The sequence below is a fragment of the Cervus elaphus genome, chromosome 29 (genome assembly GCF_910594005.1).
Source record: "Cervus elaphus chromosome 29, mCerEla1.1, whole genome shotgun sequence".
NCBI lineage: Eukaryota > Metazoa > Chordata > Mammalia > Artiodactyla > Cervidae > Cervus > Cervus elaphus.
In genome coordinates, this window is record NC_057843.1 from 62,565,607 (window position 1) to 62,709,785 (window position 144,179).

The 144,179-nt window shown below is 40.5% G+C and overlaps 1 pseudogene; it reads right to left on the reverse strand.

Annotated features, from left to right (window-relative positions):
• Positions 1–52,437: 52,437 nt before the first annotated feature.
• On the reverse strand, positions 52,438–117,345 carry LOC122685921 (annotated as a pseudogene).
• Positions 117,346–144,179: the final 26,834 nt, after the last annotated feature.

Below are 144,179 nucleotides of genomic sequence, written 5' to 3' on the forward strand. Positions count from 1 at the left end.
GCTTCATTCAAAAAATAAAAGAAACCAAAACATGATACTGGTCAAGAGTGAGGAAATGTGTTTTCAGTCATTACATGTGTTTAAATGAAGGCTCTTCACTACAGGTACAGGATTTTGCTCTAGTTGGAAAGTGAAGCTACTATTTCCCAAGTTTCCTTTCTGTTCTGGCTTTCTGTGGTCTGCTGTGGGTCTAATCCCAAAACGTACTCTGGCAGAAGTCTGCGTGGGGCCCTTGGGCTCCACGTTAAGCCCTGGAAATTGTGAGCGTGATGGGACGGCAGCCCTGTGGGCATGCTGCTGTGTGGCAGTTATCCTTAAAACAGAGAGGCTGTCTGAGCCATCCTGATATAATCACACGAGCCTTTAAAAGCAGAAAACATCTATAGCTGGTCGCAGAAGACAGAGGTAAGAGGAGAAATCAGAGATTAAAGCACTGGAGGGATTTGAACATGGACTTGGCTACGTGAGAAGGAATATGGGTGACCTCTAGGAGTAGAGCGTGATTTCCAGGTGACAACCAGCAGGGTATTGGGAACCTTAGACCTAAACCGCTAAGAACTCAATTCTGCCAACGATCTGAATAACCCTGGAAGCCTACTGGTTTCCCAGAATCTCCCCATAAGCACCCACCCACCCTAAATCTTGATTTTAGCTCATGACACCGGGAGAAGAGTCCAGTCAAGTCCTCCTGAACCTCTGACCTACAAAACTGAGCTTACAAATGAATGTCACTTTAGCCACTAATTTTGTAGTACTTGGCAATAGAAAACTAAACAGTCTGCGATACTTATTCAATTCCTAAGTGAATTAACTCCATTTGAGTGAATTGTCAGTTCCAGCACATGGGCTACATAGACATCTTATGTATTATCTCTTATGTTATTTAGGCATTTTGTGCTTTTGATTTTATATTTTTTGTTGAAAGAAAATTCACACACACACACACACACATACACACATATAAAATGCAGTAATCATATTAACTAGGTTTTTTTCTCTAACTTGTTATGAACTGAGAATATATTATTTTCGTTGTTAGTAGAACAAAACCAGAACTATAGCATTGCAAAATCCTATTTGGCTTAGTTTATTTTCTCTAAAATTGCAAAGAACTATTATTTCTTCAGAAAGTTCAGCCATATTCAAGCACAGTGAAATAATATTTCACATCACAATATTTCATTTTGGACATTTCGGGTTGAAATGTCTTATCAGGTTCCTCATACCGTCAGCCCACTGAGTCCTGATTTGTTCATACTGGTTGTAAAGTGACTCTGTTGTGCATCCCACAGTCTTCCAAAAAAAAAAAATCAAATCTATTTTAAGGTTTATCTTGCTTTGAAAAATTTAGCTTTTACAGTGTTCTTGTAAAGTTCAATCCCTGGTTGTGCTTTAAAGTCAGACTTTCAGGACCATCAGAGAGTTATTACTGAATGACAAAGACGTGGCTATTATGAACGGAGGACTTCAAGCACTCCTCAGGGTCTTTGATGCAGATTAAAAGTTAGATCAAAGGTGTGCTGAGCAGGGAACATACCTTGTTTCATTGTGATAGAAGAGATGTAAAAGAGATATTTTGATTGACCACAAAAACTATGATTTTAGGAGTGATCATGATATCATGTAAGTGTTCATTTCTTCTTTCATGATTCATTTAGTGCATTTAATGAATGTCTCCCATGTGCCTGACCCATGTTACGTGCTGAGGTGAAGAGAAGTGGTAACGAAGGTAAACCGGGTTATGGGAAACAGACCGTGTGCTGAGGGGCGAAGCTGAGCCCTCCCCAGAGTCTCGAGGGCCCTGGAAAGAAGTGACCACTTACTCCGAAGGGGCTGGAGAGAGCATCTCAGGTAAGATAAGATGCTTAGTCATGAAGATGCAGTGGGAGAGCCCAGGTAAGGAGGGGCATTTCTGGAAAAAAGACATATAGAAATGGATCAAGTGAACCAGCAAAACAGGACACAGGGAACCTACTGTGTCCAGAGCAGCTTGAAGCTACGTATGAGGTTTATGGGAACAATGATGGACAGAGGGACCAGAGAAAGAGGCGGGGCTAGATTTTTCAAGCTTCTGATGACATTTTAAGAAATGTTGACAAGAAGTTGTCCTTGAAAGATCTGAAACAAATAATAAGACCCACATGGTACAGTTACATTCCCGCCTTTTTGGAAGCTGAGGTCCTTCCTGCTCCATAATTCATGAAGAAAATGTGAGTGTCATTAAGAATGAAAACGAAATGTTCATTTCATTTCAGTCAATAAAGAATCTCTGGATGGAAGGGGAAAGTGTGGGGGCCTGTCTCCAGCGACATTTCACCTCCCTTCTCTGTCCCCCATCTCCCTTTCCTTCTACTGAATGATTAATATCCATATTTTCCCCTTGTATCTATTGTTCTAGAAACAGCAAAATTATCTCAAGCCAAGGCTTAAAAGGCCATGAGAAGGCAATGCCAAGAACAGACATGACACACAAGTTTTAAAAGTCTGGGTATTAGGGAACTAAGCAATGAAACTCCTGAGAAATAACTTCTGCCTGCAGAAGTCATCTTTGTGGCCACCACGATACTCTGATAGATGACCTGGAGAGAGGACCAAGGACACTCAGACCCTGGGCTCCGCCACCTGGGTTTCTGTCCCATGAGCCTTCCATTTAGCATGTAACTGACTTAGAAATCAACTCAGGCCCTTCTCAGTTCTCCATTCGCAGTTACGTGTTTAGTCTGTGATATTTTCTAATACAAACCTTTTTTCACTTTTGTCATTGAAGCCTATGCATTGTTCCTCTAAGCTGATTCCCTTTAATGTGTCTTTCCTCTCTACTTCTTCACTCTTGATGTACTATGTTTTTCCTACTGGTTGTGCTGCAGGAATAGCCTAAGCTGATGCACTCCCAGCAAAATGATACTGACAGGAACTGAGCTCGGCAGATTCACTTTACCATCTCTCAGCCTTTTGGAGCCCTGAGCTCCCCCACAGGGAAGTAGGAGGTATTTGCAAGTCATCTGGTAGTGTGAGGAAAGCAGTCCTTGCAAACTTTGATAAATTTTCTTTTTGTTGTGATTCTGATTCAGTAGATTTTGGTCTGGTTGTCTTGTGATGATGATAATGAGACCACAGAAAAACCTCTAAGTAATGTATGAATTACAGGCAACAAGTAGTGTATTTTCTAAATGTTAAAGAACAAACGCAGCATTAGTTACTTTTCAGATGCATAAACATCTTAGTACATTTAAGGGGAGGTGCAATAAGTTTAAGGAAACTTGACCTAACCTGAAGTCAAGTAGAAGTAAAAGAGAAGGTTGTGTCATAACCAGTCCCAGCGGATTATCAGGGCAGGAAACTGAGCTTCAGCAGCAGAGACAGCCCTTTGGATTGTCGCTGTTGGTTGCCTGGGTCTATGATCCAGGAGGATCATACCTTCCTTTGCTCAGGAGGTAAGTTGGATTGTCCTCTCCTTTGTCTGCTGGAAAACTGCTGTTTAGAGATATTGTGGCCGATAAATGTGCCCAAATGTTATCATTTGCAGAGTTCTACAGCGTGCTCATGTTGTAGAGCCAGACATATGGTGAGCAGGGTTGGGGAGAAGAAAGCATCAAGAAGAGGTAGATGTACTGCATGCGTCGCAAACTCTATGGGACTTCTTCCCAAAATGCCCACCTAGGGCTCGGATCCATTCCTGGTGCATCTCCCTGGCATCTCTTACCTCATGACATGATCCCTCTTCCTCCTAACACCTAGAGGGAAATCTTGGTTTAAAGTCTTTCTAGGTAACTAGATTCTATTTACCTGCACTTAAATGTCTAAAACCAAATACCTACTTCCAAATGAGTCTCTTCCTTCAACTGCTTGTAACTTTCAACTGCTATGAACACTTAACCTGGTTGCCAAGGCAGAGTGGTCATGTCTTCACTCACAAGATCGAGGTGTGACTCAGTGGAGATCCTTATTTCTGGGGGTGAAGCCCTCTGATCATAATCCCAGAGCAACAAAACTCAGTCCATCAGCAGTAGATAAAACATTTAAAGAAAATTATTGAACAGTTATTCAATTTTAGAGAAGAAACTGATGATGAAACATAAATTTGTCAAGGAATAAGGAAAAGCAGTGTTTTCATAAACAGAAGTATATAAGAATTTTGGTGACTATTAAAAACATTTTTGAGAGTTCAGTCTAAAACTGCCAACCTTTAAGCAAAGGTAGAAAGTCACTGATGCTGTTTCCCTTTAGCAGCCTGGAGGCTTCAGATAAAATCCAGCACCCATCTCCAGTGCGCCACTAAAAGCATCAACAGGATAAAGGAGTCTCACTGATGGCCCAAGTGAGACTCCCGAATGATCACGGGAAAAGAAGCAGTCAGGGATCAAAGCTGACTGGAGACAGTGATCCAGGGTGGAGTCTGAGACCCTCTCCAGGTAATGCTGAGCTGAGACTCTGAACTGGCTGGTTGTGGCCAGTGTGGCCAGACCCTGGGTTCCTCTATCTTCCCACAGACACTGGGTTTCTTCAACTGCCACACATGTGTGTCCATCTGGTCTCCTTGCCTAGCCATCCCTTGTGCTCCAGCTTTGACCAGTCTCACTGATAACACCTATTTTGTATTAGGAGAGGTACAGAGATGTGTGCTGTGACCTCCCCCTTCAGGGACCATCTCTAGTGATCTGACAAAAATAACGGTGACACAGTGTTACTGAGCTCAGGTTCTTTCTGCTCTATGAACACTCTCTCCTAACTTTAGGGGCATCTGTTTCTGTTTTAAACTTCTGGGTTTCCCTGGTAGCTCAGCTGTTAAAAGAATCCACCTGCAATGCAGGAGACCTGGGTTCAGTCACAGGGTTGGGAAGATCCCCTGGAGAAGGGAACGGATATCTGCTGAAGTTTCAAGATGGCAGAGTAGAAGGACGTGCACTCATTTTCTCCTGCAAGAACTCCAAAATTACAATTCTCTGCTGAACAACCGTTGACAGGAGAATGTTGGATCCCACCAAAAAAAAGATACCCCACATCCAGGGGAAAAGGGAGAAGTCCCAGCAAGATGTTAGGAGGGGTGAAATTGAGTTTAGAATCAAACCCCATACCCGCCAGAACGCTTGGAGAGCTCACACAGACCTTGCGCACACCAGGACCCAGAGACCCCACAGAGACTGAGCCAGAGCTATGTCTGAGCGTCTCCTGCGGAGGGCCGGGTCAGCAGTGGCCTGCTGCAGGGGCAGGGCGTCTGGGTGCAGCAGACCTGGGTATGGCATAAGCCCTCTTGGAGGAGGCTGCCATCAACCCCACCATAGAGCCACCAGAACTCACAGAAGACTGAGCAAACAGACTCTGGGTGGCCACAAGCGAAACTGCCCAGCAGAGCCCGGGAGGAAGGAGCAGCGACCCCACAGAGGCTGACCCAGACCTGCGCGGGAGTGTCCAGGAGTCTCCGGCAGAGGCGTGGGTCGGCGGTGGCCTGCTGCAGGGGCAGGGGCACCGAGTCTGGCAGTGCATGCATGGGGCCTTTTGAAGGAGGTCGCCATCATCTTCATCACCTCCACCATAGTTTGGCCTCTCTTCAAACACAGGGAAGGAACACAGACCCGCCCATCAACAGAAAATTGGATTAAAGATTTACTGAGCATGGCCCTGTCCATCAGAACAAGACCCAGTTTCCCCCTCAGTGAGTCTCTCCCATCAGGAACCTTCCATAAGCTTCTATCCTTCTCCATCAGAGGGCAGACAGAATGAAAACCACAATCACAGAAAACTAACCAAACTTATACATAGACGACACCCTTGTCTAACTCAATGAAACTGCAAGCCATGCCGTGTAGGGCCACCCAAGACGGACGGGGCATGGTGGAGAGTTCTAACAAAACATGGTCCACTGGAGAAGGCAATGGCAAACCACTTCTGTATTGTTGGCTTGAGAACCCCATGAACAGCATGAAAAGGCAAAAAGATAGAACACTGAAAGAAGAACTCCCTAGGTCAGTAGGCACCCAATATGCTGCTGGAGATCAGTGGAGAAATAACTCCAGAAAGAATGAAGAGATGGAGCTAAAGCAAAAACACACCCAGTTGTGGATGTGACTGGTGATGTAAGTAAAGCATGATGCTATAAAGAGCAATATTGCATAGAAACCTGGAAAGTTAGGTTCATGAATCAAGACAAACTGGAAGAGGTCAAATACAACATGGCAAGAGTGAACATCGACAATTTAGGAATCAGTGAACTAAAATGGACTGGAATGGGTGAATTTAACTCAGATGACCTACTACTGTGGGTAAAGAATCCCTTAGAAGAAATGGAATAGCCATTATAGTCAACAGAAGAGTCCAAAATGCAGTACTTGGATGCACTCTCAAAAATGACAGAATGATCTCTGTCTGTTTCCAAGGCAAACCACTCAATATCACAGTAATCCAAGTCTATGCCCTGACTAGTATGCTGAAGAAGCTGAAGTTGAATGGTTCTATGAAGATCTACAAGACTTTCTAGAACTAACATCCAAAAAAAGATGTCCTTTTCATTATAGGGGACTGGAATGCAAAAGTAGGAAGTCAAGAAATACCTGGAGTAACAGGAAAATTTGGCCTTGGATTTCGGAATGAAGCAGGGCAAAGGCTAATAGAGTTCTCCCAGGAGAACACACTGGTCATAGCAAACACCCTCTTCCAACAACACAAGAGAAGACTCTACATACAGACTTTATCAAATGGTCAATACTGAAATCAGATTGATGATATTCTTTGCAGTTAGAGATGGAGAAGCTCTATACAGTCAGCAAAAACCAGACTGGGAGCTGACTGTGGCTCTGATCATGAACTCCTTATTGCCAAATTCAGACTTAAATTGAAGAAAGTGGGGAAAATCACCAGGTCATTCAGGTATGACCTAAATCAATCCCTTACAATTATACAGTGGGAGTAACAAATAGATTCAAAGGATTAGATCTAATAGACAGAGTTCCTGAAGAACTATGGACAGAGGTTCATGACATTGTACAGGAGTCAGTGATCAAGACCATCCCCAAGAAAAAGAAATGTAAAAGGCAAAATGGTTGCCTGAGGAGGCCTTACGAACAGCTAGAAAAGAATAGAAGAGAAAGACAAAGGAGAAAAGGAAAGATATACCCACTTGAATGCAGGGTTCCAAAGAATAGCAAGGAGAGATAAGGAAGCCTTCCTCAGTGATCAGTGCAAAGAAATAGAGGAAAACAATAGAATGGGAAAGACTAGAGATCTCTTCAAGAAAATTAGAGATACCAAAGGAGCATTTCATGCAAAGATGAGCACAATTAAGGACAGAAATGGTAGGGACCTAACAGAAGCATAAGATATTAAGAAGAGGTGGCAAGAATACACAGAAGAACTGTACAAAAAAGATCTTCACGACCCAGATAATCATGATGGTATGATCACTCACCTAGAGCCAGACAGTCTGGAATGTGAAGGCAAGTGGGCCGTAGGAAGCATCACTATGAACAAAGCTAGTGGAGGTGATGGAATTCCAGTTGAGTTATTTCAAATCCTAAAAGATGATGCTGTGAAAGTGCTGAACTCAATATGCCAGCAAATTTGGAAAACTCAGCAGTGGCCACAGGACTGGAAAAGGTCAGTTTTCATTCTAATCCCAAAGAAAGGCAATGCCAAAGAATGTTCAAACTACCACACAATTGCATTCATCTCACACTCTAGTAAAGTAATGCTCAAAATTCTCCAAGCCAGGCTTCAACAGTACGTGAACTGTGAACTTCCAGATGTTCAAGCTGGACTTAGAAAAAGGCAGAGGAACCAGAGATAAAATTGTTAACGTTCGTTGGGTCATCAAAAAGCAAGAGAGTTCCATAAAAACATCTATTTCTGCTTTATTGACTATGCCAAAGCCTTTGACTGTGTGGATCACAATAAACTGGAAAATTCTGAAAGAGATGGGAATACCAGATCACCTCACCTGCCTATTGAGAAACCTATATGCAGATCAGGAAGCAAAAGTTAGAACTGGACATGGAACAACAGACTGGTTCCAAATAGGAAAAGGAGTACGTCAAAGCTGTATATTGTCACCCTGCTTATTTAACTGACATGCAGAGTACATCATGAGAAACGCTGGGCTGGAAGAAGCACAAGCTGGAATCAAGATTGCTAGGAGAAATATCAATAACCTCAGATATGCAGATGACACCACCTTTATGGCAGAAAGTAAAGAAATACTAAAGAGCCTCTTGATGAAAGTGAAAGAGGAGAGTGAAAAAGTTGGCTTACAGCTCAACATTCAGAAAACTAAGATCATGGCATCTGGTCCCATCACCTCATGGGAAATAGATGGGGAAACAGTGGAAACGGTGGTTGACTTTATTTTTCTGGGCTCCAAAATCACTGCAGATGGTGATTGCAGTCATGAAATTAAAGGACACTTACTCCTTGGAAGGAAAGTTATGACCAACCTAGACAGCATATTAAAAAGCAGAGACATTACTTTGCCTACAAAGGTCCGTCTAGTCAAGGCTATGGTTTTTTCAGTGGTCATGTATGGATGTGAGAGTTGGACTATAAAGAAAGCTGAGCACGGAAGAATTGATGCTTTTGAACTGTGGTGTTGGGGGAAGACTGTTGAGAGTCCCTTGGACTGCAAGGAGATCCAACCAGTCCATTCTAAAGGAGATCAGTCCTCGGTGTTCATTGGAAGGACTGATGCTGAAGCTGAAACTCCAATACTTTGGCCACCTGATGTGAAGAGCTGACTCATTGGAAAAGACCCTAGTGCTGGGAGGGACTGGGGGCAGGAGGAGAAGGGGACGACAGAGGATGAGATGGCTGGATGGCATCACGGACTCGATGGACATGGGTTTGGGTGGACTCCAGGAATTGGTGATTGACAGGGAGGCCTGGGGTACTGCTGCTCATGGAGTCGCAAAGAGTCGGACACGACTGAATGACTGAACTGAACTGACACATTCAAAGGCTTTGGCATAGACAATAAAGAAGAAGTAGATGTTTTTCTGGAACTCTCACTCTTTTGATGATCCAACGGACGTTGAGAATTTTATCTCTGGTTCCTCTGCCTTTTCTAAATCCAGCTTGAACATCTGGAAGTTCATGGTTCATGCACTATTGAAGCCTGGCTTGGAGAATTTTGAGCATTACTTTGCTAGCATGTGAGATGAGTGCAATTGTGTGGTAGTTTGAACATTCTTTGGCATTGCCTTTCTTTGGGATTGGAATGAAAACTTACCTTTTCCAGTCGTGTGACCACTGCTGAGTTTTCCAAGTTTGCTGACATACTGAGTGCATCACTTTCACAGCATCATCTTTTAGGATCTGAAATAGCTCAACTGGAATTCCATCACCTCCACTAGCTTTGTTCATAGTGATGCTTCCTGAGATCCACTTGACTTCACATTCCAGGATGTCTGGCTCTAGGTGTGTGATCACACCATCGTGGTTATCTGGGTCATGAAGATCTTTTTTGTATAGTTCTTCTTTGTATTATTGCCACCTCTTCTTAATATCTTCTGCTTCTGTTAGGTCCATAGATTTAAAGGACTATATCTGATAGACAGAGTACCTGATGAACTATGGATGGAGGTTCATGACATTGTACAGGAGACAGGGATCAAGACCATCCCCAAGAAAAAGAAATGCAAAAAAGCAAAATGGCTGTCTGAGGAGGCCTTACAAATAGCTGTGAAAAGAAGGGAAGCAAAAAGCAAAGGAAAGATATAAGCACGTGAATGCAGAGTTCCAAAAATAGCCAGGAGAGATAAGAAAGCCTTCCTCAGTGATCAATGCAAAGAAATAGAGGGAAAAAATAGAATGGGAAAGATTAGAGATCTCTTCAAGAAAAGTAGAGATACCAAGGGAACATTTCATGCAAAGATGGGCTTGGTAAAGGACAAAAATGGTATGGAGAAGGGATAAACTCCAATATTCTTGGACTTTCCTGGTGGCTCAGACAGTAAAGAATCTGCCTGCAGTGCAGGAGACCTGGGTTTGATCCCTGGGTGAGGAAGATCCCCTGGAGGACGGCATGGCAACCCACTCCAGTATTCTTGCCTGGAGAGCCCCCATGGACAGAGGAGCCTGGCAGGCTGCAGTCTGTGGGGTCACAGAGTCAGACATGGCTGAACTCCTAAGCACAGCACAGCACATTGTCTTGTAAATGGACGTTTGTATCTTTTGACCCCCTTCATCTAATTCTCCAACCTTTGAGTCTGGTCACAAGCTAGTCTCTTTGTCTATGAGTTCATTTAAAATTATTTTAACTTCCACACATATATAAGTGAGATCACATAGTATTTGTCTTCCTTTGTTTGACTTATTGTTGCAGATATCTTCCTTGACATAGTGGTTTCATTTCCTTCAAATACGTACCCAGAAGTGGAATTGCTGGATCACATGACGCTCCGTTTTTAACACTTGGAGGACCCTCATATGTTTCCCATAGAGGTGAGCAGCAATTTACATCCCTGCAGTGGTGCTGAAGGGTTCCCCTCTGTCCACACCCTGGCCAGCCTTTGTCATCTCTTGTCTTTTTGCTGACAGCCATTCATTTGCTGACAGCAGTGTCTGCACATGAGTGGTTTTCAAGAGCTTTGTCCAGACAAGGCACTCACTGAGATTAAGGATTAGTGGAAATAAATGAGGTAAAGAATTTGAAGTGAGTCTTCCTTAGAAATCTTTCTCTCATAAGCAGACAGTTTGTCGGATGAACAAGCTATTGCCCTAAAGTGAAAGCTATTTCCCCTGCCCCCATGCTGCATGCCTCCCTCTGCTCTTTAGCTGACCAAGACATCCCCCACTGTCCACTTTCATTCATTCAGTCTGGCCTTTCTTGTCTGTTCATCCTACATTACTGAGTACTTCACATTTCTGTAGGGCTTCCCCGGTGGCTCAGTTGGTAAAGAATCTGCCTGCAATGCAGGAGACCTGGGTTTGATCCCTGGGTCAGGAAGATCCCTTGGAGAAGGGAATGGCAACCGACTCCAGTATTCTTGCCTGGAGAATCCCATGGAGAGAGAAACCTGGTGGGCTACAGTCCATGGAATCGCAAAGAGTTGGACACGACTGAACGACTAACACAACACTCACATTTCTGTAGTCCTACCAGAGCCACTTTAGAAAGTGAAAGCTTCTTTAATATTACAATAGTTATGCTAAAATAAATCCTATTAATACACAGAGAAGAATTATTTTTCTCCTCTTGATAATGAAAAATGAGACTCTATTAACACTGATTATTTCCATGACTCCAATTTATTACCTTTCTTGAAAAATCAAATAAAAATTCATCATATGAAGTAACTATTCTTTTTCTTATAGCAAAGACCCATTTTTCTTACTAATTAGTGTCTTAATTCTCTCAAGGCCACAATGAACTTATCTGAGTATCTTTTACAAAATCTTGCCCATGCAAATTTTAAATTAAAAAGCACATGTATACTTATGAAGCAGGAAAACAGAGCTCATTTTAAAGTCAAAGTAGACAGTAGCAGGGAAGCATACAGGAGGGCTGTTTTCCTGTTTGACTGCACCCCACAGACCTTCTAAGTTCTTACCTCTTTTCTTTATAGTCCCCTTAAAAATTACGTGGCTGTCTAAAAATAACCTCGGACTCATATTTTGCTAGATGAGTTTGTCACAAGATACTGAGTGCCATACTAAGTGTGTTTAAATTTATTTGTCATTTAAATAATTGTAAATGTTTATAATAAGTTTATTCATAATTTTTAAAAATTGAAAAAATTACAAATGTCTCTCTGTGGGTGAATGTACAAACAAACTATTGCACCTCCATACTCTACAGAGCTATTCAGACATAAAAAAGAACAGATTTGATCCACATGAACTACAGGTTGAATTTTAAAAGCATTTGCTAAAAGCAAAAGAAGCCAAACCCAAAAACTACACACTTTAGAATTTTATTTCTATAACATTCTGAAGAACTATTGGGTTGGAGAACTTAATGGTTGGCAGAAGTGGGGGGTGGTAAAAGGGGAGTATATGAAGGGCAACAGGAGGAAATTTGGGGGTGAAAAAACTGTTCTCTATGATAATTTTCATGTTAAGTATACGACTGAATGTATTTGTCAAAATGCTTAGACTTCAATACCACAAAGAATCAGTTATACTTTTGCTTCTTAATGCTTCTTTTCTGCATTCTTTGCTTTCTGTCTTTGCTATCAGGCTGGATTCTTGGGTAGCAACATTAATCAGCAAAGCAGTATGATTCTTTAGACGGAAATTTCTCGCAATACTTCCCAGGCGCTAAACATCCTGTATGTTGCCATAATATAAAGTTAACTTTTTGAGAAAGATAGACAAGTACATTGTTATGTCTCACTTGAGAAAAATAATTTTTCTGGAGTAGATGCTTAAGGATACACTTGCTGGAGAGTAAGATATACATATTTTTTGTTTTAGTAGGCATTGTTCAATTGACTTCCAAAGGGACAGTATACAAAAATTATTGTTTCTTTATGGTCTAAACCAGATCCTGATACTATCAGACTTTTGAAATCTTGCTTACTTTCTGAATAAGACATCATATCACATAGCTTTAGTTTGAATGTTCCTGATTAATAGTAAGATAGAACATATGTACCATGTGTTAATTGACATTATTTTCTGTTCTCTATTATTTTTCTATTATTATTTGCTTTTTCTTCCCCTCACAATGACTTGTGGTTTTAAGTATATATCCTGGACAATGTCCTCAGTTTTTTTTTTAATTAATTAATTTATTTTAATTGGAGTCTTTACAACACTTTACAATATTGTGGTGATTCTTGCCAGACATCGGCAAGAATCAGTCACAGGTGTACCATCCCTCCCCACCCCAACCCTTTGGGTTGTCCCAGAGCACCAGCTTAGAGAGAACTTCTTCATGCATCGAACTTGCTATTTAACAGATGAAGGAAACACAACTAGTGAGGATTTAATTACTGTGCTCAAAGTTACAGGAAAAATAGTTTCTGAAACATTGTTTATAGTCAAATGTTCTGTACATACAAGTTTACTAAAATGGAGATCATGTCATGAATAGCTTTTTTAAAAACAATGTCTGCTTCATTCATTTTACATGCTATCATATGATTACATTATAGTGTGACTATTTTACTTCCTTTTTCTACTAGACTGTTTCACGACAGTTGTGCATTTTTACCTCTTACTAACACTGAGATTACATGCACACTACTATCAAAACATATTGTATAAAGTCTGCCCAGAAATGGAATGCAAATGTTTAATCAGGAAGTATTTCACCAGTGCTAAATTATCTATTTGTTTATAAAGGGAAAAAGTCATACTTATAAAAATAATATAAACATGATAAAATAACCAATAGCATGCTCTTCAAAGGGATCACTTTACTCAAGTTTCTAATTTACAGTCTTTCCTACCATTTCTTGTTTGTTAATGCATTGATGAAGCTGATACCTTGATCCAAGGTAATTGTCCTTTACGTGGTTTCATTTTTCCAGTGGTCATGTATGGATGTGAGAATTGGAGTATAAAGAAAGCTGAGCGCCAAAAAATTGATGCTTTTGAACTGTGGTGTTGGAGAGGACTCTTGAGAGTCCCTTGGACTGCAATGAGACCAAACTAGCCATCCTAATGGAAATCCGTCCTGAATATTCATTGGAAGGACTGATGCTGAAGCTGAAGCTTCAATACTTTGGCCACCTGATGTGAAGAACTGACTCATTGGAAAAGACCCTGATGCTGGGAAAGATTGAAGACAGGAGGAGAAGGGGATGACAGAGGATGAGATGGTTGGATGGCGTCACCGACTTGATGGACATGAGTTTAAGCAAGCTTTGGGAGTTGGTGATGGACAGGAAGGCCTGGCGTGCTGCAGTCCATGGGGTCACAAAGAGTCGGACATGACTGAGCAACCGAACTGAACTGAACTGATTTTATATCTGAGAGCAAGTATTGATATTTTCATGCCTTCACTGAGTCTTCTCCTGACATCCAGCTTCACCTTGAAAGGGTTACATGAGCTCATTCCTCACTGTGTTAGTGATCACAGAGTATATGAAATAGTGACACGTCCATTGCAAAAGATTATCGGATGGTGCAAAGAGTTAGCAGTAGTCTCTTATGTCAAACCATTATCTATGTTTAAGGAGAAGGATTTCGCATCAAAATTAAGTTAGCACTCTGTCTTGACTAATTCTTCACACATCACCCTTCACTGTGGCAAGTGCTGACAGCGGAAGGTGCTCCTTTCCCCAGTAACTTGACTACTGAGTGAACACCTCTCTCTCGGGTGTCTTAAAATTTTACCTGCAGAGCAACAGGATGGCTGAAAAGTTGTCTCAGATCTACCAAAGCTCCACTAGCCAAGGAGTGCCATGCCACTTGCTCGCTGTGACTATTTTCCAGTAAAGGCAGAGAATTAATCTGCCAGCGCTGCTGTAATGAAAGACAACAGACTAAGTGACTTCAGCAACAGAAATTCATCGTCTCACAGTTCTGGAGGCTGGAGGCCTGAGATCCGGGTGTCAGTAGAGCTTGGCCCTTTTCGGGACCTGAGGGAGAATCTGTTCCAGACTTCTCTCCTAGTCCCTGCTGGTTTGCTGGAGGTCTGTGGTATTGCTTGACTTGTAGATGCCTCACTCTGATATCTGCCTTCATTTTCATGTGTGGGCATTTGCTTCTGTGTCCAAATTCCCTCTTTTTATGAGGACACAGTCATATTGGATTAGAGCTTCTCTTAATGACTGTCACCTTAACTGGATCAATTGCAAAGACCCCATTTCTAAATAAGGTCACTTCACAGGTGCTGAATTAGGATTTCAACATCTTTAAGGCAACATGGTTCAACCATTATAAGCAGTTTATTGATCTGATGTTCAATTTTGTCATATATTGGAAAGCCCTTCCTTGTTATGGTCTCGTTACTGTATCTACTCACCTTGTCAGTAAAATATGTTTCTCTTTTCCGGTCTTTTTTCTTCTTTAAAAGTTCTCATCAGTGACTTTATAATTCTAAGAAACAGTTCTCTGTGTTAATCCTTATGACTGCCCCCTCCAGTATTCTTGCCTGGACAATCCCAAGGACAGAGGAGCCTGGTGGACTACAGTCAACGGGGTTGCAAAGAGTCAGACACGACTGGGCAGGAGAGCACACAGACGCATTTGTTTCTCTTGATGCATGATCTTCTTGCTTCTTTTTCTGACATTTCGTTTTCATAAACTTTCCATGCCTCCACATCAGACGCTGCCTCTTACCCTTGGCAGTTTGTTGTTTTGGGTCATCTCTTGGACTCAGCCATTATTTGAGTTTGGTAATATTCTAAACACACAAAAGCATCACAAACCGAGGGAAACTGGCAAAGCTTGGTGCTACAGAAAGCGTTCCCGTCAGAGCTGCTAAGTGCTTTGCTTCCCGATATATACCGCAGTTCTGTCGGCCAAGTGGGAAGTATTTTAAAGGCATGAGACGATTAATGTATGAACACACATGACATTCAGTACTCTCTGACATTTCTGCAGGAGAAGTTTGGCCGACTATTTTCTGTGCTCCACCCCGCAGCCATCCCACACGCGGCTTCAGCCAGTGAGAGAGGCCGTTGGGAACACGAGGGCAGGGGCCGGAGAGACTGGGGCCCGCACTCACTGTCTTCCGTCACCCTCCTTGGATGCAACCTTGGCAGCGAGTGGATTCTTCTGTAGCCACAGCTTCAGCTGGGCAAGGGTCTTCCGCGGCAGGCTACGGTCGAGCTTCGGGGCCTCCCCTGCCAGGCCCCCCCCTGCCAGGCCCCTGCAGATCTGGGGTGGAGCCGTCCTCTTGTTTTCACTTCCCCCATCCCTGGGAGCCCATTTCCTCAGCGATCACTTTGAACCTGTCTCTGCCCCCATGAGCCCTTTGTTAAAAGTCCCTCAGTGAGCACTTGGTGTGGACACTCTGTCTCCATACGGATACGATAATCATTTAAATTTTAATCATCTTCCTTTTTCTATGAACCTTGGAAAGGCAACAAATGACAAAACACTGGCCTTTCTTTCAGACATGGGCCATTGTACACTTTGCTGGAAATTTTAAGTTCAGTCATGAAGTTTTATCACCACAGAATGAAATGAGTGAGGCTTGCACTCAACATTTTTATTATGTTCCCCAATTCAATTACATTTATGATGCTATTTCTGCTTCAGAAAAATTTTCTTTATCAATTAATAAAAATTCCTCTAGGATTCACTTATTTGAAATATTGGTGCAATTTTCTCTGACTTTGTAAGAAAATGAAATCACTATTCTTTGAAGTGCTATCTAATACCAGCATTAATTATGTCCATGGGGGCTAGAGGTGGGGTGGTTTCAAAAAAGACGTCCATTTTGCAGTATTGTACATTATGTGCAAACATCGAGAGGAAGTTAGGCTGTTTAATATGTCACTTTACTGTTTTCTCTACTCTTTTTTAAATCACTGATGCATTCGGATGGCTCTGGGGGCAATTCAGTTCTCTATTTTCAACCCGTCAAAGGAAACTGCATAAAAGCTCTACCTCATTCAAATTGTTTAAAGGAGTTTCCAAATAGTGAATGCGACGTTGTCACTTCGATGACTCTGATATGTTACTATATACCTCATACCCTACTCCGTGCCTGGTTCACTTCAGGTAAATTGAAAGATATTATATTTGGTTATCTGGATATTTGGAGGAAAATTCTGTGCTATGAAACAAGGATAGCAGGGCAGGTAACCCAGAGGTGATGGATCGCTCAATGGTAACTGCTCTTGCGGCCGGGACCATTTGTTGTTGTTTAGTCCCTCAGTCGTGTCTGACTGTTTGCGACTCTGTGGACTGTAGCCCGCCAGGCTCCTCTGTCCATGGGATTCTCCAGGCAAGAATACCGGAGCGGGTTGCCATCTCCTTCTGCGGCTGTGACTACTGCTTCACTCACTTGGTCCCTGAAGCCTAACGCACCACCCACAGCTCCCCCACAGTTAATTCCCGTCCACACTACTTAAGCCTGGAGGTTTCGTGGATCCCTGGTGTTTTACCCCCTCGGGGCTGTCCGTTCCTCAATCAGCTGTCATAGGCTCCCAGAAGGCGCTGGAGGGACCTCAGGGCGGAGAGCATGAGGGATGTGACAGGGGACACCCTCATAGCCAGCGCTTGGCCACGCCGGCTGCAGTGTCTACCCGGGGGCTCCCAGATGCCCGTCCCAGCGCCGTGCAGGTCCGGGGCCCCTGGGGAATGAGAACAGGAAGGAGGATGTGATAGGTATTTTACAAAACCAAATTTGCTCAATTAAAAGGGCCAGCCTTAATTCTAGGATTATGCCTTTCTTACACCTTGCATTAAAATTCACCTTCCTTTAGGAAATCAAAGTCATAAAGAGAGTTTAATCTGCTATATTTTGCTTTTATTTTAAATATTTTAATGTATTTATTTGGCCAACAACAAAACTGTATCACAATTTTGGAACACCAAGGGTTTTGTTTGTTTACTGGCCTAATAGAAAACCTGAGGTCATTCCTAGGAGGCATCTGCAAACCCTAGGAGCTGACAGTAAAGCCAGCCCGGGTTGGGGCAGAGCAGGGTGTTTGAATCTGTCTCTGTGCATTCAACAGAGGCGGCCTCACTAACTTTTCTATGTTAGTGGGCAGAAAGGCGGCGGTCCCTTCCCGTGGCCCTTGGCATACCGGTTCCATGCGGCTCACCAGGGCCCCTGGGGATGGTGAGTGACCCCCACACAGAGGCGCTGACCGTGGCGTCTCCTCCACCGTCCTCTCGGCATGTGGGGGCCAGTCTCGGGTGCCTGTCCACATGTACTTACAGACGACGCTGTCTGGTTGTAACCAAAGGGCTCTTGAAGAACGGACAAGGGGCTTAAATTTCCAGTTTCCTGCCAAGAACCGGCTGGCTGCAGAGGCCAGCAAAGCACCGGAGGGGAAGGGGTGGCAGCAAGGGGCGGCCGTGCTGATCGTGTTTGCTCCCCTACACGTGTTTCAAGTTACTGGTGAAATCAGTGAATGATGAGGATTGGCAAAAATTAGACGTTGCCAAGAAAACCTCTGAAACATGGATTTACAAACATCCCAGAAACTACGAACTGTGGCTGAGGGACTGTCGTGCAGCAGGTACACGGCCAGAGTGGTTAGCAGCAGATCCTTTTCATCTGTGTCTAACAAGTACTTAGCATTTCTTTTTGTACATTGTACTGCGGCTTATATAACATATGCCTAAATAGATGTACATCTATGAGGGCGTCTTTTGTTTCTGAGATGATAAGCAATCAGTTTTGGAGATCCCTTCCAGAGAGAAGCCCACAGATCTACTGACTCTTTGGTTGTGGAGATGAGAGAGATGCTTGTGTGTGTTGGACTCTTTGTGACCCCATGGACTAGCTCTCCAGGCTCTTCTCTCCATGGAATTTTCCAGGCAAGAATACTGGAGTAGGGTGACATTTACTTCTCCAGGGGATCTTCCTGACCCAAGGATCTAACCCAGAGTTCTTGTATCTCCTGCATTGGAAGGTAGATTCTTTACTACCAGTGCCAATAATTTAATATTGGTTCTGGAAAAGCCCCTAAAAGGAGCACCACCTCCAGCCCACAGGGGCTGTTATAGTGAAGAGCCCATTGCTGCCCTTAGAAGCATCACTGGAATCTTCCTGTTCCAGGACCTTTACTATGGGGCATACACACTACTCTGTACATCGAGGCTGGGAGCATCATAGACGGAAACTAAATTCTGAAATCCACTGACGTGCCATCTCAGGCAGTGACACTTGGGAGTCTTCACCCTAACACACCTGGTGTTGGCGCGGGTCTGATTCACACCATCAGTGACAGTAACTCGCTGACTGTGAGCCAGGGGCTGAGGCAATATCAAGGCTGAACAGCCAGACCCTGTCCTGAGTCCTGTACATGACCTAAGATAATATCTGTGTGCCCAGGACGCAGGTGTGGAAACTGTCAGGCAAGGTGGGTGAGTGACTTGCCCTGAGTTGCCTACCTTGGGGGCCACAGGATTCAAACCTGTCTGACTGCTTGATTCCAGACCCTCTCTTGGTGTGTGAGCCCTGGGTAGGGGTGTGTGCATGAAAGGCCTCCTGGTCCTGCAACCTCTACCCCGCTCCCAGCTCCTCTGAGTGCCCTACTTCATTCTTACACAGCAGAGCCCGCTGTGTCCCTGGGGGCCTCCAGGAGCAGAGCCTCCCCTGATCAGATGAGCTGTTATTTTCACCCACTAACAGGCGCTGTCCAGGCCTTCCTGCAGGAGCTGCCCAGGGCGAATTACCAGTCCCCAAGTGTCTTCCCAGGTAATCCCGAGTTCTCCGTGGAAGTGCTGAGGTTTTCTTATTACGGGGAGCACTTTAGCTCCAAATCTGAAAGAAACTCAATTTTTTATTCCTCAAGACAAGAAATCTCCAGTTGTATTTGTCAAATACATTAATGAACAAAGAGAAATAAGAGATTGCATTTCAACAGAACTCTTTGGTCAGCTGTTAATGCCATCCTTGAGAAAAGCCCTTGTGTGCAAATGAAAACAGTGTTAAGTGATGCCTTACCTCCTCTCCAGAAGAGAGTCATGAACATCCATACATGCGCCAATTCCAGGAAGTTGCTCTAAGTGAATGAAGGTTGAGAGGTTCTTTCTTGGAAAGGAAAAAGAGACGCATTTCAATAAATCTGAAATCTGTAGCTTCACTTTAAAAAGGGACAGGGCATAGAGCAAAGTTTTCAAACATGTTTTCTGAACATCACAATCAGTCGAAATCAATTTCTGTGGAGGAGACTCAGTTGTTATTTTGCTGACTTCACACAGTACCCCTCCCTTGGTTTTCTTTTATTGCCTTTTTGAACTATTTTAAATCGGTGACCTCTGACTTTAGCTCAAGGATCTTCCCTCTGCCCTCCCCTTTCTCATACCTGCACATCTTTCTCTAGGATCAAAGTTGGGAAGGATTTTTGATTCACAAACAAAAATATTCTATGCTTTATATTCATCAATACTTCTCATTACATCCTTTGGACAAACTTGAGAGACAGACAGAGATAAGAACTACTTGGAATTTATGTTTGTGAAATGAAAAATTAAAGCAGAATTTATTATGTGTTCATGTATCTTATATTTACATATATTGCTATTTCCTTACATACTTATGCCTGTATTGTTCATTTTATTTTTGTAGTTAAATTTAAAGACCAATTTTTATCAATAGAGAAAAATTGAGCAAACGATTAGATTTTTAAAAAGCAAGGCTCATTTTATTTTCATTAGAAATATTAAGCATATAGTAGAGAATTAGAAAAAGTTTCTGTAATTCAAACGGCTAAGGCTACATGGTAATCACAGAACATGAGGTCCATCAGTTCAGTTCAGTCAGTCGAGTTCGACTCTTTGTGACCCATGAATCGCAGCATGCCACGCCTCCCTGTCCATCACCAACTCCCGGAGTCCACCCAAACACATGTCCATCGAGTCAGTGATGCCATCCAGCCATCTCATTCTCTGTCATCCCCTTCTCCTCCTGCCCCCAATCCCTCCCAGCATCAGGGTCTTTTCCAATGAGTCAGCTCTTCCCATGAGGTGGCCAAAGTATTGGAGTTTCAGCTTCAGCATCAGTCCTTCCAATGAACACCCAGGACTGATCTCCTTTAGGATGGACTGGTTGGATCTCCTTGCAGTCCAAGGGACTATCGAGTCTTCTCCAACATCACAGTTCAAAAGCATCAATTCTTCTGTGCTCAGCTTTCTTCACAGTCCAACTCTCACATCCATACATGACCACTGGAAAAACCATAGCCTTGACTAGACGGACCTTTGTAGGCAAAGCAATGTCTCTGCTTTTTAATATGCTGTCTAGGTTGGTCATAACTTTCCTTCCAAGGAGTAAACGTCTTTTAATTTCATGGCTGCAATCACCATCTGCAGTGATTTTGGAGCCCCCCAAAATAAAGTCTGACACTGTTTCCACTGTTTCCCCATCTATTTGCCATGAAGTGATGGGACCAGATGCCATGATCTTAGTTTTCTGAATGTTGAGCTGTAAGCCAACTTTTTCACTCTCCTCTTTCACTTTCATCAAGAGGCTTTTTAGTTCTTCTTTACTTTCTGCCATAAGGGTGGTGTCATCTGCATATCTGAGGTTATTGATACTTCATCTGGAAATCTTGATTCCAGCTTGTGCTTCATCCAGCCCAGTGTTTCTCATGATGTACTCTGCATATAAGTTAAATAAGCAGGGTGACAATATACTGCTTTGATGTACTCCTTTTCCTATTTGGAACCAGTCTGTTGTTCCATGTCTAGTTCTAACTGTTGCTTCTTGACCTGCATACAGGTTTCTCAAGAGACAAATTGGAAATGGTCAAACAGGACATGACAAGAGTGAACATCGACATTCTAGGAATCAGTGAACTAAGATGCACTGGAATGGGTGACTTTAACTCAGATGACCATTATATTTACTACTGTGGGCAGGAATCCCTTAGAAGAAATGGAGTAGCCATCATAGTCAACAAAAGAGTCTTTAAAGCAGTACTTGGATGCAATCTCAAAAACGATAGAATGATCTCTTTGTTTCCAAGGCAAATCATTCAATATCACAGTAATCCAAGTCTATGCCCTGACCAGTAACACTGAGGAAGCTGAAGTTGAACAGTTCTATGAAAACCTACAAGACCTTCTAGAACTAACACCCAAAAGAGATGTCCTTTTCATTATAGGGGACTGGAATGAAAAAGTAGGAAGTCAAGAAACACCTGGAGTAACAGGCAAATTTGGCCTTGGAGTACAGAATGAAGCAGGGCAAAGGCTAATAGAGTTCTGTCAAGCAAATGCACTGGTCATAGCAAACACCCTCTTCCAACAACACAAGAGAAGACTCTACACATGGACATCACCAGATGGTCGACACCAAAATAAGAATGATTATATTCTTTGCAGCCAAAGATGGAGAAGCTCAGAAAAAACAAGACCAGGAGTTGATGGGCTTGGATCAGGAACTCCTTATTGCCAAATTCAGACAGAAATTGAAGAAAGTGGAGAAAACCACTAGACCATTCAAGTGTGACCTAAATCAAATCCCTTATGACTATACAGTGGAAGTGAGAAATAGATTTAAGGGACTAGATCTGATAGAGAGCCTGATTAATTAGGGATGGAGGTGACATTGTACAGGAGACAGGAATCAAGACCATCCCCAAGAAAAAGAAATGCAAAAAGGCATAATGGTTGTCTGAGGAGGCCTTACAAATAGCTATGAAAATAAGGGAAGTGAAAAGCAAAGGAGAAAAGGAAAGATATTCCCATTTGAATGCAGAGCTCCAAAGAGTAGCAAGGAGAGATAAGAAAGCCTTCCTCAGTGATCAGTGCAAAGAAATAGAGGAAAAAAATAGAATGGGAAAGACTAGAGATCTCTCCAAGAAAATTAGAGATACCAAGGGAACATTTCAGGCAAAGATGGGTTCGATAAATGACAGAAATGGTATGGACTTAACAGAAGCAGAAGATATTAAGAAGAGGTGGCAAGAATACACAGAAGAACTGTACAAAAAAGATCTTCACGACCCAGATAAGCACGATGGTGTGATCACTCACCTAGAGCCAGACATCTGGAATGTGCTGTCAAGTGGGCCTTAGAAAGCATCACTACTAACAAAGCTAGTGGAGGTGATGGAATTCCAGTTGAGCTATTTCAAATCCTGAAAGATGATGCTGAGAAAGTGCTGCACTCAATATGCCAGCAAATTTGGAAAACTCAGCAGTGGTCACAGGATTGGAAAAGGTCAGTTTTCATTCCAATCCCTAAGAAAGGCAATGCCAAAGAATGCTCAAACTACCACACAATTGCACTCATCTCACACGCTAGTAAAGTAATGCTCAAAATTCTCCTAGTCAGGTTTCACCAATACGTGAACCGTGAATTTTCAGATGTTTAAGTTGGATTTAGAAAAGGCAGAGGAACCAGAGATCAAATTGCCAGCATCCGCTGGATCATCAAAAAAGCAAGAGTTCCAGAAAAAACATCTATTTATTGACTTTATTGACTATGCCAAAGCCTTTGACTGTGTGGATCACAATAAACTGTGGAAAATTCTGAAGGAGATGGGAATTCCAGACCACCTGACCTGTGTCTTTTTTTTTCCATTTATTTTTATTAGTTGAAGGTTAATTACTTTACAGTATTGTAGTGGTTTTTGCCATACATTGACATGAATCAGCCATGGATTTACGTGTGTTCCCCATTCCAATTCTCCCTCCCACCTCCCTCCCCATCCCATCCCTCTGGGTCTTCCCAGTGCACCAGCCCTGAGCACCCGTCTCATGCATCCAACCTGGGCTGGTGATCTGTTTCACCCTTGATAGTATACTTGTTTCACTGCCATTCTCTCAGAACATCCCACCCTGGCCTTCTCCCACAGAGGCCCAAAGTCTGTTCTGTACATCTGTGTCTCTTTTTCTGTTTTGCATATAGGGTTATTGTTACCATCTTTTTAAATTCCATATATATGCATTAGTATACTGTATTGCTGACCTGCCTCTTGAGAAACCTGTATGCAGGTCAGGAAGAAACAGTTAGAACTAGACATGGAACAACAGACTGGTTCCAAATAGGAAAAGGAGTATGTCAAGGCTGTATATTGTCACCCTGCTTATTTAACTTATATGCAGAGTACATCATGAGAAACGCTGGGATGGAGGAAGCACAAGCTGGAATCAAGATTGCCAGGAGAAATATCAATAACCTCAGATATGCAGATGACACCACCCTTATGGCAGAAAGTGAAGAGGAACTAAAAAGCCTCTTGATGAAAGTGAAAGAGGAGAGTGAAAAAGTTGGCTTACAGCTCAACATTCAGAAAACTAAGATCATAGCATCTGGTCCCATCACTCCATGGGAAATAAATGGGGAAACAGTGTCAGACTTTATTTTGGGGGGCTCCAAAATCACTGCAGATGGTGACTGCAGCCATGAAATTAAAAGACGTTTACTCCTTGGAAGGAAAGTTATGACCAACCTAGACAGCATATTAAAAAGCAGAGACATTGCTTTGCCTACAAAGGTCCGTCTAGTCAAGGCTATGGTTTTTCCAGTGGTCATGTATGGATGTGAGAGTTGGACTGTGAAGAAAGCTGAGTGCTGAAGAAATTATGTTTTGAACTATGGTGTTGGACAAGACTCTTGAGAGCCCCTTGGACTGCAAGGAGATCCAACCAGTCCATCCTAAAGGAGATCAGTCCTGGGTGTTCATTGGAAGGACTGATGCTGAAGCTGAAACTCCAATACTTTGGCCACCTCATGGGAAGAGCTGACTCATTGGAAAAGACCCTGATGCTGGGAGGGACTGGGGGCAGGAGGAGAGGGGACGACAGAGGATGAGATGGCTGGATGGCATCACCGACTCGATGGACATGAGTTTGAGTAAACTCTGGGAGTTGGTGACGGACAGGGAGGCCTGGCGTGCTGCGGTTCATGGGGTCGCAAAGAGTCGGACACGACTGAGCGACTGGACTGAACTGAACCGTGATATTGAATGGTTTGCCTTGGAAACTAGCAGAGATCATTCTGTCGTTCTTGAGTAACACTTTTCCATTTATATAAAGATAACAAGTTGCAGGATATAAAATAACATTTGTGCTGTTTATTCAAACAAATGAAAATAACATTTGGGTTTAAAAGACCTTCACTAACCTAACAGTAAAGAATTCTAACATCAAGAAGTTTGCACCCACCAGCCACACTCCCTCCCCTTTTGGTATACAAGAAGACTGAACTCTGACTGGGGAAGATGGTTCTCTAGCAAGGTAGTCTGCAGTCTTCTTGGTTTGCTGGCCTTCCAGATAAAGCCTTTATTCTTTGCCACAACAACTCTTCTCCCAACAGACTGGCTTGTCACCTGGCAAGCAGCATGAGCTTAGACTTGGTAACAAGTGCTCTCTCAGCCTTGGGACTAAAGGTGTTTCCCTGCTGACTTAACGTGGCCCAGCTCGAGAGAGAGGAGGAGATGGCAACCACCTGAGTGCTGCCCATTCATGGGGAACTGTGAGGATCGACCAGGAGATGCTTCCCAGGACAATGCCCTGTGAGTGTGAGGCCCCTGGAAATGACATAAAATGCCCACAAGAGAAAGTCTGCTCTCAACCTCTGACAAGTGCAGGTGGTACCATGGGGGGCTTCCAGCAGAGCCCTGGCGGTAACACAAGCCTTTCTTGCTCTTTTACCCTTCTTTCCTTCCCTCCTTCCCCTTGCTGGATGAGGAGAGGTCAGAATTCAGGATGAGTAATCTAGGGAGCAGCTGAGCCTAGCGGACAGGGCTGGGAAGAAGAGGAAGCAACTCCAAGGGCAAATGGAGAAGCTGAGGTGCTCCTGGCCCAGCTCTGCACTGCAGCATCTCCATCTAAGGCGGGCTCTTCTCCTGGAGGACAGGAGCTGCCTTGCATTGAATCGCAACATGGCATTTTGACTGTTACTCTGGCCTGTGTGATTTAATTACTGAAATCAGACTTCCTCTTGTTACTGAAAATAACTAGAGGGCCCCTGGATTTCAGCTGAGACCTGGGGGTTCAGCACCACGGAGCATGTACGAACAGGTGGAGAGAACAGTTGGTTTTGAAGTACCCAGGGAGTCCAGCTTGTTCAAAGTGAAAGAAGCAATGGCTTTGGGATTGCAGAAAGAGTCATTTAAAATAAACCTATTTGATATTTAGTATTTGGATATCTACTAAATAATGTGTGGCAAAAAAAAAGATTTGAAAATTATTTGAAAGAATATTCAATTTATTTTTCTCAGACAAGGTTTAAAATTTTTAATATGTATAACACAGTAGCTTTTGTGATAGAAAATTTTTGTCATTTAATTCTATAAAAATAGTTAATCGTGTATACTTTAACAAATAACAAGTAACTTGGTAATAATAATACAAACAACAAAAGTAACAAAATGATTCAATACTAGCCATGCAGTGTTTTAATATTCTAACTCATTTTCCCTTCACTGCAACTCTGTTAACTTCGAGCTCCATTTACCAAATGAAGGAAATAAATTTGGAGGCTCTGAGTGACTTGCCCAAGTCATAGAACTGGTAGGTGAAAAGTTTATCTCACTCCAGGGACCATTCTCTGCAAAATAAATTTACACAGTCAATGAAATATTTATTGACATTGGAAATAGGCATGTGATGTGTCACCAGCATAAAATTGTGGCAGGAATGAAAGGAAAAGAGGGTGGTCTTGCTTCTGAAGTTTAAGGGCAGCGCGTGGCTGGGAGAGGTCTGTTTGGTTGCAGTGTCGATTGGAAACAAACAGCAGAGATTGTGAAGCCACGTGGAGCGGTTGTAGTGAGAGCAATTTCAGGATTCAGAGGAGAAAAGAAGAGCTGCAGACATCATTACAGTGAGTGAGGGCGAGGAACTGGAAAGCACAGAAATGCTTCAAGTCAGAGAGCTGTGTCCCCCAGGTTTGCCACGAAAGAGAGGGCGTGTCCCACATCTTCATCTGCTGGGTCTGGCACGGCATGATGTTGCAGCCACCTGAAAGTTATTTTCCGAGGTGCCACATGCATTTCTGTGGTTCTGTGTGTCTGTGGAGAGCACGGATGGCTTATCCCTGGAGAAATGGCTCTACCGGTCACCACGGTGTGTGGACACAGCCTGACTACAGGCTCAGGGACGGTGCCACAGTCAGTCTGGGTGATGGAGACGTGCTGCGCTAAGTCACTTCAGCTGGGTCCACTCCGGGCAACTCTATGGATGTAGCCCGCCAGGCTGCTCTGTCCATGGGGACAGAGGGTTGCCCTGCCCTCCTCCAGGGGATCTTCCAGAGTAATACGGCCTTATGCCTTCTTGGGAAATGCAACTGTCCGCATGGATGGAGACCAGAGGCGCAGTGATAAAGACGGACCCTGTTCCAGGAATAGTTAGGAATCCGACGGATCTCAGAAAGGCAGTGTCAGCTTTGCAGCTGCTGGATCATGCAGACCTTGATGTTCCCTGCTGTGTCCATGGTGTGAGTATGGCAGAAAGTGTAACTGGATATGTGCGCGAACAATGCCAACACACTTCTGTGGGAGCTCTATATAAAGTAAAAGTGGACACAGCATTTTAACCTATCGAGGGGAGCGCCTCAGAATTAACATTGTAGATGACTACTTTTTGTATTTCTTTTCTTGTTTATCCATTTGGAAAAAAAAGTTACCCCCTGGAGTATTAAGAACTCATCACATAATTGCACCCTCAGCTTTTTTTTTTCCCTAGAATTTCTGGTTCATTATAATCAGTGTGAGAACTGTTTTAAATACACTTCAATTCAAACCAGACTGACAATAGATCCTGAATATCATGGGGACAATCTTTTATCTGCAGATTAAAAACCACTTCATTTTCAGCAAAATGGTTTCATGTGAAAAATGCCAAAAGCAAAGGACTTACTTTTGTTACTTTCTCCATTATCTTATTTTTTCCATTTGGTATATATAAATGGGGAAAAGTTTACAGATTTTCTGTAGGTGAATCTTGTTAACAATAAACACATGACCATAAAGCCTGACAATACTGACCATATTTTTATAATAGAGTCCCCTTGATTGTCTCATTCAGGGTAAAAGTGCAAGTTTATGCCATGAACATTGGACACACAACTCATTTGAGGTAACGTTGCTTTAATGCACATTGCTCATTGCAGTTTTGCACAGTTTATTAAACTATGCACTGCTTCTGAGGGACAATCACAGTCACATGTTATTGCAATAAACTATTATGGACGTTTGTCTACGCTTTCAGTTTTAAGTTTGTTCAACTTAAATTCAAAGGACTGAACAATTATCAGTATAATACTGTTAAGACAGTCAACTTGAAAAGAAAATACTACACTTTGTAAAGCATTTCCTGTGTGGAATTTTCCCTACTTGTTATGCTTATGAAACTTATCTGCATAACTTTTACTACAAAAAAAGTACCACCCTATAGAATACTACAGGATGCCACAACTGTATTCTATCATGTTGTGATTCAATGAGATTGTAAGTAAGGTAGAAAATTAGTTATAAATTTGTAAATTATGGAAAGTACAAGAAGGAAATTTTTGTTGAAATAAGTTGGCCAAAAGAGTCCTCACATCAGTTCTGCTTTTCTTAGAGGAGGGGCTGTCATCTGATGGATAATCTCACTTACCAATGATAAATGCATGACAGCTATCATTAAGGTAAATATTAACAAGGCAAGGAAACCTAGTTGCTTAGGAGCCGTGAGAAACATATATGTAACATCACTAAAATGCCCCTTTTGGAAAGGGCTTGGTATACATGTGAGGATTTTGATGACTGATGTACACTTTGTGTATGTTCATGTACACTTTGATTATTTATATACACTTTCTTCCATTCAGATGTGAAGACACCCTTCTGGTCATTTTATTAGGCCATGTGTATACATTAGGCATAGATTAAATGATACCTTTCGTAGGATTCCACAGAATTTGAAGCAAAGTGTCCTTTTATAGCCCTATAATGAATATAATATAGAACCTGTCCTCATCTTGGAGATTGTACATTTTAAAAGATTTAAGAAATGAATCCTAAATAGTTCATCAGCTTAAACTATGGTTCCTGGACATTAGGATTTTATCATGTTTTAGAAATATGCATAATAATATTTGAGGGCATTGCCACATTTTGAGAAAACAAATAAGTATATTTCTTGCCAGAGGACAAAAGAGGAATATTGGCAGATATATGATTCATTTGAAAAGTTTTTGCATAATTTTAGCCTGTTCCATTTAAAAATAAAACAAACCCAAGCCTGACACTAGCTGTTATGTACAAAACGCTGTGTTAGCTGCACAGCCCCCTGGCGAGGTGAGACTCTACACACCTTGTTGGTTTATTTTATTCCTAGAGCCCATCTGCTGCTGTCCTTTGCCCTTGTTTCCAAAGTAAAGAAATCTGCATCTTGAGTTCAGATCTGGTCACCCAGGAAAGAAAAAAAAAATGATATTGGCACCATCTGACTGGAAGATGGTGAAGACTGAAGTGGGACAAATAAGATGCTTGCACTGGAGTTTGGAAGTATTCTACTCACGGTTAAAATTTGTGATTCTCTAAGCCATGGGACAGAGCTCAAGCTAATGAAGACCTGTGGAAGAAAGACCTTTGCAGGTCTGCACGTGGAACATCGTGAATCTTCTGTTCAGAGGCAATGGTTACAAAAGGACAAAAGGCATGAGCATGTCCCCAAGTAGAGAACCCCACTTAGGGCCATGCTGAGGGTGTCTGGATGTCTGGAGCTCCGCCCTAAATGGTGCCCACTTAGGGCAATGCTGAGGGTGTCTGGATGTCTGGAGCTCTGTCCTAAATGGTGCCCACTTAGGGCAATGCTGAGGGTGTCTGGATGTCTGGCGCTCTGTCCTAAATGGTGCCCACTTAGGGCAATGCTGAGGGTGTCTGGATGTCTGGCGCTCTGTCCTAAATGGTGCCCACTTAGGGCAATGCTGAGGGTGTCTGGATGTCTGGCGCTCTGTCCTAAATGGTGCCCACTTAGGGCAATGCTGAGGGTGTCTGGATGTCTGGAGCTCCGCCCTAAATGGTGCCCACTTAGGGCAATGCTGAGGGTGTCTGGATGTCTGGAGCTCTGGGAGTGGGGGTCGGGGCTGGGCACCATCCCTGGTCCTTCTCCCGTGCTGCCTGTTTGTTACCTGACATCAGACCCCCATGAAGGACGGGACAGCGGGTTGGTACTCAGATCCTAAGGATCACCTGGGAGGTGTGTGTGGGGGAGGTCTCAGGAGAGGTCTCTGTGGGATGCGCTGAGAGGTCTCTGGGTGAGATTTCTCAGAGTGGGCGTGTGGGAGGTCCCCGTGCAGGATCAGTGTGGGCGTCTGTGGGGACTCTTGGTGGAGGACACCCATCGCTGGCCTTTCTGCCCAGGAAGGCAGGAAAAGGCTCAGGGCCAGGCTCCTTCCGTCAGGGACCCTCCGTGTCACTCCTCCCAGCAGGCGTCCTGGGGGTCAGCGGCCCTCACCCCCAGCACTCACCTCGTGGTGTCTCTGAGCGGACCTGCAGCAGCCGGGCCCAGGGTCCCTGCTCTCTGCACCCTCCTCCTGAGCTCTGGAGGCCACTCTGTGACCTGGGTCCCAGCCCTCCCCTCAGGCCCTGGCTGAGCCCCCACGACTGTGCCCACCGTGGGGGATGCAGCCCGGAGGCAGGACTGCTCCCGGGAGGAACCACAGCACAGGCGGGCAGTGCCCCCTGCCCCCACCCCGGGCCTGGTCCCACATGTGGGGTCCTGACAGGCCCGGAGGCGGGGCCAACCCTGCTGCTCCTGGATCGGGGACCCCCAGGAGCAGGTCTCTCCACCATGGGAGTGACTGTGACGCAGAGCCCCAAATCGCATTAGGGAATGGCTCCTGTCCCCCACTTCCCCGTGTGGACGGGCCCCGGGGAGAAAGCTGACGGCTCCCTCATTCTCCACAGGTGACCTCCCACCCGCTGCGTGACACACCCTGTCTGCAGGCCTCTTCCCTCTTGGGCTCTGGGATGAGTGAGGCTGAGAGCAGGTGAGCCTTGCTATGACCCCTGCGGTCCCTGGGCCTGTGGAGTCCCACCTGTCCCCTGGGAGCCTCCTTGGGTCACACGTGTAGGTAGAGGTCACGGACCACGAGTCTGGCCCGAGCTCCCCGTCGTGTGAAATCTGATTGTTTACACTGTGGAGAAGTGAAGCTTCCCTGCTCGGAGGCTCCGTCGCCTCTGGCAGCCTGGCCCTCTGTCAGGGGGTCCAGGGGTTCCCTCTGTCTGGGCTCCAGGAGCTGGAGCAGAGGGGGGACTCTGAGGCGGGCCCCTGCCTTCTTTCCTCTGGGCCTGTAGATGGTGGGACACTAGGGGCTCCTGGGTCACTGCTCCATCTGTGGGCACCTCTGCCCCGTGCCTCCTTCCCCGCATCCCACCCTAGGGGCGCAGCGTCCCACCCTCAGACCATGACTGACTTCACACACAGCCATGCCCCTTGCCCGTTCACCCAGGGCAGGTGGGCGCCATGAGCAGGCTGTCCTCGCCTCTGGGGCAGGGCTGAACTGGCCCTCGGGGGCCTCCATGCTCCCCACACCCTCGGAGCTGGGGTGTGTGATCCTCATCCTCAACTCTGCTCCAGAGCAGGAGGAAGACAGAGGGAGGGTGATACTCCTGGCTCACCTCAACTCAGCTCCTGCTGGGAGAGGAGGGGCTTTTAGGGCAGCATCATCTAATCGCACCATGACATGGGGACAAGATTTCTCCCTCCTCTGGACTCGGGACACACTGCCCCTAAAATCCCCTCCTTATTCTGACTTGAGAACTTGTCTCTGACACTGTCTGAGCCAGAGGGGAATTTCAGCCTCTGCTAATCCCTCTCCTACAGCCCCACAAGTTCGAAGTAGAGAGAGCAGAAGACAGAGCCAGATCCTGAAATGAGAGGTCATTAGGTTTAGTTCACTGTGACAAGTCTTGAATGCCATTGCTTGTTTCTGTAACGCTGGTATTATGGAAACTGAGATGTATTGAGGGAATTGGGGTGAGGGTGAGTATTCCACACTGAGGTAAACCTCCTTCCATGGCCCTGTTCCATCTGGAAGTCAAAGCAGGCACCTGGAAAGAGTGGACCCTGATCCCTTCCCTCCCCCCAAACAGGGCACAGACAAAAGTCACCACGTCTCATAAGAAAAAGTATCTATTTCAGGAAACAAGAGAATGTGTGATAGGAAGTAGTCATTAGCACAAAGAGGATGTGCTAATAAGAGAAAAACATGTTTTTATCTGCATGGTATACATTTTTCTCTCGGAAAAGGCTTTTCCTACTAGGAAAGCTGTGACAAGCATGTTCTGATTGAGAAGAGGCATATTTCTGAAGAAGACAGTGCCTTGGACAGTGGAGGGGACGGCTTGGGACCCTTGTCATTCTTGATCCATGCTGGCAGGCTCTGCCCGGACGGGGACCTGGCTCCCCGGGTGGGAAGGGCCGCGTGCTGTCCCTGGGCCTGGTCCACTTACTCTACGTAGGACACCTGTGGCCCGTGGGCGTAGCTTGCTGCTGGTGGGCTGTTTGTCTGATCACTCTCCTTTGTCCTTGATAGGAGAGAAACCTATGGTAGCGGTAAGGTGGACCTAATGGGGCCTGGAGTTCTACTTTGTACCAGTTTAATTCTGAGGCGTGTGGTCCACAGTGAAGCGCCATCTTCTCCTCTAAGATCTGTCCAACAGCTGTCATGAGAGCCTGAGTCTCAGCAGCCTTGCTGTCTGTAATCAGACGACTTTTGACAGTTCTGTGGCTCTGGGCAGTGTCTGCTGCAGGCTTGCATTTTTGCAGGGGCTCTTCCGGTCTTTTGCCTTTACTGGGGCAAACCCACTGCAGAAAGTGCTTAATCCTCTCTCTGAAGTGGTTTTCTGAAGAAACCTGTCTCTTCTTCAGGTGGGATTTGCTTTATAGGGACTCTGCTGATTGCTTTTTCTGGCCAGGGTGGCTCATCCTGCGGGCCTGGTAGAACCTCCGCACCACAAACCCTTTTCTCTGCTGTCCTAGTTTGGGCCTCCTATTAGCCTCTCTCGCATCAGTGGAGACGAACTTCCTTCGCTGACTCTTATGTTGGGGCTGCCTTCTCAGGGCCACCTGCTGTCCCTGGCTGCCCCCTCCACTCGACGTAACATCATCGAGTATCTGGGAATTGGATGATTCTCTACTGGACAGGGTCTCAAAACAGGACAGAGATGCCTGAGAAGCCAAGGTGCTTGCAGCAGTGAATGTACCTGAGTGAGTCTTTGAGAAGCCGCTCAGTGGCACAGTCTTGAAGGCGCACACAGGTGGGCTGGCTCAAGGCCAGCTGGTCTGTGAACCCTTGGAACTCAAGCTTACAAAACTGTTCATCAACGTCTACATCTTCTGGATTTGAGTCAACAAACTTTGTGTTCAAGGAAGGATTTGTATTGGACCTTAGAAACTGTGATTTCCTCATATCAATATTGATGATTTGGGACTTGGTTAGTAGACTTGGTTCAAAATTATCTTTCCTAGCAGGGTCTCCCTCCACAGCCTCTTGTTCTCTGCAAGATGGGGAACATTCATTGAGGTCCATGACTGTCTCACTAGAGCAAGACCCTGGGGTGGTCCACCCCCCGGATTCCTCTTGTGGCACGTTCTTGGCCATTGCTGGACTTGGACTGGACTCCAGGCTGCCTCTGTCAGCCTCCATGACGGACTCACTGTACCAAATTCTGCCCACAGAGTTGTATGTGGTGTCCTGAGAAGGTGGCTTGACTTCCTGTCCAGTCAGAGGTGCCTTTGAGGGTTTCTGCATCTTTCCAGGTGGGGGTCCTTCCAGAGCCTGCCAGGTTTCCTCACTCACCCATGAAGGGGCAATGAGGGGCCTCTCCAGGTGGGGAACTGCCTCTGTTCTTGTTACTTTCTTTCCTTGATGGGGCTGAGGATGTTTTCCCGAGTCCTTGGTTAGCTGGGCTTTTGGGTGGTCCCCAGTGTCACTGGTGGCCTTCAAGGTGGATCTTGGAAGGTGTGTGCAGGAAGCATTTTTCAACTCTAAGTTAAATATAAACTTGAAGACCTTGAGGAGTAGGACCCATCTGTGCCTCACCCGAATCTTTAATACAGAAGCTTCCAGCTCCTGCTGAATATAAGGACTGACAACAAGAGACTCATGGGAGGTGTTCATAGAGGCTTCCCCATCCTGAGAAGAACCTGTGTTTTCTGTTCCTGTAGGAGCATTTGACTCTCCAGGAAGGCCTAAGAAATGGTTGGCAGCAAGTCTTGAACAATGGACATTCACAGGGATTTGACCCTCACAGATCTGCTATGCCTTCTTGCTTATAAGGGCTCCCAAGACTTTTTCTGGATGCTTCCTGCCTGGGCTCAGCTCTCTTTCTGACTGAGGTTTTGCTATTAAAACCTTCACTGGGTGGTTTGCTGATGTCATGTATAGAACTTTATGGGCTCCCCCCCACGCTCTGCCCTACATCAGGGCACAGGTCTGTCCCTGGTAGGATTTGTGCTGGGCACTTGGACCTCATCTTCTGTGCATCCTGGCTCCTTCTGCCTTGACCTGCAGAGGGACTTGAGGGCCCCTCCCTGCCCTGTGCCTGACATGGCCTTGGTTATTGATCCTGAAGCTGCATCCGTTTTTGAGAAGCTTGGATTCTACAGGGCAGGCTGCTCTCTTGTTCCATGAACCTTTTGGAAATGTGGTGCTCCAATTTCTCCCAAACCTCAGGGCTGATCAAATCCCCAGGAAAGATGGAGACAGAGCTGTGGGGCTGGGAAGACCTGCTTTCCTGGGGAAGGTTGGGAATAACCTGGCTAAACACTTGCTGAGATTTTTTAACCAAAGAGGGTAAAGTTCTCCCACTTTCTACTTGCTTTTTCAAAAAGTGATGTTCTAGGGTATGAATTGCTTTGGGATGAAAGATTATGCCTTATTTTGGACTATAGGGCCAGATACATCATGGTACCTAGTCTGTGGTTCAGAGGAAGATGGTTCGATTGGGAAAGAGTGTATAAGATGGGTAGTGGTCTCTAACTGAGCCCAAAGTCGTGCTTGACCTTGGGGCATGGTTGGAGTAAAGGGTTGGGGCTGCATCTGGGCCTTCATGTGAGCCCAAAGTGGTGGTGACTGACGTTGGGCCTTTGTTATTGTCAAGGGTAGGGGTTGGACCCTGGTCTGTGTATGAGCCTGAGGTTGTGGTTGAGAGTGAGGCATGGATGGATTCAAGGCTTGAGGTCGGGCCTGGGTCTACATATGAGCATGAGACGGTGGTGGCTGAAAATGAAGCATGGTCATATCCAAGGGTTGGAGTTGGGCCTGGGTCTCCATGTGAGCCTGAGATGGTGGTTGAAAGTGAGTCATCATTGGAGACAAGGGTTTGGATTGAGCCTGGGTCTCCACCTGAACCTGTGGTCGTGGTTGATGTCAGGGCATGGTCGGAGTCAAGAGTAGGGGTGGAGCCTGGGTCTCCATGTGAGCCCCAGATAGTGAGTAAAACTGGAACATGGTTGAAGTCAAGGGTCGGGGTTGGGCCTGGGTCTCCATGTGACCCAGAGGTGGTGGCTGCAACTGGGGCATGGTGGGAGTCAAGGATTGAGGTTGAGCCTGGGCCACAGGGTGGGTCAAGTGCTTGGCCAATGACAGTTGTGAAGTTACTTTAGCTGGAATATGGAATGGTTTGGCTTTAGAGCGTTCATTAAATAAGACAGGGCATAACTCTAGAGCTGAGCCAGGTACTGTGACAGCAGCTACGAGAGACTCACTGTGCAGAAAGGGGAGACCCCAGAAGAGCTGGCTGCATGTCTTCTATAGATGGCCCCCCAAAGTGTCAGGATATCGGGGCTTCTTGGGACCAAGCAGCTGTTCTGGTTTGCCTTTTATGTTCTAGAAGTGTCGGTGACCCAAGGCGTCCCACTTGTCACCCAGCAACTTGATCCTTTTCCCCAAAGAATTCGGGAGGTAGCCTGCCTCCTCCTCCTTTTCATTCTCCTTCCAAGACTTCAGTTCTACTCTCTTGGTGATTAGTATCTCCAGCAGCTTCTGGACATCCGGGTTGACAAACGAGAGGGTACTGGCCTCTATCTGCCCGTTTTTGGGGTGTCCCCAAAATGAGGCCTCTGGTGGATGGCAGGGGAGGTGCTTTTGGTGGGACTCAAAGTTTGTCATGGTAGAGAGACTCCAAGATTTGGCAGCCCCATGCCACCAAGACAGGGCTGAAAAGGGACAGCTTGAGCAGACAAGCCCTGAGATGGCTGGTCTCCAAGGAGATTGTGGAGACAAGCTGTGTGGGATGGTGCCCAGTGGGAGTGACATGCAGGCACCCGATTGAGACTCAGCACAGAGCCTAGTAGTGGGGAGTAGGAAGAGGCTCTTGGAGGTGGAGAACCGGCCTCCCCATTACTGGGGCATGGTGGGGAAGCAGAAAGAGCAAGTGGCCAGGGTGAAAGGCTGTCCAGGAGAAAGAGAGGCTCTGAACGCTGAGAGGTACTCTCGGATGAACATGAGTGAACAGAATCTAAGGAAGACACTGAGTGTGGAGAGTGGGTGGAGTCCTGAGATAGAGGCCACTGGATCAGAGGAGGCGGGGGCATGGTGGGAGTGGCCTCTTCCCTACTTGGCTGGTGGGCTCCAGCCGGCACTGGTTTGCACACATCCCCAGGGGCATCTTGACTGGATACCTGATGAAAGCCGCCCTTGTCAGGAAGCCTCCTCAGAAGTCTGCAGAAGACATGAAGAACAAGCTGTAGCCAGGAGCCCCGGGGCCAGGTGGGCTGGGCAGGCCAGGCAGGGGTCGGCACCTGCAGCCCATGGCCCTGCACAGTCCCAATGCTGACTTCACAATGCTCCTGCTGTCCCTCCCTCCAAGGCTTTAGCCGCTCTCTGCCCCAGTGCTCCCCCTCCTAGCTCAGCCCCAGGCTGCTTGCAGTCCTGGGGTCACACCATAGGCTCTGGGAGGTAGAACCACGTAGGAGAGAAGGGGAAGATGCTCTACCTTTGCAGAAGTGATGTCAGGTCCCAGACCTCTTCCAGTGCTTCCAGGCAATCTCTGCAAGCTGGAAATTGGCAGACTGTATCATGAGGATGAAGGCAGGAGCCTAGGGGACTTATGGGGCATTGAGTGTAGGTCCCTTGAAGGGGTTGCAACTGGGATATGGGAGCCCAAGTACCAGCATCCAAGGCCATATGATCCCTGACAATGATGGTGAAGTGAAGCTCATGAAAGCGTTTATCATTTACAAAGTGTTTCCATATCCTTTACTCCTTGCTATCCTCATAATCCCCTGTTGGGGAGAATGGGCGTGCGTCACCTTGCAGTGACATCTCAGCAAAGTTAAACAAGGTGTCCATAGTTGGACCCAGAGGTCCCGCCTCCCAATCCAGGCATCATTGGTCCAGTGAAGCCCACACATGTCTGCTGGGCAACACCCATTTCCAGACCTCTTATGGCTTCATTCTATACACAGATTCTAGGCAATATCTGGGTTCTGCTCTCCTTCCCAGAGCTTCCCTGGGTGTCCTGTTTACTGTGGGATGGCCTGCCACTGGTCTCCTTGAAATTTGTGGAAATGGACCCTCATGGCTGAAGAGGTGAGGGCTAACACCTTGGGCTTACAGGACTGAATGTCAGAACTTACCTTTCAAAGCTCCATTTCTTATTCTGCTCCTGCTTCTTCCCCTCCACTCCATGTGATGCTGAGAGAGAGAAAAAACAAGGGCCTGGGACCCAGTTCTCTTTCTCCTCTCTAGACAAGCATCAAACAGTGCCTATATATAACATGACTTTCTATGTTTCTCCAACTGAGCTCTGTGCTCTTTCATTCTTTAAGCTCATATTTAAAGTGTATAAAAATATTTTCTATTTTTCTTTTTTGAAGAATCAGGGATTCCCTGAGAGCTCAGTTGGTAAAGAATCTGCCTGCAATGTGGGAGACCCCTGTTCGATTCCTGGATTGGGAAGATCCACTGGAGAAGGGATAGGCTACCCACTCCAGTATTCTTGGGCTTCCCTTGTGGCTCAGGTGGTAAAAAATCTGCCCGCAGTGTGAGAGATCTGGGCTTGATTCCTGGGTTTGGAAGATCTCTTGGAGAAGGGAAAGGCTACCCAATCCAGTATTTTTGCCTGGAGAATTCCATGGACTGTATAGTCCATGGGGTCTCAAAGAGTCGGGCATGACTAAGGTATTTTGACCCACTCACTCACTGACAAGGATTTTCAAGTGAGATTCACCCTGGATCTTTCATCACTGTTCCTCTGTTCAGAAAAACACATGCACTCACAGACCTATGGGTGAATCTGAGCTCCATCAGGTAAGTCTCTGCTTCTTGAAGCTGGAACTCCACTCCAGCCCCTGCTCTGAGGCTCTTAGGGTTTCAGCACTGCCAGCCAATCAGCCCTGGTCTAAGACATTTGTTCACGACTGGTGAACTGGTGTTCAGAGTTCTGTGCTCTGGCTGACATTGAACTCAGTATCCAGTCCTCGGCCCCTGGTCATGCCTCGGTTTGGGGCATGCTCTGGAGCCCCTATCACACCAGGACACCTGGTCTGAGATCTCCTAGGGTAGAAATCTCTCGGGTAGAAATCCTAGCATTCACTCTACCCCCTGCCCAGCCTGATTTGTCCCTAGAGGCATGATGTTCTATTCTTCCTTGAGAATAGATGCCCTGTTCTTTCTCATTTCATCTCATTTCAAAAGTCTCTAGTTGATTTAGAAAAGTGGAAATAACAACAGAAAAGAAAGAATCATGTGCTTGTGGGCCTGGGCAAAGTTTCCTTACCTTCCTGATGTTTCCCTGTTTCCTAGGGGGAGGAAAGGATGGGTTTTTCTCCAGGTAGGGAAGGATCAGGAAAAACAGCCCCAGTCCACACAGAAAGGCAAGGATGGTATCGATCATCCAGAAAGGGGAGCTGGATTTCAGCCAAATATCAGAAGTGTTTTTCAGAAAAAAGAGGATTCTCCTTCATCTGAGTCACACCGCTGCCCTCAGGCAACTGAGCCAGGGTGTGCACTTGGGACTAAAGTACTAGGCTCACATCACAGACGTGTGGTCTGGTCACAAAGGGCCCTTGGGGGTAGGAGGGATTAGCAGGGGAGGAGGCTGGACCATAGCCCCTCCCTAACCATCCAGCCCCACAGCTCCATTCATCTCCCTTCTCTGAGCCTTCCCGTCCTACCTTCTCATCCTGGTAGACAGAAATATTGGTCAAGTTTCAATTCAACCTATCTGGAACTCAGACAATACTGTTTTTTTTTTTTTTCTTTCTAAATCTCTACTTGAGCCCCATAAATGGCTTTTAAAAATCTGGAGTTGTCACTATAGTTTTGGTTGATTCCAGGAATTCTTACTCTCAGGATTCCCTTGTCTGTCACTCCAAATTTTCCACATAGTATATTTGTGCCTTGCATCGACCTAGGCATGGAACTAAAATTTCTTTCATGTTTATTTAGCCATGTGAATTTTGAAAATATTAAGAAAATTGTAAAATTTCATTTAATTTTCACTAGATGTAGATACATGGTCTTAAATTTAAGTCAATAACCACATGAAATTTACAAAGTTATGAAGTATAAAGCAAATTCTAATACTTAAGCTTCAAAGTAAATTTTTCATAAGTTTCCAGCATCATTGTTTCTGAAATCAATAAACTGAACAAAAACTTTTGAAACATTTTGTGCAGATACACCCTCATCTTTAATGAATCAGTCCAGTATTTTCAAATCTAAGAGAATCAAGCTTTTTTTTTTCCTGTTCAAATGTCTTCCTTCAGTAATTATTATAAGTTGGAATGTTAGCAGAAAATTCTCCTGGTCTTTGTTTATCTGAGAATATTTTTATTTTGCTGTCTTTAATGTTTTCCATTAGACTTGGTAAGTTTCCGGTCGTTATGTCTACAAGTATTTTTTTTCTTCCTCCCCTTTCTCTCCCTGTTTTCTGATACTCTTTCCACATATGCCAGTGTGCTTAATGGGTCCCCTAGCTCATTTTTTCTCAAAATATTTTCATTTTTTCACATTGATTTCTATTAATCCATCTTCAAGTTTACAGTCTTTCGTCTACCATCTTACATGCGCTGTCGAACTTCTCTAATAATTTTTTTCATTTCACTTATCATAGTTTTCAATTCCAGAATTTGTATTTGCTTCATTTTTGATCAATTTGTAGCTGTTCATTGAGTTTCTCTATTTGTTGCCTTATCATATTTTCATCTAATTCTTTAAATATGGTTCCTTTAGTTTTTATAGTTATACTTATTTTTAATACTTTAATCTTTTTCTTCATACTAGAATTATGAATGGTATACTTACATGACTTATAAGTGATATGTTATATAAATACTTTACTCACCAGCTTTACAACATTGGAGTTTTCTCAATCTAACTGTTTACTTATCTGTCCCAGGGAGTTTTATACTTTGATATATTTTTCTTTTACTAATTAACATCTTTCTATTTCAGCTTGTAGAACTTCCTTTAACATTTCTTGTAAGATTGATTCATTGGTGATGAAGTCCTTCACCATCTGCTTATCTGGAAAGGTCTGTCTCTCCTTCGTTTCTGAAAGACAATGTAGTTGTGTCATCGGGGATTTCTTAGCTGTGACATATGGGATCTTGTTCCCCAACTAGGGACTGAACCCAGGCACCTTGCATTGGGACCACCAGCGAAGTCCCCACAGCCTTTTCATTTGTTAAGGAAAAAGAATTCTCTTTGAAAGCTCATATATCTAGTCCACACAGAAGTAGCCAGCAGTTAGTCTTGTCATGAATATTTAAACATGAATCTGCCTATCAGAAGCCAGCCCAGGACAAGGACAATAAGCCATAAGGAGATAGAAAGCCAAGGGTTATGGGATTTTCCTCTTTCAGGGTGTAGGTTCCTGTAGTGTTTTATTTTTAATGGGAATAAACATGGTAAGATTTTTACAGATTCACCCTGGTTGAGAAAATGGATTTGGTACTTGTTATACAGAACTAATTAGAATGTGACAAAAGGCTGAAAAGGTTGGATGATATTCAAATACAACTTTGAGTTTGGACTAAATGTTAACTACTTACTCCCTTTAACTTAAATATTGGCATAAAAACTTAAATTCACGTATGCTTGAAGATCCTTCCCCAAGTCATTAGCCAGAAACGCATGCTGGTTTCACTTTAAAATCCTGTAATCCATCACGCCCATGCCTGTGACTTCAGTTAACACCTGGGCTTCAGTTAACGTATGGGCTGAGCAATCATTCAGCCTCAGCCTCAACTGGAAAGTATTGATCACTTGTCAGCCATGCTAGGGATCATCAAATACACATCCACTCTGCCATATTTGAAATTGAATGCATGATCGCACAACTGGCAATATTACCTAATAGGTTAGGCTAACTAAAACCCCAGCAGTCATGTCTGACATCTTTGTCTCTTAATATGCAGTTATCCTGGTCTTCTCATAAGTATATTTCAAAATTGGCTACATAAATTCTTCCTTAATATCAATCAAATCCAAGTTACCTGTTTTCTTTGACTTCTGCAGGAAACTCATAACTGTTTCACCTGCAACCACATTTGACTCCTGTCATCTCTTTTCCAGTCACAGCTGGAGTAGTCTTTTCAAAATGTTTATCAAATTGGTCAACCCCCTTCATAATACATTTAACGGCTTTCCATTGTTTATGAGCTAAAAAGAAGAAAGACCCTTAACAAAACCTGCATGGGTCTCCAGGATAAGGTATCAAACTCCACTTCCAATGTCACACTTCCCCAGTGTATAGAAGTGTGGCTATATATACATACACATATCATAAAGTATTAGAGTAGGAAATAGCAACCCACTCCTGTTTCTTGCCTGGAAAATCCCAAGGACAGAGGAGCTTTGGTGGGCTGCCGAGATACCCAAGGGTCAATTGTATAGCTATAGTGTTCATTATAATGATAAAATTGCATTTAATGTGTGTAACAATTATATAATTCATAAACATACTTATGTATTATGGATAATAGGGTTTCCCAGGTGGCGATAGTGGTAAAGAACCCACCTGCCAATGCAGGAGACATGAGAGATGCAGGTTTGATTCCTGAAGGGAGGCACAGCAACCCACTCCAGTGTTTTCACCTGGAGAATCCCGTGAACAAAGGAGCCTGGCAGGCTACAGTCCATAGCATCCCAAAGACTTGGATAAGACTGAAGAACTTTGCATGCACATTATGGATAATAACCACATATATATACAACCACTGAAAGAACTAGTTGGTGTTATTCAGTCACTAAGTGGTGTCTGACTATTTGCAACCCCATGGACTGTAGCACCCCAGGCTCCCCTATCCTTCACTGTCTCCCAAAGTTTCCTCAAACTCATGTCCATTGAGTCAGTGATGGCATCCAACCATTTCATCCTCTGTTGCCCCCTTCTCCTCCTGTCTTTAGTCTTTCCCAGCATTGGAGTCTTTTCCAGTGAGCCAGCTCTTTGTGTCAGGTGGCCAAAGCATCAGTTCTTTGGTGCTCAGCCTTCCTCATGGTCCAACTCTCACATCCATACATGACTACTGGAAAAACCATAGCTTTGACTATGCAGACGTTTGTTGGTAAAGTGAGATAAATATCATTAATGAAAACATAATAAAACAGTCAAAAACATTATTGAAATCCATCATATGCACCCTGGTCCAAAAACACATTACAAAGATATGAAATGTATTCTGCTTCTCCTTTGAATGATCCAGTCTGGGAGACGGGCTTCCTCCTATTTTGAAGACTAAGACTAATTAAATTTACAATAAGGCTACATTTCTTCAGAGAGAAGTTATCTACCCTTTTGCCTGGTATCTGTGAAGATTATGTTTTTTTATTGAGGTAAAGTTCACATGACATGTAGTTTACCATTTTAAAGTACACAATTCATTGGAACTCAGTTCATTCATGATTTTGTGCAACCATTACCTCTGTGTGCTTAGTCATTCAGTTGTGTCGGACTCTTTGTGACCCCGTGGGCTGTAGCCCACCAGGCTCCTTTGTCCGTGGGATTCTCCAGCCTAGAACACTGGACTGGGTTGCCGTGCCATCCTCCAGGGGAGCTTCCTGACCCAGGGATCAAGCCAGGCCTGCACTGCAGGCGGATTTATTGCCCCCAAAGGAGATCCCATACCATTAAACAGTCACTTCTATCCCCTTCTCTCTCAGCCTCTGGCAGCCACTAATCTGCTTTCTGTCTCTATAGATGTGCCTTTTTTTGACATTTCATGTAAATGGAATTTTAAATATGTGACCTTTAGCATCAGCATTCTTTCACTTACCTTTGTTCTTTTGAGGTCATCCATGTTGCAGCTTGTCTCAGAATTTTATTACATATTATAGCTGAATAACATTTTATTATATGGCTAGACCACATTTTATTTATCTATATCCTGAATACACTCTCTGTGGGATATTCTGTCTTCACCCAGTTCTCCATAGGTACTGGTTTTTCCTGTGCCCTAGGGCATTTGTATAGTAAAGTTTCCTAATTAAAAAAAAATTCACTCATACTTAAAATCAAGCTAATCAAATTCTTCAGTACAGAGTAATATAATCTTGTGTATGCAAAAGACCAGTGGTTTCTTATGTTATTTTTCTACCTTCATCCTCATACTATTTCTATTCCTTTCTCCACAAAAACTCTCACTTTAATGTTTGGTATGTGGCGGCAGCCTTGTGAAATATGTGATTGTTTTGAGCGTGTGCTTTTAATCTATGTTAAAGATTCTCCATTAGTATAACCCTTAGTACTGGACATGGAACAATGAGCTGGTTCAAAATTAGGTAAGGAATACCTCAAGGCTGTATATTGTCAGCCCGCTTATTTAATTTATATGCAGAGTACATCTTGTGAAATGCCAGACTGGATGAAACACAAGCTGGAATCCAAATTGCTGGGAGAAATATCAGTAACCTCAGATATGCAGAAGACAACACTTTACGGCAGAAAGCAAAGAGGAACTAAAGAGCCTCTTGATGAAGGTGAAAGACGAGAGTGAAAAAGTTGACTTAAAATTCAGCATTCAAAAACTAAGGTCATGGTAACCAGTCTCATCACTTCATGGCAAATGGATGAGGAAACAATGGAAACAGTGAGAAACTTTATTTTCTCGGACTCTAAAATCACTGCAGATGGTGACTGCCGCCATGAAATTAAGACACCTGCTCCTTCGAAGAAATGCTGTGACAAACCTAGACAGCATATTAAAAAGCAGAGACATTACTTTGTCAACAAATGTCCAGCCAGTCAAAGCTATGTTTTTTTTTCAGTAGTCATGTATGGATGTGAGAGTTGGACCATAAGAATTGATACTTTTGAACAGAGTTGAAGAAGACTCTTCAGAGTCCCTTGGGCTGCAAGGAAATTAAATCAATCAATCCTAAAGGAAATCAACCCTGAACCGATGCTGAAGCTGAAGCTCCAATACTTTGGCCACCTGATGTGAAGAGGTGACTCATTAGAAAAGACCCTGATGCTGGGAAAGATTGAGGGCAGGAGGAGAAGGGGCCGACAGAGGACGAGATGGCTGGGTGGCATCACTGACTCAATGGACGTGGGTTTGAGCAGGCTCTGGGAGATGGTGATGGACAGGGAGGCCTGGCGTGCTGCAGTCCATGGGGTCTCAAAGAGTCGGACATGGCTGAGCGACTGAACAACAATAGCAACAGCCCTTGTTCTGTGTCTTATCCTTTCCCCCCACCACTGTAGATCACCTGTGTTGTCATATGTGCTCCTACTTCAGTGTTCTTTGCTCTGGAGTGTTCTGTAGCTTGCCCCACTCCCCATCCACTCACCTAATAATAAAGATCACATTATTTCTAATTCTCTGTCACAATGAACCAAGCTCTTGTGTGTGTTTCCTTAAGGACCTGTATAAAAATATCTCTGGGATACATACCCAGAAGTGGGATCACTGGTCATAGGATACATATTTTATTTCATTGAATATTGCCCAGATTCCTTTCCAGAATGCTCTATAATTTACACTCACATAGAAGGGCTTGAAAAATTCTGCTTCACATCTTGGGCCAACACATATTATTATTATCCATCTTACTTGTCATTTATTTTCAGGTCATTAATTTTGTTTTATTTATTTTTTAATTTATTTGTTAATCAAAGGATAATTGCTTTACAGAATTTTGTTGTTTTCTGTCAAACCTCAACATGAATCAGCCATAGGTATGCAAATATCCCCTCCCTTATGAAACTCCCTCCCATCTCCCTCCCCAACCCACTCCACTAGGTTGATACTGAGCCCCTGTGTGAGTTTTCTGAGCCATGCAGCAAATTCCCATTGGCTATCTGTTTTACATATGGTAATGTAAGTTTCCATGTTACTCTCTCCATACATCTCACCCTCTCCTCCCCTTTCCCCAGGTCCATAAGTCTATTCTCTATGTCTGTTTCTCCATTGCTGCCCTGGAAAGAAATTCTTCAGTACCATTTTTCTAGATTCCATATGTATGTGTTAGACACGATGTTTATCTTTCTCTTTCTGACTTACTTCTGTATAACAGGCTCTGTATAATAGGCTCTAGGTTCATCCACTTCATTATAACTGATTCAAATGTGTTCCTTTTTATGGCTGAGTAATGTTCCATTGTGTATATGTAACACAACTTCTTTATCCATTCATCTGTTGATGGACATCTAGGTTGCTTCCATGTTCTAGCTATTGTAAATAGTGCTGCAGTGAACAATGGGATAGATGTGTCTTTTTCAGTTTTGGTTTCCTTAGGGTATATGCTTAGGAGTAGGATTGCTGGGTCATATGGCGGTTTTATTCCTAGTTTTTTAAGGAATCTCCATACTGTCTTCCATAGTGGCTGTATCAATTTACATTCCCACTGAAAGTGCAAGAGCATTCCCTTTTCTCCACACCCTCTCCAGCATTTATTGTTTGTAGACTTTTTGATGATGGCCATTCTGAAGGGTATGAGATGATATCTCATAGAAGTTTTGATTTGCATTTCTCTAATAATGAGTGATGTTGAGCATCTTTTCATGTGTTTGTTAGCCATCTGTATGTCTTCTTTTGAGAAATGTCTGCTTAGATCTTTTCCCCATTTTTTGATTGGGTTGTTTGTTTTTCTAGTATTGAGTTGTATGAGCTGCTTGTATATTTTGGAAATTAATCCTTTGTCAGTTGTTTAATTTGCTATTATTTTCTCCCATTCTGAGGGTTGTCTTTTCACCTTGCTTATAATTTCCTTTGCTGTGAAAAAACTTTTAAATTTAATCAAGTCCCACTTGTTTACTTTTGTTTTTATTTCCATTACTCTAGGAGGTGGGTCATAGAGGATCTTGCTTTGATTTATGTCATCGAGTGTTCTGCCTATGTTTTCCTCTAAGAGTTTTATAATTTCTGGTCTTACATTCAGACCTTTAATCCATTTTGAGTTTATCTTTGTGTATGGTGTTAGGAAGTGTTCTGATTTCATTCTGTTACATGTAGCTGTCCAGTTTTCCGAGCACCATTTATTGAAGAGGCTGTCTTTGCCCCATTGTATATTCTTGACTTCTTTGTCAAAAATATGATACCCTTAGGCACATGGGTTTATTTCTGCTCTATCTTGTTCCATTGGTCTATATTTCTGTTTTTCTGCCAGCACCATACTGTCGTGATGACCATAGCTTTGTAGTATAATCTGAAGTCAGGAAGGTTGATTCCTCCAGCTCCATTCTTCTTTCTCAAGACTGTTTTGGCTACTCGGGGTCTTTTGTGTTTCCATATGAATTCTGAAATTTTTTGTTCTAGTTCTGTGAAAAATACCATTGGTAATTTGATAGGGATCTCATTGAATTTGTAGCTTGCATTTGGTAGTATAGTCATTTTCACAATATTGATTCTTCCTACCCAGGAACAAGGAATATCTCACCATCTGTTTATGTCATCTTTGATTTCTTTCATCAGTGTCTTATAATTTTCTGTGTATAATTCTTTTGTCTCCTTAGGTAAGTTTATTCCTAGATATTTTATTCTTTTTGTTGCAATGGTGAATGGGATTGATTCCTTAATTTCTCTTTCTGATTCATCATTGTTAGTATGTAGAAATGCAAGTGATTTCTGTGTATTGATTTTGTATCCTGTAACTTTGCTAAATTCACTGATTAGCTCTAGTAATTTTCTGATATTATCTTTAGGGTTTTCTATGTACAGTATCATGTCATCTGCAAACAGTGAGAGCCTTACTTCTTCTTTTCCTATCTGGATTCCTTTTATTTCTTTTTCTTCTCTGATTGCTGTAGCTAGGACTTCCAGAACTATTTTGAATAATAGTGAGGAAAGTGGACCCCCTTGTCTTGTTTCTGATCTTAGGGGGAGTGCTTTCAGTTTTTCACCATTGAGAATAATGTTTGCTGTAGGCTTATCATTTATGGCCTTTACTATGTTGAGGTAGGTTCCTTCTATGCCCATTTTTTGAACAGTTTTAATCATAAATAGGTACTGAATTTTGTCAAAGGCTTTTCTGCATCTATTGAGATTATTATATGGTTTTTATCTTTCAATTTGTTAATATGGTGTATCACATTGATTGATTTGCATATGTTAAAGAATCCTTCCATCCCTGCAATAAAGCCAACTTGATCATGGTGTATGAGCTTTTTGATGTGTTGCTGAATTCTGTTTGCTAAAATTTTGTTGAGGATTTTTGCATCTATGTTCATCAGTGATATTGGTTGATATTGGCCTGTAGTTTTCTTTTTGTGTGTTGTCTTTGTCTGGTTTTGGTATCAGGCTGATGGTGGCCTTGTAGAATGAGGTAGAAAGTATTCCTTCCTCTGCAATTTTTTGAAAGTGTTTTAGAAAGATAGGCATTAGCTATTCTCCAAATATTTGATAGAATTCTCCTGTGAAGCCATCTGGTCCTGGGCTTTTGTTCTTAGGGAGATTTTTGATCACAACTTCAGTTTCAGTGCTTGTAATTGGGTTGTTCATAATTTCTATTTTTTCCTGGTTCAGTCTTGGAAGATTGAGCTTTTCTAAGAATTTGTCCATTTCTTCCAGGTTATCCATTTTATTGCCATATATTGTTCATAATAGCTTCTTACAGTCCTTTGTATTTCTGCATTATCTGTTGTAACCTCTTCTTTTTCATTTCTAGTTTTGTTGATTTGATTCTTCTCTCTTTTTTTCTTGATGAGTCTGGCCAAAGGTTTGTCAATTTTGTTTATCTTCTCAAAGAACCAGCTTTTAGTTTTATTAATCTTTACTATTGTTTCTTTAATTTCTTTTTGCTTGGATCTTTATGATTTATTTTCTTCTACTAATTTTTTTTTGGTTCATCTTTTTCCAGCTGTTTTAGGTGTAAAGTTAGGTTGTCTATTCAATGGTTTTCTTGTTTCTTGAGGTACGATTGTATTGCTGAAAACTTCCCTCTTAGAACTGCTTTTGCTACATCCCATAGGTTTTGAATTGTCATGTTTTCATTGTCATTTGTTTCTAGAATTTTTTTTACTTCCATTTTGATTTCTTCAGTAACCTGTTGGTTATTTGGAAACAGATTGTTTAATCTCCATCTGTTTGTGTTTTTTACAGTTTTTTTCTTGTACTTGAGATCTAGTCTCATTGTTGTGGTTGGGAAAGATGCTTAATAGGATTTCAATTTTCTTGAATTTACTGGGGTTTGATTTGTGACCCAAGATGTGGTCCAAAGTGTAGAATGTTCCATGTGCACTTGAGAAGAAGGTGTATTCTTCTGCCTTTGGATGGAATGTCCTGAAGATATCAATGAGATCCATCTCATCTAATGTATCATTTAAGACTTGTGTTTCCTTATTAATTTTCTGTTTTGATGATCTGTCCATTGGTGTGAGTGGGTGTTAAAGTCTCCTGCTATTATTGTGTTACTGTCAGTTTCTCCTTTTATGTCTGTTATTCTTTGTCTTATGTATTAAGGTGCTCCTATGTTGGGTGCATAGATATTTACAATTGTTATGCTTTCCTCCTGGACAGATCCCTTGATCATTCTGTACTGTCCTTCCTTATCTCTTATAATCTTCTTTATCTTAAGCTCTATTTTGTTTGATATGAAGATTGCTATTCCAGCTTTCTTTTGCTTCCCATTTGCATGGAATATATTTTTCCATCCTCTCACTTTCAGTCTATATGTGTCTTTAGGTCTGAAGTGGGTCTCTTGTAGACAGCGTATATATGGGTCTTGTTTTTGTATCTATTCAGCTAGTCTGTGTCTTTTGGTTGGAGCATTTAATTCATTTGCTTTCAAAGTAATTATTGGTATATATGTTCCTATTGCCATTTTCTTAATTGTTTGGGGTTGATCTTGTAGATCTTTTTCTTCTCTCCTATTTCTTGACTTGATGATTCCCTTTAACGTTTGTGATAAAGCTGGTTTGGTGGTGCTGAATTCTCTTACCTTTTGTTTGTCTGAAAAGCTTTTTATTTCTCCATTGATTTTGAATGAGATCCTTGCTGGGTACAGAAATCTGAGTTGTAGAATTTTCCCTTTCAGTACTCTAAATATATCCTGCCATTCTCTTCTGGTCTGCAGTTTCTGCTGAAAGATCAGCCGTTAAACGTATGAGGTTTCCCTTGAATGTTACTTGTTGTTTTTCTCTTTCTGCATTTAATGTGTTTTCTTTGTGTTTAGTCTTTGTTGGTTGATTAGTATGTGTCTTGGTGTGTTTCTCCTTGGGTTTCTTCTATGGGACAGTGTACCTCTTGGACTTGATTGACTATTTACTTTTCCATGTTGGGGAAATTTTCAACTATAATCGCTTCAAAAATTTTCTCATACCCTTTTTCTTTTCTTCTTCTGGTACTCCTGTAATTCAAATGTTGCTGTGTTTGATATTTTCCCAGAGGTCTCTGAGACTATTCTCAGTTCTTTTCATTCTTTTTGCTTTATCTGCTCTTCAGAAGTTATTTCCACCATTTTATCTTCCAGCTCACTGATTTGTTCTTCTGTTTCAGATATTCTTCTATTGATTCCTTCTAGAGTGTTTTTAATTTCAGTAATTGTGTTGTTTGTCTCTGTATGTTTATTTTTTAATTCTTCTAAGTCTTTGTTAATTGATTCTTGCATTTTCTCCATTCTGTTTTCAAGGTTTTGATCATGTTTGCTATCATTGTTCTGAATTCTTTTTCAGGGAGTTTGCCTGTTTCCTCGTCATTTATTTGGACTTCTGTGTTTCTAGTTTGTTCCTCCATTTGTGTAGTATCTCTCTGCCTTTTCTTTCTTTTTTTAACTTATAGTGTTTGAGGTCTCCTTTTCCCAGGTTTCAAGACTGAATTCTTTCTTCCTTTTGATTTCTGCCCTCATAAGTTTGGTCCAGTGGTTTGTGTAAGCTTCATATAGGGTGAGATTTGTGCTGAGTTTTTGTTTTGTTTTGTTTTGTTTTTTTCCCCTTTTTCCCCCCTCTGATGGGCAAGGCTGAGTGAGGTGGTAATCCTGTCTGCTGATGACTTTTTTATATTTTTGTTTTGTTTGTTGTTTAGATGAGGTGCCCTGCACAGGGCTTTCTTTGTGTGAGTTCTCACTATCTGATTCTCCCCCGTGAGTTCTCACTATTTGATACTCCCTAGGGTTAGTTCTCTGGTAGTCTAAGGTCTTGGAGTCAGTGCTCCCACTCCAAAAGCTTATGGCTTGACCTCTTCATCTAGGACTGATGAGATGGAAACAATCTTTCTGTTTTTCAAACCTCCTGTTGTAGTTATTTCCAAAATCTGGTCTACTACATCTTTAGTTTCTCTGCATCCAGCGTGTCTCGGGAGCCACAGTTCCTCTATATTGGCCTTATTTGTATTTTGATGGATGTGAAGTGTAGCTCATTGTTGTTGCTATTTTTGCATTTGCTTTATTTAACATTTTCCCTTTTTAAACCATAGATTCAGATCTGACTATATGATTGCACAGTTTTAAGTATTTTTTTCTCTGCAGCATTATAAACCCTTCATCAGGTGTAGCTATGAAATACAAATTGCAAAAAAGTAAATTATTCCATTTTCATTGCAAATTTAAGTTTAGTCCTGTTTCTATCACAGAATGACATTCAGGAACATAAACTATTATATAAAAAGCTGATTTGGTCCTCTTGCTTTATAAGTTGGTGAACCCTCCACAAAATTTTAGTCAATAGAAAATTATATAACAAGTTTATGTTTTTACTATAAAGCTAAACTGGGGCTTCCCTGGTGACTTGGTGGTGAAGAATCTGCCTGCCAATGTAGAAGACCAGATTCCACCCCTGAGTTGGGAAGGTGCCCTGGAGAAGGAAATGGCTACCTATTTCAGTATTCTTGCCTGGAGAATCGCATGGAGGGCCACAGTCCATGGGGTCGTGAGTCGGACACGACCTAGCAACTAAACAGCAACAATGACTTTATTATTTGGGAATTCTACTTTGATTAGAGTCTACAAAAGGACAAGAAGTAAAAAAGCATAAGAAAATAGACGCTTTTTCTGCTTAAATTAACAAACGGCAGATTCACAGTTAGCTGAAATAGAAATAGCAGTGCTCTTCAGAAACTCCAGTTTTCGACGGAGATCTCTGGGTGTTCTTCCCAAGCCGTTCATGCTGCCCCAAATCCTGAGCCGAAGGATCTTCCGGGGCGAGCCAGGGTGGCATTTCTCGCGCCCATTCGCTTTGCGATGACTAAGCTCTCAGTGAGGGCTAAAAGCATTCGCATTTCATAAAATCCTTGAGCGAGGTCTCGCACTCCCTGCGGTTCCTTCTGTTCTAGGAAGGATGATGTCATCGTTGGAGCTGTTCCTGGAGACAGATGGTGGGTGATCAGTACTAACACATGAGCCACAACAGATTAGTGTGAAGAGAATGTACGTAAGACACATAAGGGAGAGGCTTTCTACCTCGGGGGGAGGGGGGGACGGTATAAAAAACACCTGTGCAACTTTCTAAAGGGCTCAGACCCCTCTCCCTTCCTCCAAAGGTGGTGCTGCTGGCAAGCGTGTCTTGGCAAAGTTTCATTGGCTTTCAGATGTGTGCTGGAGAACAAATTATGGGTGTAAAGTTTTTGCCAGAAGCATTCACAGCCTGTATTTTGCGGAGCTGGAGATGACTGATCAGTGGTGTATTTTACAAGACTGCTGTTTTAAGAATTACTTCTTTGGCCTTCCTGGGGGAAGACGGCACGGAAAAAGGTCTGCGTAGAATGTTAGTTCCCTTCATCACTGAAGTTAGGATCTTAAATGCACCTTTGCTTGGCACTCTGCTTCTCTTATGTAGCAAAGCCAGGGTGTTCATTTTGAGTTCTTTTTGTAGTTAGTTTGATTAAATGTCCTTCTGGCTTTAGTGCTGCTGATCCTTTGTTTTAAAGCTAAAGCAATGGTGATCACTCTGTAATGTGTAAAAGTACTGAATCATTGTGTTGCGTACAGTGCTGTGGGTCAATTACACTTCAAAAACCAAACAGAAAAACTCCTAGAAAAAGACATCAGATTTGAGGTTACCAGAGATGGGGGAGTTGGATGAAGGGGATCAAAAGGTACAAAGTTCCAGTTATAAGATAAAAAGTACAAGGGTTGTAACGTACAACAGGATCAATATAATTAACACTGCTGTGTTATATATGACAGTTGTTAAGAGAGTAGCTCCTAGAATTTACATCACAAGGAAACATATTTTTTTCTTTTTACTTTGTATCTATATGAGAAAATGATGCTCACTAAACTTACTGTGGTAATCATTTCATGATGTATTTAAATTAAATAATTATACTGTAAGCTTAGGCAGTGCTATATGTCAATTATATCCCAACACAGCTGGAAAGACAAAAATAAAGATAAAAAGATTTGTACATCCTGAAAAAGAGACCATATTGAAAACATTCACCTTAGCAACTTCTGATAGAGAGACAAAACTTATTTTAATTGACTACTGATTTTTATCAAATTTTTAAGTTTTAGTTTAAGAGACAGGATCACAGTTCTTTTCCCCAGTTTCTAACACTTTGTCTCAGATTCCCAAAAGGAAGTCCAAAATATGCTGTAGAAATTTTTTATGACTTAGAATCCACACTGTTTCTCTGCAAAGGAGCCAGTATCGCCCCAAATGCCTCTCTTCACTCTTGGAGTCATAAAAACCATGCTTCTCAGTATCCTCTCGGACAAGATCTAGCACCAAGTAGTGAGTGCTCTAACTCCTTCTGAGGGCTTGCTGGGTCTTTGTGAATAAGATGTCATTGGTCATCCATTCATTCACCAGAAGAACGTTGTTCTGATGTTTTCACAGAACATCTGGTTCACAGATGAATTTCTGAACAACAGTTCCTGCCTGGGTAATACCTGTGAGCTCATACTTTCTTACAGTTTGGGTGAAATCCTCATTCTTCCGCAGATTGGGATCACCAAAGGACCCCAGTAAATCTGCCCCACACAGCAATGTTACCTTTGGACACCTTTTGCTTCTGACCCCACGGATTTCTTTTGACTAAAATCTTGACTTTGTCCAGCCAGCTTCCTCCTCCATTCAGGTCTTTCTGGCGAGCCCTGCTTATCGCAGCTACTGGTCTCCACTTTCTCTCGATGGTGTCCGAGCACCTGAGCAGTCTCTGGCCACTCCTTCTGAAGTCTTCTCCATGCACACACTTCCACCTGCTTTGAATTCTTGGTGGCAAGATATGCAATGATAACTTGGCAATGGGCAAAGAAGAGTTTGATGCTTCTTATATACCTTGCTGACAGGATGAATTGTGCCTTGTCTAACTGTATATTTTCCTATTGCATGCGTGTAGTTCTTGACCAGTCCAAGCAACCTGAGGTGCATGTTGATGACTGGAATAAAAAACCACAAGCAAGGAGCACCACAGTTGTCTTCTCGGAATTTTCTAGGCTAACAATGTTAAGTTGTTGGTCTAAGTGCAAAACCCTGACACGTTCTTTGTCATTCTTACAAAGGAAATTCTGTCATTCTGAAGCGCTCTGCAAGGTTGGCTATCGGCATCATTCCAACTTGTGTGTCAACAGCCTTCTCCAAGTTGAGCTAGAACAGAGGATCCACATCCATATTGTGACCCACGTCCTCAAGGCTGACTGACAAGACTGCTTGTATCTTGATGCTTTAATTTACATATCTTAGTTTATCAAACAGAATTTTAAGTAGTTTTCTGGTTATTGCCCATCCATATCCTTCGCTGATTTATAAAAATAGGAGCTCCTTAACTTTGCTGCTTTTGTGTTGTTATTTGTTGTTGTCATCATCTTGGTAGCTCATCTGTAAGAATTTTTGGATATGCTAGGCTTTGATTTATTGTCTTTTACATATGTCTCAAAAACTTACAGTATGCTTCATATATATTGTTCCCTGTCTGTTAAAGTGTTTTAAAACACTCCATGGGTATCAACTGTTGATTAAAAATGTTAATTGTCTTTAATGTTTTTGGTGTATTTGTATTGTTTTCCTTATCCTTAGGTTAGCTTTGTATTTTTTCTTACTTTTGTTCTTTAATCTATTTAGATTCAATTCTGTCTCCAATAACTAAATAAAGAAAGAGGGGAAAAGGGAAAAATCTTCCTCACAGAAGAATTCCAATTAATAAATGTGGGCAGAATGAGGAAAAGAGAAAATTAGCATTAGAACATCACAGTTACATTGTTGCAGGGAATATCCATGGATGAATGCCAAATATTTATTAATTACTATGGTGATTGTGACATATGTCTGCAAGTTCTTTGTTATTTCTCTTTCCAAGAGGTGAAGGTTAATTCCCCTCTGTTAAGTGTGGGCTGGATTGTGACTGTCTTCTAATAAATAGAGAACAGAAAGGAAAAAATAATAACTTTATAGAAGAAAATATGGGCAGACACCAATTAACCTAGTGACCAAATTAAGGTTACCAGTAATAAATCATTTTGATAACATACATCTTCTAATAAAATGTGATGAGACAGGCAAATCACCCTTACTGTATTTTTATAAAAATAAATTATCCCTCCAATTTTTCCAAACTCCATCTAATCAAGGGACAACAATAGACAAACCCAAACTGAAGGACATTTTACGAGATACCTGACCAGTGTTCTTCAAAAGCATCAGGAGAAATAGGACAGATTGATAAACTGTCTGATTAGAAAAAAATTTAGAAATGTGATGACTAAATGCAGTGTGTGGTCTTGAGAAATCAGTGGAAAAATGGGTTACATTCAAATAAACTTTAGTTGATAGTAATGTATCAATGTTGACTTCTTAGAATTGATAAATGTCCAATGGTTATGTAAGGTAACACTAGGGGAATCTGAATGAAGGATATAAAGAAACCCTTTGTGCTCCTGGAAACTCTTTGTGGTCCTGGAAACTCTTCTGCAAATCTAAGTGAAATTTGTCTAAATAAAAATGTATTTCCAATTAAAAAAATTTTTTCATAAAGCTTAACACCTTGCAAGTAGTATAAAAATCTCAGGGAATTTTTCATAGCAATATGGTGTGGGAGGCATTTTGGAGACTGACAAACTTGACTAAAAAATAGTTTTTCAGTAAAAACAATAGGGCAAAAAGAAACACTTTACTTAAAACCAATAGTTAAAAAGACAAACAGGAGATTGTACAATCCCATGCATAGAAAGGGATCTTGGGTTCACAGTGTCCTGGACCCCGGGATCCTGGGCACTCCCTTAGGTGGAAAGGTGCTTTCAGTGAGCTTGAAACAACTTCATTTCAAAGCTGTTGAGAGCATATCTCACAGCTTCGTGCTGTCCTGAGTGCTGGGGGCGGGGGGGCGGGGGCAGGTCAGAGTGACTCCAGTCATCGTCCACATCTTGTCCGGAATCCCTGATTCTAAGACAGTGGTCATGAGGACTGGGTAGACAGCAGGGTGACACAGTAGTTTTCAGAGTTTCGAGTGTTACTGATTCCTGCATCTGCGGTGCTGCCTGCTTCCCTTTCCGGCAGCGGGGGTGCTGGAGCAGAGAAAACCACTTGAGGACAAAGTGTTGCACCTCACCTGGTTCCAAGGACCTTGTGATTGTCTGAGGATGGGAAGACTAGGCAGGTGCTGCTCTGATGAAGACAGAGGGGTAGGCAGCGAGGAAGACCTGTTCTCCACCGCTGTGTCCAGGCCTTGCCCATCCCTCCCAACCTTGTCACAAAGACCTTTGTGACCTTCCAGAGGGAAAGACCAGATGAGCTTTATCCCTCAGTGAAAGAGAAGGAAAATGGAACTTAGGTCACCTCCACCACACCAAAGGCTGGGTGCCCCAGGCATGCACTTTCTGTCTAGCTCCTACTGGGTTCTCTCTTTCTGTTGGCAGTAAACACTGCAACTGTTCTTGGAGCAAAAATCATTGTCACTTCTGAAAGCAACTGCCTCTGCAGGCTTCTTTCTCCTATTTTCTCAATCTCTAAAATGTAGGGTCATTCTTCAGATGCCTTTCAGTTATTGCAGACTTTGAGTACTCCCATGTTTATCTATTTCCTTATAAATCCTTTTTGTAAAAATCAGTTTCTTCTTTTGCCCTCCTACTGTCTGCTCATATTCTTTAATTCAAACACCTATAATAATTTATTAATTCATCATACTACTTTTAGCTTCTATAGTCTATCCTAGGAATAGCTGAAAAAAACAATTTTTTGTATAAGCTGTGGCTTGATAGGCATATTTTTCCGGTGAAATATGTGCAACACTCTCTATTATCAACAAGTACCCTCCTAAGAGTCTTAGTTTAGATGTCCAGCCTTGCTGTCCATTGTCTATAATATTTTGCAACATGATGTCCATTGTTTCTCAGCCGGGGTTTCATGGTTACCTGCAGGAGTCACAGTAGGTAGTAAGGAGGCATAATTAACACGAACTGTATTTGTTGTTCAGTCACTAAGTCATGTCTGACTCTGCAACCCCATGGACTGAAGCACAGGCTTCCCTGTCTTTCACTATCCCCCAAAGTTTGCCCAAACTCATGTCCATTGGGTCAGTGATGCCATCCAACCATCTCGTCCTCTGTCACCCCTTCTCTTGCCCTCAGTCTTCCCCAGCATCAGGGTCTTTTCCAAAGAGTCAGCTCTTCACGTCAGGTGGCCAAAATACTGGAGCTTCAGCTTCAGCATCAGTCCTTCTAATGAATATTCAGGGTTGATTTCCTTTAGGATGGACTGGTATGATCTCCTTGCTGTCCAAGGGACTCTCAAGAGTCTTCTCCAGCACCACAGTTCAAAAGCATCAATTCTTCAACCTTCTTCATGGCCCAACTCTCACATCCATACACAACTACAGGGGAAAACCATAGCTTTGATTATATGGACCTTTATAGGTAAAGTGATGTCTCTGCTTTTTGATACATAGTCTATGTTTGTCGTAACTTTTCCCAAGGAGCTAGTGTATTTTGATTTCATGACTGGAGTCACCATCCACAGTGATTTTGGAGCCCGAAAAAATAACATCTGTCCCTGTTTCCATTTTTTCACTGTCTGTTTGCCATGAAGTAAGGGGACTGGATGCTATGATCTTAGTTTTTTTGAATGTTGGTTTTAGGCAACTTTTTCATTCTCCTCTTTCACCTTCATCAAGAGGCTGTTTAGCTTCTCTTCACTTTCTGCCATTAGAGCGGTATCATCTGCAAATCTGAGATTGCTGATACTTCTCCAAGCTATCTTGATTCCAGGAGCTTGTGATTCATCCAGTCCGACAAGTCACGTGATATTCTCTGCATATAAGTTAAATAAACAGGGTGACAATATACAGCCTTGATGTACTCCTTTCCCAATTTGGAACCAGTCTGTTGTTCAAGTCTGGTTCTGTTGCTTCTTGACCCACATTTATGTTTCTGAGGAGACAGGTCAGGTGGTCTGGTAGTGCCATCTCTTTAAGAATTTTCCACAGTTGTGATTCACACACAGACTTTAACATAATCAATGAAGCAGAAGTAGGTGTTTTTCTGGAATTCCCTTGCTTTCTCTATGAGCCAATGAATGTTGGCAATTTGCCCCTGGTTCCAATGCCTTTTCTAAACTCAGCTTGTATGTTTGGAAGTTCTCAGTTCATATACTGCTAATGCCTAACTTGAAGGATTTTGAGCATAACCTTACCAGCACGTGAAATGAGTGCAACTGTTTGGTAAGTGGAACATTCTTTGACATTGCCCTTCTTTAGGACTGGAATGAAAACTGACCTTTTCCAGCCCTCTGGCCACTGCTGAGTTCTCCAAATTTGCCGACATACTGAGTGCAGCACTTCAACGGCATAAATCTTTCAGAATTTGAAACAGTTCAACTGGAATTCCATCACCTCCCAGCAATCTTAGTAGTAAAATGCATTAAACTTTATCCATTTATTTTATCTATGTTGTCACATGAATCAGTGGTTTGTTCCTTTTGTTAAAGAATAGTACTCTACTGTATGGGGGTACCATATTTTGTTAATCCACTCACCTGTTGAAGTACTTCTGGATTCCACTTTTGGGTGGTTGTGAAAGAAGGTAGGTTTATAAACTGAACTGGTAACTTTTATTCATTCACAAAATGGAACCAATGAAGGTTGGTTATCCCCACACACTCACCTTCCCTACTGACCCTCCTGGTCACCAGCTGTATCTGAAGGAAGAAAGATAAAGGGAAATATGATTTTACCCTACCTATTTCCTTGTCCCTAAGGGGAAAAGCAAATGGGCCTGGAAAAAAAAAAAAAAACAACCTTAGGGGATAGCATCAAAGTCATTACTTCTCATATAATGAAAGTTATGGTAAAATGTGAAGGTTGAATTCTCCTTCATAAGGTGAGAAAAAGTCAGTCAGAAAATAGACATTGTGAACTAAGACTTAGAGGTTATTGACTGAGGTATATTAGAAGAATGCCTTGCTCATACTTCACTGTATTTCTATCCTTTGGAAAAATTCTCATAAAAAATGTCCCTCAAGTCCTCAAATTCTCACAAACTGTCCCAAAAGTTAGTTCTGGTTATATTTCCTCGAGTTAAGTGTGGATACAGGGTAATGAGAAATAAAATGTTAAAGTTAAGAAATAGCATAGGTAAAAAAGCAATAATGTAAGACAACAGAGGATAATTACATATAGGTCTTGAACTAGAAAGTAATCCAAGTTCTTAACTCATTTATTCTGATGCAATTTAATAAAGGACTGAGAACTCTTCAAAAAGTTATACAGAAATGAGATACTGCAAATTAAATTTACATTGGAAATGTTAGCACATTTATCCAATATGTATCCATAGGATATTCTACACTGAGCAAATCTTAAGAGTGGATTTTTGATTTTGTGAATTAAAACACTGATCCCCACTTAAACTGGATAGTTGGCCTTAAAAGTTGAAATCTGTGGCTGAAATGCAATTGTCTCCACATCTCCCCCTCCTCCTCGCCTTCTGGTGTCCAGGATCTGCTCTCTAGTGCTCCCCACTGCTCCCCAGTGCTCTCCGTGCTCCCCAGTGCTCCCCAGGCCACCTCTGACCTTTGCTTCCTCTCACCTGTTCACCCTGCCTTCTGCCTCTCACGTTCATTCACAGCACATCAGTTACTATTACAGTCGGCAGTTAGATGTATGTCCTTGGCCCATAATTCTATCATATCTTCATTCATTTTGAAAACCTCCACTGACTCCCTTTTACCTGGGCAATGAACCTGGGTATACTTGACATGCAAGGCCATCTACACTCCAATCCCAGATATTTCCTAAATGCACTTGCACTCCACACTCCAAGCAAATCAGTCATCGAGCTGGACCAGCGGTCATCAAAAGTCACTGCAGGAAGCACTCTTCTCTGCCACTGTTTCTGTGACTGGTTATAACGTCTGCTTAGAATGACTCTTTCCTCCATATGTACATATTCAAATGCTCTATATACTTCAAAGTGCAGTTTGCCGTGAAGGCTACTGCTGGGGACTGTAGGAAATAAAACTACAATATGAGCTGAAGCAGTGGTTCTTATACATGTGCTTCCTTGTGAATCCCATCTCCAGATTCAGATCATGCACATCTGTGTCTTTTAAAATGTCTTTCTTAAGCGAGCCTATGAGCCCCAAATCCAGGCCTGTGCAGGCTCTGTCAGTGTTTGGGAGGTACTGGGTTACAAATAAGAGGATGTGATTGATGGCACAGGTGTTCACATCAAAACTCTGGGGACTCAGTGCTTTCGTGAATATGTAGGGAACACAGTAAGCTGGCTTATTTACTTTGTATTGAAGCTCCAATACTTTGGCAACCTGATGAGAAGAGCTGACTCGTTGGAAAAGATCCTGATGCTGGGAAAGATTGAGGGTAAGACGAGAAGGGGGCGACAAAGGATGAGATGGTTGGATGGCATCACTGACTCAGTGGACATGAGTTTGAGTAATCTCCAGGAGATGGTGTAGGACAGGGAAGCCTGGCGTGCTGCAGTCCATGGTGTTGCAAAAAGTTGGACATGACTTATCTCCTGAATAACAGCAAATAAATTTCATATCAAACTAGGAATTTAAAAGAGCTGATAAAGGTAACAAGAAAGCCCTGCAGCTTAAACTGTACTTAATAATGAAAAACTGAAAGGTAAGGAAACAGGCAAGGATATCTGCCCTCCTGATTCTTATTCAATACTGTACTGGAAGGTTAGCAATTTCAATAAGTCAAGGAAAAAATTTTTGAAAAAAGAGGAAATAAAATATTCAGTTTGTAGACAACATGATTGCCTATGTAGAAAATTATTATTGTTTAGTTGCTGAGTCGTGTCTGATTCTTTTGTGACTCCATGGACTGTAGCCCATAAGACTCCTCTGTTAATGAGATTTTCCAGGCAGGAATACTGGAGTGGGTTGCCATTTTTCTTCTCCAAGGGATCTTCCCAACCTTAGGATTGAACCCACATCTCCTGCACTGGCAGGCAAATTCCTCATCACTGTGCCACCAGGGAAGCCAGAAAGTTCCTAGGACTCTACAAAAAAATTCCTAGAATGCAAAAATGAGTGAGCAATATTGCAAGTTAAAAGTCAACTTGAAAAAATGAATTATACTTCTATATTTGAAAGAGTATTGTCTAAAGTATTATATATATAATACAGTATTATATTAAAGTATTATATTATATATATGTGATTCTTTATATATAAATGATCCCTAACCAGGGGTTGGTTCACAATGTCCGAAGGCATTTTCAGTTGTCGCATGGGGGTGTGCACACTGCTGACGTCTAATAGGTGATGCCAAGGATGGCACTAAGCGTTTTGTGATGCTCCAGGTAGCCTCTCGTAACATAGAATTATCCAGCCCAAAATGTCAATTGTGTTGGGGCTGACTAACCATGTTGAAAACCTAGTGAAATATGCACAGGATCTATATGCTAAAAACTGTAAACACAGATGAAAGCAGTCAAAGAAGGTCTATAAATAGAGACACATACTGTGTCCGTGTATTGGAATAGTCAATCCAGTGAAGATGTCATTTATCCTCAAACTCATCAATAGATTTAATGCAAATCTGAAACAAAATAGTGACATGAATTTTTATAGACAAGGCAATTTGATCCTAAAATCCATGTGAAAATTGAAAGCAGGGGTCGCCATATTACAGCCCTCCAGTCAAACCGGGCCTGCAACCTGCTCTTTTATATGGTGCATAAATGAAGAATAGATTTTATATTTTATGATGTTAGGAAAAATCAAAAGAAGTATATTTTATAAGTTAGAATTATTTGATCTCATATTTCAGTGACCATAAACTTCTATTTGAACACAATCAGTCACACTCATTTATTATGAATTGTCTGTGGCTATGCCCGGCCGCTGCGCCCTCATAGCTGCACTGGGTTTCGGCTCCACCTTTTGAAACTGAAGTCGAGTGACCTGTTCCCCTACCCCACCCCTGCTCCCTGGTCCTTGGGTGGGTGTGGCAGAGCTGATGATCTCTGAAGCATCTTCAGCGTCCTGCCTCCCTTGTCTTAAACAGTAATGCATATTCATAGCTGAATATGGTCGATCATGTAGGGTCTAAGAAGCCTGGAAAGGCAGTTTTCCTTTGCCTTATTTTCCCAGCTTGCAGTGCTTCCATTGGCACAGTTCCGTATCAACTGTCCTTCCTGAGATGATGAAGGCCCTGGCTCTCACCCACTCTGCTCTCCTTTCACCAAAAAGGTGGTTTGCCACATTGTTAGTGCCCCTTCCCAAACACAGATTTTTGTAATATGAGCAGACCGATCATTTCTGGTTCCTTTTTGCTTAACAATTCCAACTGCAATTTATTTGTCTCCTATCCATTTTACTATAAGCAGCCAGGAAGACCCAAATGACTCATTCAGAACTTTGCTTAAAAATCTCTTCAGCTAAACATCCAAGTTCATTGCTTGAAAGTTCTACTTTCTGTAAAATGCTAGCGCACAAACACAGTTCAACCAATTTATTTGCCATTTTATAACAAGGATAAAAGTTGTAATCATTGTCCAATAACATGTTCCTCACATCCATCTGAGACTTCATCAGAACGACCTTTACTGTCCATGTTTCTACCAATGTTCTATTCACAGTCGTTTAGGCATTTGTTTGGATAACATCACCGACTCAGTGGTCATGAGTCTGGGTGAACTCCGGGAGTTGGTGATGGACAAGGAAGTCTGATGTGCTGTGGTTCATGGGGTTGCAAAGGATCGGACACAACTGAGCGACTGAACTGAAGAAGTTGAAAACTTTCTCTACAGCTCTCTTTTCTTTCTGAGCTTTTACTAGAATCATCTTTGGAAGTCTGTTCCCAGAAATCTAGACTTTGCTAGCATGCACTTCAAAAGTCTTCCAGTCTCCACCCATTCCCCAGTTCCAAAGTCATTTCTACATCATTTACGGTGTTTTGTTACAGCAAGACCGTTACCTCTTGGTAAACAATTTCTGTCTTAGACAATTTAGGCTGCTATAGTGGAATACCATAGAGTGAGACGCTTGTGAGAAACACACATCTTTCATTGCTCTCTGTAGTCTCAGCACATGGGCATAATCTCTGCGCTCCAAGAGTGTGTCTTTGACCCAGATCCTCAGGTCAGGCAAGATCGGGATGGATGGTCTCCTGAGCCCCCTTAGTTTCCTCAGTGAACGCAGAGACCCATTGACAAAAAATTAAATCACCAATTCCCACTTTCCAAATGCTGTCATATTCAGACATTGGCATTGTTGATTATGAATATGCCAAATGTAGAAAGCTGTGCTAAAATGGTAAAGAAACGAACTGGAAGCATTTTGGAAGTAAACATGCCAAAGTAACTCATCTACTTTAAGAAGGTTAGAATGTCAAAGGACTTATATTTTCTCCTACGCACATTTTTAAAATTTCAGAACTTTCATAACATCCATTAATTTTGAAAATAAAAAAATTAATTTAAAAAATTAATAGTGGATTCCTACACAAAATCAGACTTCCAGGGTTCAACATACTTTTTGTTTGAGTATGTAATTATTTTCATGTGGGTTGCGGCCCATGCTCTATTACAAGATTTGATTTACCCCATGGGGTCAAAGAGAAAATAGAAATTCCACCTGTGGGCAGCCAAGAATCCTGGGAATGTCCTTTCCTTTCGGAGCCTCTGCCATGCACAATGTCACACCCAGGTCATCATTCTCTTATTAACTCTTTGCGCAGTGTTCCACGGGTCTTGACAGCACTTTTCTGAGACTCACTCATGCCCAAACAAGCTTGGTTCTGCACTCATTCTACAAAGGGCTGTCCCGTTGGCAAGCACATTCATATTTTTAATTCATTCAACATCAGTGCTTCTCTAATTTAGGCAATAAATAAGTGAGAGAAGATAAAGCCAATTTCTTGGCTCAGGGCAAGGAATGAGAAACATACTCCATTAGAGTCAGCATAAATATAAATATGGATACATGTTTGTTATATTTATGCTGCATACCAAATAAAAAATACTCTGCATCTGCCGTGGTTAATGACTCCTAATTTGTGGTATCACTGTTGGTTTCTCTCTACTGAGAAATCAGAAGAGACCTTCCTCATGGTGGTTTTAAGTTCATCTTTGTTCTAGCGTTCACACTCGCTCTGCCGGGCCTCTCACCCTTGTCTGTAGAAGGTGTTGTTGGCACCTAGATTTCCATAATGCTAAGGGTTTATTGCTACAACTCCCAGGGCTCTGTCTGAAACTTTCTCTGCCTATGAAAGAGCGTGTCTAGCTTATACACATATGGAAGATCAGAAGTGCCAGGAAGTTAATGTGCCTGGGTTGCTGTCTCATTTCCCAGTCAACGGCACAGCTGGTGGCGCGATACTCCAGCTACTTCATCCTTCAGCTGGGACAGCTCTGAGGTGTGTGGTCCTGCAGGGACCCCCGTGTGACTGAGCCATTTCTCACAGTAGCCACGTGCTCATCTGTGCACCTTGAGTTGCCGTCCTTTCTCCCCTCTCACTGCGTTACATCCCCTTCTCGTGCTTCCTTGGAACCATCTCCCTAATATCCCGCCCACCCTCACATGCTGATCTCGCGCTGCTCGGGAGAACATAGGTCTCTCTGGTCCCGTGCAGGTCTGGTTACTGTGTCTGCCCTGTGTATTCGAGACTTTAACACCCATTTCAGAGGTGGCTTTGTCTCTCTTTCTGTGGATCCTCAAAGTTTAGTCTTTAACTTTAGTCATCTGATGTGAAGAGCTGACTCATTGGAAAAGACCCTGAAGCTGGGAAAGATTGAAGGCAAAAGGATAAAGGGGCCGTAGAGGATGGAGATGATTAGATAGCATCACCGACTCAGTGAACATGAATTTCAGCAAACTCCAGGAGATACAGGAGGATAGAGGAGCCTGGCGTGCTGCAGTCCATGGGGTCACAGAGTCAGGCACGACTTAGTGACTGAACAAAAACAACAAGAGCACTTTATTTTATTTACATTTAAAGCTCCATCTTACTACTATATTTAAAATAGATAACCAAGAGGGACCTACTGTATAGCACAAGGAACTCTGCTCAATGTTATGTGGCAGCTCAGACGGGAGGGGAATTTGGGGGTGAGTGGATACTTGTACAGGCGTGGCTGGATCCCTTCACTATTCACCTGAAACGAACACAACATTGCTAATCAGCCATACTCTAAAAAAAACAAAGTTTAATAAAAAATTAAAAATAAATAAACTCTGTTTTACTCAATAAAGTTTCAAAAGACCTGTTGGTGATCTTAGCCCAGCAGCGGAATCCTTGGTGGTCAAGCATTCAGTGCTTCGTTTCACTCCCCCAACTTCTCCTGAGTCCGTAGTTCAGTGGTGGAACTTCTCGCACAAAGAGATGGCCAGATTAGGTCCACATGGCCAAGCTCCCACCCAGGATTGAACTGGAGGTGTGTTTTGATGTTTGCAGTATTTTGCTATCAATAGTTCCCCAAGTGAATACTGTTCAGTATCCAGAGATGGGAGTTGAATGTGATAGAGGAACCCCAGATCTTCTGACTCCTTAATCCTATTTAGTGGGCATGGTTTTAAAAGTCTTTCCTGAGTTAACATTTGAATCATGACCCAAATATATATCACTCATCTGCAGGAATAGGCTGAATAAGACTGCTGCTATTGATGGGACTTTGTTATCACCTAGCAACATGCAAGTATCTGTGACCGCAGGCATTATCGAGTCAGGAATAACTGAAAGTCTGGTGATGCTGGTGTTATATGAAGAATATAAGGGTGTAAGGAAATTTCTCTGTATTGGTTGCACCTTGGGGAGACACAGCCTGCTTCACTACTTCAAATATCGTACACACTTACTGTTGCTGAGACCAGTCTCCAGCTTATTAGTGCCCTACTGCTTGCTAGATTTCTTCTAACCTAAGACTATTCAAGCATCTCACAGGCAGGACTCCCCGCTGCTGCAGTTTTAAATAATGAACACACAAATGGTCTTATCTTCCCATTTGCTAAAGATTTTATAGTCTTTCCCATGGTAAATATAAAGACTTCTAATTTTTTCATACTTTATAGCATAAAAATACATCACTGTGGAGTAGACAGCAAGAGATTGGTATTATTGACCAAAATTTCTGTTATTTATGCTATTTGCTTTTAACTGAACAGTCTTTTACAAATCAATGTCTATGATACATGAAGGGGATAAACTATTTTTGGCCCATATCAATTTTTTGTTAGCACTTTAGTAAAGTTACTTGGAGTTTTGACCGTCTCATATTTTGCTGTTCATATCCTCTTTGGGTAATCTGTTAATATCCCCCTTGATATCTAATATTCCAGCACTTTAATCAGTGTCTGTCATCTTACAAATCCATTTGCAAATGATTAATCACTTTCTCTACCAACTAGAATTCTAAACAGCCACCAGTCAGTGGTCACTGAAACTTTTAATAAAAGACTTGATCAATATTTGTTGTATCAATGAATAAGTCAATTAATAACTCAGAGCACTGCTTTTCTCTAAAGTGACCTCTGACACATCAAAGACGTATTCTTTTCTTTATTCTTCAGGGTGAATATTTCTTGCATTGTGCTCTTCACTTAATCTGTGAAGATTGCTTCAGTCATGTCTGACTCTTTGCCACCCCATGGACTGTAGCCCATCAGGCTCCTCTGTCCATGGAACTCTCTACACAAGAATACCGGAGTGGGTAGCCATTCCCTTCTCCAGGGATCTTCCTGACCTGGGGATCAAAGGCAGATCTCCTGCATTGCAGTCAGATTCTTTACCATCTGAACCACCAGGGAAACTGTGCATATAATTTAACTATGAAATTTTCTAAGCCATTATAATGCACTGAACTTGGGCTCTACTCTAAAAATAGCTCTGCACACATAACAAGCCAGTTAATGAGTTATTATTCACATTAAAAGATCTCTCTAGTTTGCTAAGCAAATGAAGGCAATCCTGCTTTGTTCATAGCTCATAGAAACAAATTAATAATTTATTTTTAAACCAGTTAGATGTCAGAGTACAAAGCTGAGAGAAAGATGGTGTAGAGGGACTTTTGCAATGATGTGTCTGTGCCCCGGGGAGAAGTACCACAATTTAAAAAAAATGTGAGAGGTCCAGAAAAAGAAACAAAACAGGAAGTGACTCATTACAGGGACAGAGGCATTTGAAAAAATCAGATGATATTTGTTAACTTGTGCTCTTGGAGAATTAATAGTTACAAATTATTGGGAAAATGTAGATGATATTATTATTATTTAAATTTTTTCCATTTTTATTGAGATAAAATTAACATATAGCACAGTATAACTTAAGGTATATAGCATGTAGATTTCATTTACATATATCATGAAGTGACTATCACACTGAGTTTAGTGAACATCCGTTATTTCATATGGATAAAAAGTAAAGAAATAGAAAAATTTGTCTTGTGCTGGGAATTCTTCAGATTCACTCTCTCAACAACTTTTATATATAACATATAGCAGTCTCAATTATATCTATCATGTTGTATATTATGTCCCTAGTATTTAAATATCTTATAGCTGGAAGTTTGTACCTTTTGAACACCTGATTCAATCCTTCTCCCCTACCAACTCTGGTAATCACAAATCTGATCTCTTTTCCTATGAGTTGGTGTGTTTGTTTATTTGTTTGAAGTATAATTGACCTATGACACTATGTTAGTTCCTGTTATGCAACATAGTTATTCAATATTCCTATATACGTTTCAAATAATTCTAGCTACAATATGTCACACTAAAAAGATATTACATAGTTTTATTGATTTTATTGACTATACTTCCACACATACACTTCATATTTGTTAATCATTTATTCTGCATCTGGAGTTTTGCATTTCGTAATCTCTCTCATCTATTTCCTCTCTCATCCCTCTCTGGTCTGTTACCTCCTGTTTGTTCTTCGTATTTAAAACTCTTGATTTTATTACTTTTTGGTTCTTTTGTTTTTGGTTCCATAAGTGTTGAAACCATACCTTATTTGTTTTTCTTTGACTTATTTCGCTTAGCATAATACCTTCTAGGTCCATGCATGTTGTCACACACGGCAAGGTTTCATTCTTTTTACGGATGAGTAATATTCCATTGTGTGTATGTACACCACATATTCTTTATCTACTCATCTCCTGACGGGCACTTAGGTTGCTCCCATATCTTGGCCGTTGTAAATAATGCTGTAATGAACATACGGGTGCACGTATTTTTTCTAATTTGTGTTTTTGTTTTCTTCAGACAAACACCCAGGGGGCTTCCCCCGTGGCTCAGCAGTAGAGAATCCAGCTGCAAGGCCAGAGCACGGGAGATGCAGGCTCAATCCCTGCGTCAGGAAGATCCCCTGGAGAAGAGCTTGGCAACCCACTCCAGTATGTTTGCCTGGAAAATCCCATGGACAGAGGCGCCTGGCGGGCTACAGTCCATGGGGTCGCAAAGAGCTGGACATGACTGAAGCGACTTAGCACACACAGACAAATACCAAGGAGAGGAATTGCTGGATTATATGGCAGTTCTATTTTTATTTTTTTAAGGTAGCACCATACTGTTCTCCATTGTGGCTGCACTAATTTACATTCTCACCAATAGTCACGAGTGTTCCCTTTCATCTACATCTTGGCCAGCATTTGTTATTTATTGTTATTTATAACAGCCATTCTGACAGGTGTGAGGTGATATCCCACTGTGGTTTTGATTTTCATTTCCCTGATGATTGAGGGTGTTGAACATCTCTCTGATGTACCTATTGGCCATATGTACATCTTCTTTGGAAAAATGCGCATTCAGATACTCTGCCCATTTTTTTTTAATTGGGTTGTTTGGTTTTTTAATGTTCAGTTTTATGAGTTCTTTGTAGGTTTTGGATATTATTTTAATTAGGAAATAGGGGTCAGTGTTTTGTCCTTAAAGTGAAACCTGAAGGAATAACATGAGAGAATTCTAGGCTTCCAATATATACCAATATGCACCATCAGTCTTGCTAACAATACCTAGAAAGGAAAATATTACAAAGATTGTATTTTTGATGACATTGGAGGGCTATAGAAAGCATGAGAACCAGGTGAAGTACAGTTGTCAGGAAGGGATGACAATTGCAGGCAAGCTGAGAGTTTCCCTACCCCTGAGGGGTATTTGCTAGTTCTGGGCATTGGCTGAGAGACCTGGCTTGGCCAAAGTCAAGGACAACCTCTGGGAAAAAGACAAAGTGGCAGAGCTCTTGGCAGTTACACAGAGTCATACAATGGGAGTCTTCAAGGGTTTTAAGCACATTCTGGGTTTCCTCAGAAGACGTTAGGTGAATTTTGCATGGAAGGTGAAAGAGCTGTGCTAAAACTTCTGAGAAACAGTAGGCCTTCTGTAGTCTCAGGGTCTTTAGGAAACAGAGACCTATAGTGGTCGGGCCTGGAAACAGGGTAATCTGAGAGGAGACCTTAGCGGGAGCAGTGAGTTGACCCTGAGGCTCTATCCTTGCTTCTAGCCTGAGGCTCTGTGCTTCTTTGGCAGAAGGCTTTGCTGGGGGACAGCTGCGGGGACTAAAGTGACAGAGTCGGGGACGTGAGGGACTGTAACACATAGTAGCTTCTTCACTCAAGACATTTGTGAGATGTTGAAGCAGTTTTCTGGCTGGATCAAGAGTAAGCTGTAAAGAAGATACGGATCTTCTGCAACCACTAGATACCCTGGACTCTCAGTTGGAAGGAATAGAGGTGAACTGAACAAACGTAGAAAACTCACTAAAATTGCTACCCAATCCTGACGGAGTGCAACTCGGACAGGGGTAAGTTTAAAATTTACCTTGCTGTCCAAGATCAAGACAACTTCATCTTCCTCACTCCTCTTTTGCATTTTCTTTAGGAAATTTGAAATTGTAAGTGGTTTTCCTACCTCTGTGAGATGCACACACATTTTTAACTTTATTTTTTAATTGGAGGAAAATTGTTTTACAATGTTGTGCTGCTTTCTGCCGCGGAGCGTTAGTCACTCAGTCGTGTCTGACTCTTTGCGACGCTACGGACTGTGGCCCACAAAGCGTATCTGTCCACGGGATTCTCCAGGCACGAACACTGGAGTGGGTTGCCATTTCCTTCTGCAGGGGACCATCCTGACTCAGAGACTGAACCCGGGTCTCCCACATTGCAGGCGGCCCTAACTGTATATGTATCGCCTCTTTCTAAAGCCTCTCTCCCCTGGCTACCCACCCTTCTAGGTCATCACAGAGCACTAGCCTGGGCTCCCTGTGTATACACATCTTTTTGAAAGTTAAATGAGACTCTTGCTGGTCTTACATGCTAGGAATGCCTTTCTTGGAGATTCTGGAGCTATCTGTTTGAAATACAAACAATGAGAAGCAAGTCCTCCTTGTTGTTTGTATGTCAAAGAGATGTCCTCCTGTCTTGTCCTCCTGTCTCTGGGACCTCAGGCTTAGACACTTAGCTTCAGGTTGTGACTTCCTGCTTATTGAAAAGATGGCAGAAGTTCATTTTTCTTTTTGATACATAAAGACAATTTACATGTATGCAGTGGGTTGTGTCTGCCTGGTTATATAAAAGGCCTCTTTTACATATACCTCTGTGGAGTTGTTTTCTGGGTTGGCAGATTTTATGTTTAAGTATTTTTAAGCCCCTGACATAGGGAATCAGCCTCATGCTTTGTGTAGAGCAAAGGAAAGCACCTTCAGTAGTGGAAGATGTCGCTGGGTCCTCTAATGATGGGCCAGGCACACTCTGAAATTCCAGACAGGTAAAGAAGCAGGATGCTGTAACTGGTAATCGTGAGAAAAAAGCAACAACAGAAACAGAATCACAGATAGTCCAGCTCTTACCTGTGGTTGACAAGGGCTTTAAAATAACTGATTGAATTACGGATTTCTCTAGATATATGCCCAGGAGGGGGATTGCAGGATCATATTTGAAAATATACTTGCATCCAGTGTTCACTGAAGCACTGTTTACAATGGCCAAGACCTGGGAGCAACCCAAATGTCCACGGGCAGATGAATGGATAAAAAAGAGGTGGTACATATATGCAATGGAATATTACTCGGCCATGTAAAAGAACGACATTGGGTCATTCATAGAGATGTGGGTGGACCTAGTCTGTCATGCAAAGTGAAATCAGCCAGAAATAGAAAGACAAACATTGCATATTAATGCATATATGTGGGACCTGGAAAAATGGTATAGGGGAACATTTTTGCAGGGTGGGAGTAGAGAAGCAGAGGTAGAGAAGGGACATGTGGACATGCAGGGGTGGTGAAGGCGGGATGAACTGAGAGAATATAAACCGCCAAGTGTAAGACAGAGAGCAAACAGGAAGATGCCGCACAGCACAGTGAGCTCAGCCTGGAGCTCTGCTGGTCTAGGCGGGTGACTGGCGGGATGGTGGGAGGCACACCTGCTTTGCCAAAAGTTTTCACTTTCATCTCAGATTCAAAGGATTTGTTAACAAACTAAGCCATTTGTTATATACAGATGAACAATACAAATATTTATCAGCCTATCTAGTCTACTTTCAACACACTAGCATTATAAGAAAAAAAAAAAGAAAGAAATAAAAACAGCAGAGGAGAGCAATAGTACGCAGATCACCAAACTGGATTTGCCAATGCCCAGACGTGAACAGCTCTGTGAAGCTCTGGGTAACAGCAGTCCAGAGTTCCGACCGGGAGGACGTCCCAGGCAGTGCGTCTGCTCCGTGGGTGAGACTTAGATTGCTGTCTCTCAGGCCCTTGCTCATAATCCCCATGTCACAAACCCATATCATTATTAGTTTGTGAGCAAAACTGCAGCTCTGGTATTATGTAAAGTTTTTACAAACCTGTTTGCTTTGTCCTGCAAATCTTGTAATGTTGCTGAGTCCAGGGAGTAGTTGGCCAGACCTCCTGTAGGCATTTAACAGTTCCAAGATCCTCTCCCTATCTATCATGATTTTCTTAGGACACTCACAGCAGGGGTGGCTGACACCCACAGCAGTGCTCTGCTCTATGCCTCTGAAGCCTGAATAAGACTATTTAGTTTTACTGACAACATCCAAGAGGGAGGGGATATATATATATACATATAACTGATTCACTTCATTGTATAGAAGAAACTAATGTGGAATTGTTAAGCAATTATACTCCAATAAAAATTAATAATGTAGTCATATATATGTTTAACTGAATCACTTTGCTGTATACCGGGAACTAAAACAACACTATAAATCAATTATAGTTCAATTAAAAAATAAAAAAGTGAAGTAACTGATTCATTTAAGAAATAAATGAAGAAGCGAAAAATGGAAGGTTTATCAGAAAATCTCAGTCTATAAGAAAATCAAATGGTCATTCCAGAACTGAAAAATACAGTATCTGAAATTACAACAACGGTGAACTTAAGAGCAGTTTGAACAGGATTGTTGAACTAGAAGCAAATCAATAGACAATATCTAAAATGGGTTAGAGACTGTTGGGGCCAGTGTGAGGAAAGCGGGAGAGACTCCACCCTGAAGCCTGTCATCCGTCCTAAAGACAGGATGTGAGCTGGGCCTGAACCCTGCCCAAGAGGGAGGAACCGCTGCTAGTGAAAACCAGGTCTCTGGGAGACTTCCCTCCCTACAGATGACGGAGACTGTAGTCCAGGCCAGGCTGCCCCTGTTAGATTAACCCTGGAGACATCCCCCTTGAGGTGTAATCATGTCCCCACCTCCCTTTAACCTTAATTGTTTCTTCTCTTAGCAGCTATTTGTTGTAAAAAACTCAATCATATACAACAAAAAGGTTGCTAACATGTTACCAGTCATAGAGCAGAGGGTATAAAACTGGGCCTCAGAAACATCAGGGTCCTTGCTGGGAAGTGACCCCTCGGACCCGCTGGTGTAATAACCCGTGCTCCACTGTCTTGAGTGTCCTCTGAGGTGTGTTTGGAGACTCTAGATTCCACAACAAGAGAAAACAGGAATCAAGGAAATTAAAATCATAAGAGACATTTAAGATATCCTCAAAATTTCTAAGATATATGTAAGTGGTCTCAATAAGAGAAAAAACAGTAAAGCAGAGGCAAAATTCAAAGTATTTAAAGAGATACTAGCTGAGAATTTTCTAAGATGAAAAATTTTAATACAAAGATTTTTGTTAAGTCTTAAACAGGATAAGGAAAATAATACAATGGTACTTCCTAGTCAAACTATTAAAAGTTAGTGACAAGGAGAAAATATATGCAGCTAGAAAATAGTCAAAGCATTGAAACATGCCTTGCATTTCTCATTATTTTACCAAATCATTTAAAATATGATTACAAATGAAACTGCCACATAACGAATAATCAATATTCTGTTTGAAAATCATAAATATAGACTTCCTAATGAGGCAGATTTTTAAGTTAAATTTTGAGTTTATTTTGCTCATATGAACACGGCTCTGAGTGCAAGATCTACAGCAAAAATGGTTCCTTTGAACAAGAAGGTAAAAACCATAAAGCACAGATATTGTCAGGTGGAAAATCATAAATACGAACCTCCAAGTGGAAGTGTGCAGCATAAAAAGAAATATGATGCAAAATCAAAAGTGGAGGTAGAAACTGGAACTCCAGATGAATTGGAGAGTTGTACCTATACATTTTATTTCTCTGATTTACTGTGCAAGGCATTGCTGTGATTTAAGCATTTAAAATTTTCACTGAAAAAATATATATCTCCTTAAATTGAGTTATTTATAGATGTGAATACACTTTCAAGGAAAAGTGTACTATACGGCAAGAAAGGATATGTCATACTTGCTTGTCATCTGGATTTATGCAAATACAAATATCCTGAAGTTCATTGACTGATCTCTTGTATATCATGTGTCCTCTCAAGTGATGACTACATAGGAAAACTGATGCCATTGATTTTGCCACCATCTTCCATGAAACCAAGAAATAGTCTTCATAATGTATGGCAATTCCTCATTATTGTATTGCAACAGACACTCTCTGTAGATCAGAAGGCTCAAGTTTGAAAGTGACCTAAAGGGTGATTGGAGAGAATTGTTGTAACCAGGCATGTGGACTGTTTTCATTGTTGCTATTGGACTGAATCTCAGGAGCTTGAATGATGGAGACATTGTTACACAAAGACGCTTAGGACCTTATAATGTCAAAGCTTCATTTCAATGCTCCCAAAAGTATTCAGTTCAGTTCAGTCCAGTCGCTCAGTCATGTCCGACTCTTTGCGACCCCATGAATCACAGCACGCCAGGCCTCCCTGTCCATCACCAACTCCCGGAGTTCACTCAAACTCATGTCCATCGAGTCGGTGATGCCATCCAGCCATCTCATCCTCTGTCGTCCCCTTCTCCTCCTGCCCCCAATCCCTCCCAGCATCAGGGTCTTTTCCAATGAGTCAGCTCTTCTCATGAGGTGGCCAAAGTACTGGAGTTTCAGCTTCAGCATCAGTCCTTCCAATGAACACCCAGGACTGATCTCCTTTAGGATGGACTGGTTGGATCTCCTTGCAGTTCAAGGGACTCTCAAGAGTCTTCTCCAACACCACAGTTCAAAAGCATCAATTCTTCGGCGCTCAGCTTTCTTCACAGTCCAACTCTCACATCCATACATGACCACTGGAAAAACCATAGCCTTGACCAGACGGACCTTTGTTAGCAAAGTAATGTCTCTGCTTTTTAATACGCTATTTAGGTTGGTCATAACTTTCCTTCCAAGGAGTAAGTGTCTTTTAATTTCATGGCTGCAATCACCATCTGCAGTGATTTTGGAGCCCCCCAAAATAAAGTCTGACACTGTTTCCACTGTTTCCCCATCTATTTGCCATGAAGTGATGGGACCAGATGCCATGATCTTAGTTTTCTGAATGTTGAGCTAGTGTAGTGCAAATGAAATACCATATTTTATCACTGTCTATTTACTGTGGCATTTTGTATTTTGGTTGTGTATGTTACTCAGATTCAACTGCACCTTCCTTTTCATTCTTTTACAATTTGGCATCAACATTTTAAAAACTCTTTGCTACATTAAATTTGTTTCAGAAAAATATGATTTGACATGATTCAATTTAAATCACTTTTATGAGTCACATATATTCTCACCAAGTTGGTCTAATATACATTAAAAAAAATCAATAGACTATACTAATTTAAATAAAACAATATGATAACTCAAGTCTTTGTGGTCAATTCTAAACCTCCTGATAAAAACTGATCAAAAAAGGATACCCAATGTATTCTTCTTCTATCACAGACAGAAAACATTACAACTCTCCTTTGTCTTGCTTACTTCCCCTGGTAACTTTGTAATTTCTTTCTGGCCCATCTTCTCTGGCTCTGGTCAGTGGGAGAGCTGGATACGTGCGTTCTAAGGAGAACAACACTATACGCAGGTCTAGTGAAGGCTCAAGATTCTGCCCAGCTAAGCTGCAGTTTATGGTGATAGAAACACTGAATCTAAATGCAATACATGTAATCAATAAAAATATTTACAGTGGATGTAAATAGCATATTTTATTATAGGAAATCTTTGAAAAGTAATACAGATAATCATATCCTGTGACCACGAGGATGCAGTCTCCATGTCCATGGGAACCTGGTATGGTAGAAAGAACATAAAATCAACAGGAATTCAAAGCCCAGTTCATTTCTTCCTGGGTGTGTCATCTTTGCAAAGATGGGTCAGATTTTCCAAGTATTAATTTTGTTATAAATAAAATCAAAGAATAATATTTACTTCCAGGGGATGCTCTGAGAACTAACCAATAAAGAGAAATAATGAGAAATCTTTTTAATATAGCACCTGACACATAGGTTCTCACCAAAGTCTATTCATTCCTTTATTCCCCAGCCTGCCTCATTCATAAAGATACACATACATAGAAAATAAAGTCATCACTGGAGAAAGGTAGCATTAAGACAAATGATCATATTTATATTGTTTATTAACTAAAAGATCTGAGGAGCATAGAGGTAAACTTCTCCCTCAGTTTGAGCTTTATTCCTAAATCTTATCTGCTTGTCAGAAGACCTGCTTGGATTTAGGTAACTGGAAAAGAGAAAAATATCTATTGATAGAATTCAGTAGAAAAAATTCAGTCCAGATTTGAGCTCTTACTTTTAAATTTAGGCTTTCCTCATGGAAAAAAGCTAAGTCACTAACGGCTACTGTGTACAGATGATTTAATTTGTTGTTGTTTAGTCACTTAGTTGTGTCAGGCTCCCCTGTCCATGGGATTTCCCAGGCAAAAACACCGGGGTGGGTTGCCGTTTCCTTCTCCACGGGATCTGTCCAACCCAGGGGTGAACCCATGCTCCCTGTGTCTCCTGCATTGGAAAGTGGATTCTTTATCACTGTGCCACCAGGGAAGCCCAGTGATGATCTGATATATGCCACTAACTCTGAGTGTGAATGCAGATTCATTAGTTCATTTAGTCTGCACACAGGTCTGTGATAAATGTTTTGTCAACTTCATTTTACAGGTGAGGAAACTAAAGCCTAGTGTGATTAGATAAATGTATCAAAATCACATTGTCAACCTAAACCTTTTGAATTAGAGCTTGATTTCTTTTTTCTTACAGCATCTTTTTGATAGAGGACACAAAAATACCAATATGAGGTTCAAAGGTTTCATAATAAAAATTATAGTCAAGGGAATACTTTCATTAGAAAAGAAGAAAGGAAGCAGAAAGGAAGGAGAGAAGAAAGGGATGAAGAAACTTTTTTTTATGGCTTAGAATTTTTTGGTTTTGATTGAATGATTTTCAATTTATAGATATTTCTTAGATTCTCAAAAATATAGGACACACCTTCTACCAAATCCAAGGCAAACTTAATATTATGCTTATTTAACTGAACAAACAGTCTTGTGTGGAAGGTCAGATAAAGCTGGAGTCTTGTCATTATTGTCAAGTAAGCAGGGGAGGATACCCCGGAGGCTCCCACCCTCAGGAGCAATAGTCCCAGGGTGTCAGCCCTTGCAGGACTTACAGATGTTGGGGTTGCCAGAAAAGAGATAAGTTACACAAGCGTGGGATGGAACAATGCTTTACTCACATAAGGAGGAGACAGATGGAGATTAGCCTCAATAGTGACCGATCTCCTATGGCCATTGGGTCTCACCCACAGCCCACGTAAGGTGATGCTGTGCACACACCCCTCTTGGTTTCAGGGGAACCACTTCCTCCCTGGTGGGAACGGATAAAGCAGTGGGGCTGGCCAGATGTCACGTGATGTGCACATTTAAACAGAACAAATAAGAACATGCTAAATCTAGAACAGGTGAAGATATTCGCAAACCAAGTAATCAGCCCAGCACAGGCTGTAAGGAAGGAAATCTCCAAGCCTGAGGCCACGCTTATTAGATTACACAAGAGGTGGCAGGTTATGCACGATCATCTTTCCCAACAATATGATTTACTGAAATAGTACCTCTATTTCGGTATTTGTAGGATGAAAAACATTATATTTTTCCTCTGAAGAGTATATGTAGGGTGATTTCTTATTGGGTTAAGTAATCATTTATAAGCAATTTAAGATATATATCATAAAAACATGATGGTAGGCACATCTAAAACTACCTAACTTGTAGTGATTTGTCTGGTAAAAGGAGCCAAGATAATTAGAGTTGACAGTAGTAATTGATTGCATGTAAAAATGTTGCTGAATCACATAGTTTGACAGTATTGAAAATGGCAATATAAACATGCAAAATTTTATAATCAGTAGAAATAACTGGTCCAAAGTAATACTGACAAAAGATAAAACTGCACATGGTGAAACATTTTGGGTAAAAGTTGACAAAGGTTAAATCTGTAAGACCTTGGGTAATTGCAACTGATTAACTAAAGCAATGTCCACACACAAAAAAAATGCACTATGAGAAAAGCTAGACTGAGTAAAATATTACATGATATTACAAAAGGAAGACTTAATAAATCAATTATTTCTCTACAATTAACATAGAAAGAAAGGAATGGAAATCATTGAAACACTTAGAATGAAATAAAAAAGGTAATTAAAAAAATTCAAAACTTCACTGCAAAACCCTTGATCAAAGAATTAATAGGCTCTAATCAAAATTTTATTGGGAAAATAATCTTCTGAGGTCATTGTAATTGAACATTCTGTTTACAGTACCCTCAGGGGGGAAATAGCAAGGTCAAAACCTGAATTAAGTGAAAATGGCAGGGACTAAACAGTGAAAACAAGGCAGCTTGTAACAGCAGGTTTCCTACCCTTTGCCTTACATTTTAGAGGCTTTCATCTTTCCCTGATAAAGTAAACAGCTTCAAAGTAACCAGAGCCTTTGACTTGTCTCTCAAGATATGGAGATGACTTTTTTTCCCTACCAAACCCAACACATTTTGTAATTTCTTCTCTTTTAAAATGACTTTAAAATTTTGGCATCCTTTTAAAAGATTTTTTCCATATTCAACTTGTTACTGTGAATTGGCCTCAATTCTTAACTCCTGAATATTTTTCAAAAACATCTGAGGGAACCTAGAAGTATAAATTTACATTTTGGAAATGGCAGGGATAAGTCAGACTTGATTGAAAATCTGGCTGTACATATTGCTAGTTACACGACTTTAGAGAATTATTTTCATTTCTTGATCCTCAATTTCTAAGTTTGTAACAAAGAGACCTCTCGACATATGTGATAAGGATTAAGTAAGGCAGTTCTTATAAAATGCTTTATGTGCAATTAATATTCAATGAATGAGCATTTTTCTTTCTTCCCATAAGACCAATTGTGAAGCAGACCCCATTCATTAGTTCTTTACTTAAACATACCTTCATTCATCTTTACATTCCAAAAGGCTTACTATTCATATTATAGTTTCAATATTTTAACTTACAAACCTCATTGTTAAATTCATGAACTCTTTTACATGTGTGACTCTGGGTTCTGTGCATTCTTTGGATTAAAAGTCTCATTATTTCAATAAGTATTTGTTGTAGAGAGGTGCATGCTTTAATAGATTTTATTACTATTTAATTTTGGGAAGGCCAACAGATCAGCAGATGATGGTCGTTGAAAAGGTAGTTTATTATATTCACAGATTACAACAGGAGGAACACGTCACACCATGGAGAGCCACATGAGAATCACCAGAGTGAGGGCAGGAGGCTGAGTGAGTGAATGGAAATTATGGACAAGAGATTTTACTGTGGTTAATTTGGGAAAGAACGGGCATTTCATGGTAAGCAGGCTTAGGACTGGCTACTTGAAATGATTCCAGTGGGCTCTGAGGCCGAGAAGTTGTTCTTAATTGTCAGCTACCAGGCCCTGGAGCAGTTAAGGCAGGGGACTAGTGGACAAACATGTGAAAGCCCTGTAAGGGAAACGATCGGATGTGGAGTTAATAGGCTGTTCAAGAATGGGAACTGATCGCCTCCAGCTAGAGCTCTATGCTGGATCAAGATAGCAGTTTTAAAAGTACATCACAGTGTTTTATAGTTTTCTATGTATAGGTCCTTTGTTTCTTTAGGTAGATATACTCCTAAGTATTTTATTCTTTTTGTTGCAATGGTGAATGGTATTGTTTCCTTAATTTCTCTTTCTGTTTTTTCATTGTTAGTATATAGGAATGCAAGGGATTTCTGTGTGTTAATTTTATATCCTGCAACTTTACTATATTCATTGATTAGCTCTAGTAATTTTCTGGTAGAGTCTTTAGGGTTTTTTATATAGAGGATCATGTCATCTGCAAACAGTGAGAGTTTTACTTCTTCTTTTCCTATCTGGATTCCTTTTACTTCTTTTTCTGCTCTGATTGCTGTGGCCAGAACTTCCAACACTATGTTGAATAGTAGTGGTGAGAGTGGGCACCCTTGTCTTGTTCCTGATTTCAGGGGAAATGCCTTCAATTTTTCACCATTGCGGGTGATGCTTGCTGTGGGTTTGTCATATATAGCTTTTATTATGTTGAGGTATGTTCCTTCTATTCCTGCTTTTTGGAGAGTTTTAATCATAAATGAGTGTTGAATTTTGTCAAAGGCTTTCTCTGCATCTATTGAGATAATCATATGGTTTTTATCTTTCAATTTGTTAATGTGGTGTATTACATTGATTGATTTGCGGATATTAAAGAATCCTTGCATTCCTGGGATAAAGCCCACTTGGTCATGGTGTATGATTTTTTCAATATGTTGTTGGATTCTGTTTGCTAGAATTTTGTTAAGGATTTTTGCATCTATGTTCATCAGTGATATTGGCCTGTAGTTTTCTTTTTTTGTGGCATCTTTGTCTGGTTTTGGAATTAGGGTGATGGTGGCCTCATAGAATGAGTTTGGAAGCTTACCTTCATCTGCAATTTTCTGGAAGAGTTTGAGTAAGATAGGTGTTAGCTCCTCTCTAAATTTTTGGTAGAATTCAGCTGTGAAGCCATCTGGTCCTGGGCTTTTGTTTGCTGGAAGATTTTTGATGACAGTTTCGATTTCCTTGCTTGTGATGGGTCTGTTAAGATCTTCTATTTCTTCCTGGTTCAGTTTTGGAAAGTTATACTTTTCTAAGAATTTGTCCATTTCATCCAAGTTGTCCATTTTATTGGCATAGAGCTGCTGGTAGTAGTCTCTTATGATCCTTTGTATTTCAGTGTTGTCTGTTGTGATCTCTCCATTTTCATTTCTAATTTTGTTAATTTGGTTTTTCTCTCTTTGTTTCTTAATGAGTCTTGCTAATAGAAAACTATAACACACTGATGAAAGAAATCAAAGAGGACACAAACAGATGGAGAAACATACCGTGTTCATGGATTGGAAGAATCAATATTGTCAAAATGGCTATTCTACCCAAAGCAATCTATAGATTCAATGCAATCCCTATCAAGCTACCAACAGTATTTTTCACAGAACTAGACCAAAGAATTTCACAATTTGTATGGAAATACAAAAAACCTCGAATAGCCAAAATAATCTTGAGAAAGAAGAATGGAACTGGAGGAATCAACCTGCCTGACTTCAGACTCTACTACAAAGCCACAGTCATCAAGACAGTGTGGTACTGGCACAAAGACAGAAATATAGACCAATGGAACAGAATAGAAAGCCCAGAGATAAATCCACGAACCTATGGACACCTTATCTTTGACAAAGGAGGCAAGGATATACAATGGAAAAAAGACAACCTCTTTAACAAGTGGTGCTGGGAAAACTGGTCAACCACTTGTAAAAGAATGAAACTAGAACACTTTCTAACACCATACACAAAAATAAACTCAAAATGGATTAAAGATCTAAATGTAAGACCAGAAACTATAAAACTCCTAGAGGAGAACATAGGCAAAACACTCTCTGACATAAATCACAGCAAGATCCTCTATGACCCACCTCCCAGAATATTGGAAATAAAAGCAAAACTAAACAAATGGGACTTAATGAAACTTAAAAGCTTTTGCACTACAAAGGAAACTATAAGCAAGGTGAAAAGACAGCCCTCAGATTGGGAGAAAATAATAGCAAATGAAGCAACAGACAAAGGATTAATCTCAAAAATATACAAGCAACTCCTGCAGCTCAATTCCAGAAAAATAAATGACCCAATCAAAAAATGGGCCAAAGAACTAAACAGACATTTCTCCAAAGAAGACATACAGATGGCTAACAAACACATGAAAAGGTGCTCAACATCACTCATTATTAGAGAAATGCAAATCAAAACCACAATGAGGTACCATTACACACCAGTCAGGATGGCTGCTATCCAAAAGTCTACAAGCAATAAATGCTGGAGAGGGTGTGGAGAAAAGGGAACCCTCTTACACTGTTGGTGGGAATGCAAACTAGTACAGCCACTATGGAAAACAGTGTGGAGATTTCTTAAAAAACTGGAAATAGAACTGCCATATGACCCAGCAATCCCACTTCTGGGCATACACACTGAGGAAACCAGATCTGAAAGAGACACGTGCACCCCAATGTTCATCGCAGCACTGTTTATAATAGCCAGGACATGGAAGCAACCTAGATGCCCATCAGCAGATGAATGGATAAGGAAGCTGTGGTACATATACACCATGGAATATTACTCAGCCGTCAAAAAGAATTCATTTGAACCAGTCCTAATGAGATGGATGAAGCTGGAGCCCATTATACAGAGTGAAGTAAGCCAGAAAGATAAAGAACATTACAGCATACTAACACATATATATGGAATTTAGAAAGGTGATAACGATAACCCTATATGCAAAACAGAAAAAGAGACACAGAAATACAGAACAGACTTTTGAACTTTGTGGGAGAATGTGAGGGTGGGATATTTCAAAAGAACAGCATGTATACTATCTATGGTGAAACAGATCACCAGCCCAGGTGGGATGCATGAGTCAAGTGCTCGGGCCTGGTGCACTGGGAAGACCCAGAGGAATCGGGTGGAGAGGGAGGTGGGAGGGGGGGATCGGGATTGGGAATACATGTAAATCCATGGCTGATTCATATCAATGTATGACAAAACCCACTGGGGAAAAAAAAAAAAAAAAGTACATCACAGTGTGATGGCATCATTGACTCGATGGACATGAGTTTGAGCAAACTCTGGGAGATGGTGGAGGATAGGGAGGCCTGGCATGCTGCAGTCCATGGGACTGTGAAGAGTCAGACATGACCGAGCAACTGAACAAACAGTGTATTAACGATGAAGACAAGACTCTCCTGGTTTCAGGATTATAGCTTGCCCCCATGGAGGCTGGTTCTTAAATCAAGGAGCTCAGCTGACTTCCGGCCATACTACAAAGCTGCAGTAATCAAAACAGTATGCTACTGGTGCAAAAGCAAACTCATAGATCACGAGAACAGAATACAAAGCCCAGCACTAAGCTCACACACTTTGGTCATTCAATCTAACAAATGAGACAAGAATATACAATTGAGAGTCTCTTCAGTGAGTGGTGCTGGGTAAACTGGAAAGCTACATGTAAAAGAATGAAATTAGAACATTTTCTAACACTGTAGATTACAATAAATACAAAATTGATTAAAGACCTAAGTGTAAAGCTGGATATTATAAAACTCCTAGGTGAAAACATAGGCAGAATACATTTTGATATAAATCAAAGCATTATTTTTTGAATCTGTCTTCTAAGGCAAAAGAAATAAAAACAAAAATAAACAGAATTTAATTACACTTAAAAGTTTTTGCACAGTAAAGGAATCCATAAGCAAAATGAAAAGACTATGTACAGAAGAGGATAAAATACTTTCAAGTAGTATGACCAATAAGGGATTAATACCCAACATAAACAGCTCATACAACTCAGTATTAAAAAAAAGAAAACCAAATAACTTGATTCAAAAATGGGAAGAAGAACTGAATAGACTTTTTTTTCAAAAAAGGGATGGCTATGACCAACAGGCACATGAAAAGATCCTCAACATCGCTAATCATCAGGGAAACGCAAATCAAAACCACAGCGAGATATCATCAAAGTGTCTACAAACAACAAATATTGGTGTGGATTGAGAAAAGAGACCCTTTGTACACTGTTGGTGGGAATGTCAGTTGGTGCAGCCCTGTGGACAACAGTATGGAGGTATCTCAAAAAACTAAAAACAGAACTACAATATGACTCAGCAATTCTACTCCTGGCTGTATATCTGATAAAATCAAGAAGAGTAACTTGAAAAGGTACATGCACCCCAGTGTTCACAGGTGCATTATTTATAATAGTCAGACATGAGAACATCCTAAGTGTCCATCAACACATGAATGAATAAAGAAGTGATTTCTATATAAATATACACACACACACATACACAATGAAATACTACTCAGTTATAAGAAAGGAGGAAATTTTTGCCATTTGCAGCAACATTGATGGACTTGGAAGGCATTATGTTAAATGAAATAAGTCAGAAAAAGATGAATACTTTACATTATCACTTATATGTGGAATCAAAAACACAGTAAACCCTAGTGAATAGAACAATGAAGAAGCAGACTCACAGATATAGAGAACAAACCAGTGGTTATGGGAGACAGGGGCATGAGGTATGTGGGAGTGGAAAGTAGAAACTATTGGGTGGAAGAGGAGTTCAAGGACATATTCTGCAACATGGGGAACATAGATAATATTCTGTAATAATTGTAAAAGGAAAGGACACTTCAAACATTGCATAATTAAAAAAAAACAAAGAAACAGAAACTAAATCAGGGAGCTCAGGAGACCCAATGCAGCCTGAGATTTGGGCTGTCTTCTTGCCCCTTCACTGGGGAAAGACACTGACACCAACGTGCCATTCTTAGTAGTTGAAAAGTCACAGAATAAATCATCAGACTCTTCCTTCATGCCATGTGCTGAAGACTGCACCAACAATTTGGAGAAAGAACGGAGGTAGATTTGTACTTCAGAGGAAAATAAATTTCTTCCTGGATCTTTGACTAAGCTGGAATGCACAAAAGAATATGGGATGCAGGAAATTAAGTAGTGCACCTCTAGGGAAAAGCATTTTCTGCTGAGAATAGAATTATGTAGATGTGATGTCTGTCTTTCCTGTGTGGCTGCTGGATTTTGTCTAAAAACAGTCTAGTGACAACAGGTATTGGCCAAAACATTGTATTGCTTAGTGAACACTTGAATCAAGTTAAAGGTGGCCATAAGTCATAGCACATTCCAAAGCAGTGTGTAATTAACAACAGTTTCATCTGAAACTCCAAATTAGGCCTGAAATTTTAGTGTAAAGATGAAGAAAATGAAAATTCACAACGCTGTGTTGCATTTTTACCTTTTTCATCCAGGGCCTACTTACCTATGAGGTATGACAGGCCATTGAACTGGTTTAATTTTCACTTCTTTTAAAATTAGGAGAAAGCATGAATATAAGAATAATGTGTTTCATAAAAAGTTGAGTCTGAATTCTATTTGTCTTTAGACTAAAACAGTCATACAGCGTATCTGTTAATGCTTTGTAATGAAGCAGCCCACCAGACAAAAACCCCCATGATGTTAGAGAGAACAGTGACCCTAAAGATGCCCACAGCCTAATCCCTAGAACCTGTGAGTGTATCACCTCCAAAGGCAAAGGGGACTTTGCACATTAAGGATCCTGAGATGGTAAGAGAATCCTGGACCGCCCCAGGGGCCTCAGTGTGATCACCAGGGTGCTTACAAGACAGAGCAGATGTAAGAGAAAGAGGGAGGAGATATGATGACAGGAGGAGAGGTGGGAGCAATGTGTTTCATAGGTTGAGGATGTGGCCATGAGCCAGGGAATGTGGGCTTTCACCAAAAGCTGGAGAAAGCAAGAGAATGGATTCCCCCAGAGCCACCTGGCTGACAGCCTGAATTTAGTTCAGAAGACTCACTTCAGACATCTGAACTCCAAAACTCTAAGATAATTGTTTTCTGTTGTTTTAAGGTACTAAGTTTGAGGAAATTGGTGATAGCAGTCACAGGAAATGAGTAAACCAAGGAAAGTCGTAAAATAGTCCTGCTATCAGGACTTAGGCAAATCCCTTAAACAACCTGGTTTTATTTTTCTCTTTTGTCAAATAAGAGGACTGAAGCAAATCTCATTTCAAACTCAGATTATTTCAGGGGCCAGACATGCAGCATAAGTTGGTAACATTAGACCTATATTAGGAGAATAAATCTGTGGGCCTCTGGCAACACTGTACTTGCCTGGACAAAAGACACTCAGAAAAATATGTGGAAAAGAATAATATAGAGCTCCTCTTAAATCCTCACAGACTTTTAAAGGGGACAGGTCAGGCCCTCAAAACTGTAAATAAACTTGGAGCATCTTCACATCGTGTGTGTGCTCAGTCACTCAGCTGTGTCTGACTTTTTGCAACCCTTTGGGCTGCAGCCCAACAGACTCCTCTGTCCGTGGGATTTTTTGGGCAAGAATACTGAAGTGGGTTGCCATTTCCTTCTCCAGGGGATCTTCCTGACCCAGAGATTGAACTTGCATTTCCTGCATTGCAGGTAGCTTCTTTACGTCTGAGCCATCAGGGAAGCCCTTTTTCACATCATATTAAATAATAGTGTATACCCATGCAAGATTTTACAGTTTAATTTTATTTATATAGAAAGTGAGTTCTGAGATCCAGCTGAATATTTGGCATAATGTGTGCACTACTGAAGAAACTGCTTTGAAAAGAGAAACCTGTCTTTAAAGTCCTGAATCACCACGAAATCAGACCCTTTCCCATGTGCATGTGAGGCCCATCTAGTTTCATTTTGTTAAATGAGAAGTGCTTGCTTTATTTCCTTTTACAAATGATTGGAATCAACACATATATGTATGTATGTATGTATGTGTATATATATATATATATATTTTTTTTTTTTTTCTTCCTTTTGGGAGAAGTAAGGATTCACTCAGCTCAATTTTTTTCTGGACCCTCCCTTTCTTCTCAGAATCAAGGCTGTATTCAAATTTGCATCCTGATACCACCAAAAATGACCCTGTCAGTATTGGCAAGTTGTGCTTCCTGCAAAATGAGAGGTCTGCATTGCAGATGAATGCAGCCTTTTTCATCTGACTCTAGTACATTTGATGAGGAATTTAAACTTCATTCATAACAGTTAAATCAAATAAAATGTATAACTGTTGCCTAAAATCAAGCAATCTTCTATGTCAAAATAATTCTGAAGTTGTGTAGTTCACCATTTTGAAAACTTTTTTTTTCACTTTAAGGATTTACTCTCCAGAAAAATCAGTAAAAAAACTTATATGGCTATCAGAGCTAAAAAAGAATGAACACATGTGACTTATTAAATATCTACAAAATATTTTCTCATGAATTAAATTGTGTTAAATGTGTAATTTTGAATCCCTATTCTCCTAACCTAGTTGCACTTAAATGATAACAATAACAACAATAGATATTTAAGCCAAGTTGACTTTTCAGATATATATAAAAAAGTTGATTTCTAGTATACATTAACACCTAAAGTTAAATAATTTAATAATTATAGAAATATTTTGTTAAGAACAATGCCACAGTTAAACCAGAAGATTTCTTCTTAAATTTTAAAGCTTCAATTACAATTGTTTTCATTGATTTGAGAATTTCTTTACTAAGGCTTTCAGCACTAAGTCTTTTTTATCAGTTTCAGAAAAAAGGGGAACATGTATTATTAGTGTTTAATATCAAAATAACTTTGGGAAAAAATAGTTCTGTACTTATCAAAATTATTTCAACACATGATACTGAAAAATCAGTAGCAGATGAGTGGAAAACCAACAGAACCTAACATATAAAACTAATTCAGCTAATTATTATTGGTGGTGGTGGTGGTTTAGTCACTAAGTCGTGTCCAACTCTTGTGACCCCATGGACAGAGGAGCCTTACAGGCTGCAGTCCATGGGATTCTCCAGGCAAGAATACTGGAGTGGGTTGCCATTTCCTTCTCCAGGGAAGAAAATGGAACACAAATAACACAAATTATTATTGAACACAAATCTTGGAGGATGAATTTATGCAAAATTAATAATAAACTTATAAAAATGTTGCTGTAAACCATAAATATGCTGATGTTACAAATCAAACAGTAGAGAGCAGTAGTTGATAGAGGCAGACTTCTAATCAGTGATCAGCTGGAAGACCAATATTTAAGCAGATATCCCCAAGTGTTTTCTTAATCAAAACATGAGGGATCAGTGGTGAGGGAAAAATTAGAGTTTCTGTCCCTGTGTAGTCACCAACTCCTAGGTAAGGTAGCCTCAGAAAGCAAAACTTTAAATAACACATCAGCAAGTTTTTTTTAATCACAAATGATTTGAAGGTAAGAAGCAAGTTTAGGAGAAAATTGGGGAATTTTATTTGCATAAGCAAAAGTGATGTTCCTGTTCAGAGTTGAATACCATTTTGGAGCCAGTCAAGCCAGGCTGAGGAAGCACGTTCTAGGCAGAGGGAATCAATATTGTGTCATTCTATCTACTTGATAATTAAAATCCTCCTCTGCTGAGATCACCCTTGAGAAACATTCACATCAGACACAAATATCTTCATGTCTTTCAACTATTCAAAGAAGTCTGTCCACATACCTCTTCCCCGATTTTCCTTGTGACCAATTTGCCAATCATGACTTTTTCAAGTCCTTGATCATTCAGCGTGTCTGACCATGTCTCCTCCCAAGTGTTTCTCCCTCAGCCAAGCTAACTGCCTCAAGTTCTGTCCCCAGGGAGGATTTCCCTTCACCACTGTCCTTCAGAGATGTCCCCAAGACAGGGTGAGGGCAGCAGCTGTCCACTGTTAGGTGGTGCCTGCATATTGTGCAGAACCGTTCATACACCAGCTTGCCCGAGTCTTCCCCGTCAGCTCTCCACCGCAGTGGGGGAGACCCCCATGGTCACAGGTACAGGATGGGACAGAAAGGGTAGAGTAGCAGAAGTGAGGACTGTGGGCTTCTGAGCTGCTTCCTCACGTAACTGACTGTGCCTTCTGGACCTGCTCTGGCCTGATCGCACATGTACCACTTCCATCTGATGCTGGGGTTGCTATGCACATCCTGTATCTCAGCCTGGTGGTTAAGACACCACTTAGCTCATGATGGACAGCTCAGGTCACAGGGTAACTTGATGGCCCAAGGTTAAGCATCCAGTTTCTACAAAGTTTGCAGATGTTTTGTTTCTCTAAAGCAGACTGGTTACCTAGATGAGAGAAGGACCCTGCTCCACAATTATTAAGTCCTGTGCATCAATTCATGTTTAAGGGCCTTCAGAAGGCTCCAAAGGACGTCCACAGCTGCCTCAGACACATCAAGCACCATTGGATCTTCTGAATCTTATGGTCCAAAGCAGCCGGCATGGCAACCTGGACCTATTACACAGCCCTCTCTTGTTCTGAGTTCCAATCTAAACTAGCAGCTTTTGGAGTCACTTCATAAAAAAGCCTGGAGTCACACATCCAAATGAGGAATATGCTGCTTCCAAAATCCAAAGAAGTCATGAGGTGCTGTGCCTATTTCTTGGTTGGGGCCAGATGTCACAACTTATCCTTCACCTTAGAAGGGAGATCTTGACATGGCTCACACCATTGGCCCCCAGAAATCTCACTGATATAGAAGGCCACTGCCTTTTGTGTGACCTATTTTCCATCCTTTGACACATAAATGCCTTACCAACAAGTCTAGAGTAGTTGCTATTTCTTGTTCGCTAGAGCCAACCAGCATAGAGGCAGCAATGTAACAGACCTGTGTGGTATCTTCTGAAAGGGAGAGTCAATCAGGTTTAGATCAAAGTAAATTATGGCGTCAGGCTGGAAAGTTGATATACCCATGAGGTAGAGCAGTGAAAGTATATTACTGGCCTTGTCAGCTGAAAGCAAACTGCTTCTAGTGGGCCTATGGACAAGGATAGATAAAGAGGCGTTTTCCAGATTAAATACATAAACTTACATACCACTTACCAGGGTGAGTGTTCACTTGCTCAAGCCACGAAACCACATCTGGAACAGCAGCTACAACTGGAGCCACCAGCTGGTTAAGATTATGATAATTCACTGTCCTTCTCCAAGATCCATCTGTCTTCTGCACAGGCCAAATAGGACGTGGTAGGAATTGCCGCCCCTGCATCCTTCAAGTCCTTGGTGGTGGAAGTAAACTCTGCAACCCCTCCATGAATGTGTTGTTAAATTTTACTTACTATTTTTCTAGGTAGTTCTCATAGCTTTTACTTGGCTTTCCCCTCCATAATAAACCTCCCTCCACAAGTCAAGGAACAAATGTGAAGAATCTGATGCTGCTAAATACGTCTATTCCAAGTATACATTCCAGAACTGCAGAGATAGCCACATGACTGGTTCAGAGACCCACTGGGCTCACTGTGAGGCAGAACAGAGCTGTAACTCCATTGATCAATTGACTTCCATAAGGCTCTATGCTGACTTTAGGGCCACGGCAACGTTTTATGTCTCCTAGAATTAGTTCAAAGCCAGTCAGTAGTTCCCAAAAGGTCTAATATTTCCTTTTCCCCAATGCATAGTTACCCTGGTAAAAGGCCAAAAGTCATCTTGGGAAAGGCTGAGATAAGGATTGATAGTACAAACTTTTAGTAGTTCCTTGGGGGCCTTCCTCAAGCAGACCCAGCCTCACCTTCTTTCCAGGGATTCTGGGTGCATAAACTGGCTTGTTTCTGGGAATGGATTGAAGGGATATAATGATCTGTTTTTATGATTTAGACTAGACTTTTACTCCTTTGACCTGGAACTCTTCTGCTTATACACATAAATATAAATTTAGTAGGCTTCCCGTCTATTTCACTTCCAGGAACACTGTGATCAACATTCTTTGCTTTGACCCTACTGTTCACTAAGGCAACCATGCCCACTTTGATTTTGATAATTGAATATTGCCACTTGGCTCCTATCACCCCAGGATTCAATTATCTTCATTGCATTTAGGTTTCCCAATGCAATTATTGAGTGAAGCAATAGCAGAATCTTCAAGGTGTCAACTGAAAAAAAAAAAAAAAGCACAACCAGAAGTGCAGAATTATGTTTTATTTGGAATATCACTGAGGACTTCCTGGGCTACAACTTCCCTGAGGACTGTTTCAAAGAGAAATAAGATATATAGGGGTTTCTGGAAAAAACAAACAAAAAACCACACACAAAAAAAACCCGAAAACAAAAAACCCAGGTAGTAAAATATCAAATGCCAATAAAAAGAAGACAAACAAGCAATAAAACAGACATCTCAAGTTAATGAATTCAGCACCTTTCTATGTATGAGAAGCCGCAGGAGTCCAGGCTTAGTAAAATCATCCCCTGATGTACATCTTAACCATCTAGGCCAGGGCTTCCCAGGTGGTGGTAGGTGTAAAGAACCCATACGCCAATGCAGGAGACTTAAGAGATGCAGGTTCCATCCCTAGGTCAGAAAGATCCCCTGGAGGAGGGCATGGCAACCCACTCCAGTATTCTTGCCTGGAGGATCCCCGGGACAAAGGAGGCTGGCGGGCTACAGTCCATAGGGTCACAGAGTCAGACACAGCTGAAACTACTTAGCACACACACACATCTAAGGTCAATATCCTGTTTTTCTACATCTTGAATCCCCTCAGGGTACACTATCAGTGGTGGCTCCAGTGGCTGATGGCTTGATGGGGCAACATCCTTTGTCAAATGATACGGCAGGGGACATTCTTTGTCTGCAAAGGATATTGATGGTCTTCTCATAAATTTATTCCTCATAGTATTGGTGGAAAGTAAAACTCCTGGATCTCCCCCGGCACCACCCACGGTCAGGTGTCTATGTCTTAAATGATAAATCCAGTCTAACATTCTTCTCTCATTAAGCTTTTGCAGTTCTTCTCTCCATTAAACCGATTCAAGTCCAGCATTTCCAATATATTCATGCCAGTGGCAGGTGGGGGGCGGGGTGGCCGAGAGGCCACCTTTTGGCCTATGTATCAGCTAACTAACCAGCCAAATTTTCTAGAGTGCTTTCTAAGCTGCAAGTTAAATGCAGTCTTATTTAGTGAACCCATAAATTCAGCCTCATCCAATCTTATCAGGCATTCTTTCTTCCATCATCCCACGTCTTGAGTACCCATTTCCACACATTTCCTAATATTTTTTCTGTGTAACTTAGAAAGTCATTATTTTGGAATTTAGCACACTTCCTCATGAAGCAGAGTGTGTATTCCACCTTTTGGGCCCTGCTGAAGCTAAGTCTAGTAAAAGTTCCACAAGTAAAGAGATGTGGTAGGGATGGGTCCTGAGGAGAATAAGCATTGTCTTACATGACACCTGTGTCACGGGAGGCTACTTTGACTGGGGCTGGGGCCACTGGTAAGAAATATTTATCATAATTTAGGGGCTCAGTGTACCCAGCTTCATCAGGATCTTCCCACAGATCCCCATCCTAATTTAGAAGGTCCAGTTCTTTCCCAATCAAAGCCCTCATATTAATTCAACATGAGATGCCCTTTCAGGCAACAAGTTCAACTTGCATTGCAAATCAACTAGATGCGTGTTGAGGTTTGTGCTTGATTTTTAGCCCTGCACTACAGGAAATAGTAGTGTCTTCAGGGCACACATAGGAGCTCTCAAGTCATTTATGAGGCACTTGAGCTGGGGATTCAGGTTCATCCATTTCTTTCAGTGACATAAGGAGTAACAGAACAACATAACTACCTACATTAGTTTTCCAAAAATGTTCAAAAACGTCATTACATCCATCCCAGAGAAATTAAATCTTATGTCCATGAAAATATTCGTACATGATTGTTTCTAGCAACTTCATTTGTAATAGCTCCAAGTTAGAAACAACAAAAATGTTCTAGAATAAGTGAATGGTTAAACAAATTGTGGTACATGAATACCACGAAACACTGCTTAACAATAAAGAAAGACTAACTACTAATATATGAGAGTGCCTGGATGGCTCTCGTGAAACACTGTGCCAGCCTTAGAGGTTGGTATTTGAAGGCCATATGAATACATTATATATCATTGTCAAGAAGACAGAAAAGGAGATTGATAAGTGGTTGCCAAAAGTTTAGGGATGGTGTATGGGGGTCGGGGTGGGAGGATGGTAAGTGTACCTACAGAAGCAACAGGAAGGAAATCTTTGTGGTGATGGGATAGGTGTGTATCTTGACTGTGGTGGTGCCAACACATGTGATAAAATGATACATCTACATTGTACCAATGTCCATTTCCCAGCTTTGATAGAGTCCTATTTTTATACAAAATGTAAGCAATTAGGAAAACTGGACCACGATTATTTGAAGTCTCTGTCTTACTTCTGCACATTCCTGGCTCTCTATAATTATTACAAAACAAATCACTAAAAAAAAGTAATGGGCTCAAATAAGAAAAAAAATCTATATAAAAGTTTTTTCTTGAGGGTGCCAAACTGTTCAAGACAACTTCAACTCCGAGGCAATCATTTTATCATTAGTAACATAATAAAAGAAGCAAAAATTGTATTCGGGGATTATATTTGGAAATTTTAATGTAATTTTTGACACACTATATTAGAAACATTACTTTCTGCTGAATAATATTTTCCAACTTTTGAGGTAGGTTAACCACAGGTAGATAAATCTAGTAATCAATGAACAGCATTAGGATAGAAAGGCAGTCTCTTAAGACAAATGATATCATGCCATATGGAATGTTTCATTAATTTAAGCAACTCTGTAGATCTCTGATGTCAAGGTAAGTGACAAGTCCAAAGCTCCTGAAAACTAGTGATGATTACAAGAGGTTACATGGTAAATTGTGAATCAATGAAAACAAAGATTTACAGAGCTGGTACAGAATTTAAAGGCTTCATGTATAGCTTGAGAAACTCTGAAATTATATTTCCAAGCTTGCTCAGGACTGGGGACCAGGCCAAACCCAGACTATTTTGCCCCTAAAACGTGATTGTCCCCGAGAACCATACTCTGTTGGGTTCCTGCATATGCCCCTCTCCTCACAAGCTGCCTTCATAGCTCTGTGCAGCTTTGGCCAGATTTCAGGGCACAGAGGGGCCTTCCTGGTGACTCAGAGATAAAGAATCTGCCTGCCAACGCAGGAGACATGTAAGACATGGGTTTGATTCTGGACTCGGAAAGATCCCCTGGAGGAAGGACTGGAAAACCAATACTCTTGCTTGAAAACCCCATATACAGAAGAGCCTGGCAGGCTACAGTCCATGGGGTCATGAAGAGCTGGACACGATTGACCACACTCGCACAGGGCCCAGAGTCTGCCTTGAACTGAGAGCATCTCTCCCACACAGAGAGGGCTGGCAGAGCTCTGCATATCTCTAAAGAATCCATCTTCAATGAGCTCTATTACAGTTAACGAGCTTCTCTGTAGCTTAAAATACTTTAGAAAGAAAAATATTTTAGAAAGTATCTAATTGGAGCTATCCCAATCACATAGTTTTCATCATCAGCCTTTGTGATTCCAGGCTTTTATAAGCCCAATTATTCTGACATATTTTTAGGGAGAAAGGAGAGTGGTTTTTTTTTTTTCCTACTTTAATTATACTCCTTAAGTCATCATAGTTTCATATTATTGAATGTACAGACAAAAAACATCCACATATTCACATTTGGAAAGATTTACTTTAGAAATGCTCTTTGAATACATTTTCACTACCAAAATCACAGCAATATCTTCTGTAATAGGGAGGAAAATGTGACTTGTTTCTCTGTAAAACCAAATACGATATTGACCAAGTGGTAGGCACTCAATGAACATGACCCCTGAGACCATGAGTGGTGGGGATAAAGGCCTGGGATAGGAGTGCTGGACAGGTCCTTGGTCTCTGATTGAGTTCCTTTCAGCTTTTCCATTACCTTTCATGGATTATAACATTGTCATGGTGAAGGGGCTTGCATAACTCAATAAAGCCATGAACCATGCCTTGCAGGGCCACCCAAGATAGATGGGTCATAGTGAAGAGTTCTGACAAAATGCGGTCCACTGGAAGAGGGAATGGCAAGCCTCTTCAGTATTTTTGCTGAGAAAACACCATGAACGGTATGAAAAGGCAAAAAGATAGGACACCAGAACATGAGCCCCTCAGGTTGGAAGGAGTCCAGTATGCTATTGGGGAAGAGCAGAGAGCAATTACTAATAGCTCCAGAAAGAATGAAACAGCTGGGCCAAAGCAAAAACAACACTCAGCTGTGGCTGTGTCTGTGGTGAAAGTAAAGTCTGTCTGGTGTAGAAATTAAAGTTTGATGCTGTAAAGAACAATATTGCATTGGAACCTGGAATGTTAGGTTAATGAATCAAAACAAATTAGAAGTGGTCAGGCACAAGATGACCAGAGTGAATATAGACATTTAAGGAATCAGTGAACTAAAATGGATAGGAATGGGCAGATTTCATTCAGATGACTGGTATACCTACCACTGTGGGAAAGAATTTCTTAAAAGAAATAGAGTAGCCCTCATAGTCAACCAAAGAATCTGAAATGCAGTACTTGGGTGCAATCTCAAAAGCAACAGAATGATCTTGGTTTGTTTCCGAGGCAAATCATTCAACATCATAGTAATCTTAGTCTGTGCCTCAATCGCTCATGCCAAAGAAGCCAAAGTTGACTAGTTCTATGAAGCTCTACAGTAGCTTCTAGAACTAGCACCAAAAAAAAAACATCCTCTTCATTATGCTGGACTGGAATGCAAAAGTAGGAAGTCAAGAGATTCCTGGAGTAATAGGCAAGTTTGGCCTTGGAGTACAAAATGAAACAGGGCAAAGTCTAACCAAGTTTTTCCAGAGAACACATTGGTTATAGCAAACACCTTCTTCCCACAACACGGGAGACAGCTCCACACATGGATATCACCAGATGGCCAGTTCTGAAATCAGATTAATTATATTCTTTGCAGCAGAAGATGGAGAAGTTCTATATGGTCAGCAAAAACAAGCCCTGGAACTGATTGGCTCAGATCATGAGTTCCTCATTGCAAAAATCAGGCTTAAATTGAAGAAAGTAGGGAAAACCACTAGGCCATTCAGGTATGACCTAAATCAAATCCCTTATGATTATACAGTGGAGGTGATGAATAGATTAGGGATGAAGATTAGATTAGATGACAGGATCTAATAGATCTAACAGATTAGATGAAGGGATTAGATCTGGTAGACAGACTGCCTGAAGAACTATGGACAGAGGTTCATAAGGAGGCAGTGACCAAAATTGTCCCCAAGAAGAAGAAATGCAAGAAGGCAAAGTGGTTGTCTGAGGAGTCTGTACATATAGCTGAGAAAAGAAGAGAAGTGAAAGGCAAGGGGGAAAGGGAAAGATTAAACCCAACTGAATGCACAGTTCCAGAGAATAGCAAGCAGAGATAAGAAGCCCTTCTTAAATGAATAATGCAAAGAAGAAAACAATAGAATAGGAAAGACTAGAGATCTCTTCAATAAATTGGAGATATCAAGGGAACATTTCATGCGAAGATGGATACGATAAAGGACTGAAACAGTAAGGACTTACATAAGCAGAAGAGATTAAAAAGAGGTGACAAGTGTACACAGAACTGTACAAAAAGTCTTAATGACCCAGATAACTGTGGTTGTGTGGTCATTCACCCAGAGCCAGACATTCTAGAACGTGAAGTCAAGTGGGCCTTAGGAAGCATTACTAGGAGCAAAGCTATGGGAGGTGATGGCATTCCAGTTGAGCTATTTCAAATCCTAAATAATGCTGTGAAAATGCTGCACTCAATATGTTAGCAAATTTGGAAAACTCAGCTGTGGCTATAGAACTGGAAAAGGTCAATTTTCATTCCAATCCCACAGAAGCTTAATATATTAGAAAGCGTGAGGATCCTGTCGTTCAGTAAAAGATATTTGGAGCTTACTTTGTGACAGTCACTGTGAATGTGTAAGGCTTGGGTGGTGCTCCTAGGTGGCTCAATATTTAGTGTGGCGGCTTCATTCCAGTCCTGCTATTAATTAACCATGAGAGCACTGTGGAGTCTGTTTCATTGGCGCTAAAAAGGAAAATGAGAGCACATGCCCGATTCTCTCAATAAATGTGTTACTTATTTATTTAACTTAATTTTTAAAATTTGATTCTTCAATTACATTCTAATTCTAATAGAGTTAGTTTACAGTAGGCAGTCCCGTAGACAGCTCTCTTCTGGGAAGACGTGAAAATACAGCGAGAGTAACATGAGCCCCAGGCCAGGCATTATTTATCATTTCATTCAGCCCGACGATGAATGAAGAAGGCAGATTTCCCTTCTTGGTGTTCCGTGCAGCCGATGTGAGGGCATGAACCTTCGGCTCTGCCAGTGGGATCCTGCAACCCAAGATGGAGTTAGCAATAAGCGGATCAAAGCCAAAGGAGCATGGGGTTTTGCCGTGGTGATGGAGGTCATGGAGTCCTTTGAGGGGGGCGGGGGCAGCCAGCAGGAGCCAGGGCCTATTCAGGTTTACAGAAAAGTCCAGGAATCAAACCCGTGTCTCCTGTGTCTCTGCTTTGCTGGTGGATTCTGTACCTGCTGAACCACTGGGGAAGCAAAGTGTGTACATGAATAAATTTGGGGAAACTGTGCTTATTATTTTTTTGACTGTCTGACACCCACCGTCCCCTGGCTCTGGGGAATTTCTCCAGATATGATTTTCTATTGAGAGGCAATATGTTTCCTTCTACTATGGAAACCACGTCATTCTCGCTTCAGATAAGGGTAGGGTTGTGACCCGCACTCTGTGTGAAGCAGGTTGTTGGCTTTCTCTCCCACCATTATTATTCGGGGATAAGAATTCAATATAGGATCTATCTCCTTAGCAAATTCTTAACAGCCCAACACAGTGTCATTAAAAAGCACCATGCGGTGGAGACGACACCACCCTGACGGCAGAGAGTGCGGAGGAGCTAGAGAGCCTCTGGTGAAGGTGAAAGAGGAGAGCGAAAAGCTGCCTTAAAACTCAACGTTGAAAAAACGAAGACCACGGCACCTGGTCCCATCACTTCATGGCAAAAAGATGGGGAAACAATGGAAACAGCGACAAACTTTATTTTCTTGGGCTCCAAAATCACTGTAGACTGTGACTGCAGCCATGAAATTAAAAAGCGCTTGCTCCTTGGAAGAATAGCCATGACAAACCTAGATAATGTATTAAAAAGCTGAGACACTTTACCAACAAAAGTCCGTATAGTCAAAGCTATGGTTTTTCCAGTAGTCATATACAGGTGTGAGAGTTGGGTCATAAAAAAAACCGAATGCCAAAGAATGGATGCTTTCAAGCTGTGGAGTTGGAGAAGGCTCTTGAGAGTCCCTTGGACTGCAAGGAGATCAAACCAGTCAATCCTTAAGGAAATAAGTCTTGAATATTAATTGGAAGGACTGGTGGTGAAGCTGAAACTCCAGTACTTTGGCCACCTGATGCAAAGAGCTGATTCAATGGAGGAGACCCTGATGCTGGGAAAGATTAAGGGCAGGTGAAGGGGTGACAGAGGATGAGATGGTTGGATGGCATCATGAACTCAGTGGATATGAGTTTGAGCAAACTCTGGGAAATAGTGAAGGACAGGGAAGCCTGGCATGTTGCAGTCCATGGAGTCACAAAGAGTTGGACATGACTGAACGACTGAACAACAGCAAGGCTGTGCAGAAGATCTCTAGGACTTGTCCATCTTGCATAACTGGAACTTCCTTCCCTTTAACTAACACTTTGACTTTTCTGCCTCCCTTCAGCCCCTGGCAATCACTATTCTACTCTATGCTTTTGTGAGTTTGACTATTTTTAGAATTCTCACATAGGCAATATCATGCATTATTTGTCTTTCTGTGTCTGACTTTTTCATTGAGCTTAATGTTTATCACCAACTCAATGGACATGAGTTTGAGCAAGCTCTGGAAGTTGGTGATGGACAGGGAAGCCTAGCATGCTGCAGTCCTTGGGGTCGCAAAGAGTCCAACATGACAGCAACTGAACTGAACTGACTGAATGTCCTCCAGTTTCATTCATATTGTCACAAATGGCAGAATTTCCTTCTTTTAAAAAACTGAATAATATCCCACTGTGTATACCTCACATCTCTTTTATTCATTCATCTGTTGATGGACATTTAGATTACTTCCATATCTTGGCTATTGTTAATAATCTTGTTGCAGTGAATATAGGTGTGAAGATGTCTTAATGAGATTCTTATTTCGTTTCCTTTAAATATATGCCCAGAAGCAGGGGAGGTTCTTCAAAAAACTAAAAAGAAGAGGATTGTTAGCTTTTGGTTGGTTCCACATAGGCAAAGATAAAGAGTGCAGCAGAGTCCCAGCAAAAGGCAAATATGCTTCTGCCCTGGACCCACTCCCATCCTTCATCCAGGGTGTTTGGTTTCTACTTATTTCCCAAGTTCAGTCCTTCAGCCTCTCGTTGATTCTGCAAACTCATATTTTGATAAATTCTCCTTTTCTTAAGAAAAATTGTCAAATTATGTTGCTCCTAACAAAGAATTATATAGCTCCTTATTGTCAAAAGGAATTGTAACATTTATAATTGAGTTTACTGAATTGCAGTATAGTACAGTCATGCCTTGTAGTTTCATTATTAAGGAAATCCCAGTTTAGTCCTTTAAAAACTTGTGACCTGAAGTAGGAGTTGAGTCAAATAATTATTAGAAATAAAGACGAGTTTTGTTCCTGTGAAGTTTTGATAAATGCCTTAAGAAACTTAAGGATATCAAAGTGATTTAGAGAATTTCAGTAATGTCCCCGAAACACACTTATAATGGTATTCGTATTCTAAATTGAGAGATGTGTAATACAGTTGCATTATTCTGTGTTGAAATTAGTAATACAGAGAGGTTTGTCCCATACTTTTTGATCATGAAACTCCATCCCCAGGAATTCTGGCCTCTCAATGAAACCAAAATACGCCATCAAAAAAAGCCTTGGGGTGGGACCTGGGGATCCCATTCCAGTGTATGCCTTTATTTGACATTATTACTTGTGTTGTCCTCCATCCCTTTAGTTGCCTACAATAAAAAAAAAAAAAACTTCAATCCATGGCTGATTCATATCAATGTATGACAAAACCCACTGGAAAAAAAAAATAATAAATAAAAAAACAAACAAACAAAAAAAAAACAAAAAAAAAAACTTCAACTGTTGCTTATGAGACTGAAATTCTAATTATTTAAATCAGATGAGAATCTCAGTCTATTATGAGTCCTTATGCCCTTCCCAGCTCCTAGTGTGTGGAATAGGCAATTATGCCACATGGTATTTCCAGGCAAACTCTAGCAAAGCATAAGCATATAAGTGATGACCAAAACTGAAACTATGACTTACCTTTATAAAATACCTTTTGAGATAGAAAGATATATGTATAAATCCAGTTATAAATTCAGGATGAATTCTGAAAGGTGATTATTATTCAGACATTGAAAGTAGTTTTTTCCCCCCTTAATTTATTTGCTTATAGTTGATTTATAGTGTTGTGTTAATTTCTGCTGTATAGCTAAGTAATTCAGTTGTACATAGATATACATTCTTTTTCATATTCTTTTCCATTACAGTTGACCACAGGACATTGATATAGTTCCCTGTGTGTGTAGTAACACCTTGTTGTTTATCCACTCTGTATATAATAGTTTGCATCTGCTAATCCCAGACTCTCAGTCCATCCCTCTCTCACCCTCTTTCACCCTTGGCAATCACAAATCTATTCTCTACATTGAAAATGTTTTGGATATTTTGGATTAGATAAATAGGAAAACAAGAATTCCATATTCTATCAATAAGAATCAGAAAAATGAATCATGTAGATGTGTTCCAAATTTTGAAATTTTAACTTCAATCAAATGTGAATACATATCCTGAGCTTCCCCTCTAACAGATTTACATTTAATTGAGAGTAAGAACAAAAAGTATGTTCCAAAAGAGACAGTTTATGGAAATTGAGGTGATTACTTCTGAGGGTGAGGACAGTATTTACAACAGTTGAAAGCATTAGGATTCTGCTATGATCAGGCATTGTACTAAGTCTTTTAAATATATTGATTCATTTAATGCTCACAGCATCTCTGAATCAGATATATAATTATCCCCATTTTACAGATGAGTAGACTGAAGCACAGGCAGGTAAATGACTTGCCAAAAGTTGCATGGCTGCTATGAAAAGCTAATTTTCACAGTAAACATTTTAGTGCTATTTGACTTTTTTAAAACCATGTGCCTCTATTATTTTTAACTAAAATTTAAAAATTCCAGTTGAATAGAGATTTCTTGCTTCCATTATATTTTTTATGGAAAAAATACTATTAAGTTTGCCCCCAAATATCACTGAATTGTAAAGTTGCTTTTTTACTTATACATTCAATACTTAATGCAACACTGAGATCTAAAAAGAATAGGTAATATTTTACTTATTTTTTAAAACTTATTTATTTACTTGGAGGATAATTACTTTACAGTATTATGATGGTTTCTGCTCTACACCAGCATGAATTGGCCACAGGCATACATGTGTCCTCTCCTTTCGGAACACCGCTCCCACCTCCCTTCCCGCTCCATCCCTCCAGGTTGTCTCAGAAACCAGCTTTGGGGTTCCCACTGCTATCTAGTTTACATTTGGTAATGTGTGTCTCAGTGTTATTCTCTCACATCATCCCACCCTCTCTCTCTCTCACTGAGTCCAAAGTCTGTTCTTTCTGTCTGTGTCTCCTTCGCTGCCCTGCATGTAGGATTGTTGATACCGTCTTTCTAGATCCCATATATATGAGTTAATATATGATATTTGTCCTTCTCTTTCTGACTTATTTCCCTTCTGTATAATAGGCTCTAGATTTATCCACCTCATTAGAATGAATTCAAACGTGTTCCTTTTTATAGCTGAGTAATATTCCATTGTGTATACGTACCACTATCTCCTCATCCATTCATCTGCGGATGGACATCTACAAAAACAGGAAACATTTTATGTTGGTATTTGTAATATCAAGGCACAAACTTTTAGAAGTTAACTTTTTGTTACCCAGCCCTCCTTTAACTAAATTCTATTCTGAAATCTCAGCCTATTTTCTTTTTTTTTTTTTTTTTATTTTTTTTTATTAGTTGGAGGCTAATTACTTCACAACATTTCAGTGGGTTTTGTCATACATTGATATGAATCAGCCATAGATTTACACTTATTCCCCATCCCGATCCCCCCTCCCATCTCCCTCTCCACCCGATTCCTCTGGGTCTTCCCAGTGCACCAGGCCGGAGCACTTGTCTCATGCATCCCACCTGGGCTGGTGATCTGTTTCACCATAGATAGTATACATGCTGTTCTTTTGAAACATCCCACCCTCACCTTCTCCCACAGAGTTCAAAAGTCTGTTCTGTATTTCTGTGTCTCTTTTTCTGTTTTGCATATAGGGTTATCGTTACCATCTTTCTAAATTCCATATATATGTGTTAGTATGCTGTAATGTTCTTTATCTTTCTGGCTTACTTCACTCTGTATAAGGGGCTCCAGTTTCATCCATCTCATTAGGACTGGTTCAAATGAATTCTTTTTGACGGCTGAGTAAAATTCCATGGTGTATATGTACCACAGCTTCCTTATCCATTCATCTGCTGATGGGCATCTAGGTTGCTTCCATGTCCTGGCTATTATAAACAGTGCTGCGATGAACATTGGGGTGCACGTGTCTCTTTCAGATCTGGTTTCCTCAGTGTGTATGCCCAGAAGTGGTATTGCTGGGTCATATGGCAGTTCTATTTCCAGTTTTTTAAGGAATCTCCACACTGTTTTCCATAGTGGCTGTACTAGTTTGCATTCCCACCAACAGTGTAAGAGGGTTCCCTTTTCTCCACAGCCTCTCCAGCATTTATTGCTTGTAGACTTTTGGATAGCAGCCATCCTGACTGGTGTGTAATGGTACCTCATTGTGGTTTTGATTTGCATTTCTCTAATAATGAGTGATGTTGAGCACCTTTTCATGTGTTTGTTAGCCATCTGTATGTCTTCTTTGGAGAAATGTCTGTTTAGTTCTCTGGCCCATTTTTTGATTGGGTCATTTATTTTTCTGGAATTGAGCTGCAGGAGTTGCTTGTATATTTTTGAGATTAATCCTTTGTCTGTTGCTTCATTTGCTATTATTTTCTCCCAATCTGACGGCTGTCTTTTCACCTTACTTATAGTTTCTTTTGTAGTGCAAAAGCTTTTAAGTTTCATTAGGTCCCATTTGTTTAGTTTTGCTTTTATTTCCAATATTCTGGGAGGTGGGTCATAGAGGATCTTGCTGTGATTTATGTCGGAGAGTGTTTTGCCTATGTTCTCCTCTAGGAGTTTTATAGTTGCTGGTCTTACATTTAGATCTTTAATCCATTTTGAGTTTATTTTTGTGTATGGTGTTAGAAAGTGTTCTAGTTTCATTCTTTTGCAAGTGGTTGACCAGTTTTCCCAGCACCACTTGTTAAAGAGGTTGTCTTTTTTCCATTGTATATCCTTGCCTCCTTTGTCAAAGATAAGGTGTCCATAGGTTCGTGGATTTATCTCTGGGCTTTCTATTCTGTTCTATTGGTCTATATTTCTGTCTTTGTGCCAGTACCACACTGTCTTGATGACTGTGGCTTTGTAGTAGAGTCTGAAGTCAGGCAGGTTGATTCCTCCAGTTCCATTCTTCTTTTTCAAGATTACTTTGGCTATTCGAGGTTTTTTGTATTTCCATACAAATTGTGAAATTCTTTGGTCTAGTTCTGTGAAAAATACCGTTGGTAGCTTGATAGGGATTGCATTGAATCTATAGATTGCTTTGGGTAGAATAGCCATTTTGACAATATTGATTCTTCCAATCCATGAACACGGTATGTTTCTCCATCTGTTTGTGTCCTCTTTGATTTCTTTCATCAGTGTTTTATAGTTTTCTATGTATAGGTCTTTTGTTTCTTTAGGTAGATATACTCCTAAGTATTTTATTCTTTTTGTTGCAATGGTGAATGGTATTGTTTCCTTAATTTCTCTTTCTGTTTTTTCATTGTTAGTATATAGGAATGCAAGGGATTTCTGTGTGTTAATTTTATATCCTGCAACTTTACTATATTCATTGATTAGTTCTAGTAATTTTCTGGTAGAGTCTTTAGGGTTTTCTATATAGAGGATCATGTCATCTGCAAACAGTGAGAGTTTCACTTCTTCTTTTCCTATCTGGATTCCTTTTACTTCTTTTTCTGCTCTGATTGCTGTGGCCAAAACTTCCAACACTATGTTGAACAGTAGTGGTGAGAGTGGGCACCCTTGTCTTGTTCCTGATTTCAGGGGAAATGCTTTCAATTTTTCACCATTGAGGGTGATGCTTGCTGTGGGTTTGTCATATATAGCTTTTATTATGTTGAGGTATGTTCCTTCTATTCCTGCTTTTTGGAGAGTTTTAATCATAAATGAGTGTTGAATTTTGTCAAAGGCTTTCTCTGCATCTATTGAGATAATCATATGGTTTTTATCTTTCAATTTGTTAATGTGGTGTATTACATTGATTGATTTGCGGATATTGAAGAATCCTTGCATTCCTGGGATAAAGCCCACTTGGTCGTGGTGTATGATTTTTTTAATATGTTGTTGGATTCTGTTTGCTAGAATTTTGTTAAGGATTTTTGCATCTATGTTCATCAGTGATATTGGCCTGTAGTTTTCTTTTTTTGTGGCATCTTTGTCAGGTTTTGGAATTAGGGTGATGGTGGCCTCATAGAATGAGTTTGGAAGTTTACCTTCTTCTGCAATTTTCTGGAAGAGTTTGAGTAAGGTAGGTGTTAGCTCTTCTCTAAATTTTTGGTAGAATTCAGCTGTGAAGCCATCTGGTCCTGGGCTTTTGTTTGCTGGAAGATTTTTGATTACAGTTTCGATTTCCTTGCCTGTGATGGGTCTGTTAAGATCTTCTATTTCTTCCTGGTTCAGTTTTGGAAAGTTATACTTTTCTAAGAATTTGTCCATTTCATCCATTTTATTGGCATAGAGCTGCTGGTAGTAGTCTCTTATGATCCTTTGTATTTCAGTGTTGTCTGTTGTGATCTCTCCATTTTCATTTCTAATTTTGTTAATTTGGTTCTTCTCTCTTTGTTTCTTAATGAGTCTTGCTAATGGTTTGTCAATTTTGTTTATTTTTTCAAAAAACCAGCTTTTAGCTTTGTTGATTTTTGCTATGGTCTCTTTAGTTTCTTTTGCATTTATTTCTGCCTTAATTTTTAAGATTTCTTTCCTTCTGCTAACCCTGGGGTTCTTCATGTCTTCCTTCTCTAATTGCTTTAGGTGTAGAGTTAGGTTATTTATTTGGCTTTTTTCTTGTTTCTTGATGTAAGCCTGTAATGCTATGAACCTTCCCCTTAGCACTGCTTTTACAGTGTCCCATAGGTTTTGGGTTGTTGTGTTTTCATTTTCATTCATTTCTATGCATATTTTGATTTCTTTTTTGATTTCTTCTATGATTTGTTGGTTATTCAGAAGCGTGTTATTTAGCCTCCAGGTGTTTGAATTTTTAACAATTTTTTTCCTGTAATTGAGATCTAATCTTACTGAACTGTGGTCAGAAAAGATGACTGGAATGATTTCAATTTTTTTGAATTTTCCAAGACTAGATTTATGGCCCAGGATGTGATCTATTCTGGAGAAGGTTCCGTGTGCACTTGAGAAAAAGGTGAAGTTGATTGTTTTGGGGTGAAATGTCCTATAGATATCAATTAGGTCTAGCTGGTCCATTGTGTCATTTAAAGTTTGTGTTTCCTTGTTAATTTTCTGTTTAGTTGATCTATCCATAGTTGTGAGTGGGGTATTAAAGTCTCCCACTATTATTGTGTTACTATTAATTTCCTCTTTCATACTCGTTAGTGTTTGCCGTACGTATTGCGGTGATCAGATAAAATAGACTTTCAAATAAAAGCTGTGAAAAGAGACAAAGAAGGACACTACATAATGACCAAAGGATCAATCAGCCTATTTTCTTAATGCATCTTTAAAATGAATTACCCGAGTGCCTGAACACATTTATACTTAAAAAAGTTTGCTGAATTGCTTCTACTTAAGTAAATATTTCATGTTACTACAGCCTTCAAATTGATTTTCAATTTAATAATATCTAGTAAAACAAAACAAGGAGTAACATAAACTGAATTAGTTTGCTCCTTATTTTTGTTGTTTGGTTTTGTTTGCTTTTTTTTTCCTTCAAGGAATTTCTTCAAAGAAAATCACGAAATTATATACATGTTTAGAAAAAGTTTTATCCATATTGTAAGACCCAGGACTTCACATGAAAAAGGTTTTATAGATAATCTTCCTCCTCTTGAAATATTTATAGTAATTGAGGACATACTTTCTGGTCAATAATATCATCTAGATAAATAATAATTTTAGTTTTCATTACTTATTTAGTACCTATGGAGTATTATATAATGCAATTTAGTCCAATTTATAGGATGAAATACAAATTTAAATAACTGAATTTGGTTTATAGTGCATCTTTATTTCTTTTAAACATAGACATATACTTTACAAGTTAAGCTTTATTAACTTTACATGGACATATCTTTTTGGAAGTAGAATATTAACTAACTAGAATAAAGGTTTAGAGATGGATATTGGCTAATATATATATTTACATATATGCATATGTTATAAAAATAACTTTTCTTTATTCTCTAAAACATCATTTCACCCTGGAAATCATTCCAATATAAGTCAGTGCTTTAAAATATATATGCTAATAAATAATGCTCAATGTGCTACAAAAATAATTTAGTTTTTTTTTTTATGAATTTCCTTTCTAGTTACCTCATTTCAGTATTTATAGATCATAGGAATGAAGTACAGGAAACTCTGAATTTTACCTTATGGAGACCTTGCATGCAGGAGCCCGGAATATCATAGCCTGCAGTGATTGCCCAAATATGAGTAAGAAAAAAAGTATGAACTTACTTGCAGAAATTCTTCCATCTTACAGCTTACAGAACATTAAAAGTTGATCTATATGTGTATATAACAAGAAAGTTTTTAATCCTGTTTCTGGACATGTGGAGAAAACCATGATTTGAAAAGATTCATGCACCGCAATGCTCATTGCAGCACTATTTACAATAACCAGGATATGGAAGCAACCTAATTGTCCATCAACAGAGAACAGATAAAGAGGATGCACATACATTCGATGGAACATTATTCAGCCATTAAAACGAGTGAAATCATGCCATTGCAGCAGCGTGGATGGGCCGAGATTCTCTTACTGAGGGAGGTCAGGCAGAGGAAGGCAAGTGTCGTATGATACATGTGGAATCTCGAGAAAAGGGTACAAATGAACTTATCTACGAAACTGTTACAGATGTAAAAAGCACAATTATCAGGGGGTAAGAAGGTGGGCAGGGATAAGTTGGGAGAAAGGGACTGACATATACACAGAGCTCTACATAAAATAGATAAGCAACAAGGACCTACTGCACTCTCCTCCACAATCCTATGGCCTATATGGGAAAAGGATCCTAAAAAGACTGGGTATGTGTATAGGTGATGATTTCACTTTGCTACACCTGAAACTGACGCAGCACTGTAAATCAACTGTACCCCAATAAAAATCAAAACATAAATTAAAAAAGGTTGGGAAACCAGATCTGAAAGAGACACATGCACCCCAATGTTCATCGCAGCACTGTTTATAATAGCCAGGACATGGAAGCAACCTAGATGCCCATCAGCAGATGAATGGATAAGGAAGCTGTGGTACATATACACCATGGAATTTTACTCAGCCGTCAAAAAGAATTCATTTGAACCAGTCCTAATGAGATGGATGAAACTGGAGCCCCTTATACAGAGTGAAGTAAGCCAGAAAGATAAAGAACATTACAGCATACTAACACATATATATGGAATTTAGAAAGGTGATAACGATAACCCTATATGCAAAACGGAAAAAGAGACACAGAAATACAGAACAGACTTTTGAACTCCGTGGGAGAAGGTGAGGGTGGGATGTTTCAAAAGAACAGCATGTATACTATCTATGGTGAAACAGATCACCAGCCCAGGTGGGATGCATGAGACAAGTGCTCGGGCCTGGTGCACTGGGAAGACCCAGAGGAATCGGGTGGAGAGGGAGATGGGAGCGGGGATCGGGATGGGGAATAAGTGTAAATCTATGGCTGATTCATATCAATGTATGACAAAACCCACTGAAATGTTGTGAAGTAATTAGCCTCCAACTAATAAAAAAATTAAAAAAAAAAAAAAAAAAGGTTAAAACCAAGGAAGCTTTTTAGAATGTACCTTTGAAATTCAGTTGTTCTATACGAATGTTTTTAGAAGAGTAAGTTTGAAGAATATGACAAGAATTTAGAGTACCAAAGCTTTTTTTTTAATTGCCAGATGGTTAAACACCTTTGTTATGAAGCTACAGTAAAGGCACTTACATGAAATGTACATGTATGTACATAAATGTACATGTATGTACATGTTTGAGGTGTAAGAAGGGGGTCTCCTCTCCGGGTTACTCTACTGCCAGTGGCTATTTCAGTCTTATGAATTCAGACAGATAATTGGTTGATGTTCTAAGCTTAGAGTTCAAAATCATCCGTGTGTCATTTTTCAAGTTTAGATTAAATCTCCCAGGATCATAGGTGATACTAGAATGAGGTTGGGAGAACGTTACATGGAGCAGACATGGAGCACAAGTACAGTGAAATGTAATTTTTCACTTGATGAAATGAAGTTGATCTAGAAAGTATGGAAGAGAGTACAAAATCATCCCAAATACCAGTGACCTAAAGTCCCTGTTAAAAGCTGGGTTTTCGCAGGATATTTAAAAAGAATCAAAGACATATGTGCACTATCACCTGTAAAATGGACAGCTGGTGGGAAGCTGCCATGTACCAGGGAGCTCAGCTCAGGGTTCTGTGACGACCCGGAGGGGTGGGGTGGGGGGCGGGGGTGGGGGAGGCTCGGAGGGCCTCCCTACGTGTGTAAATATATACAGCTGATTCACCTTGGTGTACAGCAGAAACCACCTTCACAGTGTAAACCAACTAGACTCCAGTTAAATAGCAATCATTTTATCATTTTAGTTCTTTAGCTTTTTTTTTTTTAATAAGATAGCCTCAATTTAAAATAATTGCACTAATTCAATTTCACTCATGTAAGAAAAGGCAGTTCTGTGCAACCAATCTGTCAAACACATACCACAAAATAAAACAACCAAAGAAAGTCATTAGGTTCTCCAAAGCTTCTTCCTTTCTGTTGCTCTGGTGTTTCTTCTAACACTTAATGTCTTTCTGGAGGCAAGCCTTCCATTTAGGGCGCTGCTTATGTAGGTGTCCCTATAATCCAGATGTGCATCTGTTCTTTCTTTCTCTCAATTTCCTCTGATGATAAAGCTGCTCATCTCTTACTGAGGTGATGACAGGAATGGATATTTGTAATGCACTCCGCGTTTTGTATGTCCTTCATTAAAAGCAGCTGAGTTGGTAGCTTCATGAAGGAGGATGCATTCTTCCGCATTTGTGTGTGTGCACGTGTGTGTTTGGGGAAGAGGGTTTTGTAACTGTTTTCATTCAAAAGTAAGTACTGAAAGCTTCACTCCAAATTAATATTGTCATCAGTAGTGACATGAAAATCTTGCTCATTAGTCTGTGATCCAGAGGGAAAATATTTTAATGACTCTCGGTCAATGCATCTGTGATTCTTCTGTCATTGAAAATTAAAAAAAAAAATTGATGTTTACTCTGGAATTTTATGCTTTTAAACATTATTGATGTCCAAGAAGGAAGTCAGATGTTAGAACCTTATAGCATAAACTTCAGGAATAGAAAAACTGCTGTTAATTAAATAACACAGATTTAGGACATTTAACTTTTAAGCCAAATGTATTAAGATATCATTGACATAGGACTACAACTCACCTATTTAGAGTATGTAGTTCAGTAATTTTTAGTATACTCACAGATATGTGCAATCATCTCCATGGTTAACTTTAAAACAATTTTGTCACAGCAAGAAGAAATCCCAATCCCTCCCAACCCTAAACTATCACTTACTGCATTTTTGTTAAATCTTTAAAACCTTCATGAATCAGCACTTTGATATGAATCTCCAACTCTGTCTATTATTTGTAAATCAAAAAACTTTATTTGTTGAGCAATGTTAGGTTTACAGAAATATTAAGCAGATATGCATAGAGATACCATATATTTCATTGACAATACTCCTTCCCCCTTTCCCCTGTTACTAACACCTTGCATTAGAGGCACATTTTTACAATTGATGAGCAATACTGATATATTGTGATTAATTAAATTTTGCATTAGTTCACTATTTGTGTTGTTTGTTCTATGGGTTTGAATAAATGTATAAGGACAGGTATTGGCCACTACAATCTCATACGGAATATTTTCACTGCCCTACCCTAGAAATTCCTATGATCTACCTGTTCATCACTGCATCTCTTTCCCTAATTCCTGACAACTCCTAATTTTTTTACTGTCTCCATAGTTTTGCCTTTCCAAGAATGTTGCAGAGTTGGAAGATTTTCTCTTATATTATCTTCCAGAAGTTTTATAGCTTTGTGTTTCATATTTGTGTGCGTGCATGCATGCTAAGTCACTCAGTCATGTCCGACTCTTTGTGACCCTATGGACTGAAGCCCCGTCAGGCTCCTCTGTCCATGGGAGTCTCCAGGCAAGAACACAGGAGTGGGTTGCCATGTCCTCCTCCAGGGGATCTTCCCATCCAGGGATGGAACATGTCTCTTACCTGCATTGGCAGGCAGGTTCTTTATCACTAGGGCCACCTGGGAAGCCCATTTTATATTTAGATCTATGCTTTATATTTAGGGCTTCCCTTGTGGCTCAGCTGGTAAAGAATCCACCTGCTATGCAGGAGACCTGGGTTCGATCCCTGGGTTGGGAAGATCCCCTGGAGAAGGAAAAGGCTACTCACTCCAGGATTCTGGCCTGGAGAACTCCATGAACTGCATAGTCCATGGGGTCGCAAAGAGTCGGACACAACTGAGCGACTTTCACTTTTATTTTAAGTAAAGTCTTCCCTGGTGGCTCAGATGGCAAATCATCCACCTGCAATGCAGGAGATGGAGGTTCAATCCCTGGATTGGGAAGATCCCCTGCAGAAGAAAATGGCAACCCACTCCAGGACTCTTGCCTGGAAAAATCCCATGGACGGAGGAGCCTGGTAGGACTGTAGTCCATGGGAACACAAAGAGTCAGACATGACTGAGCAAATTCATTTTTATTTTGAATGTTTCTAAAAGGTGTAAGGTTTACTTATAAATTTACTTTTTTTTCCTTTCTGCATGTAGATGTTTAGTTATTTCAGGGCCACTTGTTGAAAAAACAGTCTTTGTTCTTCATATTGCTACTGTTCCTTTGTCAGAATCAGTTTACTGTGTATGTCTGGGTCTATTTCTGGGCAGTCTGTTCAGTTCCATTGATGTATCTGTCTATTCTCATGTCCATACTACACTGTCCCAATTACTATCACTTTGTAGTAAGTCTTGATGTTGTTGTCTCCAACTTTGTTCTTCCTCTTCAAGATTGTGTCATCCATTCTGGGTTTTTATAAACTCTGGAATCAATTTGTCAATATCTGCAAAATAACTTTTGATTTTGATTGGGATTAATTAAATCTATGGGCTTCCCAGGTGACTCAGTGGTAAAGAATCTAGATCTACCTGCCAGTTCAGGAGATGCAGAAATTGTGGGTTTGATCCCTGTGTTGGGAAAATTCCATGGAGGAGGAAATGACCATCCATTCCAATATTCTTGCCTGGAAGATTCCATGGAAAGAGAAGCCTGGCAGACTATAGTCCAGGGGATTGCAACGAGTTGGGCATGACTTAGCGACTGAGACACACATATTAAATCTGTAGCTCAAATTGGGAAGAGCTGGCATCATCATAATACTTTTGGTCATCCTATACATGAACATGAGTATCCCTCCATTTATTTAAATTATTTGATTTCTTTTCTCAGAGGTTTGTAGTTTTTCCTCATTGAGGTATAGTACATATTTATATCTAAGTATTTCATTTTGGGTGCTAATGTAAATGATACTTTTTTTTAAAATTCAAAACCCAATTGTTCATTGCTCGTATACAGGAAAGCAGTTAACTTTTATATGTGAATATGTATCCTGCAACCTCGCTATAATTGCTTTAGTTCCCAAAGTTTTTTGGTTGATTCTGCAAGATTTTCTACATAGCTGATCATGCTATGTAGATCAGCTACAAAGACAGCTTTATCTCTTCCCTTTTGATTTATATATTTTTAATTGATTTTTAGTCTAATTATATTAGCTGTGAATTCTAAGACAATGTTAAAAAATGTGTTGAGAAGGGATACCCTTGCCTTGTTGTTAATCTTAGTGAGAAAGCATCTAGATTCTCACTAATAAATATTGTATTATCTGTAGGTGTATTATAAATTCTCAACATCAAGTTGCAATAGCTCCCTTGTGTTTCTAGTTTACTGAAAGCTTTTGTCATGAATAAACATTGGATTTGTCAAATCCCTTTTCTATATCTGCTAGTATCACTTTATAGTTTTTCTTTAACCTGTTTATATGATGAATTACACAAATTTGTTTTCTTGTGTTAAACCAGCTTTGTATACCTGGAATAGGCCCCACTTGTTCATGGTGTATGATTCTCTTCATACATAATTGAATTTGATTGACTAATATTTTGTTCAAGATTCTTGCAACTATATTCATTTGTCTGAATTTTTCCTTTTTTTTTATAATGCTTTGTATGCTTTTGATATTATGATAATGCTGACCTCCTAAAATGAGTTAGGAAGTATTCATTCTAGTTCTATTTTTAGAGAACAAGCATGCATTTTCCCCAAAATGTTTTGCTAAAATTCACCAGTGAACCCATGTGACCCTAGTGCTTTCTTTTTGGAAGGTTATTAATTATAGTTTCAAATCTTTTAGTATATATAGGCTGATTCAGATTGTCTATTTCTCTTTATGTTATTTTGGTGCTAGAACAACTGAATATCTACATGCCGAAAAAGTGAATTTAGAGGAAGACCTTACAGTTTTGGTATACATTAAATGGATCTCAAAATGGGTCATGGAATTCAGTGTAAAATGCTATAGGTCTTTTTTTTATTTTTAATTTTTTTATTAGTTGGAGGCTAATTACTTCACAACATTTCAGTGGGTTTTGTCATACATTGATATGAATCAGCCATAGATTTACACTTATTCCCCATCCCGATCCCCCCTCCCATCTCCCTCTCCACCCGATTCCTCTGGGTCTTCCCAGTGTACCAGGCCCGAGCACTTGTCTCATGCATCCCACCTGGGCTGGTGATCTGTTTCACCATAGATAGTATACATGCTGTTCTTTTGAAACATCCCACCCTCACCTTCTCCCACAGAGTTCAAAAGTCTGTTCTGTATTTCTGTGTCTCTTTTTCTGTTTTGCATATAGGGTTATCGTTACTATCTTTCTAAATTCCATATATATGTGTTAGTATGCTGTAATGTTCTTTATCTTTCTGGCTTACTTCACTCTGTATAATGGGCTCCAGCTTCATCCATCTCATTAGGACTGGTTCAAATGAATTCTTTTTGACGGCTGAGTAATATTCCATGGTGTATATGTACCACAGCTTCCTTATCCATTCATCTGCTGATGGGCATCTAGGTTGCTTCCATGTCCTGGCTATTATAAACAGTGCTGCGATGAACATTGGGGTGCACGTGTCTCTTTCAGATCTGGTTTCCTCAGTGTGTATGCCCAGAAGTGGTATTGCTGGGTCATATGGCAGTTCTATTTCCAGTTTTTTAAGGAATCTCCACACTGTTTTCCATAGTGGCTGTACTAGTTTGCATTCCCACCAACAGTGTAAGAGGGTTCCCTTTTCTCCACAGCCTCTCCAGCATTTATTGCTTGTAGACTTTTGGATAGCAGCCATCCTGACTGGTGTGTAATGGTACCTCATTGTGGTTTTGATTTGCATTTCTCTAATAATGAGTGATGTTGAGCACCTTTTCATGTGTTTGTTAGCCATCTGTATGTCTTCTTTGGAGAAATGTCTGTTTAGTTCTTTGGCCCATTTTTTGATTGGGTCATTTATTTTTCTGGAATTGAGCTTCAGGAGTTGCTTGTATATTTTTGAGATTAATCCTTTGTCTGTTTCTTCATTTGCTATTATTTTCTCCCAATCTGACGGCTGTCTTTTCACCTTACTTATAGTTTCCTTTGTAGTGCAAAAGATTTTAAGTTTCATTAGGTCCCAGTTGTTTAGTTTTGCTTTTATTTCCAATATTCTGGGAGGTGGGTCATAGAGGATCTTGCTGTGATTTATGTCGGAGAGTGTTTTGCCTATGTTCTCCTCTAGGAGTTTTATAGTTTCTGGTCTTACATTTAGATCTTTAATCCATTTTGAGTTTATTTTTGTGTATGGTGTTAGAAAGTGTTCTAGTTTCATTCTTTTACAAGTGGTTGACCAGTTTTCCCAGCACCACTTGTTAAAGAGGTTGTCTTTTTTCCATTGTATATCCTTGCCTCCTTTGTCAAAGATAAGGTGTCCATAGGTTCGTGGATTTATCTCTGGGCTTTCTATTCTGTTCCATTGATCTATATTTCTGTCTTTGTGCCAGTACCACACTGTCTTGATGACTGTGGCTTTGTAGTAGAGTCTGAAGTCAGGCAGGTTGATTCCTCCAGTTCCATTCTTCTTTTTCAAGATTACTTTGGCTATTCGAGGTTATTTGTATTTCCATACAAATTGTGAAATTCTTTGGTCTAGTTCTGTGAAAAATACCGTTGGTAGCTTGATAGGGATTGCATTGAATCTATAGATTGCTTTGGGTAGAATAGCCATTTTGACAATATTGATTCTTCCAATCCATGAACACGGTATGTTTCTCCATCTGTTTGTGTCCTCTTTGATTTCTTTCATCAGTGTTTTATAGTTTTCTATGTATAGGTCTTTTGTTTCTTTAGGTAGATATACTCCTAAGTATTTTATTCTTTTTGTTGCAATGGTGAATGGTATTGTTTCCTTAATTTCTCTTTCTGTTTTCTCATTGTTAGTATATAGGAATGCAAGGGATTTCTGTGTGTTAATTTTATATCCTGCAACTTTACTATATTCATTGATTAGTTCTAGTAATTTTCTGGTAGAGTCTTTAGGGTTTTCTATGGAGAGGATCATGTCATCTGCAAACAGTGAGAGTTTCACTTCTTCTTTTCCTATCTGGATTCCTTTTACTTCTTTTTCTGCTCTGATTGCTGTGGCCAAAACTTCCAACACTATGTTGAACAGTAGTGGTGAGAGTGGGCACCCTTGTCTTGTTCCTGATTTCAGGGGAAATGCTTTCAATTTTTCACCATTGAGGGTGATGCTTGCTGTGGGTTTGTCATATATAGCTTTTATTATGTTGAGGTATGTTCCTTCTATTCCTGCTTACTATAGGTCTTAATTAAAATAAAATACTTCTACTTTACAAAAGACACTGTTAATAGAATGAAAAGTCAAGCCATAGACTGGGAAAAATATTTGTAAAAAGATATCTGATAAAAGACTGATTCCTATAATATACAAACAATTCTTATAACTGAACAATAGAAAAACAATTAAAAATGGACAAAGATCTTAAGATACACTTCCCCAAGGCAGATATACAGATAGCAAGTAAGAGTGTGAAAAAATGCTTAGCGTCATTCACCATTCAGTTCAGTTCAGTCGCTCAGTCCTGTCAGACTCTTTGCGACCCCATGAACCGCAGCACGCCAGGCCTCCCTGTCCATCACCAACTCCCGGAGTTTACTCAAACTCATGTCCATGAGTTGGTGATGCCATCCAGCCATCTCATCTTCTGTCATCCCCTTCTCCTCCTGCCCCCAATCCCTCCCAGCATCTTTTCCAATGAGTCAACTCTTCTCATGAGGTGGCCAATGAACACCCAAGACTGATCTCCTTTAGGATGGACTGGTTGGAGCTCCTTGCAGTCCAAGGGACTCTCAAGAGTCTTCTCCAACACCACTGTTCAAAAGCATCAATTCCAAATACTAGCATCTAGTGGAAAAATCTTGCTGCTTCTTTGACAAACCTCCAGGTAGGAATATTGAATTTGGAACTTCCACTGATGCTACTGAGTCTTTCAGCCCACTGTGATTCTTGTGGAACCTCGGGAGGTGTAACAGACATAGGGGTCATAGCAGGGTGATGGCAGATCCTGAATCATCTAAAAAGTTTTAGTATCCATGATTAGGCATGTTAGGCAAGTAATTCTACTCAGAATTGAAATATATTTTTTGAAATAATTTTTAATAAAGTTAAAAAAAATAGCATAAATTCTTTGGTGCTCAGCTTTCTTCACAGTCCAACTCTCACATCCATGCATGACCACTGGAAAAACCATAGCCTTGACTAGATGGATCTTTGTTGGCAAAGTAATGTCTCTGCTTTTTAATATGCTATCTAGTTTGGTCATAGCTTTCCTTCCAAGGAGTAAGTGTCTTTTAATTTCATGGCTGCAATCACGTCTGCAGTGATGTTGGAGCCCCCCAAAAATAAAATCTGACACGGCTTCCACTGTTTCCCCATCTATTTGCCATGAAGTGATGGGACCAGATGCCATGATCTTAGTTTTCTGAATGTTGAGCTTTAAGTCAACTTTTTCACTCCCCTCTTTCACTTTCATCAAGAGACTTTTTAGTTCCTCTTCACTTTCTGCCATAAGGGTGGGGTCATCTGCATATCTGAGGTTATTGATATTTCTCCTGGCAATCTTGATTCCAGCTTGTGCTTCTTCCAGCCCAGTACACCTTCTCACGATGTACTCTGCATATAAGTTAAATAAGCAGGGTGAAAATATACAGCCTTGATGTACTCCTTTTCCTATTTGGAACCAGTCTGTTGTTCCATGTCCAGATCTAACTGTTGCTTCCTGACCTGCATGTAGGTTTCTCAAGAGGTGGGTCAGGTGGTCTGGTTAGAAAATCATAAATTAAATCAGCGATGATGTACTACTGCATACACTTTAGAAAGATATAAAATCCAAATACTGCCAACACTAAATACTGATGAGGATGTGGAGCAACATAAATGCTTATTCCTCACTTGTGAAAATACAAGATGGCACAGTCACTTTGGAAGACAATTTAATAGTTTCTTACAACATATTCATACTCTTAACATATAATCCAGCAATTATACTCCTTCATATGTGCACAAATGAGTTGAAAACTCATGTTCACATGAAAACCTGCACATGCATATTTATAGAAACTTTATTCATAATTGCTGAAACTTGGAAGCAATTATGATGTCCTCAATAGGTTTATTCTGGACAATAAAATAATAGTAGCCATTGAAAGAAACAAGCTATTGAACCACAAAAAGATGTGAAGAACCTTAAAAGCATATTGCAAAGTAAGAAACCATCTTATAAGACTGCATACTACATGATTTCAACTATGTGACATTCTAGAAAAGGCAAAATTATGGAGACAGTTTAAAGATCAGTTGTTGCCAGGGGTTAGAGGTGAAGAAGGGATGAATAGGTGAAACAAAGGGGGTTTTAAGTGAATAGAACTACTTCTTACATATAGGGGTGGATTATATCATTATACTTTTCTTAAGCCTATAGTATGTGGAGCACAAAGAGTGAACTCTAAAGTATGGACTTTAGTTAATAATAATGTATTAATATTAGTTCATCAATTGCAATGTATCTCATATATATATATATTTATATATATACATACAAAAGTACTGTGGTTTCAGACTGTGAATTTAAAATCATTGTAACTGAGCTCAAACCCATCTTATTAATCAAAATAGGAACCATTACAATCAGAACATATTTGCGAATGAAAAATAAGTTTATTTACTCCTGTAGCATAAAAATCTGTGCTTCAGGATTCTACAAAACTCTTGGAAAGCATTTTCTGCATCCTGTGGAAGGGTTTTCCCTGCAAAAAGTTGTCTAGATACTTGAAGAAGTGCTAGTCAATTGTCTAGATGGTTGAAGAAGCTATAGTCAGTTGGTGAGAGGTCGGGCGAATGTGACTAATGAGGCAAACCCAGTTTGTTCAGCTCCTGAAGCATCGGTTGGGTGTGCAATGTGCAGTCAGGCGATGTTGCGGAGAAGAATTGGGCCCTTTGTGTTGATCAGTGCCCGCTGCAGGTGTTGCAGTTTTCAGTGCATCTCACTGATTTGCTGAGCATGCATCTCAGATACGATGGTTTCACCAGGATTCGGAAAACTGTAGGGAGTCAGATGGACAGCAGACCACCAAACAGTGACCATAGCCTTTTTTGGGTGCAAATTTGCTTTGAAAAGTGCTTTGGAGCTTCTTTGTGGTCCAACCACTGAGCTGGTCATTGCTGGTTGCCATATACAATCCACTTTTCATCACACATCACAATCCGATTGAGAAATGGTTCATTGTTGTGCAGAATAAGAGAAAATGACACTTCAAAATGACAATTTTTTTTCATTTATTTTTATTAGTTGGAGGCTAATTACTTTACAATATTGACAATTTTTTATATTTTCGATCAGCTCATGAGGCTTTTTCATCTTTCCAGTTTGCTTCAAATGCCTAACGACCATAGAATGGTTGATGTTGTGCTGTTCGGCAACTTCTTGTGTAGTTGTAAGAAGACCAGCTTCAATGATGGCTCTCAGTTGGTTGTTGTCAACTTCCAATGGCCAGCCACTATGCTCCTCACCTTCAAGGCTCTTGTTTCCTTCGAAAAACTTCCCGAACCACCGCTGCATTACACGTCTGTTAGAAATTCCTGGGACAAGTGAGTCACTGATGTTGTCAGTTGTCTCCACTGTTTCATGACCCAGTTTGAATTAGAATAAGAAAATTGCTCAAATTTACTTTCTGTCTAATATCATGTCCATAGTCTAAAATAATATAAAATAAACATCAAGTAATAAGTAATTAGCAAAAAAAATAAAGAATGATACATGCATTAAAATGATGTATAACATAACCACATTTACTTAAGAATGTGTTCCAATATCAACTGGCAAATTTCAACAGTGCAAAACTGCAGTTATGTTTGAACCAACTTAAATATATAGTATTTCTTGTATATATGTTTTCTTTATAGAAAAACAGAGAAAACAAACTAGGAACTTCATTTTTTTTTTTTTAAGACCATTACCTTTATTTATTTATTTTTTTTGTCATAAATTTTTTTTTTTTATTAGTTGGAGGCTAATTACTTCACAACATTTCAGTGGGTTTTGTCATACATTGATATGAATCAGCCATAGAGTTACACGTATTCCCCATCCCGATCCCCCCTCCCACCTCCCTCTCCACCCGATTCCTCTGGGTCTTCCCAGTGCACCAGGCCCGAGCACTTGTCTCATGCATCCCACCTGGGCTGGTGATGTTTCACCATAGATAGTATACATGCTGTTCTTTCGAAACATCCCACCCTCACCTTCTCCCACAGAAGAACTTCATTTTGAGAAGGAAAATGATGACAAGAAGACCTACAAGGAAGTGTTTTACTGCCTTTCACATTGGGAAATGAGTTAACTGCCCTGAATGGTAAAACCTTAGAGGAGTGACCTCTATTTCAAGCTGGTATTTATAAGTAAATTTGAATGCAGTGTAAAAAGCTGTTCTTTGACTCGTTTTCATATAAAGCCAAAACACTGGATTTTTTTTTTTTGTTTGTTTGAAAGGATCAATATCTATGAAAACTCTATGTAGCTTAAAATGTTTTAACATTATTAGCTTTGAAAGTCAACCAGTTACGTACTAACTTTCATTAATTTCAGTGATACTGATTCTTAATACAATACTCATAAAAAGGTAAACCATTAACATTTTCAAAGATTAGCAAAGCCTTTCCTAGAGAAGAAACTCTGATAACCATCATACATAATTGAATCTTAATCAACAAAATAATTCATGTTTATCAATAATTTATAATTAATTCCTTTGCTGAAGACATTGAAATTTTAATCAATAAAACTTTAGATGTAAGAATTGTTTGAAAAGATGAAAAGTCTGTATTCTGGTCTTCAGTATACATGTGATACATTAGACAAATTTGGGGGTGTAACTTCTAAAAACTTGCTCTCTTACTCTGTCACATAACTCACTTTTACTTTTATTCTCACATCCAGCTGTATATGATTTCTTTGTAAGAAACCTGATATTAAAAAAAAAAGAAAAGAAAATTGCTATTGAGTTAAAGGTGTTATGCTATTATTATTGTTATTATTCTTTGGTTCTGAAAAGTCTGTAATATCAAAGATTATAGCTTTTTCATCTATAAAATCTCTTGATTATTTTATTTCTTTGTGTGTTTTATGTGTGAAAAAAAGTGGCAAAACGACAGACTATAAACTTTTGAAATAGTCGATCTTATATTCATTGCATGCAAATGTGTATGGAAGAGTGCATCAAGTCACGCTGTCCTGCTGGGTTGGGAGAAAGGGGTTTCAGTGAAATTAGTGCAGATTGGTGAGTGGTTACTCTCACAGGCTTGGTTCATTTGGTGAAATCCAAAGCACAATACCCAAGGACAAAGACTTCTGCAGTTCAGCCAGTCTTACAGGGTATAAGGTTCATAAGTAAAAGGACACACAGTTTTTTTCTATTTTTTATTGTCTTGGAAAAAGCAATAGTTAATTGAGGCAACTTCCAGAGTCCTGGGTTCCCAAATTCATTCAGCACCAACCAAGGGACATGTATTTGAACAAAGGAAAAGCAGTACAAACCAAGAGTTGATAGGGTACACTTAAAAAGCTAGACAGTTTACGTAGAATTTCCTCATTTTAACTTCATAATAGCCATGTGCAATAGGTTATTTCAGAGTTGAAAATATTAACATTAAAAAAACAGAGCTTATAAAAATGGCAAAGCATGTGGTTAATATATACACAAGTGGCATTTCTATATAATAGCAACAATGAGAATACACAGCTTTAAATAACACATCCTTTTTGTGCAATCCCTGATTGTGGAAAACTATAAAAATTTTAATGAAATACTTATAAAAGCGACTTAATGATGAAGTTTTAGCCCATGTTCATGGATATAAAGGCTTAAGGTCTTTAAGATGTCAGATCTCCTAAACTCATCTGTAGATTTGAAGAAATTCAATAAAGATTTTATAGAGCTTTTCAAAGAACTTGGTAATATTATTGTAAAATACATATCAAAATAAAAAGGCCAAAGTGAAGAAAGCTCTGGAGAAAAAGAATAGTGAATATAAGCAACAAAAGTAAAAATCAGCAGGCGGGACTACATCAAACTAAAAAACTTCTACACAGAAAAAAAACAACAAAATGAAAAGGCAATTTACGAACTAGCAGAAAATCATTAATGAGTATGCTAAATGAATCTCGTTGGAGGAGGATGTCAACAGTGTGATGACATAATTGTGCTCTTTGAGAAAGTTGGATACAGTTAAGATCTTGTTTGTGAAGATGGTATACAATGGCAGAACAAGTGAGGTACTCCTGGGTAACTGGATAAAGCTGGATAAAGCCAGTGTCTCTATGGAGATAAAAGCAAAGGTGCTGTTGACAGAGACAAAGAATAAAATGTATTAGCCAAAACTATGTTAGCAATATTATCAGTTTCTGATATGATTGAGTTTGTGATTTCAATAACATTGGGCACAGGGGATTTAATGGATGGTAACATGGCGTTAAGGTTGTGGTAATCCATCATGAAACACTACTCTTTCTTTCCAAGTATAAGAACAGGACAAAGTGGGCTGTTCAGTGGTAACTCAGTGGGGATAGTCCTCGAGGGTTGAGTTTTATTTGCATTGTGCCATATATTAAATATTTTGACTGAGGAGATGGTCCATAGTGTCCCATTTTGTCAAGACACTTTAAAGTGCCAGTCTTAATTTTATTGCTCATTGAATCAGAATGCCAAGCCCACTATGAGATATTTTTGGGAAAAACGGGAGTATAGACAAGACCACAGTTGTTACAATTAAGGTGAGATATAATGGTCTCCTATAATTTATGTTCAATAATTTACCCAAGGTTAGAAATGGAACCTTTTTTAAATTTGGTGGGAACCCAAAGTATAACTATAGTCTTAGACCCAGTATTGACTAAGGCTATGACGCTGTATTTCAGAAGATGTTAAAGTTAATTCAGAACCTATTTTGCAGAAGCACAAAAGTCAATCAACAACTTTTAATCTGTTTGTTGCTTAAGTTCTTTCAATAAATTTTGCATTTTCGAGTGGGTCAAATTGTGAACCTCTCTTTCAGTGTTTTTGCTTCTTCCCTCCGTATTCAGACTTCCTTCTTTCTCTTCCTTCCTCTTTTGTTTCTTTCTTCTTCACTCTTCTTTCCTTCCTCCCTTGCCACTTCCCCTCTCGTTCTTCCTTCTTCCACAGTTACTGGGCGTGCCTCAGGTCACAGATGCTGCTAACAGTGACACACATCCTCCTTCAGAGACCCTCATGTTACTGTCATTACAGTAATGTTGGCAAACACGGATTCATATGCTTAATGCCCCGTGAGGCTAAACAAACTGAGACGTGTGAGTTTGGAGCAGAGGAATATTTATTGTGAAGATGAAGCAAGAAGAACTGATGACTTGTGCTCAAAAGAACTGAGTTTCCCACTGATTTTCAGGGAAGAGTTTTTAAAGGCAAAATTTGGGGTGAGGGCTGCAGGGTATATGACTTCCTTCCAAATGGCTGGTAATAAGGTAACAGGAAAAAAAAAAAAGGAAAAAAAAAAAGGTAACAGGATGATGTCTTTGGAATCTCAAGTTTCTGGTTTCAACTAGTCTGGGTTCTGCTTACTGTCATCAGCTTATAGTCACCATCCTCCATCCACAATGGGGGGTGGGGTGTCTTAGTTTCTGTAGAATAATTTGAAGATAAGCATCATATAATGTTATCACACCCCTTTAAAAGAAACTAGGAACCCTATGAATCTATTGTCTTGTTAATTGCTTGAGCCTGTTCTTTGGACTCAGGGAAGGCCTAGGAAACTAATGCCTTTTCTCCTATTTTAAAACAAGAAACAAGGGACACAGAGGGACTTCTGTACCCAGGAGGGAACTGCAGTTCCTGCTAGGTTTCAGCTGTGGCCTCTGCCATAAAGATGGTTGATTAACTCCCACACTGCCACAAGGATGTTGTACATTCTATAAACCTGAGGATCTATAACCTCAGGTTCTATAAACTTGAGAACCATGAATATTTCTGTGATAGAGCCACAGGCTGCAGAAACAGAAGTAGCAAAAGGTGAGGTCCTAGTGGTTCTCTTATTTTTAGAAATCCTGCCATCAAGACACATGGTCCTAGGCCAAGACACATGACTCTTTTCCCTCAATGTTGATGATAACTCCTGTTCCTGGTGAGTTAAAGTTTCTTTCTTTATCAAGAAAGGTTTCAGAGATGAAGCAAGGAAGCTCAGAAAGTAAAGTGAGAGTTTATTTGAGCAAGAATATGCTCTGAGATGGAAAGTAGGCGGACAGGTGAGGAGCCACTGCCCTGGGTTTCTTTAGCAAGCCAGTTATGAGGGGCATACAAATGAAAGAGTGGAATATTCACTGGGGAAGGAGGAATTTGGGTGTTGTATTCCCTGATTTTCTTCCCAGCTCCATCTCCCCAAGGGGAGGAGGGAGTTTTAACCTTATTTAGCTTAGATCAGAAATGTCATGGTGTCATTGCATGAAAGGGAACTTCTTATCTACAAGGCTAATTTTATTGGAGATAGTGAAGGACAGGAAAGCCTGGCGTGCTGCAGTTTATGGGATTGCAAATAGTTGGACACAACTTAGTGACTGAGCAAAACAAATTTCATTGTAATAAAAGCATAACGAGAAGCATGCTACATTTGGATGCAGGAGATTCCCGCCTTTTTTACCTTTATTTTTGTCTACTTTCCAGCAAGTGTGATTTCCAGTCAGTCTGGAGAGTGCTGCCTGTCTGCCCATGTGCCCCTGCTCTTTACAAGATGCATGATTTCCTGCTACCTGACCTGTGCCCCCCGCCCTTTCTCGGCTCATATTTAGCTCCTGTCTGCTCTAATATCCTGACTCAGTTCAGTTCAGTCGCTCAGTCATGTCCAACTCTTTGTGACCCCATGAACGCTAGGCTTTCCTGTCCATCACAAGCTCCCGGAGGTTACTCAAACTCATGTAATTGAGTCGTGATGCCATCCAACCATCTCATCCCTTCTCCTCCCACCTTCAATCTTTCCTAGCATCAGGGTCTTTTCCAAAGAGTCAGTTCTTCACATCAGGTGGCCAAGTATTGGAGTTTCAGCTTCAGCATCAGTCCTTCCAGTGAATATTCAGGAGTGATTTCCTTCAGGATAGACTGGTTGGAACTCCTTGCAGCCCAAGGGACTCTCAAGAATGAGAGTCAGGGGATAAATGGGGCCCTGGGGCAAATGGTTGGAGTCCCTTCTCTGTTGACAAATACACCAAGTTGAAATTACCTGGACAATCGAGGGTAGAGGCTGAGCCTTGCCCAGATAGAAGATAAGAGACCATATATTTCTTATTCTTGAAGAGACCTCCCTGACTACACAAGCACAGACTTGGAGGTTAGGTCAAAAGGGGAGTGATACTAACTGCCCATGGACCTCTTAGGAGGATCCTGAAATATACCAAATTCGGACTCTGAACCAGGCAAACCAAAATTATTGGACAAAGGAAACTAGAAGAAATGTTCTATATAAGAGATTTAAACTTCCATGAGGACATGAGTCTGACTTCAGGTATGTCTATCCACATGCTTTGTACCCTTTTCCTCGTGATAAACACTTTTCTTATTTCACTACTTTCTGTCTTTGTGGGAGTGCTTTTCTGCAAAGCTGAAGAGCCCGGGTCTTGTCATTGACCACTGGTTTAGTGGTTAAGATTTGATGCTCTCACTGCTAAAACCCAACCTCAATCTCTCTCTGGGAAACTAAAGCCCTGCTTCAAGTAACTGCAAGCCAAGGCCACCAGAAATCACATTGGTATAGGTGGGAAATTCAAGCCATACATGAAAATATTTTTTCCAAATCCAATTCCTAATAGTCACAAAAACCCCAGGTCATCTTTTTTTCCTTTCTCTTTCAAGCAGTTTCTGGACCAGCTGGAGAAGGTTTCTTCGCTCTTTTCAGAAAACCTCACTACATATCACTCCATAACCTCTTGCTGTGTGTATGTGTTTGTATGTGTGTGTGTGTTTGGGAAGAGGGGTCATCATTTTTGACATACAAACCAAAGTTTGGGTGAAAGTTCATCCTGTCTCTGCAATCTGTTGGAAACAAATGGTGTTGGAACATGCTGTCTAGATGGTGCCCACCACCTCTCCAGGTCTGTATCTTCTTATGTGGCTTCTAGCTCACTCTGTGGCCCTGCTAGGGCTTCATGGCACTTTGTGGCTGACCGCTGGGAAGTTTCCATGTTTAAAGCTGTGCTGTCTTGCCCTGCATTTCTTAGTCTTACTGAGTCTCTGTTACCAATATTTTTAACTGATCTGAGTCATGGAAGTAAAGTCCGATGCTGTAAAGAACAATACTGCATAGGAACCTTGAATGTTAGGTCCATGGATCAAGGCAAATTGGAAGTGGTTAAACAGGAGATGACAAGACTGAACATCAACATTTTAGGAATCAGAGAACTAAAATGGACTGGAATGGGTGAATTTAACTCAGATGACCACTCTGTCTACTACTGTGGGCAAGAGTCCCTTAGGAGAAATGGAGTAGCCATCAAAGTTAACCAAGGAGTCTAAAATGCAGTATTTTGGATGCAATCTCAAAAATGACAGAATAATCTCTGTTCGTTTCCAGGGCAAAACATTCAATATCACAGTAATCCAAGTCTATGTCCCAACCAATAATGCTGAAGAAGTTGAAGTTGAATAGTTCTATGAAGACTTACAAGACCTTTTAGAACTAACACCCCAAAAAGATATGCTTTTCATTATAGGGGGCTGAAATGCAAAAGTAGGAAGTCAAGAGATACATGGAGTAACAGGCAAATTTGACCTTGGAGTACAAAATGAAGCAGGGCAAAGGTTAATAGAGTTTTGCCAAGAGAATGAACTGGTCATAGCAAACACCCTCTTCCAACAACACAAGAGAAGACTCTACACATGGACATCACCAGATGGTCAACACCAAAATCAGATTGATTATATTCTTTGCAGCCAAAGATGGAGAAGCTCTATACAGTCAGCAAAAACAAGATGGGGAGCTGACTGTGACTCAGATCATGAACTCCTTATTGCCAAATTCAGACTTAAATTGAAGAAAGTAGGGAAAGCCACTAGACCATTCACGTATGACCTAAATCAAATCCTTAATGATTATACAGTGGAAGTGACAAATAGATTCAAGGGATTAGATCTGATAGACAGAGTGCCTGAAGAACTATGGACTGAGGTTCATGACATTGTACAAGAGGCAGTGATCAAGACCATCCCCAAGAAAGCAAAATGCAAAAAAGGCAAATAGGTTGTCTGAGAGGCCTTACAAATAGCTGAGAAAAGAAGAGAAATGAAAAGGAAAGAGAAAAGGAAAGATATGTCCATTTGAATGCAGAGTTCCAAAGACTAGCAAGGAGAGATAAGAAAGCCTTCCTCAATGATCAATGCAAAGAAAGAGAGGAAAAAAGTAGAATGGGAAAGACTAGAGATCTTTTCAAGAAAATTAGAGATACCAAGGGAACATGTCAAGCGAGATGGGCACAATTAAGGATAGAAATGGTGTGGATCTAACAGAAACAGAGATATTAAGAAGAGGTGGCAAGAATGCACAGGAGAACTATACAAAAAATATCTTCATGACCCAGATAACCATGACGGTGTGATCACCAATCTAGAGCCAGACATCCTGGAATGTGAAGTCAAGTGGGCCTTAGGAAGCATCACTATGAAAAAGCTAGCTGTGGCGATGGATTTCCAGTTGAGATATTTTGAATCCTAAAAGATGATGCTGCGAAAGTGCTGCACTCAATATGCCAGCAAATTTGGAAGACTCAGCAGTGCCCACAGGACTGGAAAAGGTCAGTTTTCATTCCAATCCCAAAGAAAAGCAATGCCAAAGAATGTTCAAACTACTGCACAATTTCACTCATCTTACATGCTAGCAAAGTAATGCTCAAAATTCTCCAAGCCAGACTGCAACAGTACGTGAACTATGAACTTCCAGATGTTCAAGCTGGATTTAGAAAAGTTAGAGGAACCAGAGATCAGATTGCCAACATCTGTTGGATCATCAAAAAAGCAAGAGAGTTCCAGAAAAACATCTACTTCTGCTTTATTGACTATGCCAAAGGCTTTGACTCTGTGGATCACAACAAACTGTGGAAATTCTTCAAGAGATAGGAATACCAGACCCCCTGACCTGCCTCCTGAGAAATCTGTATGCAGGTCAAGAAGAAACAGTTAGAACTGGAGATGGAACAACAGACTTGTTCCAAATTGGGAAAGGAGTACATCAAAGCTGTGCACTGTCACCCTGCTTATTTAACTTATATGCAGAGAACATCATGAGAAATGCTGGGCTGGAAGAAGCACAAGCTGGAATCAAGATTGCTGGGAGAAACATCAATAACCTTAGATATGCAGATGACACCACCCTTATGGCAGAAAGTGAAGAACTAAAGAGCCTCTTGATGAAAGTGAAAGAGGAGAGTGAAAAAGTTGACTTAAAACTCAACATTCAAAAACTAAGATCATGGCATCTGGTCCCATCACTTCACAGCAAATAGTGGGGAAACAATGGAAACAGTGACAGACTTTATTTTTTTTGGGCTCCAAAATCACTGCAGATGGAGATTGCAGCCATGAAATTAAAAGACACTTGGTCCTTGGAAGAAAAATTATGACCAATAGCATATTAAAAAACAGAGACATTACTTTGCCAACAAAGGTTTGTTTAGTCAAAGCTTTGGGTTTTTCCAGTAGTCATGTATTGATGTGAGAGTTGGACTATAAGGAATGCTGAACACTGCAGAATTGATGCTTTGGAACTGTGGTGTTGGAGAAGACTCTCGAGAGTCACTTGGACTGCAAGGGGATCCAAACAGACCAGTCCATCCTAAAGGAAATCAGTCCTGGGTGTTCATTGGAAGGACTGATGTTGAAGCTGAAACTCCAATACTTTGGCCACCTGATGCAAAGAACTGGCTCATTTGAAAAGACCCTGATGCTGGGAATGATTGAAGGCAGGAAGAGAAGGGGAAAACAGAGGATGAGATGGTTAGATGGTATCACCAACTCAATGGACATGAGTTTGAGTAAGCCCCATGAGTTTGTGATGAACAGGAAAGCCTGGCTAACTGTAGTCCATGGAGTCGCAAAGAGTTGGACTTGACTGTGCAACTGAACTGAACTGATCTTCCATTATCTTTGAGCTCTTCTGCTGAACTAAAACCCCCACCCAATGAAAGGTGTTAACTATCTGACAAGCACCCTCCGTTGCAGAGAGGTTGCAGTTTGCCATCATCAGCTGTTGCCAAAAACATTCAGGACTGAAGCAATGTGGCCCCTGCAGGCACCTTGATCCTTATCTGCAATCCTTCCTCTTGACTATAAAACTCCTCACAACCACCACCCCCCAGACCAGGTTTGGGCACACAGTTTTGAGGGCATTTGTCCACTGTGCCCCCCTTTCCCTGGCAAAGCAATAAAGCTATTCTTTTCTACTTCATCCAAAACTCTGTCTTCAAGATTTATTTTGGTGTCAGTGTACAGAGGCTGGATTCAGCTTTAAAATCATGTCAATGTATGGCAAAACCCACCACAATATTGTAATTAGCCTCCAATTAAAATAAATTAATGTTTTTTGAAAAGTGCTACAATTCTGCAGGACAAACTGAGCATATCATGCCAAAACACTGTTGAGTGGAAAAAGACAACATTTATTGTAATATCTTTTTAAAAAATTCCAAGAACAAATGAACTCAAATAATATGCTATTTAGACATGCACATGTATTAACAACAGGAAAAAACACATTGAGGATGTTTTACTTCTTGTACTCCAGGGTAGCCTCAAAATATTTGCTATTTATATTATTTTCTGTTATTTTAATAGAAATATTTTTATATTTATTAAAAGGTTATATTTGTTAATAAATTGATTAAAATAAGTCAAATTAAGTTAATAAAATTAAATTCAGGCAACTTATGAACCAATTACCACTAGGATTAGAATGGTAAACACTAACTATCTATTCAGTCAAAGGACAATCTGAATTGTTTTGTAGGCTTAATAGAAAGGAAAGCTGAGATTCTGGGAGCTCCAGTTACCAGATCTGTAAGGTTCACACTCATTGTCACCACTCCTCACTGCCTCCGGGGCCTCTGTGGCCCCTTATGTATCCTTCTAGAGAGTCCTTTCTAGTTTTTTCACCATATTCATCTTTACTATGTTTACTTTTATTTTAAAGGATCGTGTGACAGTTTTTAAGCCTCTCAGTTACACTGTTTATCTGTCATGGTCCTGGTGGTGTAACATGCACAAATCCTCCTGGAGGCACTGTCATGCCCACCCACCGTCTCCCACAGCAGAGCGGACGCCGCGTCAGAACGCCCCACATCACCCAGCAAGGCCAGGGGCTGCCATTCAGATTGAACCAGAAGAGCCACATGCTCACAGAGGTGCAGTCAACGATGAAATACTCATGGTGTACTTTTTATTTACATTTTTAGAGTTTAATTCTCTATAAAGGACAGATAAGAATGATTTAACCCCAGGAAGCTTCAAAGAGAGGTCAGGGGAAGTTGGATACCTCCTGAGAATGAATTTCTTTTTCTTCAGTCTCTAGCTTTGATGGGTTTTTGTTTGGTCATTTTCAATACCAGGAATATAACTTTTGTTTTTTTAATTATAACTCCTTCCTTTGTGGGGAGCTTCCTTTGATTGAATGGATATGTTGTAATTATCTTAACTCCTAAAGTTGAATGCAAGTTTAAAGTAAAAGGCATTTCTGTTTTGTTTTCTTCTGTTAATTTGTCAGTAGGATAGAAAATTACTCTCTAATGACTTTTGGACTAAAAATAAATAATAATGTTTGATTATGGAGCCATTATGTGCTTAGATTTTTGTATAGGCACTTGAAAAGCCATAATAAGACTTCAAAATCTCTTATTCACTTATATAAACAGAAGTCAATTTACATTTTAGAGCATGCTTACTGTATTCAGAAAATACCATATATATTCACCAACACCAAGACTATACTAATTTTGTCAGAATAATTTATGGAAATGTTAAATCTTGTTTCTTCTCCTGCATTTTCCCTTCCTCTCTCATTTATTCTGGTAACCCAGTTTTCTACTTCCTTGCTTGGGGCTTTCTGCAGGGCCTCATGCAAGAGAAGATAGTCTTTAGGAGCAAGTCTGGTGTCTGAGAGGGTCAGGGAGAAAGAGGGGAGAGCGATGGGAAGTCCAAGAAGGCAGCAAGGTTTCCAAAGGTGGGCAATGTGTACACCGCAGAGGCTGTGTGGTAGGAGAGGAGATCCCTTGGAACTTACTGCAGGAGCAGCTGGAACCTTGATGTGACTCTGGTTGGAGGGAGGGAGGGACAAGAATTATGGGGTGTCACTTTCTCCCACCTAGGTCATTGAAACCTGAAATCTCAGCTGAGTGGATTTAAGGAATATGAGTATTATAAATGTTGTAACATTTCCTGAACTCCTAAGGTCTGGAACTGAGAACATTGTTTGTTATACAACCTATAGTATTTTGAATTATGACACCAGGGATCTATAGCTATACTGCTTCCCTGCCCTTTAATCTCTTCCATCAGTTTCCACTGCATCACACCTTTAGAACTGTGGTCATCACTAGAACCTGTCCCATTTCCAAAATATGTTTGTTAAGTAGTCAAAATTTCAACCACAAGTTCCATCCTTTTAGTGCAATAGCTTCAGAATCTCTACCCCAGATTTCTATCTCAATGGGAAACCAGACCGAGCACTAGGCGACTGTTTTTCAACAATACTTGCTTTAATTCCCTCCTTGTTCAGGTTAGACTCCATCATACAACATTATGATCTCTTCCTCAAAAATATTCTTAACTCTTTAAATCCTTTCTGCCTCCATACATTTGCCTCCCCCTAAATCCAATCCTACCTAACAACAATGTGAGTCTTTCTGCACTTGGGGAGAAGAAGGTGGAACAGATCTCGTCACTGGATTGATCAAACTGACTTTAAATTTTTGATCACTAATCAGAAATAGACAATTAATTGTGCTATGCAATCCTGCTATATTTTCCAGTAAGTTGCTCTCTAAACGTCTATGAAAACGTCCTACCAACTAGCTTCTCTTTCATTCTCAGCTAATAGCTTTAGTTCACACTTAATTAAGAAAACAGAAGCATTTTTCTCTCATCAGCTCCTTCATTCCTACTGGCAACTGCGGTAGAATCAGGAACGGATGAGCGGCTGAACAACACAAACAAACAACAAAAAAATCTCTGTATTTTGCAGTCCTTTACTGTACAAATTACCTTTCTTCCTCTGGGTAAAATGTTCATGAAATATTTGTTGGTGTTTGTTGTGTCAGTTTTCTTAACCTTTATTGACTGTTCAGCTGACTCACATGTGGCTTTTGTCCCAGGACTCGCGTGAAATGACAAGGTCACCAAGGTCGCCCGTGACCTCCCTGTTGCCAAGTACACGGGGCACATTCATTTCTTTCTCATCTCACTCAGCCCATCAACGTGCTTGCCTTCTGGAAGCATTCAACTGTCATGTGTGGAAACACACACAGACCAACCAAATTAAAACAAACCATGGATTCACCACAGCAAAGCAGTCAGCCACTATCACTTGTGTTGGGTGGAGATGCAACGGCAGACAGAGGGCAGGTGGGAAGTAAAGGGCGGCTCAGGTGGCCCTGAGGGGAAGCCCTTGGTGTGGACAAGTTGCAGATAGCAACCTAGCAGGGTGGCATTCCAGGTGAGTAGTTAGGCGAGCATATTTGGCTTTCTCTGGTGGGTCTGAAGATGGAAGTAAGACACAGTTGTTAAGGAAGTTGCCAATTATTAATCAAGTCCTGAGCATTTTGAGCTGATTATTGCAGAAGTTATTGTTTGGTTTCCTGTATCGCTTATAGAGTTAAAATCTGGCTTCTAGCAGAATGCCTTGTTGGGGTGGGTATTACACAGAAGGGGTTGGGCTCCTGGTCAGGTCACTGCAGGTAGTGGGTCAGAGTTCTAGCTTTATATATGGTCTGGCCAGGTTTCCATTTGTATATTCAGTCTCAGTGTTTTATCCTGCCTTCTTCTGATTTCCTTTACCAACTGCCCTTCTCAAGAGTCTTGCTGCCATTCTCCCTCATCTACTGCTCCTTCTTTCCATGGTGAAATATCTCATGAATGAGTTCAGTGTCCTCAGTTCTGCTCCTTTTCTCTTTACACACCCTTTTCTTGTTGATCGCCTATAATCCTGCACCGTTTCATGGAGCTCAATAGGTTTCCTATAATCCTGCATTCTCCGACAGGTTCCAATTTTATTTCTAGCACCAGCTTCTCCCCAGAGCTTCCAATCCAGGTGTGTATCCACCCAGTCCATCTCCCCAGATCTCATCCCACCAGTTAAACTCCCAAGTTTAGAGAGTCCATCTGTCAAACTGGGACTCAAAACCATTTCTTCTGGTTTTTAATCTCCGTGGTTCCATGTGACCTTGAGAATTTTCACTGTTTATATTGACAGAAGATGGGTGACTTTGGAAGCAATTTGAGAAAATGAGAGAGAATGCCGAACATTCCACTGGGTTCTGAAGGTTCTTCACATGCTCATGCTGCTTCCACTTGGCACATTCTTGGAGACCTCACAGATGCGCCTCCTGCTCTAGTCCCTGGCTGTTCCTGGGGTACCAGTTCTCATCCTGTGGTGGCTGTGCAAGGAGGCTGCAGAGGGGAGATAAAGCTGTTTTGAAATTAGGGAAATCATAGCTTTTATGGTATGCCTTTAAAGAGGCACACAGTTGGAAATAATTTTTAAAAAAATTATTAAAGCATAGTTGATTTATAATGTGCTAATTTCTGCTATATATCAAGGTGATTCAGTTATATACATAATACAAATATACATTTGTTTTCATATTTTTTTCCTGTTACGGTTTCTCACAGGGTATTGAATATAGTTCCCTCCCTATGCTATACAGTAGGATCTTGTTGGAAGTGTTTGTTTTAATCAAAATCAAAAAGTGATGACATTTTGGAGGGAATCTAATTTACACACAGCCTCAGTCTAGTCTATCTTTTTTTATAAAAATGTCTTTTGAACAATAACACATCTAAGAAATGACTATGACTGAAGGTTGCATTTTTCTGAGACCCGGAAAAGAAGCAGGTTTTCAGTTCTTCAACAGAATGCTTTGCATCTGGATGTCATTTTTCCCTACTCAGATTTTGACTCAGCAAATCCCAGGTGATGCTGAAAGCCCACCAAAATTATAATGCCCCCTGTAAACCTTTCTAGATTCTTTCAGTGATGTGTTTCTCCCTAATTATGCCTTACTTTTACCTGGTTTTTACCTCTATAATATTTATAAAATAAATCTCGTGTGCTATGTGTATATGTCTATCAACTCAGTTGAACTATGACCTGGTTGAGGGATGCTGAGATGGCTTATTCATCCTTGGTCCTAGTTCAACATTTGTTCTGGTGCAGGATAGTAAGTGGAACGTATTCTTTGAATTGAATAATGCAGAGTCTGTGCTAGTTTAAAATTCAGTTTCACAGGCATACAATTGTTAAATGGTATAGGGATGCAAAACTTCATAACCAAAAAATTCAAAAGTACATTCATGGAAGCAGTATCCTCTCAGCTCTTCTTAGCTCATAAGAGTGGAATCAATCCCCACTCATCAGGTTTGATGTTTGATTAATTCTTTTTGATAGGAGGATGCTACCAATATTCATCAATCAAGGTAATTGCAATGAAGTTGACTGCAAGGGAAATAGCTCCAACAAAGAAGGATGTTTAGACTTGTTAAAAGACGGGCAAAGCCAAGGGAAAAGGAGAAGCAGTAGTGTTCAAGAAATCTCCCCAAGAAAGGGGGAAGACCAAGAAGAAGGAAGTGGTAGAGGTTCTCCCCAGGCTAACAGTGGGAACAACCGCCCCCCAGAAGTGCTGGTGAGTAAGGACATCTCAGCGTTGAGGAAGTGTGCATTTGTAGGCTGAAACTTTCCAGTACAAATCTCAGCCTTGGATGGGAGACTGTTATCAGACACACTTCAAAGCACTAGGCATTAATTCCTTTGTAGAAAAGGGCAGAGTCCAAAGTCTCAATTAAAAAATATATGAGTGTAAAACAGATCTGAGCCTACACAGTTTTAACAGAGAAACTTCACATGTCTACTAGATATTGCAAAGTCTTAGTTCATATGAACCAAAATAAAATCAGGGAAAAGATGGCAGAGATACTGTTTGAAATGACCAGTTTCCCAGTGAATGTGTCCATGCAGGTGGCTCTTTGAATGCCCACAGTTTATTGACTGGTACACCTGGTGCTACTCACAAGGGCTCTTTGTCAAGGTACCAGTTTCATAAATTAAACTCATGACTCTCATGCAGATGTAAATGAGTCTATGTCACAGATTTAATGAACTCATTAATAACAGACCCGGCATGATGGTAGTGCTGATTCAAAAGAACCAGATGGGGGTAGAAGCATTTATAGTAGCTAGAGGAGAGAATTCTTAAATAGCATTACAGCTTTCAGATAAAAAATAGCTAATGATCTATAGGGAAAATCAGCTAAAATCAGCTACATTTTTGATTCAGATCAAACATCATTCTGAATTTTGGAGATTATCTCTATCAGACAGGAATCATTTGTATCCAAACTGGACAGAGTTTATTTGAATTTCTATCTTACAGAAAGCAAGGTAACCCCTTCAGAATTACAACATACTTTTTATCAATAATAAATAGCAAGTTCTCTAAACAAAGGTACATGCCTAGAGATTCAGATAATCCACAGGCAGGCCTGATAATAAAGTCCTAGCATAATATAGAAAGAATAGGCAGAAGTCCCTTTAGTTGTCCCCCTACCCTGGCTTTTGGATAAGCTCTCTTAGCACCGTTTAACAAAGGTTTTTCTCTTCCTTATCTTACTGATATCAAGTTCAGTTCAGTTCAGTCACTCAGTCCTGTCCGACTCTTTGCGACCCCATGAATCGTAGCACGCCAGGCCTCCCTGTCCATCACCAACTCCCGGAGTTTACCCAAACCCATGTCCATCGAGTCGGTGATGCCATCCAACCATCTCATCCTCTGTCGTCCCCTTCTCCTCCTGCCCCCAATCCCTCCCAGCATCAGGGTCTTTTCCAATGAGTCAGCTCTTCGCATGAGGTGGCCAAAGTATTGGAGTTTCAGCTTCAGCATCAGTCCTTCTAATGAACACCCAGGACTGATCTTCTTTAGGATGGACTGGTTGGAGCTCCTTGCAGTCCAAGGGACTCTCAAGAGTCTTCTCCAAAACCACAGTTCAAAAGCATCAATTCTTCAGCACTCAGCTTTCTTCACAGTTCAACTCTCACATCCATACATGACCACTTGAAAAACTATAATCTTGACTAGACGGACCTTTGTTGGCAAAGTAATGTCTCTGCTTTTTAATAAGCTATCTAGGTTGGTCATAACTTTCCTTCCAAGGAGTAAGCGTCTTTTAATTTCATGGCTGCAATCACCATCTGCAGTGATTTTGGAGCCCCCAAAAATAAAGTCTGATACTGTTTCCCCATCTATTTGCCATGAAGTGATGGGACCAGATGCTATGATCTTAGTTTTCTGAATGTTGAGCTTTAAGCCAACTTTTTCACTCCTCTCTTTCACTTTCATCAAGAGGCTTTTTAGTTCCTCTTCACTTTCTGCCATAAGGGTGGTGTCATCTGCATATCTGAGGTTATTGATATTTGTCCCGGCAATCTTGATTCCAGCTTATGCTTCTTCCAGTCCAGCGTTTCTCACAATGTACTCTGCATATAAGTTAAATAAGCACGGTGACAATATACAGCCTTGACATACTCCTTTTCCTATTTGGAACCAGTCTGTTGGTCCATGTCCAGATCTAACTGTTGCTTCCTGACCTGCATATAGGTTGAATGCAGAGTTCCAAAGAATAGCAAGGAGAGATAAGAAAGCCTTCCTCAGTGATCAATGCAAAGAAGTAGAGGAAAACAACAGAATGGGAAAGACTAGCGATCTCTTCAAGAAAATTAGAGATACCAAGGGAACATTTCATGCGAAGATGGGCTCAATAAAGGACAGAAATGGTATGCATCTAACAGAAGCAGAAGATATTAAGAAGAGGTGGCAAGAATACACAGAAGAACTGTACAAAAAAGATCTTCACGACCCAGATAATCATGATGGTGTGATTACTCACCTAGAGCCAGACATCCTGGAATGTGAAGTCAAGTCATGCTTAGAAAGCACCACTATGAACAAAGCTAGTGGAGGTGATGGAATTCCAGTTGAGGTATTTCAAATGCTGAAAGATGATGCTGTGAAAGTGCTGCACTGAATATGCCAGCAAATTTGGAAAACTCAGCAGTGGCCACAGGACTGGAAAAGGTCAGTTTCATTCCAATCCCGAAGAAAGGCAATCCCAAAGAATGCTCAAAGTACTGCACAATTGCACTCATCTCACACGCTAGTAAAGTAATGCTCAAAATTCTCCAAGCCAGGCTTCAGCAATATGTGAACCGTGAACTTCCAGATGTTCAAGCTGTTTTTTGAAAAGGCAGAGGAACGAGAGATCAAATTGCCAACAACCGCTGGATCATCGAAAAAGCAAGAGTTCCAGAAAAACATCTATTTCTGCTTTATTGACTATGTGAAAGCCTTTGACTGTGTGGATCACAATGAACTGTGGAAAAACTTCTGAAAGACATGGGAATACCAGACCGCCTGACCTACTGATATCAAGGAGATTAGAATTACCAGGAAGAATATTCCCAGATACATTATCAAGCTGCCCTATTGTAAAAAAACAAAACAACGGCAACAACACAAAACCCTAATGAAGCTATCCGCATGATTAAAGAAAAGCCTTGCCATGTGGGGGATAATTTTGCGTGACAGCAGAAACTTCTTTTAGAAAGCACAGTAGCAGTGAATTCTTACAGGCTCCCAGGTAGCTGCGTTTAGTCATTCAGTTGTGTCTGAGTAGCAGCAGCAGAAGTATTTTACCTGGGTTTGGTGAAATGAAAGAGTGCAGAATTGCTTTTGGTGTAATCGAGAGGCTGACACTGATACCATGTCTGAGATCCGTAAGCATGTGGTGCTTTATTACGACTCTGCAGTGTGAGCTGTACTGCCTTAGGGCTTAAAACAAGAATTTAATGACTTTAGCTTGAATAAGATTAAAGGGAGGTGTGGAAATAGTTTCTAAAATAATATCAGCATGCAGGTCTGGTGCTGGAGAAGACTCTTGAGAGTCTCTTGGACAGCAAAGAGGTCAAACCAGTCAATCTTAAAGGAAATCAACTCTGAATACACATTGGAAGGACTGATGTTGAAGCTGAAGCTCCTATGTTTTGACCACTTGATGTGAACAGCTGACTCATTGGAGGGCTTCCCTTGCAGATCAGCTAGTAAAGAATCTGCCTGCAATGCAGGAGACCTGGGTCTGATCCCTGGATTGGGAAGATCCCCTGGAGAAGGGGAAGGCTACCCATTGGAAAAGACCCTGATTCTCGGAAAGACTGAAGGCAGAAGAAGAGGATGACAGAGGATGCGATGGCTGGGTGGCATCACTGATTCAATGGATGTGAACCTGAGCAAACTCCAGGAGATGGGGAGGGACAAAGAAGTCAGGCATATTGCAGTCCACGGGTTTGTGGAGAGCAGGACATGACCTGGAGACTGAACAACAAGAACAGCAAAGGCCTCACATTGGAGAGAGCGTATTGCATCTCTGGACACTGCAGTGCTACCATATACCATGAGAAATGGCGACAGAGCAAGGATGCCAAGGGAGAGCTGCTCAGAATACAAGACTGATGTGACCACTGAGGTAATCTGATCAGCTCCAAAGCTTATCCCTATGTCATTACTAAAACATTTTCCCCCCTTTATTGCTAATGTCTGAGAGTAAATTTCTTGCCTCAACCCTCTTAGGCTTATCTTAGAGGCTTGCAAACTAAATTATCAGAAGACAGAATAATGGGAGAAAAAACCGTAACGTTTTTGTTGTTTATTCATATTTCATGTGTAGGAGAGTCCAAAAGAAAGGAAGTGAAACTAAAGGAAGCAGTTAATCTCAAGGACTTATATTCCATGTTTAGCAAGAAAAAGGGATTTTGGGCTTTGAGGTTTGACAAATTACAGGAAAGTGAGTAGGAAATACATGGGGGAAACTGATGGGAGATAGATGTTAATTTCATAAGATTTGCTTATGTAGACTCATCTCAGCCCCCATTCTCCACCTCTGGTAACAAGAGTCACTCTCTTCTTTCTGGTTTGGAAGGGGAGAACAGGGTCATAGGGGAAATTCATGCCCTGCTTTTAGACAGAAAAGGAGAAGTAAGAGTTCTTCCTGCATCTGTTGATTCTCAATTTCTTTCAGTTCAAAAGCATCCTTATGCCAAAGTGGCATGTTTTGACATGGCACTTCCTGGTGTCCTTCACTAATCTTTCAAGCATGTGAGAAGGCCATTCTATCCTATGGCAGGAAGGATGGATTTTGTTCTGTCTTCAGGAAGATCTGGTGAATGTTTATTAGTGAAGTTACATTTTTTTATCCCACTGCTGCTGCTGCTGCTAAGTCGCTTCAGTCGTGTCCGACTCTGTGCGACCCCAGAGACGGCAGCCCACCAGGCTCCCCCATCCCTGGGATTCTCCAGGCAAGAACACTGGAGTGGGTTGCCATTTCCTTCTCCAATGCATGAAAGTGAAAAGTAAAGTGAAGTCGCTCAGTCATGTCCGACTCTTAGCGACCCTGTGGACTGCAGCCCACGAGGCTCCTCTGTCCATGGGATTTTCCAGGCAAGAGCACTGGAGTGGGGTGCCATTGCCTTCTCCATTATCCCACTACTTCCCTACAAAGAGGAAAGCTTCCTGGATGCTGTCCTGCTCTTTCTCAACGGGCATTTGGCTAGTTCCTGTGAGCTTCCTGTTTCCATTTTCCTGGTTCTGCGAGCCTTTTTCCTTAGCAAACTAGATGGTTTGTTTTTCTTAGTGTAAGACACACTTTCGCAGAGTGGAGAGTGTTATCTGACCCTTTGAAATGTGACTTAGGAGCTTATTTCTTTTAAGACCAAGGAGGACTCGTTGGAAAGTTTCACCGAAAAGTACATTTGACAGTGTCTTTGGGAATTCAAACTCAGGAAAAATAATAATGCTAATTACCTAATATTTTAGCTTTTTTGTAAGGAGATATTTCCTTTTTTAACAACTTTTTGAAGGTATAATCAATTTTAAATAAACTGCACATATTTGAAGCACACAATCTGATGCTTTGAAACCAAAGCACGGCACCATGGCATCACCTTCCCACCGCTCCACGCACATCCATCTTCCCGAAGATCTTTATTGTTCCTTTATAAACTTTCTCTTCCACCCCTCTTTGCTCTTCCCATCAACTCACCACCAAGGATGCTAGTTTAATTTGCACACAGAATTTTATAGAAAGAGTTATATCACATGTACAGTTTTTTTTTGCCTCATTTCTTCCACTACATAGCTATTGTGTAAGTAATCTATGTTCTATAACTTACCTACACTGTGTTTATCTTTATTATTGAATATTCTAGTATATGGATATACCACAATTTGTCTATCCTTTTAGCTACTGATAAATATTTGTGTCATTTCCAAGTTAGGCACTATAAATGAGACATTCGCTATCATCCGTCTTTTTAATTTTAACCAAATAGATATGTAAAAGAATACCATTGGGAATTTCATTTGCATTTCCCCAATGAGTATGATATAGAATAGCTTTTAATGTGCTAATTTGCATCCCATATAGCTTTGGTAAAATGTTTATTCCAAATTTTTGAACACTTTTTCAAAGGATGTGTTGTTTTGCTTTTACTAATATTTTTAAAAATTGAGGTATAATTGGCATACATTATATTAGTTTCAGGAGTACAACATAATGATTAGACATTTGTACATATTGAAAAATGATAATCACTGTAATTGTAGTTAACACCTGCCACTATACGTAGTTTCACAATTGTTTTCTCTTGTATTGAGAACTTTTAAGATTTACACTCTTAGCAACTTTCAAATATGCGCCACAGTATTTTTAACTATAGTCTAAGTGTTGTGCATTGCATTTTAATGACTTATTTGTTTTAAACGTAACTGCAGTTGTGAACCTTTTGATACCATTTACCTATTTTATCCTTTCCCCATTACCCACTTCTGGCAACCCACAGTCTCCTCTCTAAATCTATAAGCTTGTTTTTTTTTTTCTTCTGTTTTCCTTAGATTCCACATATAGCTGAGGTAATATAGTATTTTTCTTTCTCTGAAGTATTTTTCTTAGGATAATGCTACCAAGGTCCATTCATGTTAACTCAAATGACAAGATTATTTTCTTTTTTTAACTACTGAATAATGGAATGTTTCATTACATATATATATATACCATGCATCTGGTCCCATCACTTCATGGCAAATAGATGGAGAAACAATGGAAACAGTGAGAGACTTTATTTTGGCGGGGGGGGAATCCAAAATCGCTGCAGATGGTGACTGCAGCCCTGAAATAAAAAGATGCTTGCTCCCTGGAAGAAAAGCTATGACCAAGCTAAACAGCATATTGAAAAGCAGAGACATTTCTTTGCCAAAAAAGGTCCATTTAGTCAAAGCTATGGTTTTACCAGTAGTCATGTATGGATGTGAGAGTTGGATTATAAAGAAAGCTGAACACTGAATAATTGATGCTTTTGAACTGTGGTGTTGGAGAAGACTCCTGAGAGTCCCTTGGACTGCAAGGAGATCCAACCAGTCCATCCTAAAGGAAATCAGTCCTGAATATTCATTGGAAAGACTGATACTCCAATACTTTGGCTACCTGATGCGAAGAACCGACTCATTTGAAAAGACCCTGATGCTGGGAAAGATTGAAGGCAGGAGGAGAAGGGGAAAACAGAAGATGAGATGGTTGGATGGCATCACCGACGTGATGGACATGAGTTTGAGCAAGCTCTGGGAATTGGTGATGGACAGGGAAGCCTTGTGTGCTGCAGTCCATGGGTTTGCAAAGAGTCGGATAAGACTGAGCGACTGAACTGACTGACCACATTTTCTTTAGACATTTATTCATCAATGGACAACTTAGGCTATTTCCATATATTGGCTACAGTAAATAATGCTGAGTGAGCATGGAGGTGCAGATTTTTTTTGGGGTTACTGCTTTTATTTTCTTTGTCTAAAAACCCATAAGTGGAATTGCTGGATCATACGGCAGTTCCAATGTGAATTTTTTGGGTAACCTCATACTGCTTTTCATAAAGGCTGCGCCAATTTACTTTACCCTCAAGAATTCAAAGGGGTTCCCTTTAAAACTCCAAATCCTTGCTAACTCTCATCTCTTATCATTTTGATGATTGCCATACTAACAGACATAAAGTCATGTCTCATTGCAGTTTTGATTTCCATTTACTAGGGACATTAAAATGCAGGAAGTCTTGTTCAGGCTTCAGAAGCAGGTGATCAGGCCTCTGACCTGCTTCTGACCTGCCTGGACACTGCCCAGGTTCTGTGCCTGCCTGCAAACACAGCAAGCCAGGCTGCACTTTAGATAAGAAAGAAAGTCAATCTTGGAATTCTTGCATCCCTGGCTAATCCCTTGGGGTCTAATGAAATCTCATGACTCTTTAGGTGAAACAAATAGCATTGTAAAAAGTTAAAATAAAACCAGAGCTGCAGTTTTGCACTTGCATATGATGATGATATCAGTTTTTGGTCTGAGAGTATAAGTAGGAGTCCCTGAAACTGAAATTTGAAGTTTCACCCGCGAGATGGACACACTGCCTGGGATCCTCTCCCAGCTGGGACACCAGATTGCTGTTAACAAGGGAATTTTCAGCACTGTTTATGTCTGGATGTAGGTTGACTTAATCTGGTGATGTATATACACTGGTACTTCTCTCCATTATTTCTATTTTTTTTCTTTTAATGACTGTATATTGAATTTAAGTCAAAAAATGTTCTGTAAAGAATTGAAATTGTTTATGTGTGTAACGAGTGGCTTCTTTTGTTAATAATCCTTTGAACCTAAAATGAAGGTAAAACTTTCTGCAAAATACCATTTCCCTAGTGATTAGTGATATTGAGTATTTTTCATGTACTAGGAGTATATCTCCTTCACGAAAGGAGAAATATCAATAACCTCAGGTATGTAGATGACACCACCCTCACGGCAGAAAGTGAAGAAGAACTAAAGAGCCTCTTGATGAAAGTAAAAGAGGAGAGGAGGAGAGTGAAAAAGTTGGCTTAAAGCTCAACATTCAGAAAACTAAGATCATGGCATCTGGTCCCATCACTTCATGGCAAATAGATGGGGAAACAGTGTCAGACTTTATTTTTTTGGGCTCCAAAATCACTGCAGATGGTGATTGCAACCATGAAATTAAAAGACACTTACTCCTTTGAAGGAAAGTTATGACCAACCTAGATAGCTTATTAAAAAGCAGAGACATTACTTTGCCAACAAAGGTCCGTCTAGTCAAGGCTATAGTTTTTCCAGTGGTCATGCATGGATGTGAGAGTTGGACTGTGAAGAAAGTTGAGTGTTGAAGAATGGATGCTTTTGAACTGTGGTGTTGGAGAAGACTCTTGAGAGTCCCTTGGACTGCAAGGAGATCCAACCAGTCCATCCTGAAGGAGATCAGTCCTGGGTGTTCATTGGAAGGACTGATGCTGAAGCTGAAACTCCAGTACTTTGGCGACCTCATGCGAAGAGTTGACTCATTGGAAAAGACCCTGATGCTGGGAAAGATTGAGGGCAGGAGGAGAAGAGGACAACAGAGGATGAAATGGTTAGATGGCATCACCAATTCAATGGACATGAGTTTGAGTAAGCTCCAGGAGTTGGTGATGGACAGGGAGGCCTGGCGTGCTGCATTTCATGGGGTCACAAAGAGTTGGATACGACCGAGCAATTAAACTGAACTGAACTTGCATGAAATATTCCCTTGATATCTCTAATTTTCTTGAAAAGATCTCTAGTCTTTCCCATTCTATTGGTTTCCTCTATTTCTTTGCACTGGTCACTGAGGAAGGCTTCCTTATCTCTCCTTGCTATTCTTTGGAACTCTGCATTTAAACGGGTAAATCTTTCCTTTTCTCCCTTGCCTTTAGCTTCTCCTCTGTTCATTTTTAAATTGGATTATTTGATTTTTCTGCTATTAAGTTGTATGATTTCCTTATATATTTTGGATATTAATTATTAGTCAGATGTGTGGTTTGCAAATATCTTTTTCTCATTCCATAGGTTGCCTTTTCTTACAGTTTACTATTTCCTTTGCTGCTCAGAAGCTTTTCATTTGATATAGACTCACTTGTTTTTCATTTTGTTTCTTGTGCTTTAGGTGTCATATCCAAAATATAATTTTCAAGACCCAGGAGAAGAAGTATTTTTTTTTTCTAAGTTTTCTTCTGGGAGTTTTATGGTTTCATGGTTTGCATTCAAGTTGTTAATCCATTTTGAGTTAATTTCTGTGTATGGTGGAAGATAGTAGCCCAGCTTCATTTGTTTACATGTGGTCATCCAGTTTCTCCAGCACAATTTATTAAAAAGAGTGTCTTTCCCCGCGGTATATTCCCGGTTCCTTTGTCACACACTAATTTACCTTATACTTGCGGGTTCACTTCTGGGCTCTCTGTTTTGTTCCATTCTCGCAGGTGGGTTTTTACCACTAGCGCCACCTGGAAAGCCCGTTTATTGTTTAACAGGGATTAAATCTTTGGGATAGAAATGGGTGACCTCAAATGCATTAGGTTATAAAAACATGTTCTTATTAGATTCTTGTATTTATTTGTATTAGTATTTCTATGAGCCATTTATTGATTTTATTTATTTATTTATTGGAGTAGTTGTCTGGTTTTGGTATCACGGTAATGCTGCCTCCATAAAATGAGTCTGAAAGTAGTCCCATGTCTTCTATTTTTTAGAAAAGTTTGAAAAGGATTGGCATTAATTCTCCTTTGAATGTTTGGTAGAATTTACCAGTTAAGTTGTCTGGTTCTGGACCTTTATGTTGGGATGTTTTTGATCATTAATTCAATCTCCTCTTAGCCTATTCAAATATTATTATTGAGTTTTATTGAGTTATTTAAATGTTCTGTATAGATACAAGTTCTTTGTTAAGTATGTTACTTATAAATATCATCTCCAGTCCATAACTCCTAAATTTTCTCAACTGTGAATGCTTTTTTTGAAGAGCAGATATTTTTATCATGATGAAGTCCACTTTATGATTTTTTTCTTTTATGTGTTGTTATTTGGTGTCATAGCTAAGAAATAATTGCCTACTCCAAGATCACAAAAGATTTTTTATTATTTTTTCTTCTAAAAGTTGTATTATTTTAGGTTCTGCATTTAGGTCTACAGTCCATTTTGAACTAATTTTTGTATAAAATGTGCATGAGTGAAAGTTTATCTTTTATTTGCATAATGATTAAATTGCCCCATAATTGTTGAACAGACTATCTTTTATCTACTGAATTGCCTTTGTACCTCAAAATCAAAACTGTTGTGTCATGAATTTTGCCTAAACCCAGTCACATTCCCATTTTGAAAAGTCCACCTTAGACTGTTTCTGCTTAGACCCCAAGTCTTGTAAACCTGTTCCCACAACTTCTGCTTCTGACTACTACTAAGATTCTGCCAAGGTGGTGTTCTTACTCACTGTTGGAGGTCTCATAAACTTAGTGGTGCTTCATAGAAAGATAATCAACTGACATGTTCCAGTTCCACTCAAACATTTTAAATTGAAATAATCATTTAAGAATATGTTTAGATGGGAGATGTCATGCTTAAAGTTCATTTTGTCAGGTGTTATTTCACAAGAAAATTTTAAATCATAACTTATGATTTACTGTTGTGAAGAAGATTTGACAGTAGCTTTTGAAAAGCACAATTAGTCAAATTTGCACTTAAAATTATAATTCTTTTATTTTTAAACTAGAATTGCTTATGCTTTAATATTTAATAAAGGCTCTACATGAGTACTTCTCACTTTTATTTGTTTATTCATAGAAAAATTACTCTTGGGAAACATCAGTCTATAACATCGCAACGGGAAACTGCAGGAACTACAGGACCAAAAACACTGACATTTCATCACAGTGACTGGGAAACGTACAGTTTAGGGACCACAGTGGCGTAGATTAAGTCTCTGAGGTAGAAGCGAGTTAGGTGGGAAAACATGTTTTTATGAGATTATTGTATCTATTTCTGTTAGTAAATATATAGGTAATTATATTTATTGAATCTCATGATATTTCTGACCCTCACCATTTTCCATGAAGGATTTTTATAAAATCCAGAGGTGATTTTATTCTCATATCAAAAATATCAAAACAAATGGAACCTAATTTAACCTAAATGCTTTTGCACAGCAATGAAAACTATAAATAAAATGAAGAGAAAACTCTCAGAATGA